Genomic DNA, 144179 nt, shown 5'->3' with positions numbered 1-144179 from the left:
TCATTAAGAGATACATTATCATTGACATACTATTCCAATAAAAATATAACCCTAATCCTAAATCTTGTATCCCTTGAAAAAGAGTGTGACATTATTAGTAACCGGTTTAATAAATCCTATCCTAATCTAATTACATTAAAAATAAGCCTAGATTACATTTTAACATTTAACAATAACTATGTACGTACAACTTTTACAAGGTCAATGAGAAATCGTGCGTTACGAATTAAATACACGAGAGCATAATTAGATTGAAAATGTGGTTAGAGAACATATAATCTAAGAATTTGGACTTCTAATTACATGTTAGATCTCGGCTTTTACCTAGCTAGATATTCACGTAAAACCAATCTTTCAAGTAAAAAATAATTTTTCATAGACCATACCTAGTTATGGCCATACTTTCACATTATGGAGCATATTTTAACATGGACATACTTTTACTTGCAATATACTTTTTGTGGAAAATACTTGGAAAATCTTTATGTTCAAATAATTATGGCTAAGCTTTAACCCACCCACATAACCTCAAGATCCTAACTTTATCGTTCCAAACGCCGTAAATTTTCATCAAACAGTATCTCATACATAACATTACATTAACATGCGTAAAAGAGCATACAGTTTTTACCAAAACTTTGAACCTCTACCCACCTTCTTGCTCAAACATTTTCTCTTTAAAATATGGAAAATAACTAAGATTGTAACATCCCAAAATTTCAATAAATAATATTTTATATATTATCTCTTATGGTGGACAAGTTTACTTAAGATGATAAATAAAATAATAATAATAATAATAATAATAATAGGTGGAAAGATAAGTAGGCTAGATTAGAGGGATTAATCATGGACTAGAAAGGAAAGATGGGCCTTAGGTCCATGGGCTTAAGGGTGTATAAATACCCCTTAAACCCTAAATCTTTCCATTTACATCCATCTTATCCACCTTATTCTCCCTACACCTCCATAACACACACTCAACCTTTCCATTTATGGCCGAAAGCTAGAACAAGAAACCGAGATCAAAAATCAAACCTTTATTGATAGATCTTTGGGATACAAGCTAAATACAAGGTTAAGGTTCATAACTAAAGCTAGCCGTAACCTAGAAACGTCAAAAGGTATGTTCTCTATGATTAAAGGTTACATTTTTATGAACGATTTGCCATGAAACTTGACCCTAGAGTAGATTGGGATCTAGATGTCTCATAAAAATGCAAACTTGGAGATTAAAATGAACCTAATGGTCTCATTATAGTATTCGGCTTATATATGAACCCTAGATCTAGCTTAGAACGTTTTAACCCTATAAAGGTTTGAGCTTTATGTCTAAAACGGGTTAGATCTTGAAGCCGTGATGGTAACGGGTGTAAAACAGTTTTGAATGATGGCAAAAGGGGTTAAAAGTTCATGAATTGAACCTTAGAACATTAACTGAGCAAGGTAGAAACATAAAAATGGAATGATGAGCTGAACTAGGTGTTCTCGGCCAGGATTGAGGGTTTTCGGTCAACAGGCAGTCAACACGAGAGTTCTCGGTCAACGAGAGTTCTCGGTATCCATGTATTCTCGGTCCGAAATATGTGTTCTCGGTAACCCTGTGTTCTCGGTCAAACACATGGGTTTTCGGTCAAAAAGGATTTCGGTCAAACATGGGTTCTCGGTCAACATTTGTTCTCTGCCAAGAGTTCTCGGCTGACCCAGTTCCTGGGTGCTCTAATGAACAGTTGGGCCTGGCCTAACTAAATCCACAAAACTTAAAGCTCATAACCCATCTAAGTAACAAGCCAAGCTTAACCCTAGCCAGGGGCTCTGCCCCTTGGACCCCGCTAGGGGCTGCCGCCCCTAGAACCCCGCTGCCAGGGGCGCTGCCCCCGGACCCCGTTCGTTGAGGGTTAAATAAAGATAGAAATACGATATTTGTAGTAATAGTTAATTGATACATGTAAATATTATACAGTTAGCCGTGCACAACTCAAGAGGGGAATAACTATTAACGTTGAATGTAACCGCGTTCAGGTGAGTTTCTAGCCCCATTTATGTGTTATGTTTTCGGGGTTGTGTGCATACTCGATGTGATTGTTAACACATTTATCCTAAGTGATAAGTGTATGCCTTATGTGATTATGTGAAAGGTAAGAATGATGGCTTGTCGGTACGTGAACGATCTTCGGATATTGCACGTGCTTTCAAGATATAATGTTATGTATAAGCTATGAATGATATGTATGTATGTTATGAATGAATGTAAGAGATAGAAAGGTAGAAAAGGGACTGGACCCTAATAATATCCAAGACAGAAAAGGGACCGACCCCTTTAATAATCTCGAGGCAGAAAAAGGGACCGGGCCCTGATAACTTCCGAGGCAGAAAAAGGGACTGGACCCTAATAATATCCAAGGCAGAAAAAGGGACCAGACCCTAATAACTAGAATAGAATAGAGTAAAGTAGAATTTGAATTATGAAAGTGTGAATGAAAGTACGTATGTATGTATGTATGTAAAGTATGTTATGTTATTAACTAGAACTCACTCAGCGTAGCTGACTTTTAGTATGCACGCAGGTGAGTAGAATGAGACAGCTCGCTTGAGGGGAACACATGGCATTGAATAAGAGGCTGGCATCGGAAGACGTTTAGGTTCGATACTATGTTATTTTGAAAGACAAGGTGTTTATTCTAAGACAAGTTATGGATTAATGTAATGTTTATGAAAGTTTTTATATTCTGCGAATGTTTTTATTAACTCTGATGACTAGAACTATGTGAATGAGTAAATCCAACGTCCAAACTTGAGGCACCGGTAACGGGGCCTTACAAAGATCGTCATGATGGTTGCCACGAATTGATCCCTTCATGTTAGGGAAAAATGCGGGAGAGGAGTGGTCGATTTGAATGTAACGAATAAAAATAGTTATGACAAACTGAAGTTAATCGATACCAAAAAATAAATGCAATGAAACACATTGTGATAGCAACTCATTTTCTAAAAGGGTTGTGATCAGTTGAACTTAACGTGTTCACACAATAAGTATATCAACATTTCCGTTGTTCTGGAACACTCATCTTATACTTCAAATTATGAGGCAACCTTCGTGGGCTAAAAGCCTAAAACCAATTAAACTTTATTAATAACCGGTAATAGTTATATTTAACAATCTTCATGGCATGACATAAACCTCGTGTTAGAAAGTATGAAAATAACTGAATAAAAAATTATATTATGCACCTAAAAATACTTTAAAAAATATAGTCTCACATATCTTATTATTTGTTAGCTTTGTTAATCAAATACAAGTGAAACATCAAAACCTATATATAATTTAAACACATACAAGTAACTAACATGAGTTAGTTGGAAACTTGAAATGAAACTACACAGACACTTTGGCAGGCGCATTTTGGAAGCAGACGACATCCTTTGGCATAACTAACATCTGTACAAGTTATAACTAACAGATCTTTTGTAAATTTTGTCAAAATGCCCATTTGCTCCTCCATAATAATTTTAATTGTAATCTTAATCCAGAATTTTATTTATTAGATAAAATCCTAAAATAAGGGATTTTACATGTAAATAAATATAATGGGGTACATATTATAAATAAAAGATATGATGTAGACTAATATATAATACATGTATATATACAAAGACATAAGATAACAAAACCTACCGGATTGCGGTGGGGCAACAACGGGAATGCAACAAGTATTAGTTAGTTTGGTTAGGATAATGATAGTAAACCCAAAATAGAAATTAGTAAACGTCCAGAGTATTATTGTTATTGGCTCATAATAACATAAAAACATATTAACAATGACAAGTAACCAGTTGGTAAAACCCGTGCAGTGTAGTTGTGAGTCTACGCGAATTCAGTTGATATCATGTTACAACACTATAACTAACAAAAAAATTAATTTGAAAATGCCAAAATACAAAAAATTAACATATTTTTGAAGAAAATAACATGTTTTTCAAGAAAATAACATACTTTAAAAAAAAGCATTCACACACAATAATTATTATTCTTTAGTTGCACACAAAAACTTCCACACACATATACTCTCATGCATTTAATATCTATCTACTCTAATAAATGATTACCCATTTTTGCCACTTGTCACTCTTATAGCTCTCTCATCTTTTTTTCAACTTTTAATGTATTGATCCTTATATTTAAAGTCATTTCAATATATGAATTGAAGTTTATTTTTCTTAAATGTAAATCCTATTCGATTCATTCATTAACATTAATGTTGAAAGATAATAAAATAAGGAAATATCTTGAAGTTGCAGACCTATTAGAATAAAATTTTAAAATCAAGGTAAAATATATAATTTTTTAAACTGAGATTTGAGCAGCAATGCATAATTTTTTATATAAGATTGATTTCAAATTTGGATTTAAAATTTTCTCATATGTATTTGAACTCCGGAAAATATGTATTTTCTTAATTTCCTCCAACCATTTTATATAAATATTGCAAACATGAAGAATACATTTTATATATATCTTGGTGTTTAACATTAAATCATTGAAGTTGAATAGTATAATTATAATCCATATGAATAAGGATTTACTATATGAACTATCTATCATTTATTTATATGACTTTTTTGTGTGGTATAAAAGGTTAGCAACAAGAAGATCAAATTTAGTTTCAACATTTTCTTTCATAACTCAAGACAAAAATGCTCTAGAAACACATATTTTATGACTTGATTTATACTTTTTTATACATTCAAATATATGTAATTTAATATGACTTATAATACATCATCATCATCATCATCGTACTCAGTATATCCCACCAATAGCAAAGCTATGGTAGAGTCTGAGGAGGGTAAGATGTAGGCAGCCTTACCTCTACCCCATAGGAATAGAGAGGCTGCTTCCGGTGAACCCCCGGCTCGATAGTAGTTTTGCATCAAGCCTTGGACATAAGGCACATAGCACTCAATCATCGGGACACCAGCTGATCGGTGCATGTACCCTTATCTTTCAGCTATCAACGCCACTACATGATGCCTGATTAACCGTCCGTCACTTTTAACGTTATTTTCACGAGATTAGTAAAATAACGTCAAAATTAGTGCAATATGACTTATAATACAAATTACTTAATTAAAAACATTCAAATTTTTAAACAAAAAAATTTGTTTCAATCCATTTCCACTATTTTCGCTTTTCAAAAATCATTTAGGATATGAAAACCTAGAATATCGTTTTCATCAGTTATTTAAATTATTTCAATATTATATTAACTTAGTAATTTTATTTTTAGACAAATACAATGATTTGAGGTTATGTTAGTGTTACCTGTTGGGTAGTACATAATTAAAGTGTCTATTATAGTTTATATTTATAATAATAAAGCTATATACAAATTATTATTTTTTTAAAAACAATTTACTGTTATTTGAACATGGCTTTAAGGTTAGTATGTTTGTGTCATTTATCATTCGTATGCAATTAAACAAATCATTTTGTTATATTTAAATTTTGGGTTTTATATGTGTTCTTGATTATACAATTGTTAATTTTAATATATAAAATTAATTAAAATTTGTCATACGCAGAATATTAATAACAACAAATAATTTATCATGATTAATCAATTTCGGATTTTTAGAATGATTATATCATCAAAGTTCAAGTAAATTTTTTTTTTGGGATAATCATTTTTTTTATAAACATGAGCAAATGATCTCAAATGACATCATATATATTAATTGATCAAAAAGTATGCTATTTTATGCGTATGAATATTTTTTTATCAGTTTAATGGATATATATTATAATTTATCTAGGGTCGCGGTATGTACTTGAATAACCTTATTTGTCACAAAGACATCTATACATGGCTAAATCAAGTTATAGGCAGACATATATAAAGATTTTGATTCTTGATAAACGATGTATATCAACCAATACAATCACAAATATAGTGTACAAGGAAAGTTTTACTCCCTCCGTCCAATTAAAAGTGTCAATGTTTCTTTTATTGTTTGTCCTATTACAAATGTCCACTTTCAAAATTTATTCGTCAATTTCCGAATTTACCCTTAAACACACACAATTAACATTAGTAACCAATATTGATGGACCGCATTATTGTCATTTGGTAAGCAAGAAAAGTAATCATTCAATCTACCTTAAACTTTGTTTTTTTCAAGCCATGACACTTCTAATGGGATGGGAGGAGTACTTATTTGTAGCATATTTGTGTAATCTTAGTTATGTAATTTCTGTAATTTTCATATAAATTGTAATTGTATTAAGAATATATGATTATTTTGTTGACTGTAATTCACTTAATGGTTAAAGTTTAAAATTTTCATTAGTTACCCGTGTAATACACGGACCTCAATCTAGTATGAAATAAATAACACAAAATATTATCAAGCATTAAATTCGGAAGATATCACTAATATATTTTACAATTAAATCTCTCTCTCTATCTCTCTCTCTCTCTCTCTATATATATATATATATATATGGAACTATCTCTATGTAAACTTATGTGCATCATTATCACTTTTCTTTGCTACTTAGAGGTTCTTCTTCTCTTCTAGTAAAATCATTCAAAATTGTTTCCATGAAGAACTTTTAGGGGTTATGTCAAGAGCTTAATTGCTACAACACGATGGTGTTCATAGAATTTCATTAAATATTCATCTAACATTGTGTGAAAGTTGATGAAATCCTATGAACATTCACCATGTTGTAGAGTATTATAACAAACCTTTTGATTTCTCTTTAAATTGTGTTGGTTTTGTGCCTTTAGATATTTAGAAAAGTTGCTATAACCTACTCTTGTTCATGGTATTTAGTCAATCTCAATATAGTTTTGAAAGATTGAATAAATACGATGAACAATGAGCATGTTGTGGATAACTTTCATCTTTGAAGACAAATTACGTCATTAATAGTATCACATCATACATTTTGTTTTCAACCCAAAAATTTGTTATAATCGTTCTAAGTTATACGATTTTGTTTCCAGGTATTTTGACTTCAGTAATATTTATACAATAGCGGAACTAAGTTTATTAACACTAATGGTTGTGTGGCTTTCATTATGGTCTAAATATATATGCATATAAATGAATTCGAAACTCAACATAAAATCACAATAGTTTGTGGTGTTCGATGATTACAATTGCATTCATTATTTAAGTATTTTTATTATTTTGACTCAAAAGTAAGTAGCCCACTTTATAAATACAAAAGTGCATAGTAAACTTTGAAGACTTGAAATGCTTGTTTAACTGTATAAAAAAGAAAAAAAAGTCCATCTTAAGTGCATTATTTATATATTATCTTTTCCATGAAAAGAAGCAAATTGATATACCTTCATGGATAAAATATACCAATTTAAAATAGAAAGATTAAATTCAATGGATATCAATAAAACATGATATGCATTCTTTAGGGATGTTACTACAACATGTTGCAAATAGAACTTCATTCAATGTTTCAAAGAGTAGATGAACATTGACTCGTAACTATGAGTTAAAGAAATACATTTGTCGCGTAATAAATGTGAGGTTATCTTTAACGACCATTTTATGATTTTAAAATTAAGCCACCTTCATATTAATATATGTTACATAGTGAAATTTAGATGGTCAACTACATTTTTATGAAATAACGTAAAATATATGTTATATTTCTTATTTAATACATATCAGAATAAACAAATTAACTTAACAAGTTCTTTGGGGAATTTTGTTGTTTTGTAAAAGCAAGTCATCTTTGAGAGAACATATAGAGGATTTTAATAAAAAATGTGTTAGAGACTTTGTAACTAGACCACTTTCGCCTTGATTACTTACCTAAAACCTATTTTGTCTTCTCGTCAAGTTTTATGGGAATAGTTGTTTTCTTTAGAAACGAAGTTATATTTGAAAGAACACGTGGAAATAAATGATTTTCTTAAGAAGAACTTATATGCTATAAAATTAAATGACCATCATTATGGCATTAAAGAGCTAACATAATTCAATACTTTCTATTTGAAATACTAACAACAAAGATACATAAAATAAATATATAACTTCAACTAAGACATAAATGCTTTCACAAATACAAAGATATTTGAAATGAATTAAAAAATATGAGAATCATAAAACAGTCAAAGATAACATAAGATATCATAGGGGATATCGTAAATGTAGAGTATCCGATATAGCTCTAGAAATTAAAATGCGGATGCACGTTTCAAGTGTTTTATGAATCTATATATAGATTTTAGATGAAATTGTTTTTGGTTGTGGCTCTCTATTTGCTATTACCCTTTTTTAAAGGCAAACTTTATTTAAAAAAAGAAACAAAGGGTAGCCTCACAAGAAGCAAGACCCCAAAACATACAAGGAAAAGAAAAATGATCTCTAATACAAACAAAACCTACAACACGAAAGAATTGTGTAGGAAAGTTGACAAAATTGAACTTACACCACTTCACCCAATCTAAACATGCTCAATTGCTCATGTGTTTAACCCATAAAAGTGAAGTGGCTTTAATGTCGTGAACCAACTAGTCTATCTCCACATGTTTTTTATTGAATATAAATCATTCCTTATACACCAAATTAACTAACAAGTCACTACCGTTATGGTTTGAGTACCAATACATTCCTCTTTATTCATCTTGTATCTTATTGGATACTCCAATACTTCTTTCACCTAAAATTAGCATGTTTGAGGTAGGTAACTTAACACAGTTGTAGACAATAGATCATACCCATTTAGTAAACCGACAATGCACCATATATGTAACGATGTTTCCTCGGCTAAGCCACACAAGAAAGATTTATCATCTCTAAATCACATACCTAAAATCAATAGCGCTTTTTGTGGCAATTTGATCCAATAGAGGTCTTGTGACACTCGTCAATTTCAGGTTAACTCCGTTAATTCGAACTCCGTCAATTCAAACTTAAGATCACTTGATCTATAACGCATATCTCATTACATTTAAACTAGGGTTTTAAATGATGCTTGATAATCACTACGCATGTAGTCTTTCGGGATTGCACCGAAACGCAAACGAGTTGACGCAAACCATTGGTGAACAAACGACAAACATCAAAACAATAACTATTTGATAATTATGTGTTATGTTTATGTATTATTTGATATTTATATGTAGAACATTAACTCAAGATGCAAAAGTCTATTTTATGCTAGAAAAGTAATAACTAAAAGTGGAGGGGCTATTGTGTAACATATTATTATTAAATAATAACAAAAACCCTAACCTCTTTCCTCCCCTCCCAAACCCGATCGGCCCCCTCCCTCACACCCTCTTGCGACGGCAGCCACCACCACCACCATATCACTTCCGTTTGACCTTGTTTTTCATAATCGGAGCACCCCGCACTTGTTTCTAGTCATCCCTCACCTTCCTCTTGATTGTTTCTGCGTTTTTAAGGTATAAACATAAACCCTAATTTTCGAATATCATGTGTTAAGTGTTCATATGCTTTGTTTTGATTAGATGATGCTTGATTATGCTTCGGTTATTGATTTAAATGATCATGTGTGATTTTGAACGGTGAAAGATTGTTAGATCATTGATTGTTCGTAAACCCTAGAGGGTTTACTACTGATTTTTATGGATAATTATGTTTATTGCATGTTTGGGGATATGTCGTATGCTTAGGATGCATGCTAGACGATTGTGTGTGCCTGCTGATTTTTGACAGCAGAGATAGTTAAACTTGAACGAGGTGTAACTTGTTAAATATGAAACCAAACTGGACTATTTATGAGTCTAAAAGGTAGTACTCTGAGTCTAGTTTTCAGAAAACCCAACCACGCCTGATTTGGAGGTGTTTTGGTTGCTCAAACGATTTAAATGTGATCAAAGGTCAAAACTGGTACTGGACAGATTGTTAAGTTATGTTTAGACGACTGTAACTAAATGTTAATATGGTAATTGGTCGAAATTATTAACACTACAGTGTACTAGGTTGAATCTAGATTCTATAAAGTCCAAGTTTGTAATTTTTGGACGTGTAAAAGTTAACTTTTATTATTTTACAAAACTGAAGTGCAAGTCTGAATTGTGAGGTCTGCTGTTAGGCTGTTTTGTAATTACCATATCTCATAAACTACAAGACCAAATAGGTTAGTTCCACTTCTGGAAGCTAAAATATTGAGTTAAGAATCTAACCCAATTGGTCTTGCATTAATTGAAATTACCATTCAAAGGGAATAACAAATATCATTCTGTTGCGCATGATTTTGACTGCTGTGAGTTACTGTAAAGTTTTGGTCTTTGTGAGAAAACTTTGTGGAATAAAAATACAATAAAAATAGTTCTGGAAACCTAACTCATGTGTGCTTTTGTGATGATTTTTGGTGAATTAATTGATAGTATGATCTGTTGAATAGTGTAATCTTTCAAGTAGAAATCTGTCTTGATAAAACTAGCTGCTTAACTATGTGAAAATACATGAAACGTGCTTGTTGCTAGATAATTGCTATGTTTTTGACTAAATTGCCCTTGTGGGTAAAGATTGCTAGTAATGTACAATGTTAGTACTTAATACTTATGTAGTTGCTTACACATGAAACGCGCCACCAATGTGTTTGTCGAGTCACACATAATTCACAAACGAAACACAAAACGTATCTCATGCATAGGTATTATGTGCCGAGTCTAGAGACTCAATAATAGTTCCAACACTTAGAACATCTCATTCTTGTTTTAGAACGCTAGTGAGGATTTTCTGTGACGCGCATCTCTCGGTTGACTTGTTTTTGAATTCTTTGCAAACAATGAGTTTCACGTTCCCCTTTTACTCTTTTAAACGCTTTTTACTTGGGGGAGATAACATACTCCAAAATGCTTTAGATGTTATTAATTATATATCACTTGTAAGGCTAAGTGGCAAGCGAACCAACTAAATTCCTTCATAACATCGAACCGTTTAATATTTGGATAATAGCGAGTCACTGTTGAGTAGTACTACTGGGTTTGACAAACCCCACCCAACTCTAAACTTGACTGGAGGTCGAGTGGGTGTAATTTTGGTTAACACATTTTCCATGGTCGTGGTAGACATGGTGGCAAGGCAATTGATAAACAGTCAGCTTCGGTGTCGAACACTTAGTAATACTTGTTTTATAGGCTAGCTACCTATCGATATATAATTGACATAACATTATCTGGTAACGCAAACGAAAAACGCAAACACTTAAACGCAAACAGTTTCTTTATTTATGTATGTGAACTCACCAACCCCATGTTGACACTTTTAGTATGTTATTCTCAGGTAGCCGAGGCGGGCGCGCGGTATAGGAATATGCATTCCATTGAACTCTAACGTTTTTGCAAACTTGTTTTTAAACTGTTATTAATTGGGTTTTAAGTCGTCCTGCGTGACGCAACACTTGGTTTATGAATTTATGCTTCCGCACTCATTTAAACTTAAATGTTTTCGTGGTTTGAAAACTTTATTTATGGTGTTTGATTATAACTAATGATTCCGATCCTGTTAGTTCACACCCTCTGACGGTAAAACTCCGTTAGTGGATTTTGAGGGTGTGACAGGTCTCCATATGAACATTTAACTTTCATGGGGGTGCTTTTAACCAGAAATTGCAATCAATAACTTGGCGGTCAATGTTATCCAACTCCCATCGAAGGTTTTTTAAAAACAATTCATCAAATGAACCATCTATTAGCTCCCATAACTGTAAGACCCCAGTACCGGTGCCCTACTTTGGACGTTGGATTTACTCATAAACACAGTTCTTACAATCAGAGTTAATTAAAACTTTCCCGGAATAAATAAAACTTCGATCATTCTTTACAAAGCATTACAACTTGTATTTAGATCATAACATACATTATGTTATAACATCATCTCTTTTATCATTAGATGCCAGCCATTCAAACCATGCCATGTGTCATCCTCGTGCTAGCTCTTTAGACCAGTTTACCTGTGTGCATACTAAAAGTCAGCTACGCTGAGTGAGTTCTATTTAATAAGGAAACTTACCATACAACCATTACATGATCACATACGTGTCCGAAGACACATAGTCCACTGTCTGGCCTGTTCACCTTACCACTTAGCCACTTAACCGTCCCCTACGTCTTAGCCACTTGTTTTACGGAAGCACATAGAGGCTTGCCCTCCCATACACTTACATTATGCCACTTAATAACGAAGGCACGTATAGACTTACCCTACCGCGCACTCACGTCTTGCCGCTTTAATAACGAAGGCACGTATAGGCTTACCCTACCACGTACTATCGTCATGCCACTAACACCCTTACAAGACCCTTGCCACTTCTATCACATTCTACCTCTGCTTGTCTACAGCACACTTTCTATCATTACATCATTTACATAATAACCAAGTTACATAATAACATTTACACACACTAATAACTACTTAGAGATCATTCCCATTGGCGGTACGTGCAATATTCGAAGATCGTTCACGCACCAACAAACATTCATTCATAACATAATACTTACTATACATCAATAATTATAGCATACACTTACCACTTAAGGTAAGTGTATTCACACTTCACATCGATTATGCACACAGCCCCGAAAACATACAAGGAAATGGGGCTAGAAACTCACCTAATTGCAGTTACGTTCACCGGTAATGATTGTCCTTCTCTTTAGCTGTGCGCAACTAACTGTATAACAATTATACGTATCAATTAACTATCACTACCCATAGCGCGTTCCTGGTCTAATTATAACCCACAACGAACGGGGTCCGGGGGCAGCGCCCCTGGCAGCGGGGTTCTAGGGGCAGAGCCCTGGCTGGGGTTGATCTGTCAGGTCAGCTTGGAAAAATTTTATTTACATTAGTTGTCTTAACACATTTTCCATTAGGATTTTAAATTATTATCTAATTCGCCATCTCATTTGCTATAACGAATTAAACCTAATTCGTTAACTGCACATGATCTGATTCGTTATCCTGCATCGTTGTCCCGATTCGTTATCTTTCACCACTTGATTCGTTATCTTATCATAACGAATTGGATGAGTTACGAATCACTTGATTCGTTATCTTAACATAACGAACTGGGTGAGCTAACTCGTTATCTTGACAGACCGAATGGGCGAGTAACGAATCACTTGATTCGTTATATGAACATAACGAATGGGTGAACGACGCATCACTTGATTCGTTATCTGAACATAACGAATTGGTACAAGCATCAGTCTTATCCAGATCTTTGACTCAAGGGGTCAAAGTCAAAATCGTCAAGAACACTATATAGTCAACATATCTCAGATCTGCAATTAAACCTTCGTTTCTTAACGAAACATCACGATTCTGGTACCGTTGGATTCGGAATCCCAGCGCCAACAAACCCTAACCCTTCATTCATCCATGTATTCGTGTTTATAGGGTGCAATTTACCCATTTGTACATACGGCTCGTTAATCAACAATTAAACCATCAAACGTTAATCAATTTCAGTAAGGTTTGATGCATCGGGTTCGTTTTTACCATTTAAACATAGATCTAAGATTTCTAGATATAAACCGGACCTAAACGAACAAGTTCTCAATATAAAAGTACCTAAGCGATTCGGTTTACGAACATGGTCTAGTCTCGATGTTGTTTTGGTTCGTCACGACGTTCTAGCAATATCAAGCTTAGGTTTTCACCTTCGGATCTTGGCTCGGGATAAAGGATGGTGTTTGTGTGTGTTTTTTCAAGGTGTAGGCTATGATGTAGAGATAAAATGGAAAGGATTAGGGTTTAAGGAGTATTTATACTCCCTTAAGCCCATAGACCTAAGGCCCATCTTTCCTTTTTGGTCCCTACTTAACTCCATCTAGCCTACTTGAACCATCTTTATTATTTTATTACTTCTCAACTAACTCAATAAACTTTTCCTTCATAAATAAATAATGTTTGTCTATTATTTTTCTAGAAATTTCGGAATGTTACAATAACCCCTTATTAAACTGATTTTCAAATCTACCAATTATAACATGTCTAGGCAATTTTGGAAATTATTTTTAACTGCATTAGAGATTAAAGGTCATTTCCATCTCCATACCCAAGTCATTTCTTCATCAATCCAAATGTAACAACATTTTAGCATTATATCCCTTTGCTTCTCCAAATCAAATTACAATTGAAACACAAATTTTAGAGTTATATCCAAGTGTCGAGCCAAAACTACGATTTATCCCCTCTCTAATTGAACCCTCAATCTATCCAACCCTAAGAAATTACCAAATACCTCATCATGTGGTAGTTTCCCAATGCACTTCCAAGTGCCTCCAAATGACTTTTTGACCAGTAAGGTGCCCTAAGTACAAGTTTTGTATGAACTGCAGCCCAAAGAGATAACTTACAATTCTTGTATCTTATCCACCGTTTAGCAAGTAGAGCCTTGTTTGTTTCATTTAAACTTCCAACCACTAATATTCCCCGATCTTTAGCATGTTGTAGAGTATTATAACAAACCTTTTGATTGCTATATATATATATATATATATATATATATATATATATGGAACTCTCTATGTAAAACTTTTGGGCATCATTATCACTTTTCTTTGCTATTTAGAGGTTCTTCTTCTTTTCTAGTAAAATCATTCAAGATTGTTTCCATGAAAAACTTTTAGGGTTATGTGAGGAGCTTAATTGCTACAACATGATGGCGTTCATAGAATTTCATTAAATATTAATCTAACATTGTGTGAAAGTTGATGAAGTCCTATGAACATTCACCATGTTGTAGAGTATTATAACAAACCTTTTGATTGCTCTTTAACTTGTGTTGGTTTTGTGCCTTTAGATATTTAGAAAAGTTACTATAACCTACTCTTGTTCATGATATTTAGTCAATCTCAACATAGTTTCGAAAGATTAAATAAATATGATGAACAATGAGCATGTTGTGGATAACTTTCATCTTTGAAGACAAATTACATCATTAATAGTATCACATCATACATTTTGTTTTTAACCCAAAAATTTGTTATAATCGTTCTAAGTTATACGATTTGGTTTCCATGTATTTTGACTTCAGTAATCTTGTATACAATAGCGGAAACTAGGTTTATTAACACTGAAGGTTACGTGGCTTTCATTATGGTCTAAATATCTATGCATATAAATGAATTTGAAACTCAACATAAAATCATAATAGTTTGTGGTGTTCGATGATGACCATTGCATTCATTATTTAACTATTTTTATCATTTGACCCAAAAGTAAGTAGCCCACTTTATAAATACAAAAGTGCATAGTAAACTTTGAAGACTGTAAATGCTTGTTTAATTGTATAAAAAAAGGAAGAAAAAAATAATAATCTCAAGTGCATTATTTATATATTATCTCTTCCATGAAAAGAAGCAAATTGATATACCTTCATGGATAAAATATACCAACTTAAAGTAGAAGGATTAACTTAAATGGATATCAATAAAACATGATATGCATTCTTTATGGTTGTTGCTACAACATATTGCAAATAGAACTTCATCAAATCTTTCAAAGAGTAGATGAGCATTGATTCGTAACTATGAGTTAAAGAAATACATTTGTCGCGTAATATATTTGAGGTTCTATTTAACATACATTTCAGGACTTTAGAATTAATTTATCTTCATATTTACATGGTGAAATTTACATATTCAACTACATTTTTTAACAATAATGTAAAATATGTTATATTTATTATTTAATGCATGATGGAATAAACAAATTAGCTTAATAGGTTTTTGGTGGAATATTGTTGCTTTTTAAAAGCAAGTCATCTTTGAGAGGACATATAGAGGATTTTAATAAGAAAAATGTTTTAGAGATTTTGTAACTAGACCACTATCGCCTTTATTACTTACCTAAAATATATTTTGTTTTCTCGTCAAGTTTTATGGGAATAGTGGTTTTCTTTAGAAACGAGATTATATTTGAGAGAGCATATAGAAATAAATGATTTTCTTAAGAAGACTTTATATGCTATATGCTATAAAATTAAATGACCATGATTATGGCATTATAAGAACTAACTTAATTCATTACTTTCTTATTGAATTACTACCAACAAAGATAAATAAAATAAAGATATAACTTAACTAAGATATAAATGCTTTCACAAATACAAAGATATTTGAAATAAATTAATAAATATGTGAATCACTAAATAGTCAAAGATTTCATATGGGATATTATAAATGCTTGAATAATGTAAATCGGTCACTAGTATAAAATGTAGAGTATCCGATAAAGCTCTAGATATAAAAATGGGGATGCATGTTTCAAGTGTTATATGGATCTATATATAAAGTTTAGAGAAAATGGTTTTTGGGTGTGGCTCTAGCCTTGCTATTACTCTTTTATTTTTTAAAGGGCAACGTTATTAAATAAAGAAATAAAGGGAAGCCTCACAAGAAGCAAGACCCCCAAACATATAAGGAAAAGAAAAACGATCACTAATACAAACAAAACCTACAGCACGAAAGAGCTATAGAGGAAAGTTGACAAAATTGAACTTACACCGCTTCTCCCAATCTAAACATGCTCGTTTTCTCATGTGTTTAATCCATAAAAAACGAAGTGGCTTTGATGTCATGAGATGTAACGACAATGCACCATAAGATGTAACGATGTTTCCTCGGCCAAGCCACACAATACACATTTAACGTCTCTAAATGACATTCCTATAGTCAATAGCCCTTCTTTTGTTGAAATTTGATCCAATAGTGGTATTCATATGAAGCATATAACCTTTATAAGGGTGCAGGGCATTTTAACTAGAAATTGCAATCAATAACTTAGCAATCGGTGTTATCTAGCTCCAATAGAAGGTTTTTTAAAAAGAAGTCATCAACTGAACCATCTAGTTGCTCCCATTACCACTTATCAGACCCAAGTGCCTGCGAATGATAACTTTCAGAAATCATTTTTAAGTGCATCAAAGATTAATGGCCTTTTCCAACTCAACACCCCAAGTCTTTTCTTAATCAACCCAAACGTAACAATATTTTAGCATTACATCCTTTTGCTTATCAAATAACAATTGAAACACAACCTTTAGAGATTTATCGTCAATCCAGTGTCGATACAAAATGACAATTTATCCCCACTCCCTAACTAAACCCTCAATCTATCCAGCACTAATCAGTTACCAAATAACTCATCATGTGCTAGTTTCCTAATGAACTTCCAAGTGCCTCCTAATAACTTTTTGACCAGTAAGGTGCCCCAAGTACGAGTATTTGTATGAAGTGCAAAAATGATTTTAACCCAAAGAGATGACTATTAGGGCATGAATTTTATGTTGAGGATCCATTATCCTTAACTATCTTATGGATAGATTATCCTTAAGATATGTATTAGGTTATGAAGAATCAACGATCCTCGGTACTATTTATTTACTAATGATTGCATTTTAAATGGTGATGTGTTAGCCAGGTATAACAACTTTATGATCCAGTCTATCGTCTATTTCGCTACAAGACAGCTGCGGCACATGGTCGAGACTAAAGACTATGCTAGTGGGAGAAGTGGCAGAATGACAGGACCAATTACTGAGTACTAAGGACATGATATGTTATTCTTGAAGACGTGCTTGAATCAATTATCCTTCTAAAGAACTCTCTAGCTAAAGTCTGGATCCAAGATCCTTAGTCAACATTGCTATTAATGGATGATTTTCGTATGAAGACTGATGTTTAAATAACAGCAACGGCTCCTAGACTTAGTATACCAATTATTTCGTAACTAAGCGTCTATTTGCACATGGTCAAAAAGCACGATGAAGAAGAGTGGAAGACTAGCGAGTTTATAGGACCTATTTGTTAGTTAGTTATTTTTTCTTTTCTTTTTATACTGAGTTGTGATCGACATTAGACACATATTCACACATACTCTAGCTGCTAAGTTATCTGTAATCACACACACATAGCATTCATTGTATCCGTTGATCAACAACTCCACCCATTGTAACCCATTTTTTTATTAATAAATTGGTGATCGACGAGTTGTCATCACCCGGGGTTTTTTTTCTTTTGATCTGAACAAGATCAAAGGGTTTTCCTCGTACCAAATCGTTGTATTAATCAATATTTCATTCATACATTCGATGTTATCGTATTAGCACTATACCTCACTTTTACTAATTTGGATACATTATCCTTAGCAGATTTTTATCCAAAACAATTTGGCGCCCACCGTGGGGCAATTGGTTCTATAATCCATACCATTCCCATCAATTTTCGAATTTTTCAAACCCTTATCACCATCAATGGCCTCTCAATCAACATCTGCTTCATCAACCATGCCGTCATCGGTTTCTCTCTCATCAAGGACTTTGCCACCGATGCCTCCACCAATCACGGGAGCACAACGGCCTGCTGCTGCTGGAAGCAAGACGCAACTACCAGTCTTCCAGAGCTCAAAAAATCCCTGCTGCTGCGCCAGTGGTTAATAGTAACAGTGATGTTTCATCTATATTTTCGCAGGTTAAAGAATACATGGAGCAGCAGAACAAGACTAACCAGAGGATCCTTCGTGAGATTGAAGATCTCAAGAAGACTAAGAGGCCAGCGGAGGATCAAACTCCCCTGATGCCCAAGATATTGGATTTCACCAGTCCAGGATCCATGGAGTCGTGCTCACAAGGATCATCCATCCTTCAACAGGGGTCCACGGGTCCACAGGATCAAGGATCCTCGCTGTTTCAACAAGGATCATCTATCCTTCAACAGGGTCCATAGGTCCACAGGCTCAAGGATCCTTGCTGTTTCAGCCAGGATCATTTATCCCTCAACAGAGGTCTACGGGTCAACAAACTCAAGGATCCTAATACTTCCAAAAAGGATCATCCATCCTTCAACCAGGGTCCTCTGGGATATATCACCCAGGATCCTATAATTCCTAACCTCAAGGATCCTGCTTTCAGAATCAAGGATCCTCATGGTTTCAACATCAACGATCCTCCGAGGTTCATGAAGGAGATTTCATCCCTATGAAAACCATTGTGTCGCGTGGCCCAAATCCTATAGCAGACACTTCCTACCTCAACCAATCTTCGGGAATGCCAACATTAGCACAACAAAGAGGTAACTTTTATGATCCCATATCCTTAGATACTAACCGTGGTTCCATGCAGGATACAGGTATCAACCAAGCTATGGCCAAGGAACTGCAAAAGCTCAAGGATATGATATCCAGTGTTCCGAGGTGATATGTCCTATCCCCGAGATACTGGAGGAAAGCCATAAATTATCCAGATTTGCTCCACCAATCTATGATGTTGAAATCCCTAAACGATTCCAGACGCCCAACATGAAGACATATGGTGGGACCACTAATCCTGAAGAGCACGTTGCACAATACGGAGAGCGGATGGAGATCAATCCTATTCCTGAAAGGCTCAAGGAGGCTTATATGTGCAAAGGTTTCGGATCCACACTGACAGGATCAGCGTTGAAATGGCTGCTAAGTCTTCCTCCCTTTTCAATTACTCCTTTTTCACATTTAGTTAACTTGTTCAACAGTCAATTTTCCTGTAGCAGGAAATTTGAAAAGTTAACTAGTGATTTATATCGAGTTATCCAACCAAGTGATGAGTACTTAGGGATTTTGTTACGAGGTTCGACAGGGAAGCTCTGGAAGTCCCTAATCTTGACATGGCTACTGCTGTTGAAGCCTTCAAGATGGGACTTCAGAGGGGCTCCCCCTTTTATGATGATCTTGTGATGACTCCTTGCAGGTCTCTGTATGAAGTAAGGAACAGAGCACTAAGATTTATATGGATGGAAGATGACAAAAGGATCCAAGAAATATTAGAGGCTCAGACAAAACAAGAATCCCCTTACAATAATAAAGGATCCTCGTATAGGAACAACAACTCAAAGCCATACAACAAGTTCAACAATAAAAACGTGCGAGCAGTCGAAGAAGGAGATGATGATGAAGACTATCCCTGCATCTCTGATTATTGTTTCTCCGTAGATACCCATGGCTTGATTTGTGCCATGAAGGATCTAGGGGAGAAAGCAAGATGGCCCCGAAAGAACGAGAATACAACCACCTTCAAAGACAAGTCTAAGTGGTGTGACTTCCATGAAGATTGTGGCCACATGACAGACGAGTGCATTGGCTTAAGGAGGGAAATTGGATACCTCCTGAGCAAGGGCCACTTTAAAGAGCTCTTGGAAAGGAAGAAGTCCAAGATCCAGGATCCTGAAGATCTTTCGCAAAAGGCAACACCACCGCCACCAGATGCTCACGTGATCAACTTTGTCTCCAGAGAATACGACATATTTCAAACTTCTTGTCCTAATGAAGAAAAACCCGCAGAAGAATTCAAGTTGGACGATGAAAGAAGACCGCTCATCCCCACTACTCGAATAACTAATAAGAGAATCTTCTTTGATTCGAGTATCCAGGATCCTCACCATGATGTACTGGATGTACAAATGGTCAATTTCATCTCTGGAGGATCAGACATATGTGGAACTTCCTTCTCCGCAGCAAAAAAAGCTCGCCAAAGAGATCATGTTCGGTAACGGAGACCGACCAATAGTATCCACCACTTTGACGACAGACAAAAGGATCTTTTTCGATGAGGAAGACAAACTAAACATCCAGGATCCTTACCATGACGGTTTGAACATTACTTTATATATCGCTAACCATTATGTACGCAGGATCCTAGTTGACGGTGGGAGCTCGGTCAACATCATCCAGCATGATGTCCTCAAGAAGATGAACATACCGGATTCGGAGATCATCCCTAGAACATCAGTGCTAGTCGGCTTCAGTGGAGAAACCAAAAATACATTGGGGGACATCAACCTACCAATTTATATTGAAGGGTTAAATTCATATCAAAAATTTTGTGTTATTGATAACCTTTCTTGTTGCAATGTTATTCTAGGTAGGCCCTGGCTGCATGGAATGAAGGCGATGGCCTCAACTTAACACCAATGCATCAAACTACCTACTCCATTGGGAGTTGTGAAGATAATTGGTGATCAGGCGGAGGCCAAGAGCTATTATTCCTCATCAATGAAGCCAACAGCCAAACAAACTATAGCATAGCAATTACAGCAACATCCTAGGGACGTACTGGAAGCTCGGGAGAAAGACGTTAAAGAAGTATCCTTGAACCCCGAGGATCCAGATGTAAAGGTGTTCCTAGGATCCAGTATCCCTAGCGAGATCGAGGAGGATTTGGTATCATTCTTAGGGCGAAGAAAGTCTACTTTTGCCTTTAAACACTCAGACATGGCAGGTATTTCAAATGAGGTAATTACTCATAAATTAGGCCTTGATTTATCTGTTAAACTCATCCATCAGAAGCGAAGAAAATTCGCTCCTGAAAGGAACAAGATCATACAAGAAGAAGTTGAAAAACTTCTTAGGGTCAGTATGATCAGAGAAGTTCAGTATCCTCGATGGCTAGCTAATGTGGTCGTTGTTTCAAAAAAGAATGAAAAGTGGAGGGTGTGTGTCGATTTTTCCGATTTAAACAAGGCATGCCCCAAGGATCCTTTCCCGTTACCACATATAGATTCCATAGTGGATGCCACGGTAGGACATGAAATGCTTACCTTTATGGATGCTTCCTCTGGATTTCAACAAATTCAGATGGAACCATCTGATCATGAGGATACAGCCTTCATGACTCCTACCGGCATATACTGTTATATTGCTATGCCGTTTGGACTAAGAAATGCATGGGCAACATACCAAAGACTAGTCAACATGATGTTCAAGGATCAGTTGGGCAAGACTATGGAAGTATACATAGATGACATGGTGGTAAAGTCAAAGAAAGCTGAGGATCACCTTAGAGACCTTGAAGAAGCATTCAATATCCTTGACCAATATAACATGAAACTAAATCTGTCAAAATGCCACTTTGGTGTTAAGGCTGGAAAGTTTATGGGATATATGGTGACTAAAAGAGGAATTGAAGCAAGCCCCGAGCAGATTGAAGCCATCGTCAACTTGAAGTCTCCTGCAAATGCTAAGGATGTCCAAAGGCTCACGGGAAGAATAGCCGCTCTCAACAGGTTCATCTTAAGATCCTCTGAGAAGTGCAAAGATTTCTATGACATTACTATAAAGAATAAGAAGTTTGAGTGGATGGAAAAACATGAGTCTGCTCTCAAAGCCTTGAAGGATTAATTATCCTCAGCTCCGGCTTTGATGAAACCTGTGGATGGAGAATCCTTATATTTGTACCTAGCTGTTTCAGGAAATGTCGTAAGTGCTGTCCTTGTAAAGGATCATGAAGGTGAACAACATCCCGTTTATTATGTAAGTAAAAGTCTTTTGGATGCAGAAGCCAGGTATTCTCATTTAGAAAAATTAATTCTTGCACTTATTATGACTTCTACTAAATTGAGACATCACTTTGAAATGCATACTATTATTTTAAGAACTAATTATCATGTTAAGAATGTCCTTAGAAAGCCAGAGTTATCAAGTAGAATGGCCAAGTGGGCTGTGAAACTGAGTGCATATGATATTCAGTACGAGCCAAGAACAGCCATCAAGTCACAAGCACTAGCAGACTTTTGTGGCTGATTTCAGTAGCGGCTTGCAGAAAGAAGCTGACTTGGGGGTCCAACAACTAGAAGAGACTAAGAATCCTTGGATACTCTTCACCGATGGCGCTTCCAATGTAAGAGGAACAGGATTAGGTATCCTACTGAAATCGCCACAGGGGGGACATATTACCCCAGTCTATAGCCTGTGAGTTTCAAGCAACGAACAATGAGGCAGAGTATGAGGCTTTAATCGTAGGTTTGAAATTAGCTAAGTGCATGAGGATCAGGTATCTTTAAGTATATATAGATTCATTATTGATTGCTAACCACTTTAATGGCTCATATGTTGTTAAAGGAGAAAAACTAATCAAATATATAGATGTTGTGAAGGAATTAGCAAAATCCTTCGAATTGTTTAGTATTGTACAGGTACCAAGGGAAGAAAATGCCGGGGCAGATGCTTTGGCAAATTTAGCCTCATCTCTGAAAATTCCAGAAGACACAAAGATTCCAATCATTCATATTCTCTCACCAGCAATAGGAGAACAAGAACTTGGGGAGATAACGAATGACAAAGAAATTGTACTTTGGATCCATTATCCTCGAATAATCAAGAATCATGGATCCTCCCAATCAAGAAGTACAATTAAACTGGAGAGATTCCAACCACTGAGAATCCCAAATCCTTCAAACTCAAGGAATCACAATACATTTTATTAGATGATATGCTATACAGGAAATCTCTTGCAGGTCTGTACTTGAGGTGCATCGAGGATCCTGAAATCCAAGAGGTGCTCAAAGATTTTCACGAAGGTGATTGTGGTAATCACACGGAGGTAGAGCCCTGTTTTCTAGGATTCTAAGAACAGGATACTTATGGCCAACAATGAAGAGAGATGCCATAGAATACTCGAAGAAATGTGATGCTTGTCAAAGACATGCAAACATCCTTCACCAGCCAGCAGAACCTATGTATCATATATCCTCTTCATGGCCTTTCATGAAATGGGGTATGGATATTGTAGGCAAACTACCTAAGGCACCAGGGGGAAAAGTATTCATGCTTGCATTGACGGATTACTTTTCGAAATGGATAGAAGCAGAAGCTTTTGTTCAAGTACGCGAAAAAGAGGTGATATATTTCATTAAAAGAAATATTATTACCAGATTTGGTATCCCCTCGGAAATTATTTGTGACAATGGTTCCCAGTTTATCGGGAAAAGAACCACTAACTTTTGTGACAGTTGGGGAATCAAGATGATTACCTCTACTCCAGTACATCCTCAAGCTAATGGTCAAGCGGAGTCTAGCAACAAAATCATCATCAACAATTTAAAGAAGAAGCTAGGATCCAAGAAGGGAAAATGGGCCGAGGAATTACCATATGTTCTTTGGGCCGATAGGACAACACCCAAAAATGCAACAGGCCAAACACCTTTTTCATTGGTGTTTGGATCAGAAGCGGTAATCCCTACAGAAATGGTGGTTACTACAGCAAGAACAAGAATCCGTGATCCTGAGGCCAATGATGAAATCCTTCTTGAAGACCTGGATACTGTTGAAGAACTTAGAGACCTAGCCAAGATCCGAATGGCAGCTTATCAACAAAGGGTAGCTGGGGCATACAACAAAAACATAAGGATCAGAAGATTTCAAGAAGGAGATTTAGTTTTGAGGAAAGCTTTCCAGAACACAACCAATCCGGCTGATGGGAAGTTAGCACCCAAATGGGAAGGTCCTTATCTGATCGAGTCAGAGGCAGGAAAAGGAGCATATCATTTGCTCACAATGGAAGGCAACATGTTACCAAGAGCATGGAATTCTATCCACCTCAAGAAGTACTTTTTCTTATCAGGATCTAGAATCCTGTGAGGATATATTATCCTTATGGGATCAAGGATCCCCAAAATCGGTAAAATCTATCCTATCCTTTATCCTTTTCAGTTTCTTAATTTTTAATTTATGGATAATGTATCTTTAACGATTTGTTTCTTCCAAGTTTTAAGTATCAATGAAGAATATTAATAAGATGTGTAATAACCAAGAGGTTGGCCACCTCTCCTTTACATTCAAGGTACTTTACTATTTCCCTTGGCCTAGCCCACGATTGGATATGATCCCTGATGGTCATATCCCCTAAGGTTTAAAGGTTTTCGCCTTTCTTATAAATTAGAGTTTCTACACTCTCGCTTGGAGCGCACGCTATCCAACGTATAGTCCAGGGCAACGGGACCAGTACATGCTTAGTGGCTGACAATTTCGTTGCCTTCGGCTATATGGAGGATCCTACGATTTATGGTCGACGTACCATACCACCGGTTTATAACGTTTTCACGTTATCTTACGTTTGGGCTAAATCCCGGTTTGGGCGAGTCCCCAACTAACATCCGTATTTGGGTTTGTCCCCAATTTGGGTTTGTCCCCAGTTTGGGCTTATCCCCAGTTCACGGGCTTGTCCCCAGTTGCACGGGCTTGTCCCCAATTTATTATTTGGGCTTGTCCCCAGTTTAACGGGTTTGATCCCAATTAACATTATAACTTGTTTACAACAGATTTCCTAAGTTCACTATGAAGATCAAAACTTTAGGATTCAAAATCCTTAAATGGCTTCTACAAGGATCACAGAAGGCTCATTAATTGTGGTAACTCAGGTCTACTTAGACCTTGTGGTATGATGTCTATTTTTAGATCTATATCAGTTTTACTGGGATCCCTATAGTTCTTTTTGCTTAGAGATTTAACGTCTTTTTGGTTATTTATATTAGGATGTTTTATACTAAATTTTTATTTTCCTAAGGATACTCCATCCAAAAAATTTTCACTCAGAATTATTTCATGAAATTCTCAATAAAACTAAGATTATATTGAATAAATTTTTGATATAACAAGCAACAAGCAGATAGTTAAAAGCTTTATATTATTAAGCATATGTCACCTTGATTTAACAAAAGTTTTAACCCGGGTTTCACCATTCGAAAAGATGGACCATCCACCGGGTTAAGTAGGTGGTACTAATTGTTCATGAGTGCAGGAAAATAAAAACAGGGGCATCAAAGGCTTCATCCCCACAAACAGAGGATCCATTCACCTTTGTCACCCCCGCAAATTGTCTTAAGGATCATGGATCATTTACCCTAGTTACTACTGTCTATTACAAACCATAGTTATTGTTCATAAAAACATCATAAAGCAAAATAAAGAAAACGGGCTCGGGCCTTATCTTCTGTATCCTTCATTGCCCGTTTATGCAGTTGCTTCAACCTCTACCGCTGCTTCATTTCCTCCTTCAGCTTCATCCACATCCTTCACTCCACTTGTACCTGCTCCACCTACATCAGCCATCTCGCCTTCTTCTTCTTCGTCCTCACCTCCACCTAAGTCAGTCAAGGCTTGATTCCACTGCTTGATGTCCCATGAGGATTTGTCAAAGGATGGGTCATTAGCCTCAGTCACCAGTTTGATTCTGGCCTGAAGAACTGACTTTGATGCCCAGATCTTTGCCTCGTCGGTAGCCCGGTTGATCTCATCCTGCATTTGGACCGCAAGTATGGATGCATGATCCTCTGCCTGCTTCTTTTCCTTGGTCAATTTGGAGAGGGCCTTGTCTTTAGCAGCAGCCATGGACCTCATCGCGGCAAGGGTCTCTTCATACTCTCCAACAATCTTGTCATGATGGCTACGAGCAGAATTGATGGCCTATACGAGAAAAAAGGATAAACTTAGAAGAGTACTTAGACTATATAAAGATTGAAAGAATAAAGGATCCTTACGGCCGAAAGCATTTCCAGAAGCTGTTTCTCGGTATCAAAGGGGTTCTCTGGATCTGAACTCTTCTTCCTCTTAGCTCCTGGCTTGGCTCGGGTTGTGATAGGACGAGGCTCGGACACTGGAGTTGGTTTCGGGGTCTCTTTCTTGGTGAACATGCAATCGATATCTTCAAGGGAGAATTTGGAAGCGGACTTTCTTGACTTTTGAGCACCTGAAAACAGTAATCCGCAGATAAGTTCTCAATTATTTCTCTTTTTGATATTAAAAATTATTATTCTTACTTGACATGTTTGACTCTGAGTTTGACTCCTGAAAAGCTTCGATAAACTTGGCTTGAAAAGTTCTGATTGTAGGATCCAGTGATAGGAATTTCTCAACTCTCTCTTCGACTCCAGGTAGATCCGACCGCAAAGCAAAGTTTTCAACTACACAAGCAATGAAAAGTATTAGCAAAAGAATAGAGTATCCTACCTTGGTTACCTAAGGATCCTAGATCCTACCCTTTGGTATCCACTTTTTAGGAAGGTCGGTTCCACCCAGAATGGAATCCCTTTTTACAAAGAAAAATTGGTACCTCCAGAGGGTACCATTCAGAGTAACTTTGGAGATAGGAATCACTTGTTGAGGTTTTGATTTGAAGACAAAGCGTTTGGAACCATGGGTAACCAGGTTGTATAGGTATGATAACTCCGCCAAGCCGAACTCGACACCCTCCTCTTCGATTATCCTCTCTATGGTATGAAGGACTCTCCACAACATCGGCATGGTTTGGTTATAACTGATTCCCATCAAGGTAAAGAATCTTTGGGTCAAATCAGGAAAGGGATACTTGTAGCCTATGAGAAACGGTTGGGCTGGAAAGCAAACCCAGTTTTTCGATATACTGTCACTACGGGCTGAAGAATCGAAGGGTCGGAAAACTGTGTTGGCCGGAAAGTGTGATCGGATTTCATCGATTTCTGGATCGTGAACTTACAGATCTCGAAAGAGGGGGATTCAAGGATGCCTTGCGAGTAAAGATCGTCGGGGTCGGTATGATTAAAAGAAGAAGAGAATGAGGATACAGAAATAGTTGACATATTGAAAGAAAATAAAGAAAGAGAAAGAAGGATACCTGAAAGACGGCTGGATCTGTGGTTATAGGAGGGTTATAATCATCTCATATGAGGCGCCGTATAATTATGGTTTATCGATAATAAGCTCCTGACACACGTCTAATCAACTTCTTTTTTGCAGGGATTTGAAATTCAAAATGACAGCTGTTTTACACAGTCACCCGCCATTTTGGGGGCAATTGTTAGGGCATGAATTTTATGCTGAGGATCCATTATCCTTAACTATCTTGTGGATAGATTATCCTTAAGATATGTATTAGGTTATGAAGAATCAACGATCCTCTATACTATTTATTTACTAATGATTGCATTTTAAATGGTGATGTGTTAGCCATGTATAACAACTTTATGATCCAGTATATCGTCTATTTCGCTACAAGACAGGTGCGGCACATGGTCGAGACTGAAGACTATGCTAGTGGGAGAAGTGGCAGAATGACAGGACCAATTACTGAGTACTAAGGACAGGATATGTTATTCTTGAAGACGTGCTTGGATCAATTATCCTTCTGAAGAATTCTCTAGCTAAAGTTTGGATCCAAGATCCTTAGTCAACATTGCTATTAATGGATGATTTTCGTATGAAGACTGATGTTTAAATAACAGCAACGGCTAATAGACTTAGTCTACCACTTATTTCATAACTAAGCGTCTATTAGCACATGGTAAAAGAGCACGATGAAGAAGAGTGGAAGACTAGCGAGTTCATAGGACCTTATTTGTGACAATGGTTCCCAGTTTATCGGGAAAAGAACCACTAACTTTTGTGACAACTGGGGCATCAAGATGATTACCTCTACTCCAGTGCATCCTCAATCTAATGGTCAAGCGGAGTCTAGCAACAAAATCATTATCAACAATCTAAAGAAGAAGCTAGGATCCAAGAAGGGAAAATGGGCCGAGTAGCTACCTTATGTTCTTTGGGCCGACAGGACGACACCCAAAAATGCAACAGGTCAAACACCCTTCTCATTTTTGTTTGGATCAGAAGTTGTAATCCCTACAGAAATCGTGGTTCCTACTGCTAGAACAAGCATCCATGATCCTGAGGCCAATAATGAAATCCTTCTCCAAGATCTAGATACTGTTGATGAGCTCAGAGACTTAGCTAAGATCAGAATGGCAGCATATCAACAAAGGGTAGCTGGGGCATACAACAAAAATATAAGGATTAGAAGATTTCAAGAAGGAGATCTGGTATTGAGAAAAGTCTTCCAAAATACAACCAACCCGGCAGATGGAAAGCTAGCACCCAAGTGAGAAGGTACTTATCTTATCGAGTCGGAGGCACGAAAGGGGGCATATCATTTGCTCACAATGGAAGGCAACAAGTTACCAAGAGCATGGAATGCTATCCATCTCAAGAAATACTTTTTCTAATCAGGATCAAGTATCCTAAGAGGATCGAGTATCCTTAAATGATCTAGGATCTTAAAATCGGTAACATCTATCTGATCACTTATCCATTTCAGATTCTAATTAATTAAGGATAATATATTTTTAACGTTTGTCTTTTCCAAGTTTTTAAGTAACAATGCAGGTTTCAATAAGAGGTTCAATGTCTAAGAGTTTGGCCACCTCTCCCTCACGCTTAAGGTACATCGATATTTTCCTTGGCCTACCCCACGATTGGGTATGACCCCCGATGGTCATACCCTCCAAGGTTTAAAGGTTTTCACATTTCTTATAAATTAGAGTTTCTACACTCTCGCCTAGAGCGCACGCTATCCAACGTATAGTCCGGGGCAGCGGGACCAATACACGCTTAGTGGCTGACAATTTCGTTGCTTTCGGCTATATGGAGGATCCTACGATTTATGGTAGACGTACCATACCACCGGTTTATAACGTTTTCACGTTATCTCAAGACAAAGGTTTCTAACATTTTCATGTTAGCTAAGGTTTTGGCGTTTTCACGTCTCACTCACGTTTGGGCTAAATCCCGGTTTGGGCGAGTCCCCAGTTGACATCCGTATCCTTGGGCCAGACCCCATTTTGGGCTTGTCCCCCAGTTTTTGGGCTTGTCCCCTGATTACACGGGCTTGTCCCCAGTTGCACGGTCTTGTCCCCAGTTTATTTATTTTATGGGCTTGTCCCCGGTTTATTGGGTTTAATCCCAGATAATATCATAAGTTATTTGCATCAGGTATCATAAATTAGATTCTGAGGATCACCGAAGGATCAATACTTATGGATTCAAAATCCTTTAATTCAGTTTTATAAGGATTGCAAAAGGATCAATACTTATGGTAACTTAGGTCTAACCAGACCTTACGGTATGATTTATGTTTATCGGTTTACACTTATTTGATTTCAGTTTATATCTTCATAGATATAAGGATTCATTATTCCCAGTCTATTTTTATAAGGATTTAAGATCCTGGTTTATTTTTTCAAGGATATTTTATCCTAAAAACTTTTTACTAAAGAATATTTCTCAAAACTTTCAACAATTCTAAAGCTATATCAGACAAACTTTCAAAATAACAGACAATCAACAGATAGTTAAAAGATACTATTTATTAAACTTACTTGCAATTACCAATAATCTTAACCCGGATTTCACCATTCAAAAAATGGACCATCCACCCAGGTTAAACAGGTGTTACTAGTTGTTCATGATTTACAGGGAGAAGGATATATAGCCGGAAGGGAAGTTCCCAAGGAAACTCCATTGAAATATGACAATTATATCCAACTTGTCAAATCTCATATGTTTTTGCAGGAGGTTTGAATTCAAAGGCAAAATGACAGCTGTGATCTTATCACAACCGCCATTTTGGGGGCAATTGTTAGTGCACAGAAATTTGACACTGTGGATACGTTATCCTGGCATATGTTCTTGGATCAGTGATCCTTAGTTAGATCCCGTCAGGATCAAGGATCCTCAGTACTTACTATTTACTAATGATTGTTTCCTGTGTATAACATTATATATAATAGATGTAACGGCTAGAAGAACTGGTCTACCACCTATTTCGCAGCCTGAGTGATGGAGCACGTGGTCAAAGTGGTTGTTACAAGTATATTCAAGATAAAGGAGGATTTTTAGGAAAAATAGTTAATTGTATTTATTATTAATAACTCCATTGAGTTATGATCAGTTAAGGCACACTACCTATATATAGTACACGCTTATAATCATCCAAGAAACAAGCTAGGCCGGCAATACACACACACTTAGAAAATATTGTATCACTGATCATAATCTCCACCATTGTAACCACCTTTTACCATTAATAAACTTGACGGTGATAGTTTTCACCGTCCAAGGGTTTTTTGTGCCGGAGATTATTATAATCACGTACCATCCGACCAAAGATTACATTGTTAATTTTTGACCGAAGCAATACGACCAAAGATTATATTGCTAGTTTTTGACCGAAGTAAGATTATCATAATCAAGGTTTTTTTCCCTCGTGATCAAATCGTTGTGTTCATCAAGATTTCGATTATACATTCGCTATTATCTTGTTAGCACTATACCTCACTTTATAGATTTGGATACATTATCCTTAGCTGATTTTATCCAAAACAATCGGTATGATTAAAAGAAGAAGAGAAAGAAAATACATAAATAGTTGACATATTGAAAGAAAATAAAGAAGGAGAAAGAAGGATACCTGAAAGACGGCTGGATCTGTGGTTATAAGAGGGTTATAATCATCTCATATATAGGCAGCGTATAATTATGGTTTATCGATAATAACCGCCTGACACACGTCTAATCATCTTCTTTTATGCTGAGGATCCATTATCCTTAACTATCTTGTGGATAGATTATCCTTAAGATATGTATTAGGTTATGAAGAATCAACGATCCTCGGTACTATTTATTTACTAATGATTGCATTTTGAATGGTGATGTGTTAGCCAGGTATAACAACTTTATGATCCAGTCTATCGTCTATTTCGCTACAAGACAGCTGCGGCACATGGTCGAGACTAAAGACTATGCTAGTGGGAGAAGTGGCAGAATGACAGGACCAATTACTGAGTACTAAGAACAGGATATGTTATTCTTGAAGACGTGCTTGGATCAATTATCCTTCTGAAGAATTCTCTAGCTAAAGTCTGGATCCAAGATCCTTAGTCAACATTGCTATTAATGGATGATTTTCGTATGAAGACTGATATTTAAATAACAGCAACGGCTCCTAGACTTAGTCTACCACTTATTTCATAACTAAGCGTCTATTAGCACGTGGTCAAAGAGCACGATGAAAAAGAGTGGAAGACTAGCGAGTTTATAGGACCTATTTGTTAGTTATTTTTTCTTTCTTTATATACTGAGTTATGATCGACATTAGACACATATTCACACATACTCTAGCTGCTAAGTTATCTGTAATCACACACACATAGCATTCATTGTATCCGTTGATCAACAAATCCACCCATTGTAACCCATTTTTTTATTAGTAAATTGGTTATCGACGAGTTGTCATCACCTGGGGTTTTTTTCTTTTTATCTGAACAAAATCAAAGGGTTTTTCCTCGTACCAAATCGCTGTGTTAATCAAGATTTCATTCATACATTCGTTGTTATCGTGTTAGCACTATATCTCACTTTTACTAATTTGGATACATTATCCTTAGCAGATTTTTATCCAAAACAATGACTTACAATTCTTGTATCATATCCACAGTTTATCAAGTAGAGCCGTGTTTGTTGTGTTTAAACTTTCAATCCCTAATCCAACATGATATTTAGAACGTATTATCCTTTGCCACGCCACCCATCGTATCTTCTCTTTGTCTTCATTCCCACCGCATAGAAACCTTCTTCAATTGGTTTCTAGTAGCTTTAATACCTTCACTAGAACCTTGAATATGGAGAAATAGTACACTCCAAAGCTGCCCAAACGACCACCAAAGGATAGTGTTTTTGCTTTCCACTTAGCTAGCTTAGCATAAAACTTTTCAATGATGGGTTTCCACCATTGTGAATGATCCATATTTTCTCCGATAGGGAGGCCTAATTGCAAGAATGGAGATTACCATGTTTACATCTCATCACTAAAGCGTTCGAAGCTACTGTACTCTTTTCCACTTTGACTCCAAAACTGTGCTTTTTTTGGTGGTTGACTTTTAGGCCCATGACCACTTATCTACGAATTCGGTTTAGATTATGGACATTTGAGTCACACCATTCACCAGCAAATACTACGTCATCCACATAAAATAAGTGTGATACAAGCGACCCATTTCTGGGTGTTTGAATACCTCTAAATATGAAACCGCCGACTTCATAGCCACGTCAATGCCTCCATTGCAATTATAAACAAAAAAAAGGAGTAAGTGAGTCTCCTTATTATAACCTAGTCTTGTTCATGGTATTTCGTCCATTTCGAAATAGTTTAGGGGATTTGAAGAAATTCTATGAACAATAAGCATGTTGTGAATAACTTTCATCATGGAAGACAATGTAGATAGTTAATTGAACATCACATCATATCTTTTGTTTTAAATTAACATATTTGTTCTAATCGCTCTAAACTGTAAGGTTTTTGTTTTCAGGTATATTTTATAGGATACAACATATGAAACTAAGTTTATTAATCATCATCTTTTATGCATATAACACCAATTAATATTTAAAGTCATCATCTACTAGACGAGGAAGTCGTGGGTATGAAAAAAACTATTGTGACTGAGATTTGATGATGGAACCTAGAATAAAAGTTAGATTAGATTGTCTCAATGGAAGTTTTGAAGCTCAAGAAAGCAAGATCTAGAGTTGTTCGACACTTACCAAGGGAGGATGATGTTGGATAACTATGGATGGTTGTTTCTTGGGATGTAAAACCTTCAAATAAATTTAAGTATTATGTCACAAGAGTTTGATTGGGTTGTATTACAAATTTTAATTGTCACAAGGTATGGTTTCTCTCTCTCTCAAATGGTTGAATGGATGGCCTCTGTGTATATTTTAAACTCCAAAAAAAACCATATGATTATTGTTATTATAAGTTGTACTAATCACATTTTCACACATCCACATCTACATTTACTAAATAATTGTCAATCATAAGTTTTGTTGAATGTTTTATCTTTCGAATTTAAGGATGCACAGATTCCCTTGTACCAATATACAAAGGAAATCGATGGAAGAAATTTTTAGATTTCGCGATTCGTACAAAGTATACTTGAAATATAAATGGAGAAGCATATGCAAATGCTTTGGACCTCACGAAGAAAAATTAATTTGCTAGGTTCATGGTTACCAATAACCTCCGGTGATTTCGAAGAAACGAACTACAAAGGGCGATGTTGAAGAAACAAAGGGAGATGAAGGTTTAATGTCAACGATGGATAGCGACGTTAATAAAGGTAGGTGTGCATGTGTAACACCCCGCAACCGCAGCGGAAACGTAAACGGGATGCAACAGACACCTCTGATATCAACCACATTGTTTATAAAGAAAACTGAATACATTAATATACTTAAAATTACATTATCTTGTATTTCATTACCGTCTAGGTGATACACACATCATACAATACGATACACAATTCTATTTGTTATAATGTATCCTAACATCCTGCACGCAAATCTTACACACATCAAGCACTTAGCACGTAAGCAATCACTTCATCTTAATTGTACCTAAAAAGCATGTGAGAAAACGGGTCAACTACGAATAGTTGGTGAGTTTCACAATTTGAGTAAACCATGATAAATCCATATCAAAATATAATATTATCTGGGGACACTGTTAACCCAGTACTGTACTCATTCCGGGGGCAATGTTAACCCAGAAACACGATGTAATTATGCTGAGCCCACAAGTGAAACCTCTGACTATCCACACACAACCCCGTGGCATACTCCGCCCACGTACCTGCCCCAAACCGCTATGTCTAACATTACATAGCAAAATATATATAACAAAATAGACATGTGCAAATGGCTGGGAAACATCAGCAAATCCATGCCGGACCAGTTGGGTTTGTCAGACCAATAGTACTATCCACACTCTACCGGCTTTCAGTTAATCACTCGTGTTCCGGGGCCTTAGAATGTTAGCAACTCAGACAATTACCATCTTAGTACATTTCCGTACGATTCCCGTACAATAAAATATATATAAATCCACGCAAGTCCATGCGTTCAGTATGTATTTAAACATTTCAGTAATAACATGCTTCCGCCCCGAGAAACTATTTAAAAACAATTCAGAAAAAGGGGCTCGTGAAACTCACCTTAGCACATGCAAGCAGGTAACAACAATCATTATCAATTAACACGTCCAATCTGTAATATGATCCCTACGATCGTTATTATACAATTATTGTTTATATAACCTTTTAACCGTATCAACCGGTACTTCTGGGGACATTGTTAACCCAGTACTGTACCCGTTCCGGGGGCAATGTTTACCCAGAAACACTTCTCCGGACTCAGATTGTGATGTCGTTTAGAGTTCAACAGTCAAATTTTCTAATAGCTTGTTTTCCCCGTTTTGCGTGCATAGCACGGTTACCCGTTTTTATGTTTCAAAAATGAGTTTGGTCACACACGACCCGAAAGTAGTGGTTGACTGATAATTTAATTAAAGTTGTGAAATTTGAGCTCGGTTTAGACGCCCCGATTGGCCGCGGGACCCGTTTCCGTCTTTAGCGTACCGGAAACTGTTAAATCGGTTAAAAAAATACCCAAATCATCCAAATTATTTTCGGATGATTCATTTTTACTTGTTTAACTCAATTATATGAAAATAGTTCATTTTTAGGGTTTTTATACACCAGTCAGTTCGTTTAGACGAACTTTACCGGTTTATGCGTTTTAGACTTTAAAAGTTTGTTTTTATCTTCTTTTTAGCACAATTAATTATCCGTTTAGTCTCGGATCTTGAAATTTTGGACAAATCACTTTTTGACAGTGGGGAATTTTATAAAAATATTTTCAGAATTAATCTTTATAATTAAAATTTATTTATCTATTTTTAAACACCATTTGAACACTAAATATGTCGTAAATAACAAACGAACTTAGAAAAATCCCAAATTTTTTCTGAATATCCCCTGACATCCACATAGTCCCCTGTAATTTTCCAGAACCAAAATCTCTTTTTACATGCCATTTTCACTAAAACCGAGCTAGAAAACCCTAGAACTCATTTAACCGAAAAGCCTACTTAGACTTCTCCAACTGACCTCAAATTTTGTGTGTGACTTATTCATGATATAAAAAGCTTATCTGTAATTTTCCAGAATTTTTCATGATATTTAACTATTTTTCACCATTTTTGGCCAAAACCGAGCATTAAATTCACCCAATATTCATCCTATATCCAAAAATTACCAAATATTCACAGAACTCATATTTTCATGTGTAGATCATCCCTGTAAAATTTCATGACCTAACTCTAAACCTACCACAATCTGTCCAAAAACTCCAAAACCGAACATAAACCGAATATACCTTTCGTTTTCCGCCACTACAAGCGACAAACTCGTCTTTCCGCCTTATCTACCACTAAATACAGAACCTAAAACCAACATACCACAATACCAAGCAAGTTACACTCACGATCAAGCCTCTTACACTATTGTTTCGGTTATTGTTTCAAAACTAAAGTTTAAACCGTAAAAGTTCGTTCTTGGTTCGTTTAACTCCTTTCTTGGACCAAGATCCCTTGTATAACCCGTATACATCACTTGATCATGCAAGAATCGGTTTTCATCTTTGAAACCTCATTTTCTTGCAAATAAACTCAAGAAACGAAGATGGAAACGTGATTAACTCGATTCTTTACCTCGGTTTTCTTGCTACGAACTCTCGGTTTTAGATCATCAAGTGGAGAGGATTCAAGATTGTTGAAGTGTTTGTGAAAAAAAAAGAAATGAATGAATGGGGGAGACCCTTTGGGTCCGGTCGCAACTAAGGAGGGGTGGGGTGGGACCCACCTCTTCATTCCTATCCACACATTTGGATTCTCGTAATCCGGATAATGTTTTGGATAATCTGGTTCGGTTCGTTTTTCGGTTAAATGTTTAATTCGGCTTAAAACGAGGCTAAAACGGTCATTTTTCGGCTTAAAAATGAAATTTATATAAAACCGATTTAAAAACTTTAAAAACTTAAACCATGGCATTTATTATCTTAGAACATCATATTATTAATAATCGCGCATCTTTTTCGGCTTGATCGATCGTCTCTTGCTCGGTTTAGTATTAAAGGTTTCGTTTAACGTACCGAAGTACCATTAAATCGAAAATTCTTTTTCTGAGCTTTAATTCACTTATCCCGAAGCTTTAATACTTCGTGAACATCACTAAATATCATATATCTCGTCTATAATGAACCCTCGATTCGTTCGGGTTTCAATAACTATCGATCGATTAATCGCATATTCAATACGATGAATTATATATTCACGTACAATCAATACAGTGAACCATGTATTCTTGTATAATTACTATGGTAATTCATGTATCCGACATTAAATATGACGTAACTATTGTCTACCGGTTAGGGTATACCGGGTTTCGTCGGAATCGTTACATTCTCCCCCCGTTAAGAAATTTCGTCCTCGAAATTTTACACTCCCATTATCCCCTTCCGGGAGAAAGGTGGGGGGTTTTTCCTTCAGAATTCACCCTCGCGTTACCAGGTGTAATCTGGTCCTCGCTGTGAATTCCACTTAATCTTAATCAATAAAGCTTGGTATGTCCAAACTGTTTAGTTTTCACGTCTACTATCTCTACGGACTTATTTATGATATCCAGCATGTTTTCTATGAGTACCTCCATTACTAGTACTCTCGTTGCCTCGTCGCTTAGGTACTTTTCAGTCCGTATACATGGCAAAACATCATGTATAGTACTTAGCCCCTGGAGTGCTTTAATCGATAGACTAAATGACCAATCATGGAGATAGTCTCATGAGGTCCAATATATTAAAAAGCTATTTTCGGTTTTGCCAAACCTCATATCACCTCTCTAAGGTGATGCCTTAAAAATGCCTTGTCACCTCTTTCCAGTGACAATGGTTTTCTATAAATGTTGGCATAAATCCTTTGCCAATCTCGCGCTGCTTTCAACTTATCTTAAATATTATAAATCCGATTGGTCGTTTCTCGAATCAATTCAAATCTTATGGCTTGATCCACGCCCATTTCCAATTTAACAATTTGGTGATAATTACTTCACCCATAGAAAGTTTCGAGCTCTCGATGCATCCTTCCCCTCCTTCCAATAATGGAAGTAGGATGACTATTTCGATCTGAGATCATTGAAAATGGTACTCCACGACGAGATACCATTTCACCATCATGAATTTGGGCGAGAATTCATTGTGGTAATCGTCATGGATTGGGATGAAATGTGAGGATTGGTTAATCGATCCGCGATTACCCAATTTACATCATGCCTTTGATATACCTTGGGAATTTGCGTCCCGAAATCCATTGTAATTTATTCCCACTATCATTGGCGAATTTTTTTTTCTTTCGTTGTGGCGTTCCCCAGGGTTTTAGGTGTGCAGCCTTATCTCTTGCATAACTTACATAATCACCAACATACGTAACCATATCTTTCTCCAAACTCGGCCATTAATAAAATCCTTTCAGATATTCGTATCATCAATAGTCTATTCCGATCCCGGATGTATGGAATATTTCGATCTATGCGCTTCGCCCATGATTAATTCACGAAGGTCATGGAGGGTCAGGATCCAAACCCGATTTTGAAGTAGAGAATTTCGTCCACGCGCTGTTCGAAATTCTTCTCATTGCCGTAAAGTCCCTCCTTTTCCAATTGTTCCTCTTTCAACGCCTCACGTTGAGCGACTCGAATCAGGTCCGAAAAGTTCGACTGGACTATCATCCCCAGCGCTCGCACTCGCAATGGCTTAACCCGATCTTTCCTACTCAAGGCATCGGCTACGACGTTAGCCTTGCCGGGGTGATAACAGATGTCAAAGTCATAATCGCTTAACAACTCAACCCATCTTCGTTGCCTCATATTCAGTTCCTTCTGATCAAATATGTGCTGCAAACTTTTATGATCGGTGAAGATGGTGCACTTCGTACCGTAGAGATAACGTCTCCAGATTTTAAGTGCGAATATAACCGCTCCCAGTTCTAAGTCGTGAGTAGTGTAATTTTTCTCGTGTACTTTTAACTGTCGGGAAGCATAGGCTATAACCTTATTATTTTGCGTCAACACGCATCCTAACCCTCTACGCGATGCGTCCCAATACGCGACAAAACCATTGTCTCCATCGGGGAGACTTAAAATCGGCGCTTGGCACAATTTTAATGGTTTCTATCTTATTTGGATCTAAGTGAAATCCTTGTTGCTTTACAACATGACGAAGGGATTATGCCTTCTTTATTCAAAATCACATTTCGAAAACTTCGCGTATAACTCCTCTTGCTTTAACACTTCCATAATTTTCCTTAAACGTCGTTCGTGCTCTTCTTTACGTTGCAAATATATCAAAATATCATCAATGAATGCTATGACAAATTTGTCAAAGTAAGGTTTACAGACCCGGTTCATGAGTTCCATGAATACTGCCTGCGCATTTGTTAACCCGAACGGCATGAATAAGAATTCATAATGGCCGTAGCGAGTCCGAAACGCTGTTGTTGCAACGTCCTCCTCTTGGATTTTTCATTTGGTGATAACTATATCTAAGATCAATTTTCTAAAAATAAATCGCCCCTTGCAGTTGGTTAAACAGATCATTTACTTCGAAGAAGTGAATACCTATTCTTGATCGTCGCTTTATTCAATTCTCCCTAATCAATACATATCCTAACACTTCCGTCATTCACTTCCCAAATAACACTGGTGCACCCCATGGTGACTAACTAGGTCGTATAAAACCTCATACAATAATTCTTGCATTTCAGTTGGTGCGAGTCGGTAAGGTGCTTTAGCAACAGGGCCAGCTTGAGGTATTAAATCGATTCTGAATTCGACCTGTCGGGTTGGCGGTAATCCAGGAAGTTCTTCTGGGAGAACTTGTGGAAATTCGCGTACCCCAGGACATCTTCTTTATGTTTTCTTTTAAATCTGTGGCAATCACGTTTGTTAAATACACCACGTCTTCTTGACGTAAATATTATACCATCTCAAGATGAGATTAGAGTGGTAACATAATACCGTACACTTTTCTCTGTATCTAATCGCTTCATCGTCCGAAAGAGAGTTTCTAATCATCTTCTTTTCATATTTGATTTCAGCTTCATGTTGAGTTAACCAATCCATGTTAACTATTACGTCAAAACTTCTTAACTTTACTGATCATAGGTCAGTAAGGAAAGGTTAATCATTCAGAATAATAGGTCAATTCCGAACAATTTAGTTAACCATCAGGGATTTACCGTTAGCGATTCTACAGTATAGGGTTCTGTAGTTTCACTAATCGGTATCTTTCCAAATGATTGGAGGTTAACAGGAACTAACTTCTATCGGCGACCGTAAAAATATCACTGAAGTCTATTGATTTAAAACTACAACATACTTAATACCACCTTTGGATCATGACGTGCTTTATTCGAATTACTCACGAAAGCACGGCTCCTTGCTTGATCAGAGGTTGATGCTTGTCATGAGGTTCGTCTTTCAACTTAACCTTGGTTCAACCTTGGGCAATTTCTCTTGAAACGTACTGTACTGCCACATTCATAGCAAGCACAACTGTTTGGCATAATTTGATTTCTTTGGATGGATTGTTATTGGAGCTGTTGGGTTCGGAGTGGTTGTACACGAATGGGTTGGGGTCGCCGGTTCACATGGCTTCAATTGGTTCTACAAATGGGGCATTACGTCCATCTTTACCACACCTGTGGCCTACTATCACTCGACATTCTTCTTCCTGCCGATAACCATATATTCCACATTTAGGGGAGGACCCTTCATGCGGTTCATGTTTTCACACCAGAACTAGTCTTAGTATAATTCTGGGTTGTAGGACATACCTACTTATTCAAAAGCCTATCTTGCACTATACCTTTATCATTTCTCTTCTTTAACACTCGACGTCTCACCTAACGTCGTTCTAGTCCGCTTCCCATAAAGTCAAATATATCAATGCTGGCTTGTGACACAACCCTTCCAAAGGTTGTATGTTTTACAGGGTTGACTATACTCCTTATCGATGGAGTTAGTCCCCAATATAGCGTTCACTTTGCTTAGTTTCAGGAGTAATTAGCCATGTTACCAGACATGACAATTCCTTCAACCGATTAGCGTGTTCTAAGTGATCAGCACACAACATTTCTATCTTTCATAGCTCAGTTTCCAATCTCTGAGTTTAATTACTTGAATAAAAGTGCTCTAGCACAAGAATTTTAAATCCTGACCATATCATCTGAGCAATAATTTTCTAACTATAATTTTGTACCATCGTGTTCCATCACGATACAACATAATCTACCAACATATCTGTAGCATATTTCACTACACAATGTTCTAGACTCTTACCAATATCCTTAACCATTTCAATCTTTTCTATCCACTCGCTAGTCTATTCCTCCCTTTACCATCAGTAAACTATTAATAATTTCCTTAACACAACCAACAAACATATCCTTCATACCGGATCTAATTCATTACGACTACTATTCATGTTTAGTTTATAACTAATACTTGTAGTCATAATAGTATTCGGTGGGACATTATCACTCTTAGTAATACCACTAAGAATTGAAATATTCATATTCATGTGATCGCTCGATCTATAATTCTGCGATCACATTTGCATCAACACTAACAGTGATCTGTGATACGACATTCGGTATCATCATCTGCTATCTTTGAGCAATCAACTGACTCATATCAATCTCCATCATTGGAGTAATTCTTTTTATGTCATTCTGCCGTACTCATCCTGTACGCAGTAATCAATACTAATCTCACCGTATAACTCGTTACCAGCTCAATCATATCAACAGGTACACATACACACCAAATATTATCATACATATTACACATACCAGTATCTAGTATATATGTCCCACAAATATAATAACATATGGACTAAACCTGACGTCGGTTAACGTTTAAATATGTTTCATAATCCTTATCACCAACTGACATATAGATCTTTCTCAACAAAGATTAATGTTTAATATACATGATTTCAATATCCTTCTGCATGTCAGCATAACCGATATATGCTCACCGTGAGCACCAAACGATTACGTACCACGGAGTTATAATATCCGTGTCCATTCGTATATTCGGCATACACGGTATACCACCTACGAACGAACAACCAACTATGCTATAATGGTTCCAACACCTCTTTGTGTATAGGTAATCATTCTATTCGAGTATACATGGGTATAGGCATCTAACGGATGTAAGGTTAACATAGGAAGTTGCAAGGTTCAAGGTAATCGCGCAACATGGGTTGCCTTCAAATATTATCAATTACTATTATGGGAAACTCTATCGCTTGTTCAGTCAATGTCCTCAGGCGTTCTAGGTTTGCTAAAATCGGTAATTCTCGATCTAGATGTGGTATGTCTCATATGTTTGAGAGTGCGAAATACACATATATATTTCTATATATTATTTTTATCTGCTAATTTATTATCAAATTTTTTTTATTTTTACCATAATAGAATAAGAATGGGTTCAGGTACAGGTCCGTCCGTACGTGAGGGTCGGCGGTTCGGGTGAACATAGGGGGTTATTAGGATATACGGTACCGGTGTTGGTAGGGTAAGGGATTCATCAATTTTGGTTGGGAGTGACGGTTACTAGATATTTCTGGTTAATGTCAAACGGAAGATCTAACTTGGTACTATCATAACTATGGCCCGATAAGTCAGACTTATCATCAACCGATGCTCTAGAAATCTCAGCATCCTCGGTACTTTTATTATTTCATCCCCCGGTCCCTTATCCGGGTTCTATTTCTCAATACATGTACCCACAAGATATGTACATATATATATACACACATTAGCACGTATAAATAATATTATATATACTTTACACATATGTTGCCATTTTTACCTATTAATGTACCCCGTGACTTCCCCTGAACTCCCTCGTGCGGACAAGTCTGTTATTATGTTCCGGACCATAATAACTCACTTGTCCATCCAAGTTCATCCAGACCTCGTCACTATAAATTATTAGTTGATATTCAGATCCTATAATACTTGAGCTACTGGTTATATTTTAGGTATCTTTTAAAGACATCCTAAATCTTTATAACCAATGGCTCTGATACCAACTTCTGTAACACCCCGCAACCGCAGCGGAAACGTAAACGGGATGCAACAGACACCTCTGATATCAACCACATTGTTTATAAAGAAAACTGAATACATTAATATACTTCAAATTACATTATCTTGTATTTCATTACCGTCTAGGTGATACACACATCATACAATACGATACACAATTCTATTTGTTATAATGTATCCTAACATCCTGCACGCAAATCTTACACACATCAAGCACTTAGCACGTAAGCAATCACTTCATCTTAATTGTACCTGAAAAGCTTGTAAGAAAACGGGTCAACTACGAATAGTTGGTGAGTTTCACAATTTGAGTAAACCATGATAAATCCATATCAAAATATAATATTATCTGGGGACACTGTTAACCCAGTACTGTACTCATTCCGGGGGCAATGTTAACCCAGAAACACGATGTAATTATGCTGAGCCCACAAGTGAAACCTCTGACTATCCACACACAACCCCGTGGCATACTCCGCCCACGTACCTGCCCCAAACCGCTATGTCTAACATTACATAGCAAAATATATATAACAACAAAATAGACATGTGCAACTGGCTGGGAAACATCAGCAAATCCATGCCGGACCAGTTGGGTTTGTCAGACCAATAGTACTATCCACACTCTACCGGCTTTCAGTTAATCACTCGTGTTCCGGGGCCTTAGAATGTTAGCAACTCAGACAATTACCATCTTAGTACATTTCCGTACGATTCCCGTACAATAAAATATATATAAATCCACGCAAGTCCATGCGTTCAGTATGTATTTAAACATTTCAGTAATAACATGCTTCCGCCCCGAGAAACTATTTAAAAACAATTCAGAAAAAGGGGCTCGTGAAACTCACCTTAGCACATGCAAGCAGGTAACAACAATCATTATCAATTAACACGTCCAATCTGTAATATGATCCCTACGATCGTTATTATACAATTATTGTTTATATAACCTTTTAACCGTATCAACCGGTACATCTGGGGACACTGTTAACCCAGTATTGTACCCGTTCCGGGGGCAATGTTTACCCAAAAACACTTCTCTGGACTCAGATTATGATGTCATTTAGAGTTCAACAGTCAAATTTTCTAATAGCTTGTTTTCCCCGTTTTGCGTGCCTAGCACGGTTACCCTTTTTTATGTTTCAAAAATGAGTTTGGTCACACACGACCCGAAAGTAGTGGTTGACTGATAATTTAATTAAAGTTGTGAAATTTGAGCTCGGTTTAGACGCCCCGATTGGCCGCGGGACCCGTTTCCGTCTTTAGCGTACCGGAAACTGTTAAATCGGTTAAAAAATACCCAAATCATCCGAATTATTTTCGGATGATTCATTTTTACTTGTTTAACTCAATTATATGAAAATAGTTCATTTTTAGGGTTTTTATACACCAGTCAGTTCGTTTAGACGAACTTTACCAGTTTATGCGTTTTAGACTTTAAAAGTTTGTTTTTATCTTCTTTTTAGTACAATTAATTATCCGTTTAGTCTCGGATCTTGAAATTTTGCACAAATCACTTTTTGACAGTGGGGAATTTTATAAAAATATTTCCAGAATTAATTTTTATATTTAAAATTTATTTATCTATTTTTAAACACCATTTGAACACTAAATATGTCGTAAATACCAAACGAACTTAGAAAAATCCCAAATTTTTCCTGGATGTCCCCTGCCATCCACATAGTCCCCTGTAATTTTCCCAGAACCAAAATCTCTTTTTACATGCCATTTTCACTAAAACCGGGCTAGAAAACCCTAGAACTCGTTTAACCGAAAAGCCTACTTAGACTTCTCCAACTGATCTCAAATTTTGTGTGTGACTTATTCATGATATAAAAAGCTTATCTGAAATTTTCCAGAATTTTTCATGATATTTAACTATTTTTCACCATTTTTGGCCAAACCGAGCATTAAATTCACCAAATATTCATCCTTTATCCAAAAATTACCAAAAATTCACAGAACTCATATTTTCATGTGTAGATCATCCCTGTAAAATTTCATGACCTAACTCTAAACCTACCACAATCTGTCCAAAAACTCCAAAACCGAACATAAACCGAATATACCTTTCGTTTTCCGCCACTACAAGCTACAAACTCGTCTTTCCGCCTTATCTACCACTAAATACAGAACCTACAACCAACATACCACAACACCAAGCAAGTTACACTCACGATCAAGCCTCTTACACTATTGTTTCGGTTATTATTTCAAAACTAAAGTTTAAACCGTAAACATTCGTTCTTGGTTCGTTTAACTCCTTTCTTGGACCAAGATCCCTTGTATAACCCGTATACATCACTTGATCATGCAAGAATTGGTTTTCATCTTTGAAACCTCATTTTCTTGCAAATAAACTCAAGAAACGAAGATGGAAACGTGATTAACTCGATTCTTTACCTCGGTTTTCTTGCTACGAACTCTCGGTTTTAGATCATCAAGTGGAGAGGATTCAAGATTGTTGAAGTGTTTGTGAAAAAAAAAAGAAATGAATGAATGGGGGAGACCCTTTGGGTCCGGTCGCAATTAAGGAGGGGTGGGGTGGGACCCACCTCTTCATTCCTATCCACACATTTGGATTCTCCTAATCCGGATAATGTTTTAGATAATCTGGTTCGGTTCGTTTTTCGGTTAAATGTTTAATTCGGCTTAAAACGAGGCTAAAACGGTCGTTTTTTCGGCTTAAAAATGAAATTTATATAAAACCGATTTAAAAACTTTAAAAACTTAAACCATGGCATTTATTATCTTAGAACATCATATTATTAATAATCGCGCATCTTTTTCGGCTTGATCGATCGTCTCTTGCTCGGTTTGGTATTAAAGGTTTCGTTTAACGTACCGAAGTACCATTAAATCGAAAATTCTTTTTCTGAGCTTTAATTCACTTATCCCGAAGCTTTAATACTTCGTGAACATCACTAAATATCATATATCTCGTCTATAATGAACCCTCGATTCGTTTGGGTTTCAATAACTATCGATCGATTAATCGCATATTCAATACGATGAATTATATATTCACGTACAATCAATACAGTGAACCATGTATTCTCGTATAATTACTATGGTAATTCATGTATCCGACATTAAATATGATGTAACTATTGTCTACCGGTTAGGGTATACCGGGTTTCGTCGGAATTGTTACAGCATGTCTTGAAACCCAAACTCAGTAACCAACTTTGTCATTTTCTTTTTCCCGGTAACATTTTCTACTACAACAATATAAGAGGATGAAGCGTCTCTATGAATCTATCGTGTTGTTTCTTTTGGTCGGAATCTTTTTCTGATGAGTTAAACTCGGTGTTGGTATAACCCGAAAACCGATTTACCCGAACCGTGACCGGCATAAACCGAATGGGGTATTGGAGGTCCGGTAGTCGGTCTCAGTTTTTCCAGATTTTCGGTTCTTGGGTCGGGTCGGGTTTATGTCGGGTCGGTCCGGTTAATACAAAATGAACAGCCCTACCCAAGAACACTCATCTACTGAATATTTATTCTCAGTATCATATATGTATAATATAAAGAAATTTGGTTATGAACCAATTTCGGATAATACTTCTCATATAATAATAGTTTTGAGCTACACCATGAAAAAGATTTTGATAAGTTTGTGGGGCTTCTCGACTTTGCCAATTGAAAAAAAAATAGCATGTTACCCATTCATTTTGAGAATGTTTTGCTTCACTTGAGTAGAATTTTGTACAACATGTTTCACATACAACATTCTGATCATTATTCAAGGAAAAGTCAATGCTAACACAAATGTTTCTAATTTGTTAAAAGTTAGAAGCATTGATAGGCCTGGAGGTCGGAAGTGTTTGTCATTTTTTTCTTAAATTTTAGTAGTCATAAAAGTACTCAATGTGTAAAATCCTGAATCTTTTGACTATTTCCAAAAATGTCCTTAAAAATAAATTCGAAACCCAATCATATTTGAAAATCTAACTTTCATTTGTTTTACATTTTCAAGTCAAAACTTTGAACCCGTAACAATTATGACGATAAATCAATTTGCATTCTCAAAAGTGAAATTGCATATAATGTATAATGTAAAATCTATTTATGTAACAAGTTTTACGCCCTGCTGTAAGGCCCCGTTACCGGTGCCCTATTTTGGACGTTGGATTAACTCATAAACACGATTCTAAATATCAGAGTTAATTAAAACTTTCGCAGAATATTAATAATAGTCAACCATTCATTACAACATTCGTATCTTGTCTTTTTAAAACATGAATAAAACATAGTATCAAAACATCATGACAAATCTTCATATGCCAGCCTCTTCAAATCCGGCCATGTGTCTCCCTCAAACCAGCTGTCTTGGTCTATTAACCTGCGTGCATACTAAAAGTCAGCTACGCTGAATGAGTTCTAGTTAATCAGACGACATACAATACATTCACATACTTAAATATGCACCTGAAGGTACATACCTTCATATTTACTTACATACTTAGGTACATACGTACTTTCATTCTTTCTTTCATACTTACATACATACTTTCATTTATACATATACTTTGTAAAGAACATTCCGCCCTATAACCTTCGCTGATATTATTAAGGTCAGTTCCCTACATTCTCCGATATTATTAGGGTCGGTTCCCTACATTCGTCGATATTATTAGGGTCGGTTCCCTACATTCGCCAATATTATTAGGGTCGGTTCCCCTTCTAACCATACCTTCTGTTTGTCATATAACCATACGTACCTTTCTTTATATAGTCGTCCTTTCGTACATACTTATCTCATTACGTACTTTCATACATGCATATTTCATACTAGGCTTACTACATATTACTTTCCCTGTCGATATGTGCAATATTCGAAGATCGTTCACGCACTGACAAGCATTCATTCATACATACAATCACATCAATCATTATAGCATACACTTACCATTTAAGGTAAGTGTATTAACGTTCACGTTGAGTATGTACACAGCCCCGAAAACATAACAAGGAAGTGGGCCTAGAAACTCACCTGAACTCGGTTACGTTCACCGTTAATGGTTATTCCTTTTTTAGTTGTGCGCGACTAACTGTATAACAAATTCACGTATCAATTAACTATCACTACCCATATCGTGTTTCAAGTCTAATTATAATCCTCAATGAACGGGGGTCCGGGGGCAGCGCCCCTGGCAGCGGGGTTCTAAGGGCAGCAGTCCTAGCAGGGTCCAAGGGGCAGAGCCCCTGGCTGTGGTCGAGCTACCAGGTCAGCTTAGAAAGATTTTATTTCCATTAACTGTCTTAACACATTCTTCATTAGAATTCTTAATTATTATTTCATTTTGCTAACTTATAAAGTTCGAGGGCTTCTTTGTAATTATCCATTTTATCTTAAGTCCAGGGACCTTTGTGTCATTCTTTCAAACCTTAGTTCGTTATCCAGTTCGTCATACATTTCTTTAACGAATTAGCTCCCTCGTTATTTCTTAACGAATGGGTCTGTATAACGAACTGGCTTTCTATAACGAACTGGCTTTCGATAACGAACTGACTTTCTATAACGAACTGGGGTTCATTCATCAATTCTTCGTTAGCGAATTACTTAACGAATTGTTTAACGAACTGCTTCTAATTCGTTATCTCTTATTAACGAATGGGCATAACGAATTGCTTCTAATTCGTTTTCTCTTTTTAACGAATGGGCATAACGAACTGCTTGCTAATTCATTATGTCTCCGCTAACGAACTAGGGTTAGGTCAGAGAATGTGTCTAATGTCAGAAACATTTGTAACATCCCAAAATTTCACATAATAATATTTTATATATTATTCCCTATAAAGGAAAGAGTTTACTTGAGTTAGTAAATAAAATGATAACAAAGAGGGAAAGATAAGGAGGCTAATTAAATGAATTAATTATGGACTAAAAAGGAAAGATGGACCTTAGGTCCATGGGCTTAAGAGAGTATAAATACCCCCATTAAACCCTAAATCTTTCCATTTCCATCCATCTTATCCTCCCTACACTTCCATAACACACACAACCTTTCCATTTTCGGCCGCAAGCAAGAACAAGGATCCCAGATAAAAATCAAGCCTTTTATTGATAGATCTTTGGTGTGCAAGCTATATACAAGCAAAATAGAAGATCAAATCTCATAACTAAGCTAGCCGTAACCTAGGACATCGAAAGGTATGTTCCCTACGATTAAAGGTTACATTTTTATGAACGAATTTCCATGAAACTTGACCCTATGGTAGATTGGGTCTTGATGTTTCATATAAATACAACTTTGTGATTAAAATGAACTTAATTGACCTGTGGCAATATACGGCTCATAGATGAACCCTAGATCTAGCCTATAACGTTTTAAAGCTATAAAGGTCTAAGCTTTATGCCTAAAATGGGATAGATCTTGAAGCCGTGATAATAATGAGTGTAAAACGCTTATGAACAATGATAATAAAGAGTTAAAAGTGCATGATTTGAACCTTTGAACAAGCTAACTGGGCAAGGTAGGAGAATAGGATAGAAAAATGAGCTGAGCTGGGGGTTTTCGGCCAAATTTGAGAATCCTTGGTCAAACCATAGGGTTCTCGGTCAAACATGCAGTCACCAAGAGTTCTCGGTCAGAGTTCTCGGTGGCCATGTGTTCTCGGTCAGGGTTCTCGGCCGAAAACACGAGTTCTCGGTCAACATGAGATCTCGGTCAAATCTGAGTTCTCGGTCAGATCAGTGTTCTCGGCCATCTCTGTTCTTTGTTTGGATTTGGGCCTGAGTCCAGTTGGGCCCAAATACCATAATGGACAGTTGGGCCTGAATCAGCTAAGCCCATATCTAATTTAGACAAACTAGTCTATTATCTTGGACATTAATTAGGCAAGCCCAACTTAGAAAATAACTTAAAATGTTAATAGAAAATAGCTTAACCCCAGCCAAGGGCTCTGCCCCTTGGACCCCGCTAGGGGCTGCCGCTCCTAGAACCCCGCTGCCAGGGGCGCTGCCCCCGGACCCTCGTTCGTTGAGGGCAATTAATTAAACTAAAAACACGATATGGTTAGTGATAGTTAAATTGATACGTGTAATTGTTATACAGTTAGTCGTGCACAGCTCAAGAAATGGATAACCATAAACGGTGAACGCAACCGCATTCAGGTGAGTTTCTAGCCCCACTTCCTTATTAAGTTTTCGGGGCGGTGTGCATACTCGATGTGTTTGTTAATACATTTATCCTAAGTGATAAGTGTATGCCTTATGTGATTATGTGAAGATTAGGAATGATTGCTTGTCAATACGTGAACGATCTTCGGATATTGCACGTGCTGACAAGTGTTAATGCTACGTATAATGAAAGTATGGTATGTATGTTAATATGAATGAATGTTATGGAATTAATAAAAGAAAGTTTATGTATGGTTGTATGGTACGAAGAGGGTATCGAGCCCTAATAATACTCAAGGAAGGAGGGAATCGAACCCTACTAATATTCGAGAACTAAGGTACCGAGCCCTACTAATACTCGAGGAAGGAGGGTACCGAACCCTAATAATACTCGAGGAAGGAGGGTACCGAGCCCTAATAATACTCGAGGAATGTAGGGCGTAATGCTCTTTATAACATAAGATATGAAGGTAAGTGAGTAAGGTTAAAGATTGAAAGAATGAATGAAGTATATAAGTATGTATGTATTGTATGTCATGTGATTAACTTGAACTCACTCAGCGTAGCTGACTTTTAGTATGCACGCAGGTGAGTAGGATGAGGCAGCTCGCTTGAGGGGAGTACTTGGCATTGAATAAGAGACTGGGATCGCAAGACTCAAGACGTTTATTAGTTTATGTTTTAAAGACAATATGTTATTTAAGAAGAATTATGGATTGATATGTAATGTTTTGAAAGTTTTAATATTCCGCGTATGTTTTTATTAACTCTGATGACTAGAACTATATGAATAAGTAAATCCAACGTCCAAATGTGAGGCACCGGTAACGGGGCCTTACAACATTCTCTGACGTTCGTTAACCCCGCACACCTTTTCCGGCGCTGTCATCGCCGGAAAGCCGGGACCTCGCCGGAAAAGCGAAATCTCAGTTATTTTCCACCGTTTTCACCGTTTTTCGTCCCGTTCGATCCAGATCTGAGCTAAGGTGACCCCTAAGCTCATCTTTTGATCGGTTTATACCCAATTCCACCCCGATCTCGTGACTTTAACGGTTTAAGGGTGTCGGCTCATTGTTTCGCGACTAAATCTAGCGGGTTTGGGTCCATACAATATCATACTATCATTACCTCGGGTCGGGATCGATTCTTCTTCTTGGTTTCGGCTTAGAGAAAGAGAGGAAGAGATAAAGAGCTTAGCTGTGTGTTTTGGGTGGTGTATGAAATGGATGAGATTTTAATTAATGGTAATTATGGTATTTATATCATGGATCATGGGCTTAAGACCATGGTCTTTTCCTCCTTTCCTTATTAACCCTAGTCCATTACCCATATTACTTAACCCAACACAAGCCCGACTCATAATAACTCATCTTTTATGTTATTAACCAAAACCAGAAAAGGGAATGTTACACCTGCTTGCGGTACGCGCATATAATGTATATATGTGTGAACCCTCGGGTGGGAAAAAGTGAAATTGCACTAATTTTGACGTTATTATACTAATCTCGTGAAAATAACGTTAAAAGTGGCGGAAGGTTAATCTCATGTGGTGGCGTTGATAGCCGAAAGACAAGGGTACATGCACCGATCAGCCAGTGTCCCGATGATTGAGTGATATGTGCCTTATGTCCAAGGCTTGATGCAAAACTACTATCGAACTGAGTGTCTCACCGGAAGCAGCCTCTTTATCCCTATGGGGTAGAGGTAAGGCTATCTACATCTTGCCCTCCTCAGACCCTACCACAGCTTTGCTATTGGTGGGATATATACTGAGTACGATGATGATGATGATGAAAATTTTAAAAATATGCAGATTACCTTATCTTTACCCGTAACAAATTTGAGCAAAATGTAGTTAATTTGTACTTGGCGATTTATTTACCGACTTTTAACCCGTAAACCCGAAGCAATCCTTGATAAAAAAACCCAAGAAACTAAATATGATAAACTTATTATATTTGAAAGTGATGGAAATAAACTATCCTTACAATTTAACACATATATGTATAGTTTACTAAATTAATCGAAAAATAAATAGATAGATTTAAATCATATATTTATAATTTATAAATATATATGACAATGTACAAAAATAGATAAATGGATTTATTTTCAAAAATGAATCAACTTTTATACATATATTTATAATTTAATTATTAAAAAATTACTTCATAAATTGAAAGCATATTAGAGTCTTTTTTTTATTTACAATGTTCAACAATTATATAGTATAATATGTTAATATAACATTTTAAATTATATTTTTTTCAATATTTAACAAACACGGTTTGTTGTTGGTTTTTGGATTTCATTGAGAGTGTTGTAAAATATATTCTAACAATGTATAGTAGTATAATATGTAAATATTTATTTTATAAAAAGTGTATAAATATAATATAAATAGAGTTTATAAAAAATAGAATAATTTAATTATGCTATAAGTATAATATAAATGAGGTATAAAAAAAAAATGAATAATTATTGATATGACATATATATTAGTTTTAAAAGGAAAACTTTATGAGAATTAACAATAAAGTGTACACTTATTTTACTTTATATAATAAAGTTAATGTTTAATTTGGAGGTGATATCTATACGTAAAATCTCTCAGTAGTCTTTTAAAACCAGCTCTAACGTTTTCTTTAAAAATCATGTGCAGAAATTGGGCACATATGACAAAAATCCGGCGGAGACGACCAGTCCGCTTATTAATATAATAATTATTAATTTATTATTTACACACTCTTCTTCTTCATCATCACCTACTTAAATTTATTTTCTTTACCTATTTGACCAATTTCATCATCCAACATAATAAAAATGAATTTTTGTAAATGGGTTTTGATAATCTTGATGGTTTCTGTTGTTAAACCTCAAATCACAGATGGGGTTTCTGAGATTTCGCAGCAGTTTCTTGAATTTGCGAAGAAAGAAGAAGTATTTAAGTGGATGGTAGGGATCAGGAGAAAGATACACGAGAATCCTGAACTGGGTTTCCAAGAATACGAAACAAGTAAGCTTATCAGAGCTCAATTGGATCATTTGGGTATTTCTTACAAACACCCGGTTGCGGTTACCGGTGTCGTTGGGTTCATAGGCTCCGGAGAGCCTCCGTTTGTTGCTTTAAGAGCAGATATGGATGCTCTACCATTGCAGGTTTTGGGTTCTTTTATAAGCTTAATTTGTTTGAATTTAAAGTTATATGTCTGTTGATTACATCTTGAACATATTTCACATCATCATCATCGTACTCAGTATATCCCACCCACCAATAGCAAAACTATGGTAGGGTCTGAGGAGGGTATGATGTAGACAGCCTTACCTCTACCCCATAGGGATAGAGAGGTTGCTTCCGGTGAGACCCCCGGCTCGATAGTAGTTTTGCATCAAGCCTTCGATATAAGGCACATTGCACTCAATCATCAGGACACCGGCTGATTGGTGCATGTACCCTTGTCTTTCGGCTATCAACGCCTCCACATGATGCCTGATTAACCTTCCGCCACTTTTAACGTTATTTTCACGAGATTAGTTAAATAACGTTAAAATTAGTGCAATTTCACTTTTGCCCACCCGAGGGTTCACACATATATGCATTATATGCGCGCACCGCAAGCACGGCGTATCTACCATATTTCACATATATGTTTTTTATAGATTATTCACGGTCTGGTTCCGTTGGTTTTAACATATATTCTAAACAGCTAAATAATGTGAAACGACAAACCAAACCAGTCGGGTTGGGTGAGTGGGCGGGTCAGGGGTTTTACAATCACTAGTTTGTATTTAAATTTTATAAAAGGGAATATCTCATAGATTGTAACAACTTTCAAAAGTGTTCCAATTAGGTCTAACATGCATATTTTTCTCAAATTGGGTCACTAAATCTTCAAATTGAGTCTCACCAATTTATTTGTGCGCCAAGAAAGAAATGGAGGATAAGATATGGGGGTCGGAATTTGCAATATACGTAGTTATATTTAAAAAAAATTAAAAAAACGTTAATTATATTAAAATTCAAAAATAAAAAATAAAATTCATGTCGTCACTCAACGTCAACATCAAAACATAGATAAAAAGATTTCCTATGTGAAACAAAAAGAAAAACGCTAAAAAAAACATGTTAAAACCTTTAATTTAATAAGATATGATAGTTGAGTGACTTAAATAGAACACTTTTTAAAGTTGAGTGACCTAATTGGAACACTTTTGAAACTTGGTTACTATTCTATGAAATTGCCCTAAATTTGAAAATAATAAAGTTGTTAAATGGGTGGTTCCAAGTTTCAAACAGACTGAACCATTTAGGCGTCTAACCATGAGCATCGATCTGTTTGGATCTCAAACGAGCCAAACCAGCTAGCTTGTTTCGGTTTGAACAGTTTGGTTGCTTTCAAACAGTTTTTGAATAACATCCGTAGTTTTTCACCTAAAAGTATGCACCAAAAGTGTTTGGAAGATGAATAAAGGTTTAACTTTTGTGATCAGGAAATGGTGGAATGGGAACATAAGAGTAAAGTTCTGGGAAAGATGCACGCATGTGGTCATGACAGCCATGTCACCATGCTTCTTGGAGCTGCCAAGATTCTCGCAAACCATACTCATCTTCTCAAGGTATGTTTATATACTTCATTTTTGGATATTTGTTTTAATAAAATAAAGTCATCTGCTTGAAGTCACAGTATTTGGCAAATACTAATCATAGTGTTGACTTATGATATTATGTGTAGGCAAACTGATTATTAAGCTAAATATGAAATTATCACACTATTCCAAACTTTAATCACTTAATTATCTCATTACAATCCTACAATCACATCTTTTGCAAGGTATATACGTGCATATCAACATCATATTTTTTCTAAATTGGAAAAATAGCAGGTCATGTGGGTCGTGTTACGGGTCAAAACAGTTGAATTGCAACTTTTTATCATCACCTTTTGTCCATTTGTTACACTTTTTATAGATTATTAATTTGTTTAATATGATTACGTGATTTATATTATTACAATAATAATGTATATTTCTTTTTAATAAAGTGATCATGTAGTTGTAAGCGTTAAAACTGCACTTTAGATGACTTTCAACTTGTTTGCAGGGGACAGTGGTGCTGGTTTTCCAACCGGCAGAGGAAGGCGGCGGCGGTGCAAAAGTAGTGGTGGATAGCGGGTCTCTTGAGAATGTGAAAGCCATATTCGGTTTACATGTTTCTCCCCAGCAACCTCTCGGTCAAGTTTTTGCGAGGTCCGGTGCTGTAATGGCAGGAGGTGGTGTTTTTGAAGCGGTTATAAGCGGAAAAGGAGGTCATGCCGCCATTCCTCAGCACTCGATCGACCCGATTTTAGCGGCCTCAAACGTTGTTGTCAGTTTGCAACATCTTGTGTCAAGAGAAGCCGATCCTCTTGATTCTCAGGTAACTTTTTGCAGTTTTGAGTTGAGTTTTGACCCGTTTACATATAAAAGGGTCGGTTTAGATCTTCTAACGTGTAACAAGTGTTAGGGATAACACACACGCTCACACGACCTGAACACAAATTCGAATACAAAAGTAAATAAAAAAGACAAGGATTAACATGGTATGGTCTGGATCTGACCTACGTCCACGGCGGCAACTAGGGTTTATATTATTGAGGTGATGGGCAAATATTACAAATACATAATGAGATATGAACAGGTAAAACTTAATTAGGGACCCTTGGTAGCTTAATCAACAAGACAAGGCCCAAATAGGTCCGCGGGGACTATGGTCGGCCACCCTATCCTGCGCCCCACCCAGACCGGGTTTAAGCCTACACAACCTAACAACTGGTCAGCTAGGAAACTTGCTACGGATGAACCTGCTCAAGTGGGTTGAACAAATTAAATCACGAAAGTGGCCCAAGCTGTCGTGTTTATTAGGGGTGTGCACAAAACCGAAATAACCGAACCCAATAAAAAATCGACTGTTTGGTCTTATGTATTTTTCTTTAAAGAACCGATTTTTTGGTACGGTTTTCTTTAAAAAAAAATTAGGCCCGTAGTTTTAAAAGTATTTTGATCCAAATGTGTAATAATCATCGGTTAATAAAATGGCATATCCCAAAGGTTTTCGGTTTGGTTTCCCAAAACCATCCCATGTACACACTATCAAATGCTTACAACCTACTAAATCACTTTATTAAGAAAGTAGATTATTACTGTAAAAAATGTACTTTTTGTAGATAAACTTGGTAATAATAGTTGTATTAATCAAGGGAAAATACAAGAGATAATATAGATATCATATTTACACATAGAACCCTCTAATAGTTAATATAGAGACTGTCTAATATCCTCTAGTAATCAATATATAATTATTAGAGAGACTGTCTAATATTTGTAGTCGTATTTTTAATAAAGTAGATTATTACTGTAATTTATTTATGAATAAATAAAAATTATATTTATTTATCTTTGCATAAAAATCAGACAGTATGTTTCATGGTGTTCTGACCCAAAAGACCATTTATTTTGGCTATTAGAGAAACTATCCATTTTGCCACCTATAGTTGTAAACCTCCTATAATAAATATACATATGACACATTATTTGTTTGTACTAAACATGTACACTTTGGCAGGTTGTTACAGTTGCCAAGTTTCAAGGGGGCGGTGCTTTTAATGTTATTCCGGATGCTGTCACCATTGGTGGAACCTTTAGAGCGTTCTCTAAGGAAACTTTCATGCAACTCAAGCAACGAATAGAAGAGGTAAAACACCATTGTCACAAAAAAAACACCATTTGGAAATGGTTAATATTTAAAAATTGTTAATGGTTAGAGCATTTACATTCCCTCCATTTTTTGTGAGTGATTTTTTATAATGTATGGAGTGGTTTAGAGTGTTATGAGTGGACGATAGAGGAGATGTTTAATTGAAAAAGGAGAGATGATTAGTGATCTTTAGTGTAATCATAGGTTTTAAGATATGGGAGGGGATGTGAATGCTCTTAAGTCTTAATGACCGAAATTAAATTTAAAGTTAGAACATTTAGTTATTTCATAAAACTAGATGTGATGGGCCAAACCATTCCTGAGGTAATCAGGATTGGCTCACTAAAAGCTCGTGTCGAGCCGAGCTTAAACAAGCTCAAGCCTAAAAATAAGCTCGTTTAATAAACGAGCTCAGGCCCAAGCCCTTTACTTATCAAGCTCGAGCTATCTCGCGAGCCTAAACGAAGCTATTATTTGTACAACATTTTCTTAAATATATAATTATAGAGTATTTATTATTATATATATACTTATGATAAAAATAACTCAATAATATATATTTTGTTATGTATAAAAACTATGATAAAAAAGATATATAAATAAATGTATATAAATAACTTAATTAATCAATAATAAACGAGCCTTGCCTAGCTCGAGCTTGAAAAACTACTCATGAACTGAGGTCGAGCTCTCGCCAGTTAAACGAGCCGAACAAATGTTACTACCGATAGAAACACCCCTTTTTGTTACACTTATAGTAAATTTGCTTCTCTTTTAAACAGGTGATTGTAAGTCAAGCAACTGTACATAGATGTAATGCAACAATAAAATTTGGTTCAAAAGATAAACCGTTCTTCCCGGCCACCAATAATATATATTTTGTTATGTATAAAAACTATGATAAAAAAGATATATAAATAACTTAATTAATCAATAATAAACGAGCCTTGCCTAGCTCGAGCTTGAAAAACTACTCATGAACTGAGGTCGAGCTCTCGCCAGTTAAACGAGCCGAACAAATGTTACTACCGATAGAAACACCCCTTTTTGTTACACTTATAGTAAATTTGCTTCTCTTTTAAACAGGTGATTGTAGGTCAAGCAACTGTACATAGATGTAATGCAACAATAAAATTTGGTTCAAAAGATAAACCGTTCTTCCCGGCCACCATAAACGATGCAGGCTTGCATAAATTTTTCCAAAAAGTCGCAGGAAATACTCTCGGTACCAATAATGTTAAAGAAATGTCACCATTAATGGCATCTGAGGATTTTTCTTTTTACCAGGAGGTTATTCCTGGTTATTTCTATTTTATTGGACTGAAAAATGATAAAAATGAAAAATCCCATTCACTGCATTCCCCATGTTTTAAACTTAATGAAGATGTTCTTCCTTATGGGGCTGCAATGCAAGCGTCTCTGGCTGTAACGTATCTTCTTGAGAGTCAAAGTCAAGATTTTGAGCGCAAGGATGAGCTGTGATGGTTTAAAGTCGTAAATGCTGATTAAAAAGACGTTTGGATTTGTGTATTTGTATTAATTAACTGTTCAAAGTTTAAATATGAAATATTTACATATTTGTGTAAAAATTTATCCATGTTCTGAGAAATCTTTACCATCCGAGATGTAGGTCGAACGTGATACAGCCAAGTGATAATTTTTCTTGTATTTTGCCAAGATCATAGGCGAACCATTTTCTGTAGGACTGCAAGAGGCCCGTTTAGTGTCACAAGATATGACTTTGATATCCCTTTGGATGAAGTTGGTACATTCCGAGCTTAGTAATCTTGATTTTGATATATATTGTGTGGTTTGTACATGTTGAAATTCTGATTCAAACGCTTTTTCTCCATAGTTTTGTAGAATTTTATGAACATATAATTTGTGAAATGTGACTAAGACATTTATAGTTTTTAGTAACATATTAAGTTTGAATAAACTAATTTTAGAGTTTTTTATCCATTAAATAGTCACATTTTGGTGTTACTTTAAGCAAAATTGGTTTTAAATAATCTCAACTATGCCATATTGGCAAATAACAGTCCCGACTTTACACTTGGCTGGTGACAGTCCCAACTAAACATGTATTTGTTTTCAACGGTTTGCGACTAACGAAATGTTAACTCCGTTAGTTTGATGCTTATGTGTCACGCTTAGTTGTCAAAAATTGCTTACGTGGGCAGCATTATGTGGCATCTGTCTCATTATGTGGCACCAATTAATTACTATATTGCCATTGTTATTAAAAAAATAAAAAATAATTAGAGTTAAAAAAATTAATATAAACGGGGCCACCATCCACACTCTTTCTCAATCTTCCTCCCACTCTATCTCTCTCTTCTATAATTCACCCACCACCACCACACATCACCCCCATTTTTTCCGGCCACCTCCTCCCAAATTATTCTTCTTTTGTTTGCATCTATGTCCACCACCACTTTATCGAAAGAGCTTCGAAATCCCAAACTGTCGGATCTCCGCCTCAGAAAATGAACCTTTTGCACAACCCTCGCTTGCCGGAAACTATAAAAGCTGATTAATAATATCATCCAGTACGGCAAGGTCCATCCCTGGGCCATTTTGCGCCATTGAACCCTAATTTCACAAAATCACCAGCAAATGCTAGTTGTTACAACAAATCAAACCCTAGCTTAACGAGCTTTTGTAATTGCATTGTTTTTCTGTTCAAAAACATTGATTAAACACATGATACATAAGAATTGACAAGTGTCGAAGCTGGAAAACATGAATGAATCATTGTATTGTTGCTGCTAATAAATGCGACGGAGATGAAGGTTGTTGCTCTGATGTTATGGTTCGATTATTTGAAGTTATGGAGCTTCAATTTTAGTTAGGCTCTAATTATTTGAAGTTATGGAGGTTGGTGGCGGTGAGTAGTGGTGGTGGTGGGTGAATTATAGAAGAGAGAGTGGGAGAGAGACATGCCATGTAAGCAGCCACATAAGCAGTTTTTTAACAACTAGGCATGCCATGTAAGCATCAAACTAACGGAGTTAACATTCCTTTAGTCGCAGACCGTTGAAAACAAATACATGTTTAGTTGGGACCGTCACAAGCCAAGTGTAAAGTTGGGACTGTTATTTGCCAATAAGGCATGGTTGGGATTATTTAAAACCAATTTTCCTAACTTTAAAAACTGTTAAATCAGTTTTCTTCCTTTTTAACTAATTACCTTGATTGTTTGACCAGTTAAATGTTAAACGTTAAAACAATATCTGCTTTGGCGTTCAAGGGTGGTTTGGTTTTTGATCTTATGGGGTGGCTTAGAGGAGATCGGGATAACAATTAAATTAATTGTTATCATTATCTTATTTATTTGTTCATGTTTAAATAATTGTTTTAGTCTATCTCTTTGTTTCGAAAATTATAACCCATTTGCTAAAATGGTTTTGCCCATAACCCATGAATAAGTAGAATGAATGAGAAAAGATATTAGACTAAGATTCCAAGAATAAATGAGGGATGGCCACATCCTCGTTATTTTCTTTTATTAGTAAAGTTGATTAAGGGGGTGTTTGGCCTAGCTTTTTTAGCTTTTTTTACAAAATAAGCTTAACTTAGTGTTTGGTTTAGCTTTTTAAGCTTATGCTTATGAACTTATATAAGCTAATTTGAAGAAGCTTACTTGAAGATGGTTTTTTAGCTTATTTGAATAAGCTTATTGTGTAAGGGTGTAAGTTACTCATTTGCCCTCAAATGAAGATGGATTAATAATGATTGAAGCAACTAATTACTCTAACAAATTAAAGAATGGTGGATTTAACAACTTATAAGACACACAATTAAATTGTAGAATATAAGCTAATTCAAACACTTAAAAATAGCTTATCAAATAATAGAAAATAAGCTATAATCTACTTTAAAATATAAGCATAAAAAGAAAAAAAAAACAGCTAGGCCAAACACCCCCTAAGATAAAAAAAAAACTACTTGGTAAACTTTGAATATTGAAAGAGTTGTCTACCTTGATAAACATTCGCGATAACTCGATTAGATTACAGTTAAAAAAAACGCACGGATTAGGGCTGGATTACATACCAAATGATTACAATTCGATGTCATCCTAGAATCTATGATTAATTGTTTGTCATAGACCCAAAGAGAGGGAGAGGGCCAGGGCCGGCCCAATAGACCAACTGGGCTAAGCAAGGGCTTGAGGCCCCCTAAATTATAAGGCCCCCATTTAAAAAAAAATTTATATATCTTATGCAGCAAGCCAGGCGGCCGATGTTAGGTCATGGAGAAACAGAAACGGCACACGCGTGATGAACTTATGGAGATTAACAAATCACAATCGTTCAATCATGAATCAACCAACTATTCAACTAATCAAGGATGGAGGGATTGGACAACAAGTCAACAACAACACTACATTAAATCATAACGGTAATTTTTTTTGTTATTATCGCCAATTAATGGATCTAAATCTCTAATCAACTAGTATAAATTAACCCTTGATGACTGATTAATCCATCAGATGCCGATTTATCCATCAGAATCTGTTACTGACTAACTCTGGTGACTTCGAAATACCCATACAAGTATACAACATCTGTCATCTGTGAGCCTTTGACGACTGACGAAACAGACAAATAGCCCATGGCGGCAATCGATTTCACGGTTTTCACCCTAACTCGCTTTCTGGCTTCTGCAATTAGTTTGCAGTCGGATCTGTTCTCTGTGCAATCACCAATCAGTTAGTTTTAAGTTTTTAATTCAGCCTGATTATTGCCCTATTGTTTGTTTGCTTGTTTAGTTTTTTAGTTGTTTTGACGGTTTACTGTTGACTGTTGAGGTTAATTTTAGATTTCAGCCTATTGCCCTATTTGCCTACTTGACATTTGTGCTTAATTGTATATTTGTATTAGAATAGAATTTGCCTTAATCAATGTCAAACTGACACCGAACATACGAATCCGGTTTTGCAAAAAAAAACAAAAAAGACTTAAAAGAGAGGCTTTAGTTCAATCACAAAAATGAGCTATTTTTAAATTTTTAACATCCCCAAACACTACAAACAATGAACATACAAATGACGATCATCCTATAGATAATGACTTTGCAAATGACGAATAACCTATAAGTAATGAACTTACAAATGACGAACAACCTACAAATAATGAACCTACAATTGATGAGTTAACAAGTGACGATGAACCTATAAATAATGATCAACTTCCAAATGAGAATCAAGCTAAAGAACCTCCAAATATTGTTGACTCAAGTCAATGGAATAATATCAATAGTAATTTAAGGGATCTAATTGTAGAAAAAGGCCCGGTAAAAATTTATGGTTACAAATTTCCAAAAGATGAATATTCAAGAAGCTTTAATACTTCTCTTTATATCCGAAAGTTACCGAATGGAGAAAAAATAGAAAGAAAATGGTTGGTTTATTCTATAGAACTAGATAGAGCATTTTGTTTTTGTTGTAAGTTATTCAATGTGAATCAATGTATAAGTAAATTAGCATATGAAGGTAGTAATGATTGGAGAAATCTTAGTGCCAAATTAAAAGAACATGAATTAAGTAATGCGCATATTGTCAATATGAGAACATGGATGGAGTTAGAGATAAGATTGGCGAAAAATAAAACAATTGATAAACAAACTCAAGATCAAATAAATAAATATAAAGAACATTGGAGAAACGTGCTAATAAGAATATTCGCCGTTGCAAAGTGTTTTGGTAAAAAGAATATAGCATTTCGTGGGAAGAATGAAAAAATTTATGAAGAAAATAATGGTAATTTTTTAGCTATTATCGAGATGATTGCGGAATTTGATCCAATAATGCAAGAACATATTCGACGCATAAAAGACATTGAAATTCATAATCATTACCATGGACACAAAATGCAAAACTAATTGATTTGTTTGTTAGCAAATGAAATAAAAACTAAAATTATTGAAAAGCTTAAGGAAGCTAAATATTTTTCAGTTATACTTGATTGCACTCCCGATGTAAGTCACAAAGAACAAATGTCCATTGTCTTACGATGTGTAGATGTTTCATCAACTCCGATTCAAGTTAATGAATATTTTATAGGATTTTTAATAGTAGATGATACAAGTGGTAAAGGCCTTTTTGATGCTATTATTAAAGAAATTAGTAATCTAGGGCTTGATGTAAATGATATTAGAGGACAAGGTTATGATAATGGATCGAATATGAAGGGAAAACATCAAGGCGTGCAAAAACGATTGTTAGACATTAACCCTAGAGCATTTTACACACCATGTGGTTGTCATAGTTTAAATTTAGTAATTTCTGGTATGGCTATCTCTTGTAACAATGCTGAGGATTTTTTTGGTGTATTACAACGTGTTTATTGTTTGTTCGCATCATCCACTAAAAGATGGAATATTTTACTAGATAATGTAAAACATTTAACTCTTAAACCATTATCACAAACACATTGGGAAAGTCGATTAGAAAGTGTTAAAGCAATTAAGTTTCAAGCTTCGCAAATAAGAGAAGCATTATTGGATTTATATGAGGATAGTACTGATCTTAAAACTAAAGATGATGCTAAAAATTTAGCTACCGTACATTTTGAAAATTTTGAATTTTTATTAGCGATGGTTATTTGGTATGATATTCTGTTTGCTATTAATATAGTTAGTAAAAACTTACAAGCAAAAGATATGTGTATTGATGATGCTATAAAATAACTAAATAAACTTATTTGTTTTTTTAAAACTTATAGAGAGGAGGGATTTGAAAAGGCTATGACTGCAACTAAACAAATATGTCTACATAGTGGTATTGAACCTGTTTTTCGTGAGAAACGCATTATTCGTAGAAATAAAAAGTTTGATCAAAATACTGATAATTAAACTTTAAAAACTCCTATAGAATGTTTTAGGACTGATTATTTCTTATACATAGTAGATCAAGCTATATCTTCACTCACAAGTAGATTTAATCAATTTAAAGAGTTTGAAACTATTTTTGGTTTTTTGTTTAGTATAGAAAAGTTAAAATCGTTCAATGAAGAAATTTTAAAAAAGAAGTGTATTAATCTTGAGAATTTTTTGAAACATGATGACAAGATAGACGTTGATGGTTTAGATTTATTTCAAGAACTAAAAATGCTAAGGGATATGATAGATATTGAATCTGACACACTTATAAACATATTAAATTATATTAAAAAGTTTGATTCTTTTTCGAATGCTTATATTGCTTATAGAATTGTGTTAACTATTCCCGTGACCGCAGCTTCTGCAGAACGTAGCTTTTCCAAATTAAAGTTGATAAAAACTTATTTAAGATCTACAATGTCACAAGAAAGGTTAAATGGTTTAGCTCTTATGTCGATTGAGAATAACTTTTTAGGAGAAATTGATTATGATTATTTTATAAAACAATTTGCATCTATTAAAGCTAGAAAAATAAATTTCATATAAATATTATTTTTTACCGACACAAATTAACTTAAAAAAATTTTTTTTTAACTCCGCCGACTATAAACGTTTGGTTTATTATTGCCGGTCCCAAACCCGGATAAAGGAGGAGGGTTTATACTTAAAAATTTGGAAAAAAAAGGCCCCAACTTGATAGTTAGCTTGAGGCCTCTAAAAACCTTGGGTTGCCACTGGAAAGGGCCAAGGGATCACAACTTCAAGCCAAGAATTCTACCTTAAATCATCTGGCAATGTGAGATCAAGAATTGGATTGAGCAGCTAATGTGTTTGAAAATCGATCAACAATTTACCTAAAATCTGAAGAATGAGTTAGAACCGTTGATGCTCTAGTTTCTTTCTTACGTTGGTCATAAAGGAAACATAAATAATCATTCTGTAAAGGCCAATGACAAGTTATAACATTGTAGATTCGGTTTATTGACACAATGGCCCCTCCATGTTCCATGAGATACAAATTAGTCAACAAACTTTGAAAAAATAAATAGGGATGTTAAAGAATAATTAATCAAAGATTCAAAAACATCATTATAATATCATATGCAAGGTTTTGAGAAGGAAAATACTTTATTGATTCATTTAGGGATACAGTGCATCATTCATTTACGGATGCGATGCAATAAATATATAACCCTAATCCTAAACGTTGTTTCCCTTAAGAAAAAGCATGCACGGTGGTTTTGCGTAATTGGTGTAATGAATCCTAACATAATCTAATTGCATCATAACAATAGTAAAGTCTAGATTACATTCTAATATTTAACATATCTCCTAAGCTAGACTTGTATGGAACAAGTTTTGGGTAGGATTTCAGTCTTTCATCGTTTTGTTCTCTTCCCGGTCTATAGGCTGGTAAAAGACTTTGATTTCTGCCAAATGATGTTGAGTTTTCAATCTTGTTTGGCTCACTAAAATGTTGTTTGTGTGCTTAATAAGTATCGTGTTAAGTTGTCCTCACGAGTGGTATAGGTTTAACCCCAACTTCAATCTGGTGTGACCGCTAAAAAGAAAGTACGATCAGGTTCAACCGGTGTGACTCGTTAAAAATAATGTTCATAAATACGACCCCAACAGTTTGGAAGATATCTTGAGAAAAGGTTTTAACACCGGTCTCTCCTATATGTACTCCAACTTATTCGAAGTCTCCCAATGGTGTAAGGTCGTCGACTTACTGGGAAAAAGGAGGAAGATCACTTTGATCTCTTGTTTTGGAAAACAAAATTGCATTGTCATAATTTTAAATGCACCATCATTATTTATTTGATAACTTGAAAGAACGATCAATCGATTTGTACTTTTTAAGTTTCACTTTATATGCGATGATATCCAGATTTGACTTTGGTCCCCGTATTTTCAAAGATCGTGCTCACCAAATTGTTGTGTTGTGTTTAATTTCGTATCTTTGGAGAGAATACTAGTGTGTAGTGAATCTAAATAGATTGACTTTTGGTTGTGTAATTGGTAAATATCTGTGGTAAATTTCTATTCCCTTTGTAAAACATTCTTGATATATTTATATATCTTTTTTCAAGAAACAATATCTTCTTTTGCAAATCGTCCCTTATAATCTATTAAGTGAATACATATGAAGTCAGAGTTAAGAAGTCATGATGATCCAGTCGAACCAAAATTAAATCCAGAATAAGTATATGAAGACAACAATTAGGATTTGAAAAAATGAATGTAGAGTGAACGAGATTGGTTGATGCTCTTGATTTGTATAGCTTTTGGATTCCATATGTTCATCGTCATGTCCAATAGTGTTGAAATTCTTTGAATTGATGTTGCGTTTCCATGTAATTTGATGAAGCCATTCTTCAAAAAGTGATTAATCATTGTTGATTCTTCATATCCAGGTAGCGGTTTTTTCAAATGGAAATCCTAGAATCATTTTCAGATGCCAATTAATCAAAGATTCAAGAACATCAATTTAAGATCATAAGCAGGGATTTAAGAAGGAAAAATATTTTATTGATTCATTTAGGGATACATCCAAGTAGACTGTAGATCATCCATCTACACATGCAATAAATATATAACCCTAATCCTAAACGTTGTATCCTTTGAGAAAGAATGTGCCGATTATAAGTAATCGATGTAATAAATATTTAACCTAATCTGATTACATAAAAAATAAGTCTAGATCAAATTCTAATATTTAACAATAATTAAGTACGTACAACTTTTACAACAAGGCTAATGAGAAATCAGGCGTTACGAATTAAATACACGAGAGCTTAATTAGATTGAAAATGTGATTGGAGAACATATAATCTAAGAATTTGGAATTCTAAATGCATGTTAGATCATGGCTTTTTCCTAACCATAAATGCACATAAAACCAATTTTTTGTGTAAATAATAATTTTACGTAGACCATACCTTGTTGTGAGTCATACTTTCAGATGCTGAAGCATACTTTAATATGGAGCATTCTTTCACATGCAATATACCTTCTTGTCAAAAATACCCGAAAAACCTTTTATGCTCAAACAATGGTGGCTAAGCTAAGCTTGTGCATATAATTTCAAGATCCTAAGTTTATCATTCGTAACACAATAAATCTTCATCAAACATCATTTAATACATAACATTAAGATAACATGTAGGGCTGTGTAACGGTTCAGAACCGCGAGAATCGAACCGGAACCGAAAATGAGGGAAAAATAGAACTGGAACCTATTATAGTAAACCGGTTCGGTTCCAAAACCGCTAAAGCCGGTTCTCGCTAACCGGTTCTGGCTAGAACCGGTTCGATCATTTATTTATCAAATGAGTTATGCAAACTTTGCAAATTGCAAAACAAGTTTATACAATTGTATGTCTTCTTTCACGGTAAAACTAATTTAGATTACGACATGAACATCCGTTATTAAAACCAAGTGTTGAGGTTAAATAAATCATTAACAACGATAGATTAATGGAAGATCATATCATTTTATATTAAATTACCTTGATAGCTTAAATCAAAATTGATCATGGTTGCTACTTCTTGAACGTAAAGAAAGAATATTTGAATTAAAAAATGATTGAATGGATGCGGTTCATAAGTTACTCTATAAAAAATGGGGATTGGTAAATTTATTTAAAACGTTTTGAATGTTCTGGTTTTTCGGTTCCAAGTCTAGAACTTCCGGTTTTACCCGGATTATCCGGAACCGAACCAGGAACCGTTCAACGCAAATTCTGAGAATCGAGAACCGAACCGGTACACACATTAGCGGTTCTAAGGCACCGATTTGGTTCTGGTTCCTCGGTTCTGACGGTTCGGAACCGTTTTTTGCTCACCCCTAATAACATGCATAGAAGAACATACAGTTCTTACCAAAACGTGATAACTTCTTGATCCAGAGCTGAAAAACAAAGGCTTCGAAACTTTACCCCACTTTTTTGCTCAAACATTTTCTATCTAGAATATGTAAACTACGAAGATTGTGATGATGGTGTCTACCAAATGATCCTTTTATATTAGGGCAAACACTTATCTCATATGGTCCCTTTTCTCCTCCATAATTATTTTATTTATTAGATAAAATCATAAAATTTAGAATGTTACATTTAAAATTTTATTTATTAAATGATCCATAATTTTTTGCTCAAACATTTTTCTATCTGGAATATGTAAACTACGAAGATTGTGATGATGGTGGCTACCAAATAATCCTTTTATATTAGGGCAAAAACTTTTCTCATATTGTCCATTTTCTCCTCCATAATTATTTTATTTATTAGATAAAATCTTAAAATTTAGAATGTTACATTTAAATAAATATAATGAGATACATTTTATATATAAAATATATAATTCAGACTAAGATATTAATTTTATGTATATATACAAAGACATAAGAAAACAAAACCTATCGTATTGCCACGACGCACTGGCAGCAATGTAGTAAGTATCCGTTATTTGTTATGGTAACGACAATATAACCAAGATAAAGGTTCAAATAAGAAGTTTGATTTTCTTAGAAGGCTTAGAAGGATGGTATTTTAGTCTTTACCTTAATATTGAAAACTCACTTAATTTAATTTCAAAAACCCACTTAATTAATCTTAAAAACCCACTTAAATTTTCACTCATCTCCTACAACCACCGCCCACCGCCACCACCTTGCCGGAAAAGTCTTTGAAAATTTCGCCCGAAAGTCACCGGTAAACAATTCCCGGAAATTTTCACAGGAAAAATCGCCAAAAAACAATTACCGGAATGATCAACCGAAAATGGCCACCAGAAAAAAATACAATGGAAAACACTATGAAAAAACACAATGAATAAAACACAATGTAAAAAATAAAATGGAAAAAACACTATGAAAATAAAAACACAATGACAAAAACACAATGAAAAACACAATTAAATAACACAACGTAAAAAATACAATGCAAAAACACTATGGAAAAATAAAACACAATTTTGGTAAAACACAATTTGTAAAAAAACTCATGAATTTTTTTTATTTTTATATAGCAATATGATACTCACATAAAAGACAAAAAAACACTCGTTGGTAAGGTGAAATTGTTTTAAAAAAATGTCGTATAAAAAGTTATGGACGTTATAAAATGATGGAGGAATTTAACATGTGCCTTGTATGTGGAGAGAGAAAGTCTACAAGTGTGTTATTCATATTATGCTCTTACCTTTGTTTTACAATTATTTTCTATCTAATCTAATCTCAATCATTCAAGTCTAAAATGAATGGACAAGATTATTTCATATTCTTTCTATAAAAAACTAATCTTCTTATTATAACTCAACCCATATAACCAAAACACCATATAGCCAAAACAGAAATTTATAAACTCTAAGAATATTATTTAATTGAAATGAAGAAGAAAATATAATAACTTATAGTATAATTTTTTATTTAGAGATAAGACCACCCGTAGTGGTGCGTTGTGGATTGCGTTTTGGAGGATAACGCGGGGGGTACACCGCCCCCATCCCTGTGTTTTGTATTTTTTATGCATTTTATCTAAAACGCTAGAAAAGGCACAAATATCAAAAAAGTGACCGTTGCATTGTTACCGTTGGAGAATAAAAAAAAATTATTTCTTTATATGTTAAACCAACTAATTCCCAATCAAAACTCATCAAATTTATAAAAATTCTCTTTCAACTCTAAAATTCCTTACACAAAATTCACTATATATGGATCCTCTATCTATATATAAACAGTTTTTCGGGCCCGGCCAACAAGCCAAGGACGTGGAGGAAGAACAGGCGGTTACGAGTGCGATTATGCTCGCGAAAAAGTATACGACTTCCGTAACGAGTGCGATTAGCTCTCCACCACCCCCCGTTTCAAAAATAGCATATATCGAACAAGATCGTACCGAAGCCAGCAACCGGTTGATGGCGGATTGTTTCCACGACTCGCCAAGATACAAGAACCCGAAGACCTTTAGGCGTCATTTTCGGATGTCTAAAAATTTATTTATGCTCATCACCAATGAATTGGAGCGTGAGTTTGATTACTTTCAGCAAAAGCCTGACGCTCGAGGGACGCTAGGATTCACGGCTAATTCAGAAGGTTACGTCAGCCGTACGCGTGCTCGCCTACGGAAACACGACCGACATCAACGACGAGTATTTAAAGATGGCCAAAAAACAACTCGGGACACCTTGGAGTATTTTTGTTACGGTACGTTTTTTTTTAAATAGTTTTATCACTTGTTTACTGTGATCATTTATTTTATAAAAGTTTTGTAAAATATAGGAATATTGAAACTATATGGACCACATTATCTGAGAGAGCCCAACTTTAATGATCTACAACGTCTTTACGAGGCACATACAAGGGTGCATGGTTTCCACAGCATGATAGGGAGTGTAGATTGCATGCATCGGGAATGGGCTAATTGTCCAACTGCATGGCGAGGTCAATTCACACGAGGTGACCAAAAGGGACCAACGGTCAGCCTTCAAGCGATCGCTTCATACGACCTTTGGATTTGGTCGGCATTCTTTGGTGTTCCCGGTTCCAACAATGACATAACCGTCTTAGAGCAGTCTCCTGTGATGGAGAGTTACATATCTGGGACCGTTCCCGTCGCTTCGTTTTGGGTTAACGATAACTTCTACCATCATGGGTACTATCTGGGTGATGGAATATATCCAGAGTTCGCGATAATCGTTAAAACATTCAGAGACCCGATAGATGAAAAAAGACAGTATTTTAAGAAAGTGCAAGAGTCTGCGAGAAAGGATATCGAGAGGTGTTTTGGTGTTCTTCAACAACGATGGCATTATGTTAAAAATCCTTGTCGTCTGTGGTCTTTAGAAAGAATGAGATGTGCTATGTATGCGTGTATCATAATGCATAACATGATCATCGAGGACGAGGGAAGAGCAATATGTCCAACTTTCATACCGGACCCGGATCCACCACGGACTCCAGCAAATATGGAGCAATGAATGGAAAACTCGGATTTCGTGCGGTCAAGAGAGATACATAACGCACTAAAGGAGAATTTGGTCCAACATCTTTGGATGTATCGGCCTCTGCCCGGTGAAAAAGATGATCAAAACGAGGGCAACAATGAAGACGATGATGAAGACAACGACGGCGATGGCGAAGACGATGAGGACGACGAAGAGGGCGACGACGACGAGGGTGAAGACGACGACGACGACAACAACGACGAATAGTTTTTATTTTTATTTTCATGTAATATTTATTTAATAAAATATTATTATTATTTGATTATTTTTATTAAAAATTAAAAAAAAAACAAAAAGTGTAAAAGTGACTAGACGCCACGTGGCGCATAATGCATGGGGGTGGAGAGTTATGACTACAGCCTGTTTTTATAAAAACAATAACTCTGACTTGACGTCACGTGGCGCATAATGCCTGAATGTGGAGAGTTATGACTACACATGGTCTAAGGGGTGAGAAGTAGAGGTGGGCAAACAAACTGGTTAGCTGAACCGGCCCGATAATTAAACCGAAACCGAACCGGTTTGAAACCGATTATGTAAAAACCGGTTTGGAACCGATTTAAACCACATGTTCGGAACCGGTTTGTAATTTTCTCCACCAAAACCGGTTTCAAACCGATTAACCGAACCGAAACTAGCCAAAATGGTCATACGAGTTGGTATGATATTGCTGAAAATGGTGATATGGGTTGTTTGAGGTGGTGACCCATCAATGTTATAAAAGTAGGTTTCCAAGGCCGAGTACTTCCCGAGTACTCGCTACAAGGTATGTTGTCGAGGCGAGTTTCTTTAATTCGGCCTAGTTACTAAGTATTGGTTAAAGGTGGTCAACATTAGTCAGAATCGCATCTAATCGGTAAACTTGGGCCGATTTTGGCTTAAAAAAATAAAACATAACTCGTATTTCTTTAATATTAAAAAATAAATATCATTTTTTTACTTAATGACTAACAATTTTTAGAATAATTTATTATTTGAAAATGTATTTCTCTTATTTATATTGATCTTTACCTACTTTGTTATAAATATTAGTAAATTTATGATATACGACATATATATATATATATATATATATATATATATATATATATATATATATATATATATATATATATATATATATAATATCCAAAAACTAATTTTCTTTATATTTACCATGTCCGAGTACTCCCCGAGTACTCCGAGTACACCCAACTCCTCAGTCGGCCGTCTAGGGTCCGCCTAGCGACTTTTGCAACCGTGCGACCCATGATTATATGTTAGATTGATACAAAAATAACTGATATGACCCTGACAAAGTTATATGACCAATGTAATTGCTAGGGAAAGAATATCGAGATTAGTCTCCTATTTCCCGTTTTTTTATATGACATGTATGATGTGACATGATGGAAAAACGCTACATGGCTTATGTATAAAATTAATTAATGGTGGTGTTTAATTAGCATGACCTTTGTTGAATCTTTTATGACGACTATCTATCCTTGATGTAAACACAAAACATTGCCCTCAAGGAGTCCAAAATCATTTTTTCTTCCAACATAAATTGTTGTTACTTTTGGGCGGAGGTAGTCCATCATGAAACCAGCCAACCAACTCAACCTTACACTTGGCACGTGCGTTTTCCTAAAAGCACGTGCTGACAATCCGCTTATTAATTTGCCATTTACACACTCTATCTTCATGCCTACCCATTTTGCGTACCAATTTTATCATCGAATTGACACCCCAACATGAAAAAAATGAATCTTTCGAAGTGGGTTTCGATGATATTGATCGTTTCTGTTGTTAAACCTCAATTCACAAACGGGGTTTCCGATATTTCGCAGCAGCTTCTTGAATTAGCGAAGAAAGAATAAGTGTTTGAGTGGATGGTGGGGATCAAGAGGAAGATACACCAGAATCAGGTTTCCAAGAATACGAGACAAGTAAGCTTATCAGAGCTCAACTGGATCATTTGGGTATTCCTTACAAACACCCGGTTGCGGTTACCAGTGTCGTTGGGTTCATAGGCTCCGGAGAGCCTCCGTTTGTTGCTTTAAGAGCATATATGGATGCTCTACCATTGCAGGTTTTGGATGGCGAAGACGATGAAGACGACGAGGACGAGGACGACGACGAAGAGGGCGAAGACGACGACGACGACAACAACGAATAATAGTTTTTTTTTATTTTCATGTAATATTTATTTAATGAAATATTATTATTATTTGATTATTTTTATTAAAAATTAAAAAAAACAAAAAGTGTAAAAGTGACTGGGCGTCACGTGGCACATAATGCATGGGGGTGGAGAGTTATGACTACAGCCTGTTTTTGTAAAAAATCATAACTCTGACCGGACGTCACGTGGCGCATAATGCCTGAATGTGGAGAGTTATGACTACACATGGTCTAAGGGGTGAGAAGTAGAGGTGGGCAAACAAACCGGTTAGCTGAACCGACCCGATAATTAAACCGAAAATGTAAAAACCGGTTTGGAACCGATTTAAACCACATGTTCGGAACCGGTTTGTAATTTTCTCCACCAAAACCGGTTTCAAACCGATTAACCGAACCGAAACTAGCCAAAACCGGGCAAAAACCGGTCAAAACCCGAACCAAACCGATCGTAACAGGGTAAGAAACCGGTTTCAACCCGAACCGAAACCGATGATAAACCGGTTTTGACTTTTGTTGACTGTTTTTAACCCAAACCGGTTTTGAGTTTTAAACCGATTTATGCATCTCTAGTGAGAAGTTTAAACTCAAGTTTAAACTCATTTTTTTGCGGAGGTTGCCTACCATAAAACCAGCTAACCTAAACACTTGGCATGTGCGTTCACCTTACAAAACACGTGCTGAAATTGTGTAACATATATGATAAAATACGGCGGAGACGACCAGGGTGCTAAAACGGCCGGTCAATCCGCATCCGCATATATATATATATATATATATATATATATATATATATTAATTAATATTATTATTATTATTTACACACACTCACACCAAAACCAAAATGAATTTTTCGAAGTGGGTTTCCATAATTTTGATTGTTTCCCTTATTATTAAACCTCAAATCACAAACGGGGTTTCTGAGATTCCGCAACAGTTTCTTGAAATAGCGAAGAAAGAAGAAGTGTTTGAGTGGATGGTGGGGATCAGGAGAAAGATACACCAGAATCCCGAACTGGGTTATGAAGAATACGAAACAAGTAAGCTTATCAGAGCTCAACCGGGTCATTTGGGGATTTCTTATAAACACCCGGTTGCGGTTACCGGTGTCGTTGGCTTCATGAATAATATACATATACATACCTACATATCCCAAAAATGAAAGAAGATATATAAATAATAAAGGTTTACCTACTGTTTTAAGTTTCAAACCAGAGCAAACCGTGAAAACGGAACCGTTTGAACTTTGGACGAAAAATTTGATGGATAAGTTTGTGATCAGGAAATGGTGGAATGGGAACACAAGAGCAAAGTACCTGGAAAGATGCATGCATGTGGTCATGACAGCCATGTCACCATGCTTCTTGGAGCTGCCAAGATTCTCAAAAACCATACTCACCTTCTCAAGGTATGTTTGTATATTTCACTTTTTCTATATTGATTTTAATAATAAAAATAAAATCATCTGCTTGGAGGAGCCTAATCAATACTTAGGGGGTGTTTGGATAATTGGATGTATGTCTAAACTGATTATTTACATTTGAAGTCACATAAGTCATTTTAGAGTGTTTGGCAACTACTAACAGTATAATCTTGATTATTGATTAGCTTTAGTTAAAATAATCAGACTTGGATAATTAACAAATTAAATATTAGATGTATGAAAAGTTATTGAAGGGGTATGCATCCGCCTTAACATCGAGCGGGGCGGGTCAACCCACAAGATATAGACAAGAGGCTTGAAATCAGGATGTCACGAAGACACAAAGCCAAAACCTATGCGCGTGGCGCATATCACATATGCTCACGCATCACATATGCTCACGCATATCACATATGCTCACGCATCACATATGCGCGTGGCGCATATCACATATGCTCACGCATATCACATGCTCACGCATATCACATCTGCGCATGAAACATCTGCGCGTGAGAATAAAGAGAAGACCTTGCGCATCCCCGGGATAGGCGCATAAAGGACAACACAACAAATGAGACAATAGTCTAATCCAAATCAGGATAAGGACAACCATGATTGTACTCATCAGACAACCTTCTAGAAGGTATCTTTTAAGAAATAAAGAACGTGCTGATGTTGACAGCTGCCAATGAAGGGTGGACAACTCAGCAAAACCCATGTGCCACCACGTGATGGCACATGGGTCAGGTAAAATACCTTGATCAGAGAATAATCAATGAAAAAGCACCAGGTGTCCTAAGTACATGTGGCGCGAAGCAATAGGAGAAGGCCAAAAAGGCCCTAATTGGGTCTGAGCCCAATCATTGGAAACCCTAATACTATAAATACCACACCACCTCCACAGTTGGGGTCAGGGGCAAGAAATATATTCTGAATCCTTTACTCATTTTCACATCCTGATTATCCTCTCCTACAATATCTGATTCTCACACCGGAGGGTTACCCCAAAGAGGACCCCTCTGTCCCTTTCTGAGGGGTAAGCTCACGGTGCTGTTCGTTTTGTAGGTGGAAGAACCCGTATCTCGGAAAACCATCGGTGATATAGCATACTCGTACCCGAGGAACGTTGATCGTATACAAGTAAGTCGATACACGTTTCTTCATTGGCGCCATCACCTGTTACAACGGCAACAAAACCACTATTTCATCAATTTTCTCTCTGAAAATCTTCACCATGGTTTCCGGTGTTCGAAACAACGATCAAGTTCTGGAGGATAATGAGCTTGAGGATGTTAATGAGGGACATCAGGTTCTGAGGGCGCCGCGTGACACCGCGCGCACCGCCAGTAACCATCCCTTCAACACAACACCTCAAAATCAAACTGAAACTCCCCCAGACAATCTCACGTTCCAAAATCTGATTGGTACAAAACAAAAAGGACCAATGGGCCCGGAAATTGAAACCAATGACCCTAAAGAATGGCTCATAAACGAACAACGGCGTTTAATGGACAAATACAATGAGTTGGTAAAACACAAAAAGTTAGCCGATTTAACACAAATGCTCGCATTTGATAAACAAACCATTCAGGGAACAACAAAAAAGACGCGCGCGCTGGAAGACGGTCATTCTGTTCACACCGAACAAGCTGATATTAGTGATGAGGAAGAGGTGCACAGCATGAAGAAGACGCGAGATACTCATGCAGGAGGATCACAGCTTCGCGCACACGTGCACACAGCACCTGGAGCCAAAGCTGATATGGATTTATACACACCATACAACCCACAAGCGAAAGGGCAAGTGGACGTAACCACACCATATAGGCCAGCCATCTTGGTAAAACATACAAAATTCGCTGAGCGCATTGCGAAGGCTCCCATACAACACAAAACCAAGATGCCAAGTGGTTTAGGCAAGTACGATGGTACAACAGATCCAGATGATTTCTTACAAGGTTTTTATAACACTGGAAACTTAGAAAGCTGGACGATGCCAACATGGTGTCACATGTTTGCTCGCAGCCTCACGGGTGCAGCGCGTGTCTGGTTCGAAAGCTTGCCGACAGGACAAATCGATGGGTTCGAAGAGCTATTGGAAAAGTTCCAGGCTCACTTTGTACAGCAGCGCAGACACATGCGCGACCCCGATGACATCATGCACTGCGTACGCAGGAATGATGAAACCATTGAAGACTACATAACTCGTTTCAATCAGGAATCTCTTGCAATTGGAGGCATCACTGAACAACTCTTGCACGTGGCCTTTATACAAGGTGCGCGCAGTGATCAACTCCGCAGAGCTCTCGTGAGCAGAGAAGGCATGCCAACCACTTGGGCTAAGCTTATGGAAGCATCGCGAGTCTTCGCGCGAAATGAAAAACAAATTGCCCAAGACAGAGCAAGAGATAAAGGGCATCGAACAGAAGCACCACGCAACAATGAAAGGAGGGGCAAACAAAACTCCGTATGGTCCAGGTTGCAACAAACCAATTATTCTCCCGCAGAAAAGCAAGCGCAACAAAGTTCACCCCCACCCCAAAAAGACATTCTTAATCGCGGAGAATGTGACAAGAAGGAAGGTGGCAGAGAGCCTAACAGACCTCTACCAAGAATATGGACTCCCCTCACCAAAACGCCTTCGCAAGTGTTAAGCACAGAGAATGTCCAGTTTAAAAGCCCCAGGCCATTACTCCATAAGGGACCACCGAACAGTGGCAAATATTGTGAATTTCACAAATCCACAGGGCACAACACCGATGCATGCCATCATTTGAAGGATGCAATCGAAAAGGATGTGAAATCAGGCAAGTTGGCTCACCTGGTAAAAAATCCAAGACCAGAGAATGAACAACCAGACGGAGCCTCAGCCAGTAAAAAATTCAAAAGAATCTGTGTAGCTGAAGGAAGAAAGCAAGGGCAAAGATCGAGGAAGAGAAGCGCGCAAATCCAAGGGGATTGGCGCGAGCAACAAGTAATCTTTCCAAGAATCAGAGGAGGCCCGTCTAACAGCAGTCCTCTAGTCGTCACTGCACACATCGCTCATTATGAGGTGTCAAGAGTCCTGGTGGACACCGGTAGTGAGTCAGACATCATGTATGAGCAATGTTTCAGGAAGTTGGATCCAGAAGACCAAGCAAGGCTCGAAGTTGTGAGTGCACCAATCTCGGGTGTCTCAAACGAAATTATTCACCCCCTAGGTCAGATACAATTCGAACTAACTATGGGGGATGAGAAGCACAAGCGAGCTGAAATTGTCAACTTCCTGGTCTTGCCCACCACTTCATGCCATAGTATGATCTTGGGTAGGGGAACGATTGCCCGATTCAACACCATACCGTCACCAGCGCATGGCGCGTTGGGGTTCCCAACACCAACAGGAGTAACATTTGTGTATCGAGATCATTTATGCGCAGTAACAAGTATACCTCGAGAAGGGAGAATGAAGCTTCCAGTGGCAAACAACGCGCCAGAGGAATGGATTCTCAACCCAAAATTCCCAGAACAGACAATCACAATCGGAGCTACGATATCAGATGACACAAGAGTGAGAATGAAAAGATTGCTCACAACGTATATGTCAGTCTTCGCGTGGCAACATTCTGATATGACTGGGGTTCCGCGAGACCTGGCGCAGCACTCTCTCAACACATTCAAGTCTGTAGAGCCAATTGCTCAAAAGAAAAGAGTCATGGGAGATGAGAAGGCAAAGGCCATGAATGAGCAAGTAGAAGATCTACTGCGCGCGAATATCATTCGCCCAATACGATACCAAACATGGGTAGCCAATCCTGTGATGGTAAGGAAGAGCAATGGGTCATGGAGAATGTGTATTGATTTCAAGGACCTCAACAAGGCGTGTCCAAAAAATTGTTACCCCCTCCCAAACATTGACATGAAAGTGGACTCTGTGGTGCCATTTAAGCTCAAATGTTTCCTGGATGCCTATAAGGGCTATCAACAAATTCAAATGGCACCACATGATGAAGACAAGACTGCTTTCAGAACTGACAAGGGTGTTTTCTGTTACACAAAAATGCCCTTTGGTTTGAAGAATGCAGGAGCCACTTACCAAAGACTCATGGACACAATTTTCAATGAGCAGATTGGAAAAAACTTAGAAGTCTACGTGGATGATTTGGTGATTAAAAGCAGGGAGGAAAAACAAATGCTCAAAGACATCGAAGAAACCCTTCGGCGTCTAAAGGAAGTAAACATGAAGCTCAACCCGAGCAAATGCACATTCGGCGTGGAAGAAGGGAAATTTCTCGGCATAATGGTCACCAAGGATGGTTTCAAGGTGAACCCAGAAAAGGTGGAGGCTATCCTCGGCATGCCCTCACCATCCACCATGAAGGAAGTTCAAAAGTTGAATGGTAGATTGGTATCAATTAACAGGTTTCTAGCAAACCATGCAAGCAAATCTACCCCATTCATTAACACATTGAGAAATTGCTTAAAGAAAAGCCAATTCAAGTGGACGCCTGAGGCCGAGCAAGCTTTCAATGAGATAAAGGAATGTCTGATAAATCTGTCTGCGCTCTCAGCTCCACTACCTGGTGAAACTTTAACGTTGTACCTGTCAGCAGGAGAGCGCGCCATTGGCGCAGTATTATTGGTGAATCGCAAGGGAATCCAAACACCAATTTATTATGTAAGTCGGGTGCTGACAGATCCTGAGACGCGCTACACCATCATAGAAAAGTTAGTTTTATCACTAACGCATGCGTCGCGCAAGCTTCACAGATATTTCAATGGTCATCCTATTGAAGTCCTGACTAATTACAACATCCAGCAAGTCTTGCGATGTCCCGCGCTCTCAGGAAGGCTGACAAAATGGGCGCTGGAATTAGGGGAGCACACGATCACCTATAAGCCTCGTCCAGCAATCAAGGGACAAGTCTTAGCTGATTTCATCGCAGAAGTTCCCGAAGGAAAAGTCGAAGAGGCTCAGCGCGAAGTAGACCCTCCGCCAGCCAATAATGAAGAAAACGTTTGGAGATTATTCACTGATGGAGCTTCAAACAACGAAGGGTCCGGCGCAGGCCTCAAACTGGTGGATCCAGAAAATCATGAGTATACTTACGCAATCAGGTTGGATTTCAAGAGCACCAACAATGAAGCTGAGTATGAAGCCCTGCTGGCTGGTTTGCGCATCGCGCGCAAGTTTGGAGTTAAAAAGCGAGAGGCTCATGTAGATTCATACCTGGTAGCAGCACAACTCAATGGCCTTTATGATGCCAAGGAGAACACCATGCCTCTGTATCTAGAGCAGGCGAAGAAACTCACCGAACAATTTGACTCTTTCAGAATCATACACATTCCGCGCAGTGAAAATAAGTCTGCCGACGCGCTAAGCAAGATGGCATCAACCAGCTTCGATCATTTTGGCAAAGATGTCAGGGTGGAAGTAATGAGCAACCCGTCAGTGGGAGCGAAGTCTGTCCTTGTAATTCATACAACACCTTCATCATGGATAACTCCAATAATGGAATTCTTGAAGAAGGGAAAGGTACCAGACGATCGCGCATAGGCGAGGAAGATAAGACACAAGTCGCAGAACTACGAACTGCTTGATGGTACGTTATATCGACGCTCTTATCTTGGACCGCTCATGAAATGCCTAGACGCTGAGAAAGCAAGCTATGTGATCAGAGAGATACACGAAGGAATATGTGGAATACATGCTGGCCCGCGCATGGTGGTTGCCAAGGCAATGAACGCAGGTTACTATTGGCCAGGCATGTACTTGGACGCGTTAAAAGAAATCCAAAAATGCAAAGCGTGTCAGAGCTATGCGCCAAACACCATGCGGCCAAAGAACAACTTGATTCCGGTGACCTTCCACAAGTGGGCAATCGATATTGTGGGTCCCTTACCACAAGCGCCAGGGCGAGTAAAGTTTTTGGTAGTGGCAGTAGACTATTTCACAAAATAGGTTGAAGCCAAGCCACTGGCAAAAATCACAGCTGAGGCAATGAAGCAATTTATTTGGAGCCACATCGTATGCCGTTTTGGCTTGCCCATGGAAATCGTGAGCGACAATGGCAAACAATTCACTGACAGGAAGATATCTAGTTGGCTCAAGGAATTGCGCATCAACCAGGTCTTCACTTCAGTATACCACCCTCAAGGGAATGGCCAAGTGGAACGCGCGAACCAAAGCTTGCTGAATGGGCTGAAGAAAAGGTTGGAGGGAGAGTCCCATGCATGGGTCGAGGAGTTACCCAATGTCCTGTGGGCGCACAGGACATTAAGCAAAACCAGCAATGGCGAGTCCCCGTTCAGCCTAACCTATGGAACGGAGGCTATGATTCCAGCAGAGATTGGATGCCCATCCTATGGAGTGCTCATGATGAGTAAGACGGATAACGAGCGCGAAAGGAGGTTGGATCTCAATTTACTTGAAGGACGCAGAGAGGCGGCTATCATCAGTGAAGCCAAATACAAGAAAAAGCTAGAAAAATACTACAATCAGCGCGTGAAAGAATGCCACTTCAAGAAGAATGATTTTGTCCTTCGGAACAATGAAGCTAGTCGCGCAATACCTCCGGGAAAGATGTCTCCCAACTGGGAGGGACCTTATCAAGTCTCGGAAGAATTGGGAAAAGACGCATACGCTTTAAAAGATTTAAATGGAAAGAAGATCCCGCGCACATGGAACGCAGCACAACTTAGAAAATGTTTCATGTAAAAGTTGTCAAGTTTGTAATCAAGGCTTTTTAATCCATTATGAATAATGATACGCGCTATTTTCTCTTAATATGCGTTCTATTACCTTTTGCATACATGTTTCACACTTCCCTTTATTAATTTTGAGCAATATGACAACATTGTATTGACATCAAACTAAAGATAAAACGAAGTAAAACATACATGCGCGAGCTTCAAGCTCAAACGCGTTAACGAGTTTTAACTCTAAAACGTCAGGGCCTTAGCCCAATAATATGAGCCTTAGCTCAGGGCCTTAGCCCAATAATATGAGCCTTAGCTCAAATTACTCATAGCATCCATCCTATGTATTGCGCAGCTGGACCATAAAAATACCTAAGCACAACTAAGGCAAAGCACATGCCAAATTATAGTTGTTAAGGTCTCAGGTCGGGGCCGCGCATGGGATTATAATGGATATAAGCAGAGTAACACATACTGACACGTAAAGGCTAAAAAACTCATTCATAATTCCCTATAATAAATGCACGATAACGTCACGCAAAAAAGGAACAATGAAATGCTAAGGCACGTGTCAGCATATTCAGAATATTGCAAAATAACTTGAAATATGACAACTGTTAAGGATTAAATAAAATAATTTCCTTACGGCCTTGTCCAAGTTTCAATGTGTAAGCATACCTTATATTCAACGAGCACAAACATGCAATATAAAGAGACGAATTGGGAATGCGCAAGATGCGAATAAGGGAAAAACGAAATTTCATTCCACAAACATAGAAGTTTACAAATTTACAAATGATGAGGTAAAAACTACAAATACAAAAAAAAAAAAAAAAAAAAAAAAAAACAAGAAGGGCTTTTCAAGTCTCTACATCAATATCAGCCTCTTCATCGTCCTCATCATTACTTCCTCCCTCAGCATCTAGCGCAGCCCGCTCCTCGTCATCTCCAAACTTGCCATAATCAAGCTGTTCGTCTTGAATATAGTCGTCTTCTATTATGATAGCGTCAGGAGTAGGTCCTTTGGCCACGCCAGAGCCGCTGGCAGAGGTAGCGTTGCCCGCGCCATCATCATGGCCACCAGTCCCTTCACATTCATCAAGTAATTTCTTTAAAGCGCCAAGATCGGGCTGGTCAGCAAGCGCGGCTATCTGCAAGTCACAAGGAACAGTATGAGTACAAAAGATTATGAAAATAGGTCAAGTAAACTCATTAAGGTTAAAATACCTGCTCAAGGATGGGAATTGGAGTATTCAGGTACTTCTCCCCCACCTCAGCCATGTCAGCGCAGACAACGTCGAGCTAATAAAGGTAGTCGGATGGATTCTTCTTTAGCATGCCATATTCATAACCATCCTTAAACCCTTCAGCTCGACCCACCAAGCGCGACGCCGCATTACAATCCATCACAAGGGTCTGAAACTCGTCTGAGTATTTCATCGCATAAGCGCAACGAGTCACACCCTGTGAAATCAGCCATTGACGGTCCTGCGCGAGGGAAGAAACAGACGTCTCAAGAGCAGGGATCTGAGAGTTTAACAACTCAACAGTTTCCTTGGCTTGTTTTAGCTCTTCTTTGTCAGACGCCGCTGCCGCCAAGGCTTCATTCTTTTCCGCGCGCGCAGCATCGAGCTCTTTCTACAGGCGCGCAACCTCATTCTCCAATAAAGATTTGTCAGTATTAACCTGCGCAATAGTTTGGTCACGCGCCTCTGCTTCCAACTCCAGGTCACGCGCTCGACCCGCGTACTTGGCCGCGTCTGCCTCTGCCGCTTGCAGCTTCTCCCGCGCAGCTTGCAGCTCAAGCCCGCGCTTCACAAAAGCAGCGTTGGCACTTGCCCGGTTCTCGCTAAGTTCTGCTTGGAGTTTCTCAGCCCTCTCTCGGACATCAGAAAGATTCCAAGCAGAAATCTTAGCCTTTTGCTTGGCCTCCGCAAGGGCATCACGTACCTTTATATAATCATTGCGAAGCTCTTGGGAGGCAGCAAAGAACGCAGACCCAGCAAAAAGGTGGTCATTAAGCAAGTCCACGCGAGCGCGGTCCTCTTGAAACCTCCTTTCAGCTGGAGGAACAGAGTGAGCCCAAAAGTCTTCACATACGCCCATGGATTGGAACGAGCTCTCTTCAGTGATATTCCAGCTCGGCGGTATATGTGATCGGCTCCCTACAAACACAAAGTAACGCAAAGAAAGGTTTTAGTTATCTAAACACTAATTTGGAAGTCTGCACAGCGGAGCAAAATAAACTTATATCTGCGGAGAAACGGCAGAAAGGTTAGCGCCAGCTGGTGAGCTCCTGCCCGCCCCATGAGAAAAAGGCTGCGCCACGAAATCTCGTGGCGCTATAGGGCTTACGCGGCCACCATCAGAATCTTCAAAATTAAACTCCTCATCATCCTCTATAACAGGTCTCTTCTCCTGCGACTTGGAAAAATCAAAAATAGTCTCACGAGGAGGGCTGCGCGCATGAGGAGGTGAGGGAGGTCTTGACACTGTTAGATCAGCGCGTAAAATAGTCTCCTGCTCCTTAGTGATCCCAATGAGAGGAGATTCAGTACTTGTTGGAGCAGGAGCAGAACTAACGGCGCCAGCGCTAGCAGTGCCACCAGCAGCTTGTGTGCCAGCTATAATTCCTATTAAAAAACCAACAAGGAGAAATGATTCATGACTTGAACTAAAAGAAAAAATCAGACAATCAAAGCGCAATAAATACCTTGGCGCACCGCAGTCCGCGAATTAAACATCGCCATGAAGTCCATTTTCCTCATTTTCGAGGGTAAAACAGGGGACTTCAAAACAACCTTCGGCGTAGCCTCGGCACCTTGCTGCGCCTGAGGTTGAGCCACCAACGTTGCCGGCTCTACAAACATTTGAGTGAACAAAGCTTCATTAATGACTATCAGAATCACGCTCATAAAACCACAAAAAATAAACAAAGTATACCTGTTGGAGAAGACGAAACAGTAGGCACAACACCGCTTCCCTTGTCCGCCGCGCGCAGAGACGAGGTGGCGGCACCATACCTCGTGTGGACGGGAGGACTGCCCACACCTTGAGGCAAAGAAGACGAGGAAAACTTGGAAGTAAAACCCTTGGTTTTCTCAAGTCCCTTCGCCTGAGTAGGAGGAAGATTCTGGGCAACAGAGGCATCATCTTTTTTCTGTTTTTTACTGGCCCCTGCGCCAGTTTTGCCTTTAGCCTTGCGCTTGAGTTTTTGCGCTTCAGCTTCTTCCTCCTCCACTTCCTCTTCCACAAGCTCCAACTCATAATTAGCGAGCGCATCTACAATACGCGCAACAGAAATGTTAAAACCAAATTTGGTACTCTAAGGGCCTAAGCACAAATACAAAGGCTTACCAGGCGCATCGCTGTAAAAACAAAATTCTAAATCGACAGGGATGAACATATCATCGAAGCGATCAGGGAAAGCAACTTCCCCAGCGCGCAGCGCGACAGAGCCACCTTCCGTATGCTCGTCATAGGCGGCGTGGATGTATTCCTTGCTTTCTGCATAAAACAAGACAAGTGATATCAGCAAAACGAATTATACTCGCGCAAAATTAATGCAATGAACAAACAACTCACCTGAGCCATCAACATGGATGACAGGCTCAGTCCCGCTGTCAATCCACCTCTTGCTCATGCCAACCCCCACCAACGCTTCATCGCAAATTTTCCTGGCTGGGGATGGTTCAGCAGATAACTTCTTAACCCACGCGCCAGATGGATTCTTAAGAGCGTCATCATCCGCGGGCGCGGAAGTAATCGCGCGCGTAGTCATGCTGATGGGAATCATACCAGCCTTGATATAAAAGAATTTTTCAGCGCAGTCATGAAGGCTTTTGAAGGAAACAGTGCAGCACTTAACCTTCTGACTGCGCGGTGTGAATGAGAACCAAGAATCTTGGATTTTCGGCTTATAAAAATATTGAAAGCGCCGAGGGGTGGGCTCCTCGCGCTGAGCTTTGCACATGAACTCAAAATGAGTCATGCGCACTAGTCCACAGGGATGAACCTGAGATATATGAATCCCATAAAACCGGAGGAGCGCACCTATAAACCCATTGGAAGACGAAGATTACAGTGGGTGAAAAAATGAGAGTATAAAGAGATATAGCCGGCGGGAGGATCCGCCGCCGTTTGCCCGGTCGCCGGGAGCAGACAGCCATACTCAAAGAGAAAACCCTGAGAGGCGACGAGATTATCAAAGTCAGATTGTTTCAACTTGTTGGGAATCTCATCCAATCTCTTCACCGCCTTGTTCTTCCCTCCCTCCTCCGACGAGGCCTCGGCAACCCGTTTACCCTTTCCGGTCTTCTTCAAAGTAGACATAACCACTGATTTTATACGGCCTTTACTAGGGGAAATTGTGGTGTCTGGGTTATCAGACATACAATTGCGAATCGAACAATATGGTTACTTTAAGCACGGAAATCTGGAAGCAAAGATAAAGGCTCTTAATCGGAATGTAAATTGAAGAAGCAAAAGCTCTGAAAATGGCAATGGAGATGAAGAAAAAACCGTTCAAAAGGTTTGGTTTTATAGGCCCAGGGGAGAGAAAGAGAAACAAGTAATAATCAGATCTACGCTCACGCGCCCCCACGCGCAGGCGTAGGCCAACATAAGCGCGACACGTGTTCCTGATACTGTATGAGGAGACGTGAAAGGCAACTGTAGCACCTCGAGCACGCGAAAGGTCTGACACATAACGTCTCTATCTCTGATGCATGTCAGCATCAACCAACCACGTGCATTGACGATTCGTTTTAACCAAAGGGATAGAATTTCGCGCAACGCACATATGAGAAATGAAAAAGAAAAGACAAACCCTGTTAAAAGAGCAAACTATTAAGTCTAATATCTATCTTACCTCGCTCGCGCGAGACAAGACACACATTAGACTGGGGGGCTTGAAGGGGTATGCATCCGCCTTAACATCGAGCGGGGCGGGTCAACCCACAAGATATAGACAAGAGGCTTGAAATCAGGATGTCACGAAGACACAAAGCCAAAACCTATGCGCGTGGCGCATATCACATATGCTCACGCATATCACATATGCTCACACATCACATATGCTCACACATATCACATATGCTCACGCATCACATATGCTCACGCATCACATATGCTCACGCATATCACATCTGCGTGTGGCGCATATCACATATGCTCACGCATATCACATCTGCGTATGAAACATCTGCGCGTGAGAATAAAGAGAAGACCTTGCGCATCCCCGGGATAGGCGCATAAAGGACAACACAACAAATGAGACAATAGTCTAATCCAAATCAGGATAAGGACAACCATGATTGTACTCATCAGACAACCTTCCAGAAGGTATCTTTTAAGGAATAAAGAATGTGCTGATGTTGACAGCTGCCAATGAAGGGTGGACAACTCAGCAAAACCCATGTGCCACCACGTGATGGCACATGGGTCAGGTAAAATACCTTGGTCAGAGAATAATCAATGAAAAAGCACCAGGTGTCCTAAGTACACGTGGCGCGAAGCAAAAGGAGGAGGCCAAAAAGGCCCTAATTGGGTCTGAGCCCAATCATTGGAAACCCTAATACTATAAATACCACACCACCTCCACAGTTGGGGTCAGGGGCAAGAAATATATTCTGAATCCTTTACTCATTTTCACATCCTGATTATCCTCTCCTACAATATCGGATTCTCACACCGGAGGGTTACCCCAAAGAGGATTCCTCTGTCCCTTTCTGAGGGGTAAGCTCACGGTGCTGTTCGTTTTGTAGGTGGAAGAACTCGTATCTCGGAAAACCATCGGTGATATAGCATACTCGTACCCGAGGAACGTTGATCGTATACAAGTAAGTCGATACACGTTTCTTCAGTTATTATTAAGCTAAATATGAAATTACCAAACTATCCCCAACTTTAATCTGCATAATTATCTCATTGCAACCCCGCAATCATTTTTTCCCCAATGTATACACGTGCATAGCAGGTCATGTAACGGGTCAAAACAGTTGAATTGCAACTTTTTATTACCATTTGTTGTCCATATATTATACTTTTTTTAATTATTAATTTGCTTAATATGACTACAGAAACTATCTCGTTACAGTTATATACACCTTTTAACAAAGTGATCATGGTTGTATGCATTTAAACTGCACTTTAGATTACCTTCAACCTGTTTGACCGTTGGCAGGGGACCGTGGTGCTGGTTTTCCAACCGGCAGAGGAAGGCGGAGGCGGTGCAAAAGTGGTGGTGGATAGTGGATATCTTGAGAACGTGAAAGCCATATTCGGTTTACATGTTTATCCCGAACAACCTCTTGGTCAAGTTTTCGCTCGGTCTGGTACTATATTGGCAGGAAGTGGAGTTTTTGAAGCGGTTATAACCGGAAAAGGAGGTCATGCTGCCATCCCTCAGCACTCAATCGACCCGATTTTAGCGGCCTCAAACGTTGTTGTCAGTTTACAACATCTTGTGTCAAGAGAAGCCGATCCTCTTGATTCTCAGGTAAACCTCTTTTGTTTTATTTTTTTTTTGCAGTTATTGGTTTTGACCCGTTTACATATAATCGGGTCAGTTCAGATCTTTTAACGTGTAACAGATCAACTAAGAAATTTGTACGGATGAACCTGGTCAAGGTTGAACAAGTCACATCACAAAAACTACCCATTTTGCCGCCTATAGTTTTAAACCTCCTATAATGAATATTTATACATATGATACATTATCTGTTTGTACTAGACATGGACACTTTGGCAGGTTGTTACAGTTGCCAAGTTTCATGGGGGCGGTGCTTTTAATGTTATTCCGGATTCTGTCACCATTGGTGGAACCCTTAGAGCCTTCTCTAAAGAAACTTTCATGCATCTCAAGCAACGAATAGAAGAGGTAAAACACCATTGTCGTTTTGTGGGTCCATGGGGCCCACAAGATGACATTGGTAAATGGTTAATGGCTGAAAATACGATGTAAAGCTAGAACCTTGAGTTATTTCATAGAACTAGATGTGACGAGCCAAACAATTCGTGAGGTAATCAAGATTGGCAGGCTAAAATCTCGCATCGAGCCGAGCTTAATTAAGCTCAAGTCTAAAATTAAGCCCGCTTAATAAACGAACCCTGACCTAAGCCCTTTAGTTATCAAGCTCAAGCTGTCTCGCGAGCCTAAACAAGCTTATTATTTTTATAATTGTTTATTTGTTATATTATAATAATTGTTATTATCTGTAAACTTTTGATAAAAATAACGAAATAATATATATTATGTTATATATAAAAGCTATGATAAAAATATATATAAAAAAAGTTAAAAATGTATATAAATAAAGGGGAAAGTTAACGTACAAATGAAATTAACGTGCTAATTGTGAAAATCAAGTAGAGTAATTATATATATAAGTTGAGTATTTATGTAATTACATCATAGAGTAATACATAATTACTCTATGATGTAATTTCATAATTACTCTACTTGTATATATAATTACTCTACTTGATTCTCACAATTAGCACGTTAATTTCATTTGTATTTGATCCAAACCCTATAAATAAATTAATCAATAATAAACGAGCCGAACCTAGCCTAACCTAGCTCGAGCTTGAAAAACTACTCATGAACTAAGGTCAAGCTCTCGCCAGTTAAACGAGCCGAACGATTGCTACTACTGATAGAAACACGCATTTTTCTCTTTACACTTAAAATGTTACACTTATAATAAATTTGTTTCTCTTAAACAGGTGATTGTAAGTCAAGCAAGTGTACATAGATGTAACGCAACAGTAAAATTTGGTTCAAAAGACAAACCGTTCTTCCCGCCCACCATAAACGATGCGGGCTTGCACAAAATTTTCCAAAAAGTTGCAGGAAGTATTCTTGGTCCCGATAATGTTAAAGAAATGCCAGCATTAATGGGATCAGAGGATTTTTCATTTTACCAGGAGGTTATTCCTGGTTATTTCTATTCTATTGGACTGAAAAATGAAAAGGTTGAAAATTCCCATTCACTGCATTCCCCATTTTTTGAACTTAATGAAGATGTTCTTCCTTATGGGGCTGCAATGCAAGCGTCGCTCGCTGTAACGTATCTGCTCGAAAGTCAAAGTCAAGGTCAAGGTCAACATCCCGAGCGCAAGGATGAACTGTGAAGTGTTTTCTTCAAGTGTTTGTGATTAGAAAATGGTGGAATGGGAACACAAGAGCAAAGTACCTGGAAAGATGCATGCATGTGGTCATGACAGCCATGTCACCATGCTTCTTGGAGCTGCCAAGATTCTCAAAAACCATACTCACCTTCTCAAGGTATTTTTATGCATTTCGTTTTTACTATGTTGATTTTAATCAGAAGTTAGGTTTTTGACTTTTTGTTTAGTAATCTTCTTGAAGGAGCATTACTTAGGAGGGTGTTTGATGTCATGGGAATCATTTTGGAGTGTTTGGAAAATATTAATCATAGTATTTTGATTAGTAATAATCAAATATGAATAATCAACCATTTAAATAGTTGGTCTCTGAACACTTATTATCAAGCTAATTATGAAATTACCAAACTATTCCAACTTTAAGTACTTTATTTATTACAAATCTACAATTCATTTTTTTCCAAGGTATGCGCGTAGTGATGAGTAATTTTGTACCAAGTAACGGCACCGTATTGAACCGGTACCGACTAAACACGGTTGGTATTGGTACTTGTACTGTTCGATTTTGGTAACTTTCGGTATTTTCTAGTACAGGTACCAAACCGATAAAATCAGTACGGTATACGTTTTATACTTTCACTCATTTTAGGTATCGGTATTTTTTTGGTACGATACGGTACTGATCTGATCCTTATTCTTATATACGCATACATACCAACGCCATATTTTCCTAAATTGGAAAAATAATGGGTCTCATGGATTGTGTAACGGATCAAAGCAGTTGAATTGCAACTTTTTATTACCACATTTTATCCATTTGTTGTACTCTATGAATTATTAATTTGTTTGATATGATTATAGCAACTATAATATAGCAATGATAACCAATATTCTTTAACAAAGTGATCAGGTAGTTGTATACACTAAAACAACATTTGAGTTGACTTTCAACCCGTTTGAGATAAAGCTTTATGTTATCATTGGCAGGGGACTGTGGTGCTGGTTTTCCAACCAGCGGAGGAAGGCAGTGGGGGTGCAAAAGTGGTGGTGGATAGTGGATATCTTGAGAATGTGAAAGCCATATTTGGTTTACATATTTTTCCTAGACGAGAGCTTTCGGTCAAGTTTTCTCTCGGTCTGGTGTTGTATTGGCGGGAAGTGGTTTTTTTGAAGCAGTCATAACCGGAAAAGGTGGTCATGCCGCCATTCCTCAGCACTCGATCGACCCAATTTCAGCAGCCTCAAATGTTGTTGTCAGTTTACAGCATCTTGTGTCTAGAGAAGTCCATCCTCTTGATTCTCAGGTAACTTTCTGTGGTTCAGGTCTTTTTATAAAGTTTCTAGAGATGAAGCGGGTCAAATGGGTTGATCTGGTTAAAGCACGAAAGTGGCCCAAATTGTTGTGCTAATTAGGGGTGTGAACGTAACTTAAATAACCGAATCGTAACTGGAGTAACTGACCCAAGTGAACAGTTTGGTTTTTTTGTTTTTCAAAAACCGAAATTTTGATTCGTTTTTTTGTTTTGCTATAAACCAAAAATCAAAACAAGTGAACAGAACTGATTAGACTGGACTGAACCAAAAAAAAAAACAAAAAATTATTTGAAATTAATAAATGAGTATAGCCCAAAAATTTTAGTTACAAATATGTAAGAAACAAAATTAGTCATTAATTAACAATAGAATTAGGCCTGAAAGGTTTTCAAAAACCTGATGATCAAATTTTTGGTTTTTGGTTCGGTTTGAGCAGGAACGGCCTGGAGGGTGTGCGAGCCGCACCTCCGGCCGGGACACGTTATTTTCGGGGGCCAAAAGTTTTATATACGTATATATCTTTTCCGGTAAAGGATCTCGAGTTAATTCGCACTGTCCATTGGTCGATTCGGTCGTTAGTTTTGTTGTTTTAAACCTGCCGGAATCACCGGAAAACTTTTGCCGGAATCAACAAAAAACATACGATTGTAATATGAAGGTGATGACAAGTTTGAAGAAATGACAGAAATGACCCTTCATCTATATTTTATAACTAAATCTACTATTTACATACTTAGTCCTTTTAATTTTGATTTAGTTATATTTCATCCTTAACTTAATAACTTTATTTTAACAACATTCCAAATTCTTTAAACAAGTTCAAAAAATTAAGTTTATATTACATCAATTATATTAATTCTCATAAATTTTGTATTAACAAATCATATAAGCATTCAATTTTAGGGTTTCGAAAATTGGGGTGTTACATTAATACTATATATTTTTTATGTTTATTGTTATAACATTAATCGTCGTTTATAAAAATTACTTTGTATATTTCGTTATTTGTTAAGACTTGTGGGCCTTTTTATTACGACTCGGCCGAGGTATTTAAAATCTCGGAGACGCCCCTGGGTTTGAGCCTAAAACTGACCTACTATATCACTTATCAAGAAGCTAGATTATTACTGTAAAAATATAGTTTCTATAATCGTACATTAAACGTTATTTGTTTTTTTATATTTATAAAAAATCAGAGCACGTTTTAGGGCATTCTGACCTGACCCGGCTATATTGACTATTACAAAAACTACCTGTTTTGTCCCCTATAGTTTTGAACCCGTATATGACAAATTGTTTGTTTGTATGACACTTTGGCAGGTTGTTACAGTTGCGAAGTTTCAAGGAGGCGGTGCTTTTAATGTTATTCCGGATGCTGTCACCATTGGTGCAACCTTTAGAGCTTTCTCTAAAGAAACTTTCATGCAACTCAAGCAACGAATAGAAGAGGTACAAATTTATTTACCGTTTGTCATTTTGTGGGTCCCATGAACCCACAAAATGAAAAACAGTGAATTGTTAATGACCGGAAATAGCATGCATAGTTAGGACCTTGAGCTAAGTCACAGAACTAGATGTGACAAGATGCGCAGGTTGCATAACGGTTAAAAAATAGGTTGAGGAAAAAACATGCAGTTTTCTAAGAGTCTCTATGTATTGGGCTGGCTGGCTTGACCCGAATATATTTTATCTTTTTATTTTATTATTTTAAGATTAATATTGCTATTACAAAACAGTATTGCTACAATAGCAATCTAAAAGTTGAATAATACAATTTAGGAGGTAAACAACTTTCAACTCATCCAACCTTTTAAGCTAATACTTTTTAATTCGCTTTGAAAAGGTTGATATAAAATATTTTAACATGCTTGAAATTTCATATTTACCCATTTCATTAATAAAATTTCTAATATGACCATTATAGCCTTTACTTTCTCCTTACAGTACAAAATATCGTATCCTAATGCAAGTTTTCAGGGAAGGGTATAAATGCCACAAATTATAAATGGATACATCTGATATTACGAATTTTTATCGGGTAAATATGATATTATATCGAGCTTTTAGGGGATACGTAGCATTATCTCTGAAAGAACACAAATCGATCAATTCATAAATAAATGACTCACAATCATAGATTTATTGTTTCTTTCGATAGAAAAGTCTTTTTTATTTTTGTTAAACTTAAAATGTCACACTTAACCAAATAATCTCTCCCAACAGGTGATTGTAGGTCAATCAAACGTACATAGATGTAATGCAACTGTAGAATTTGGTTCAAAAGATAAACCGTTCTTCCCGTCCACCATAAACGATGCGTGCTTGCATAAATTCTTCCAAAAAGTGGCCGGAAGTATTCTTGGTCCCGATAATGTTAAAGAATCGCCACCATCAATGGGAGCCGAGGATTTTTCTTTTTACCAGGAGGTTATTCCTGGTTATTTCTATTCTATTGGAATTAAAAAGAAAAAAATGAAAAACCTCATCCTGTGCATTCCCCATTTTTTCAACTAAATGAAGATGTTCTTCCATATGGAGCTGCAATGCAAGCGTCGCTCGCTGTAACGTATCTGCTTGAAAGTCAAAGTCAAGGTCAAAGTCCACATCCTGAGCGTAAGGACGAACTGTGAGGTGTTTGCTTCAAGTTTGCCATTGGTATAATGGTTCTGCTAACAAGGATACTGTTTTAAAGTTGTAAACAGATAGTCTTGTTGATTAAAAAGATGTTTGGATTTGTGTTTTTTATTTGACTATTAGAAATTGGAGAATGAGAGCCAATAACTCAAATGTTTAAAATTTGTAAATATTAATTAGGTTTATATAAATATTTATCTGAACAATACACTTTTTTTAATTCAAGCTTGACAGTTTTAATCCTAAATAACTAAAGAGAAGTTCTAATAATAAGTTTTTAGCTTCCGAAATATCACTTATGTTCAGGGACAAGACTTAAGCCATTTGTGAGTTACTAAAAACTGACTTGCTAAAAGCTAAATTTAAGACGAGCCTAAGCAAGTTTAAACCCTAAAATAGAGCTTATTTAGTATACGATCTTGAGCCAGGGGTTCATATACCGTCAAGGCTCACGAGTCTAAATAAATCTGTTACTAATAAAACACACAACAATTATTATTTCATACAATAAATATATAATTAAATAACATATATTAATTTATACATGTAATTATGACAGTTAAACTTGATAATATATTTTATTTTACATTTTTAAATATAAAATTATAAAGATTATATATAAATAAAATTATCAATTAATCAATATATTATAAATAAGTCAAGCCTAAGCTTTATACATAGAGCTCAAAATAAGTCAAGCTTGAGATTAAAGAGGGCTAACTTGAGCTTGACAATTTAAATTAAACGACCCGAGCTTAAGTAAGCTCGGGATCCTATCAACTCATGTACACCCTTGGTCAATAATAGATCCTATCAACTCATGTACACCCCTGGTTACAATAATAAAGTGAGTCATGTACAGTACATTACATTAGTTATTTATAAAACTCAAGAAACAGATAAGAAAGTGTTATGGATCTGCACAAGGGTTCTGCCATCTTTAAATTCTAAACACAAGACATCTAAGCTTCATGAACAAAAGGTATCATATAAATACAAACATTAATTTTGTATTATAGTTATACAACTGTCAAACTACATAAATAGGAACAACAAAATTATTATTCAGCCATAAGCTGTTCAATAATACCTAATAAGGTCCCATCTATTCCAAAATCATCAACTAATCTCAATTAAAAACCAAAAAAATCTAAGGAATTTTGTAATAATGGTTCTAGAGCACTAGGAGCAAACTTCCTAGCAAAAAGAAAGCAAACCGAAGTCGGCTGATTATTATAAATACACGCTTGATCTTCGCGTATTTTCTTAAAAAAATTCTTTGAAATATCATTCTTCCCAAACGTAGCAGGATGAGCACCACCCCTTGACCAGTCAACATAAGTCAAAGTCCTATTCGCCAATAAACTTGGAGATTTAATGGTAAGCATAGTAGGAAAATAGTGTTCATCAACATAACATGCGGGCCTACAAAACCGTTCAAATTTAGGGTAAAATTTGGTGTCTTTAATGATGTCGACTGCTAGATTTCTGTTGGTTTCAAACCACTGAGACCCTTTTCTCCACTGACTTATGTTGACTTCTGGTAACATGTTGATGTCATACCGACCCCTGCCATACGGGCCGAGCTCATCAACTGCACCCATGAAGGAGTACCGTGATCTTGAAATGTAACGATAAATAATGCTGAAATTATGAAGCGGTATGCATGCTTCTGATAGAAGTACAAACCACTCGTTTGAAATGTCGAGTAATGCGTTGGCTAAAAGGCGTCTTTCTGCATCACACATACTCATTCTTCCCCATTCCACCATCTAAAAAAGTTAAAATAAAGTTAGTTCAAGTTGTTTATATATAAAAATATAATAGAAATACAAAGAACACAATTGACATTTGTAATTAGGATAATTATGTAAGAAACCTATGGAGTATGGACTTTTAACTGAATTTGCACATAAGTCCTTTACTTTCGCATGACTTTATCCTTTTAACTTTTAAAACTTAATGATAAAAGTGAGTTTGAATTCATTATGTAGAAACCATTTTCAAGTTTTAAGAGAAATCAAAGGTGATTTTCACCCAAGTGAACAGAATTTGGGTTAAACAACATATTTAAACAAGGTCTAAACTCCAAGGAAGCCAAAATTTAAAATATTGCTCTAAAAGTTGTTGGTGAAAATTGTGTTAAGTCATATTGTATTGGCATGTAATACTAGTATATGATTACAAACATTATACCATTAAAGTAATAATCACATTTCATTTGAACATAACTTAGGTGAGGCTGTAAGCACTTGATACATCTAACCCATAACATCAGTCTGACTCGATCTGACCCATGCCACTTAATGCCCCATTTGACCCCAACCCAATTTGGCACGTTACACAACCCGCTAATATTTGTCCTTTATACATAAAGCTAAAGAATAAAATTATCAACTGCATAAGTAAAGCAAAAGCCCTGGTCAAATGACGTATATTGAAAAAGTCAATGAAGTCACCAAGGTTATGAAGCAACAATAAAATGTCTATTCAACAAGACAATACATTGAACTATATAGTCAATATCATGAGGGTGAAGTGTACATGCAAAATACTATCATTTTACATGTCAAGCTCAATTCAGGAAACTCTTACAATGAAAATACAAACTTCACAACATATTATAGTTAATTGTTTTTTTGGAATATGTGGCTTCTTAAAACACTTCCATATATAATGGCAGTGAAAGACAAGTTTTCAAACCAAGTGATGGTGCGAGAAAACACACATCTTAGCATAGTTTTTTCACCAAATTTGAGAAAGTAGGTATAGCTAGTAAAACAAAATGCGCATTTTTAAGCCTTGATAGGAAATGATGTATACAGGTTGCCAGGTTGGATAGTCAATATTACTTTAAGCTTAGCTCAAAGATGAAATCTAACAATCCAAGGGTCTTAAGCTCATTACTATCAAACCAATTCTATAATGGTCTCATAATACATAGATCTAATGACTTGAACTACACTCAATCTTCAAGGAAACTTAAACATTAGCATTTGATAATTACATCGGGTCACAATTTGACAAATCATAACATTAGTGACTAAATGATCAACATTAAACTAAAAGGTAACTTCCTAGGCATTCACTTGACTTTCATAGCAGAAACAAGAACTAAGGAACATAAGAATCAACGATATCCATAAAATCCTAAAGACAAACTTGAATACACTTATACAAGAATTAAAAATTTAAAACATACATATGATTCTGTACTAACTTCAGTTTAGCATACGAATATGACTCTGTGCGGTTTATTTAGTCTTTTTATCAGACAAACTATTTAATTTTAGTGTGCGCCATCTCGTGTGAAACTATACTCTAATGCTATAAATAAACAGGCTAGCTTCAATTTAGCTGATTTAGCATCCATATTTCTAATAGCACTAATTCAACCCATTCCTATTTTCAGTCTTCTTATTATATTTTCATAATAACTCAACTATATATTAAAGTCAAACCATTTTATAACAATCTCATAGTAGTAAATTAATAACCTCAAAAACAATATAAAAACATAAATCTTGCTAACCTGACCCGGAATTTGGCTCCCGTAAAACACCGAAGACGTCGAAAAGTTCGAAAGATAACCAGGTAAAGAATGAACATAAATGGAATATAACCCTTCATTCCCTGCAAAAAACTTCTCCCACAATGGCGACATCGGCAACGGCCCTCTTGTCAAGAACATAAACGCAATTTTCGGCACTCGTTTAAACGGATACTCTTTAACTTGAGGAACAAATGAAGCTCTCCACAACAACTCAGTGTCATTCATGTTATGCATATAACTTAATGGAGGCTTAATCACACTCTGTAAACTAACAGGTTCTTGAAAACAAGACTGTTGTATCCCAGATACAATATTCTTAACACCTAGGTTTCGGTTCATGCGAATAGTAATAATCGAAAGAACAATGCCTGCAACTAAAAGAACCAGCATGGATCTAAGCAATCTTGATGGCAAAACCCTAGACTGGTTTGGTCTAATTGGGTTAATAACGGGATCTTTGCCTTCTTCCATTGTTACTAACCTTGATTGCATCTTTTAGGAAAAACAAAAACCAAAGATTTGTTCTTTGAGACAATTTCACAAACACCTTGTGTGCATCCTGAAATACCCAAAACCCAGATGGGGATTTGAGGCTAATATTGCAAAGTAAGTGGCTTTATTGTGTATCTTTTATGAATACGATGTTTCTTGGTGAATTAAGAAGAAAAAGAATGTTTTGAGTGGTGAAATTTATGGTGATTTTGTTGGGAAAGAGTGAGATTTAAAGAAGAGGAGTTTGGAGTGTGTTTGTTGTGTTGTTGGGAGTGTGATTGATGCGAGTGTGTTGGTGAATGTGCACGAAGGCAGGACAGAAATCAAGAAACAACAAAAGAATGACCAATTTAATAAACATTTTAATGTTTTCTTTTGAACGACCAACTAAGTACGCCGGGTACTCTGTACGCGGCCCCCATTAGTTAAAGATAGCCCGAGCCGGCCACTAGTCCGGACGGACGAATCCCCTAGCTGTCGACTTATTGAGGGATTCACCGGATAAAACCCGACCACTACGCCCGCTAAATGGCACGACAGCGAGGAGCCGGTAAAACCGGGTGAAATCAGGACTAGAACCATGACAAACCATGGTCATCCCTCATATCTCCCATATAAATTGGTGGTAGTGAGGTTTGAACCCCCTACCTCTCACTAGTAAAGTGAGTGCTCTACCATTGAGCCACAACCAATTTATGATAAACATTTTAATGTTACTTTATATGTTTTGGACAGCTATGGTCTAAAGAATCTTTTTATATGATATTTTAGAAAAAATTTTACTTATTGTAGTGGAGGGGCTACAAACTTGGACGAATTGCGACGCATGATAGTTAGTCAGCAAAGGGTGAGTTTTTGTTTTTGAGGTGAGGTGTGGTGTGGTAGTCCAATATATATATATATATATATACATATATATATATATATATCACACATCATAATATAATAATAATATTAAAACAAGAGAACCAGACGATGAAAACCTATGCCCCCCAATCGCCCCGTTTGTCGTGGGGGGGGGGGGGCAGTGTGCCAAGCAAAAATCGTCCATATTCATCGCCCACAACACATTGCCTTATAATATATCATAAGGGTTTAAACCAAATATAAATTAAGATCATGTTGGTATTAAGTTTGAAAACAACTTATTGATTTAGAGCATTCTTAGCCGGTTTCCAATGTATATGTAGGTGAGTTTTATAAATTATATGATATGGTTATGAGTGATTGTGACTGAGTAGAGGAGAGAAATACGTTATATAGGAAAGTTAAATATAGGTTTTTATTGTTCACACCGTATAATTTTTAATATATTTTTAAAATGGTTGTGACTTGTAGTAGAGGAGAGAGAAATGATAATAATAATGAAAAATTCCCAAAATAGTCCATTTTAAGAGAGAGAATCCCTATTTAGCCCAAAAATTTTTAAAAATCCCAAAAGTCCCACTCAAAACTCACAAAGCCATGACATTTAAGTTCGTGCAGTGAGCTTTCACTATCTAATAAAATAATGCCATGTGTCTGATGTCTAACACGGGGGGTGAGACTTCAAACTAAATTTGTCGATTCCGTGCATTTTCAAACCAAAACCATCTACTTAAAAACAATATTTTTCGTAATGTTTCACCATGCCTTTGTCTCCTCAGTGAGATTTTGAAAAAGTTTGGTGGTGGTGGCGAATCAATGGTGGTGGCTGGGTTGGTTTTTTTCTTGGTTTTTCTCATCAATGATTGATCGCACCTTTGGCATCGTTGGAGATGTTAATTCCAATGAGCTAATAGCCTCATCCGACTTTTCAAAGCCAAAACCTTTTCACAGTTAACCAGAGTTTGGAGATTAACCCCATCCTCCAGTAACATTGAAGATTTTGATTGTGTTTTCGATCATGCTGGCATGAAGGTGGTGATGGTGGTGTGGTGAATTAATGGTGAGTGCATCAAATCTCACAGATGAGACAAAAGTATGGTGAAGCATCACGGAGACGGTTTTGGTTTCAAAATTCACGGATTCGACGGATTTAGTTTGAAATCTCACGACCCATGTCATACATCAGACACATGACATTATTTTATTGGATAGAGAAAACTCACGGCATGAACCTAAATGTCACGACTCCGTGAGTTTTGAGTGAGACTTGTTGGGATTTTTCTAAATTCGTGGGTCAAATATAATTTCTCTCTCTTGAAATGAACTATTTTGAGAATTTTCTCTTATAATAAAGATATAAAATTATATTATTTAATTGAAAAAAAGAGAGAACATATAATGATTTTTAGTGTAATTATATGGATATGGTACGAAATGAGTTGAGAATGCTCTTATTGCTTTTTCAAAAAGTCAATAAGTTAAAAGAGTGTTTGGCAAACACAAAAGCCCTTCTTATTTTAGATTTTTTAAATGGTTAAAAATCTATTTTCAAAAAAACCATAAATCATGGCTTTTTAAAATGACTTTTTGAAAAAGCAAGTAAGTCATTAAGCAATTTTCATAATCATTCCCAAGCATGCTCTAAATATAACGTGTTGAACATGAGAAGTGAAGGAAACGACTAAATCATGCGGACTCAATTAATTGAAGCTTTGAAATTCGTAAATACAAATACAGATCAATCATTTTGATACACGTGATTTGAGCACTCTCTTGATTTTGATTTCCATTGATTTTTAGATAAATTAGTTGAAGCTCCTTCAACATCACATTTTTGAAACCATCACATTTTTGAAACCGTCTTTTTCTTCCGCTCGCTGCAACTCATCAATCAATTGAAAAACCTAATCGATCAATACCGACCAACTGATCAACTAATCAATCGATCAATTGAAGAAATCGATTTGAAACTATAAATACCTAATCAATTAAAGTGTGAATCAAACCAATCGATTTATTAATTTGTTAATCAATCTTAAGCTTCTAGAACAAACGTCAATTTGCAAGTCACTATTTGATGAAGAAGAAGGATATAGTGTAGTGTGATTGCAACGTAACAAAAACTATAAATAACATAATTACACTACCTACATAATTACAATTCTTGTATATATAATTATACTATTTGATTCGTACGGTTAGCACATGTTAATTTGTTTGTACGTTAATTTTCCCCATATTACAAAACATTTGAAATATGCATTTTTAACAATTTTTTATAATTATTTTAAGGAATTTACAAATTTTGATGAATACAAGGGTGTTTAATATTAGCAATGAACTCGAGGAACTCAAAATTCAACTTGACTCGCATATGAATTTGAAGATTCAAAGTTGGCTTTTTAATCATTCAAATTTGATTTAGTAATCAAATTTCGAATTTATGCAATTCGTATTTTATATTTTATTTTTGTTATAGATATATATTGATAAGAAGATAAATTACAATAAAGTCTAAAAGTTAAAAGTTCATTATTTTGGTTATTAATTTTTGTAATTAACCACTAGCACTTTGAATATTTAGAATGTTAACTTTAGATGATTTATTTGTTTTAAGACACAACATTGTTAAAGAGTAGTGGTTTGAACCATATTATTTTTGCTATGCTTATATATAGTTATATTAATTGTTTTTAGTATCATTATGTATGGTTTCTATTCAATAAGTATCTTTATCACTTGTTATATCTAATAAGAAATTACCCACTTCTTAAGTTAGTGTGGACGAAGTGATCATGGGATGGCTAACGGTGCCGTCGCCCCCGGGGAACACCACCACACCCTTGTCGGCCCCGAAAAATTAACCCCGGAGAGGGGTGTAAATGCCAAAGACGTTGAGACATGCAACAGTCATATGACCCTTTCAACTTTCCAATTAAAAAAAAACCTATATATTCAATCCATCCTCAACTATTTTTAACACAAAATTTCACCCTTTCATCTAAAATTTATCTTTCAAATCCCACGTAAACTTATCAAATCAACAAATGGCACCAAGAACAAGCTCGAATTCGTGGACCAACGATGATGAGGCTGCTTTGCGCTTGGATATATTTGATGGACCACATCAAATCGCAACATCAAAACAACTTTGGGGTAGCGGTTCATGGCGTTTTTCAAAATCATTTTGGTCGGCTTGTTTGTACCAAACATCAGGTTTGGGAAAAGTTTAACGATTTGAAAGGCAAGGTTATGAGATTCCACCCAATGTACATAGGCGCACGTGTCGAGTGGCTCGATGCTTAAGCATATTTAGAGTCGCATCGTCAGTATCAAAACCAAGTGATAAATAACGGTTACGACTGTGCCTTAAGTGTCGGACTCTGACAACGAAAAATCCAACTGATCTAGATGTCGCGCTCTAATAAAAAATAAGATTAAACGGTGTTCCTAATCACCCTAAACTAGTTAGGGTAATTAGGGTGTCGAACCACGAGTAGTAAGTGGTCATTGTGTAGTATAACTGATTATTAACATTATGAAGTAGTCAATTTATGAAGTAGCAGTTAGGAGTGCTGATCACACTAGCAGTTTTATAGATATGGAATAAGAAAATACTCAACAAGTTTGTAAACAGTAATGAAAAACAAGCCACACCCAAGGTTCAAGTATGTAAACAATCAGCAATCTCATGTCATATATCAAGTTCAATCATTAATTGACAAATCTGGTTTAATCGAACAAACCCTAATCTTAGGCATCATCAATCACTAACACGCGACATTGGTAACCAAAGGTTCCTTACCAACGTGACTCAACTAAGGGCAATTGTATGCTTCATTAACTAAGATAATCAACAAACCCTATGAAATAAGTATCATGGATTGGCAAACTAATCGTTCTAATTGAAATAAACCTACACCGACTGAATGCTCAACAATACCAAACATCAAATCTTATAGATCATCAGTCAATAATTACATGTAAATTAGTTCAAAACATGAGAAAATCTGCAAAGATTATATTACTCTACACCCTGGGAATGGCTCGAAGAGATTAGCCACTCATGTTGTTAATGAAATCTTCAATCTTCATAAAATCCGGAGTTGATTTGATAGAATAATAGTGGTTTTTCTCCCCAATAATAATCTCCAGCCTCCAGAGATATGATGTTTTCTCACACCCTAAGTTTATCCTTATATAGGGTTTTTAACTTACGACTCCTGTAGTTTAATTTGGTCCAACATATGGTACTATAGTTTCAACAAAAGGTACTTTGGCTCAACATGTCACACCCTAACTTAGGGTCTAGGAGTATGACCAATAGTTAATACATGTTTTGTAAATTAATCAGAGTTTAATGTTTTAAAGCAGAAGTCTTTACTTAAAATATTATATTTTAAAAGTTGAGAATTAAATAACTGATACAGTTACTTAGGGTCTAGGAGTATGACCAATAGTTAATACATGTTTTGTAAATTAATCAGAGTTTAATGTTTTAAAGCAGAAGTCTTTATTTAAAATATTATATTTTAAAAGTTGAGAATTAAATAATTGATACAGTTACTAAGAAGTTTAAATGACAAAACCATAATTTACATCATTTTATAATATTTTAAATGACAAAACCATAATTTACATCATTTTATAATATAAAACTTTAAGTAAGCCATATGATTGTTTAATGGCTAATCAAAATCTTCCAACATTATTCTTGATTACATGTAAAACAATTTTATAAAATACGTCAGCAACACATGCTGGTGAACATGTTGACTTTATAACATTTATGAAAACCTTTAGTTCACACTCGAAACAATCAGCGGCCCTCTAAACCGGAGTACCAATCATATCAAATTAGTCCAGCCCTCACAACCCTATAGACTGGCTCAATGAGATGGGGACTTGGTACCATGTATGGCGAGGTATGCCTACCGCCTGCCCACATATGTAAGGATCCAAACACAAGTATAACTAGCTCAACTGCTAGCAGATACTTAAGTTTAGGGATACATTATCCCATGTAAACTGTGATTTCTAGGTAAATGACTCGATTAAAGAGTTTTATAGATATGATCTTATTCACCTTTGCTATGATTTACGCTTTCATTCATTAATGATATGAAGTTACCTCGGACATATAGTACGAGAATAATCTTGTATAAATATCTAGATCAAAAGATCTAGCTTCATACCTTTAGTCTGTTTTGCGTAACATGTACCTTGATAAATCATTTGTTTATATAAAACATTTGAGCCTTTAGTCCCTTTTATTTATTTATTTATTTACCATTTATGTGGTACATTTCTTCTTCATGAAGATACACATATTCTAGGTTTCCTCTTCAAGAAGAAATGTTAACTTGACTATACCTTTGGCATGTAACACTTTATGTTTCTAAAATATAAAGAAACAATATTTTAACTATACCCTCGACTTATGAGAAGCTATATTTAACTTCATGTTTGATTAAGGTGTGGGCTATAACCCTGACTAGGGTCTAAGACAATAAAATAAAATATTTGGGAAAAACCCTTACATTAAGCGGGTATTTGGATGAAATGTATAGGATTCAATCAGGCGGTAGTCCTACTAGTATGTGGATATTTGAGAGAAAACAATGCCGAAACTTAAACACATTCCGAGAAATAAACCCGTCGAAAAGTCGGAAATCGGGCACGATTCCCGAGGTGAATTGTGTGATGTGGGAATGAGATTTTGAGTTGCAAAATGCAAAGCCTGACCTTGCTATTTATAGGCAAAAATTTCAGGTTCGTCGCGTATCTCGATGGAGTGCATAACCCTCCATCGCATAGCGCGATGGATCAATAAACCGCCATTTATTATTTTAATCAGTCACGTATCGTGACGGACCAATCCTCAGATCGTCGCGTAGCGCGACGCAGACCAACTAGGGCTGCTTCCTCACCCCTAGACCTTCCACGTGGCTCCATGTGTCCTGTTAGATCGTGCCACGTGGTGCAACACGTGTCTGGTAACCATGTTGCACACGTCGCATATCGCGATGACCAAAAGCTGGTTCATCGCGTAACGCGACACCAACTTTTTCTTGGATTTTGTGAACATCCATCACGTATTGCGATGGATCTCCTTCTGATCTGCCGTCTAGCGATATGGGACTTGAATTTCAGAATTTTCATTTTTAGTCCTTTATCTTTTGCCATTTGTCAAATTTTGTGAAACCATACTTTAAAACTTCCTTGATCGGCGTTGTTTCTCTACGTAGCATAAGATACTCTGATTTCAGTAAATGGTATGATAAACCAAAGTTTACCCAGATTCGTCAGTTTTGATCATGCACTATCACATATTATCTCAAGACTTATGATTATCCAATTCCATGCTTCCAAAATGTGTCTTTAGCTCTAGAACCTAAAAATCAAAAGCATATATGAAGAATCATAATTCTAACAAAAACTTTATAAAACTAATGAAATAATGCCAACAATAACATGATTTATAATCGACCATCACCGACATGGATGGATAATTTTAAATTTTATGAATTTAGTAGTTTAATTTATGTTTTATGTTTTTTTATCAGTGTGTGTTTTATTATTATAAGGGAATTGTGGTTTTCGTCCTGGTCTTACCAAATATGTTATTTCAGACCATTAGTTGAAAATTTGCTATTTCTGTCCCTGTAACTTAATTTCACTTGTAGTCAAGCCTGATCCCGCCAACACCGTTAGAGTATTCAGTTTTATGAAAGGCATTCAGGTCTTTCCACAACTTACATATATGGGACCCCCTATTATTTGGCCATTTTAAATATAAAAATACAACATATAGAAAAGGCAAATTGGAAATACACTAACCCCATCTTGGGTATTGGGTATTGACCGATAATAAACCTACCCTTAAAAAACTCCACTTGGATGAGAGAGCTTCCTATAGGTATCTCTACCAACGGTCCAACCTTTCAATTATTTTTCTCTCAATGGATATTCATTAAAAAACACCTAACGTCGTTAGATGTTTTCCCGAATTTCAAATCGATGTTTTAGGGCCTTTGATCGGACGAAGGATACGAGTCGACTTATGTAAAACTTATCTTCAAACGGTGATCCAAACGAGGAAATAGCGTTTTAATTCGGATGTTTGAATTTTCAATTAATAAAAATCAAGCCATATGAATAACCAATAGAGATATGTATTACGTTAGTCGAAACATATCATTCTTCTAATCAAAATCCCTTAAACATTGGGTTGAAATTTGGAAAAAACACTTAACGACGTTAAGTGTTTTCTAACGGAAGTCTGTTGAGAGAAAAACAGTCAAAAGGTTGGACCGTTGGCAAGGATTTTTAAATGTGGGATTATTATCGACCAATACACAAAAGATGATATTATTTATTTCCAACTTGCCAATAGAAAATGCATATACTAAACTATTAAAAAACCCAAGCCTCAACCCTAGAAGTTCATCCGTACCCCAGTCTAATTATTGTTAGGTATTAAACAGAGTCGGTATGCAGCGGAAACACAACCACACACGCACAAACGAAAGAAATAAATAAGAGACACGAGATTTTACGTGGTTCGGTCAAGGCGACCTACATCCACGGGCTGCAACTAGGGTATTTTTATTAAGCACGGTACAAAGATTACAATACATGACCATGATATATATAGAGAACAATTAGGTTAAATGACTTAGGGACCAAGAAAACGTCAAATGGGCCATCCTCCATAATTAAACGGGCCACCCCCTTTTGCCTTCTAATTGTCAACCAACGAACCCGGCCCAAAGGCCTTCACCAATCCTAACAATCTCCAACTTGAAGGCCTTGCGATAAACTTTAGCCCGCCATTCAAGTACAAAGCAATCCAGTCATCAGTAATATCAGTAATCTTTATTAACAAGTCTTCCAAGCTTCCAGTTCCCATAAACAAGCTAAGACTTACCACCTAGTTGCAGCACCCCCTTCAACATCAAGTACCAGAAGGGCCAGTTGTAGCTCCTCCGAGCTCCAACTCGTCAGCAAAAACTGGCCCGTCCTCTATCTCAACTGATACGCACGATCCATCAGTTCCAGAGATAACCCGAGAACCACTACCGCTCTCCTCTTTTAGCAAGAGTTCCCCAGGAGAGATTTTATCAATCGGAATAACGGTCTTCAAAACCCAACGTTGTTTTGTAACTATTCCCGGAACACAACCCGCGCTGCCACTGTCACCAAACCCCTTACCTGTTTTAGACCTACGACCCCGCTCAGCTTGAATCAGCTTGGCACCAGGCTCCACTCTTGAAAATTGAACCTTATTTTGCCCCTTCGACTCAGCGAACCAGACTTTGTTTTGAGGGACAGTCATACTTCCTTCAGTAGGCACTTGTACCATGTATAATGAACCATACCTGTTTCCACGAGCAAGAAACCAGACTACCTTTAGTTACCTTCCATTTACCTCCACCAAACTTTACTTCCATGCCTAGTTCATCCAGTTGACTAACAGAGATAAGCCTTCTCTTTAACGATGGAATAACCCTAACATTATTCAAATTCCAAACGGTTCCCAATGGAGTTACCAAATTAAAATCCCGCATGCCCGTAACATTAAGAACATCACCATTAGCAATACGTACCTTCCCAAAGTTACCAACCTTTAGATTCACCATCGTCTCCCCGCTGTGTGTAGCGTGAAATGAAGAACCAGAATCCATGACCCAAGATTCCACCATGCTATCCACACTGCAAAATAATGCCTTGTCATCACGACGCCTTCATTAACCTGTTCAGCAGTGTTCACCTCAACAACCTTTCCCTGTAATTTGTTTGGACAATCACTCTTAACATGTCCAACTTCATTACACCTCCAGCACTTCACATTCTTCCGAGTTCTAGACGAACTCCTCCCCCGACTCCCACTGCTCCTGTTATTTTCTCTTCCCCTGCCAACATAAAACATACCAGAAGATGATCCGTCACTCGTGCTTTTCCGGCGAACGTCTTCACCCAAACCCCCTAAAATGTCAAACCATCGGCCCCAGCAGAACTAATAATGGCCGTTACAGTTCCAGACCAACTCTCAGGCAATGAAGATAACAATATAACATCTTGAGTCTCATTATCCAATTTCATGCCCACAGAAGCTAACCTGGACATAATTGAGATGAAATCATTAATGTGACCAGCAACTGAACTTCCCTCGTGCATCCTTGTCATAGACAATTCCCTCATCAAGAACACCTTATTGGCTGCAGACGGTTTTTCATACATATTTGACAGAGCCGTCATCATACCACGAGCCGTGGTTTCTTTCATAATATTAAATGCAACGCTCCTCGTCAAAGCCAATGTAATTTTACCTCTAGCCTTCTTGTCCTTTGAGTTCCAAAATGCTTCTTCGGCTTTATCTATTTTATCCGGCTTTTCCTCCAATACCATATCCAAATCATTTTCCCCAAGTAGCGCCTCTATTTGCATCTTCCACCATGCAAAATCAGTCCCGTCAAACTTGTCGATTCGAACCTTCCCGTCTTCAGACATTGCAAACGAGAAAACAGAGAAAAAACCAATAAACAAAACTATAACCCAAAACCCGAAACCTTTCTTGCACCCCGAAATTCCTGTCAACAAATACCTGAACCACACAATCAAAACAAACCCGCACAACAAACCGAATCTTGAACACGCAACCTTCGATTATAGTCTGGTAACAAGAAGCAGTCGACACTACTTCTTTCTTTGATTAACAGTCGCACAACAGAAGACATTTAATATGGTTGCAAGACGTTTAATAACTGGTAGCGGCAGACTTCACAACTTGTTAAAGAAAAAACCCTAAAGCACTGGACACAAAATAGACAGCTTCTGTTCTTCTTTTGATTTGTGTGACCCAAGAATAAAAAAACAAATACAATTGACTTCCCAATTTCATGGATTCTGTTTCATTATCAATATACCAAGCAATTAAATAACCAAGAATAAAGGAGTGGACTCCCCTCAAGAGTCGTGCCAACCAAACCAAATTTTTGCTAGAGTCTTACGTTCACAGTGATAAACTGAAATAATAATAATACCTCATCTCAGTGCACCCGTGTATTTGACGAACCTCCTGCTCTGATGCCACTTGTTAGGTATTAAATAGAGTCTTTACGCAGTGGAAACACAAACATACACGCACAAACGAAAGAAATAAATAAGAGACACGAGATTTTACGTGGTTCGGTCAAGGCGACCTACATCCACGGGCTGCAACTAGGGTATTTTTATTAAGCACAGTACAAAGATTACAATACATGACCATGATATATATAGAGAAAAATTAGGTTAAATGACTTAGGGACCAAGAAAACGTCAAATGGGCCATCCTCCATAATTAAATGGGCAACCCCCTTTTGTCTTCTAATTGTCAACCAACAAACCCGGCCCAAAGGCCTTCACCAATCCTAACAATTATCTTTCTCACGACCTTCATTACTCATCAACTCCAGCCACCAGTAGAGAGTGGAGCCACCCATCACCACCAATCTTGCTACTATGACGATCAGTTATGGTTCCTCTTTTACAATTAAATTACGTCAAACTACTACCATCTTGTTGTAAATTTTGGGAACTTTAACTTGGATTTTCAAATCGTCGTGTGATAACTTTCAAATTAAAAGTTATCTGGTGGTTCCTCAAAAACTCTAATCCAATAAAACTCTGAATTGAAATCAAGAACTAGTATGAATTGCGTGAGAGATGTGAACAGAAGAAAAGCGTATGACCAAAATTGAAACAAATGATTGTTTATCTCCAAAGCAGTTAGGGTTACAAGATAACTGTCTTATGAAGTTATATTTTGAATTTTGAATTTCATTAATATTACCACCCTATTAAAACTTATAATTATGTGTGATGTAATTATAAAATTCATTTTCTAATGGATAGTTTGCCCCTTGAACCCCGTTAGGGGCTACCACCCTTAGGACATGCTAACCGAAGTGCTGCCACCGACCATTTCATCATGGGCGAATCCTTAACATCATTACAAACTAAAGCAAGCATGCTTTCACTCCACACATCCCTAACTTGATTAATATTTATTATGATTTACATTGGTCTACCAGTCAACTCAATTCCACTAAAAATACTAACAACTCTCTCCTGTTACACCTCAAAATTCCACCTGTTCCGATTAACTACCCACCCCTGTGTTCAACCTAAATCCAACCACCGCCAACCCCATCTTTCTCAGCCTAACCACTGTTAGATATCATACCATTCATATTCATGGAGCAGTTTGAGGAGCAAATTCCGAGAGGATTCGGTTGGGATTTACAATACTCAATGCCAGATTGAAGTTTGCTGGTAACATCGCCGAACATGTTGCATGTTTCTCGTATCTGGGTGTGATGTGATGGTTGTGGATCTAGATTATACCCATTTGATTTTTGATCAAAAAGATGTTAACTTTACGAATTGGGTGTCCAGTTTTAACCATTTTGATGAACAATAATTTGGAGAATCATTGATCAAAGATTCAAAGCATGTGGTTGTTGGTGATCTAAGAATCCATTTTATGTTGAACACTAACCAACCCTAGACACGAAATTAAACCATAGGGACGAAACCACAGTTCATTCTATGTTATAGGTGTTGACGTGGCGATAACATGAAGGAGAGAGAGCTTTTAGGGCGAAGTGGGGTACTGGGATGACCACTCCCACCACACTTATGAAAGGTGAGAGTGACACATGGTACGTAGTACTTTGAACTTGAAAAGCAACCAACTTTTGGTCGGAGTCACTTAAAACTTTTACAAATGAGAAAATAATTATCCAGCATATCGAACCAATGATAGGAATTGATAAGTTTTGGATGCAATTAACTGAACATAGAGAATAAAATAAGAAAGAAGTAGAAAATGTACTTCTACATGCCCTCTGTCCATGCACAAATGCAAGCATTAACAAACTAACAAGCTCAATCATACCTTTACAAGCCTTATTCTTTAATACTTATACTATTTTCAAATTACAATTTAGTCCCTGTAGCCACTTTTAAAATTTTCTTCCTTTGCCCCTACTAGAATAAACTTGTAACAACTTAGGCTTAACATTTGTGGTGGGCTGATTAATAAACTCATCAACTTCATTATCAGGATCAGATTGCTCATAGTTTCAAAGTGAGGACATGGATTCACTTTGACGTGTTTTTTCTGCTTGCAAACAGTGCTTCAGATCCATCACCACATCGTTCATGGTTGGCCTTTTTTTGGATTTAGGGGAAACACAAGCAAATGCAGTTTCTACTACCTTCCCAGCAGTATTGACGTCAAAACGCCCATTTAATCTAGAATCAATTATAGTTTCAACATTTCCTACTTTAACTTGTGACTTAACCCATTGAACTATGTTAACGTCCTCTGATATTACTCTTCGGCTTGTAATCAACTCTAGGAGTAGTACCCCAAAGCTATACACATCACTTTTCTCTGTCAACCTGCCAGTTGTGTGATACCTGCATTTTATATATCAACCATAAGTTATAAGCTCCTATTACTAATTTTCTCTTTCAATTAACTGTGATTGTGAAAACAGTGACGAGAAAAACTCACTCAGGATCAAGGTACCCAAGAGTACCAGCTACTTTTAATGATGTTATATGAGTGGCATCTTCAGTAGCAAAAGCTCTAGACAGCCCAAAATCAGCCAGTTTTGCGTGGAAGCATTCATTTAACAATACGTTCGAAGGCTTCACGTCTCTATGGACTATTGGTGGTCGACAGCCATGATGTAGGTACGCTAGCCCTATAACATAGATTCACGCATGCTAAATTTGTTATAGCAATTGATGCTTCAAAACCCAATAGTACAAACTAGCCTGTATTAAGTAGCCTAATTACTAACCTTCTGCTGCATCACATCCAATTTGTAACCTTTTTTCCCAGCTCAAGACAGTTGCACTTCCATCTGATCAATCAAATGAAATGTAAAGCAATCTGCCCCATGTAATGGTTTTACACAGATAAATATGTACTTAATTATGGAAGGCACAGTAACTACATCCTATTACCAAATAGATGCTTTCCTAAGCTCCCATTAGCCATGAATTCATATATGATTCCCTTGTGGTTGTTGTCATCGCAGTACCCAACAAGTGAAGTAATGTTTGTATGATGATTTTTCATGAGAAACTTGACCTGTTGAAGGAAATTTCTTAGCCTTCCATGTTGCGAAAGAATTAGCTAACTGAAATTGCACTATCCTAAAAGATAGTTTTCTCAGTTAATTACCTCATCTTGAAATTCCTTGTAACCTTGCGTTGATGATCCGGAAAGCATCTTCACAGCAACTTGGTTCTCTCCAACATATCCATGGAACACCCTTCCAAATCCTCCTCTTCCAATTTCATTCTGGAAGTTGTTTGTAATACCAACCAACTCAGAATATGTAAACTGTTGTTTTGTGGGTGTCAAAACCTCCTCCGTTTTTATCAAAGCTGCATTCACTTATTTAAATTTAACAACTGATTCTCCGTTTACGATATGAATTGAAGACATATTAATCTATTGGATGATATGTTTACAAGTTTAAGAATACTGCAAACCTTTTCTTTCCTGTTTTTTAACTATGAATACGACGATGGACAATACCACGATGCATCCAGTAATTTGTGCTAAAGTAACAACCATTATGTGCATCCAAGAACTTTTATGGGCTTTATCTTCACAGCTGCTTTCTTCAATACTGATTATCCAAAAAAAAGAAAAAAAACTTCAGAACAAATTAGGTGAATATTGATTTGATTTGCTTTATGTTCTAAAGTAAACAAATCAAACCTCAACCATATCAACCCTTTGTTTGATTTTGCTATAACAACTGCTGGAAGTGGTCGCGTGAAGTTGTTTCCTGTTAAGTTGCTACAAGGAAGACCATATAAGATTGTTATGCATCATGTAAATAATATTTTTGATCCTACCGACAACCGGGTGGCTTACAGAATCCTCAAGTTGGCGAGTCGAGCAAGAAAGTTCGGCACATTTCCTGTCAAGTTATTGTTGGACAAGTCCCTTAAAAAGAAACAAAGAGAAATAAGCAGATTGTACAAGTGAGTTTAATACGTTAAATACTCCAAGTATATATATGAAAGAAGTTACAATGATTCTATCTGAAGAAACACGGATCCAGTCCCCAGGTATGGGTCCTGGATCCAATGAGTCCACAGGGTACAATACAATAACTACTACCACGATATGAGTGAGGCTCCCTAAAGTCCAGTGACCGGAACCTGCGAAACAAACACCGTGAGTCTCGTTATAGGAAGGGCGAGAGGGGGGGGGGGTCTTCCTGTAACCACCCTCCGGCGTGAGAATCAGTAACGTTCGTAATGAAGAAAGTGCTGAAGTACAGAGATGTGGGTGAATGAATACCTCATACCATTTGACAAGGTATTTATAGCTGAAGGATGAAGGAAAGATGATTGGGGCAGCTGTCCTCTTCTAGAAGATCTCTGATAACCGTCTGGACATGTGTCCTCTTGTGATAGGTTGAGCTATACGTCTCATGTGCATAGGTATAACAACCTGGACACGCGTCACCAAATGATAGGACGGATTGCACCCTGGCCATGTGCACAGTTATAACAACCTGGCCAGGTGTCCTTTATTCATTGGTTAATATGTTATGTGTTCCCCAAGTTAGAATCGTAAACCTTCTTCTAGAGAATACTTGAGTGATGACAGCTGTCCTACTGGCATTGCCTTTCGGTTGTTTAGGCTGACAGATGTCTTGTCCTGCGGATGAATTTTTAGGATGCCAGGATGCTTCCGCGTGTGTTATGAGGACGTTCCTCCTCATTCGTGACGTGCGGGTGACCCGAGTGTCCCGCGGGTGGTTTATAAGAGGGTTCTCTATGACCAACGGGTAGTATTTAAGGGTATTTGGGTCTTTTTGGTACCCTACCTCTACAAGTCCCCCCAGTCCAATGTTTCTTCCGCGTGAAGTCTTTGTGCGGGTGGAATTCTGGACTTAATGTATGTTGGGGATTTTTGTTGTTCGGAGGTTAGGTAAAAAATATCTTCTGTTGTATGGATAATCATGAAAAAAGGACAAGTTAATCACTCGCAGGCGCGTGAACAGATGATGGAACGTTTTTGACGGCTGTCACTGTACCCGATTGTGCAGTTTTTTCTCTTTTTCGAATTTCCCGCGTGACGTGTCAGTCACTGGTTGGGTAATGTTTTTCTCTTTCTACTGTTCATGTCTCATCGCATTAATTGCGATGAGTATAAATAGGGAGAGGCTTCTTTTTTTTGAAGTTTTATCACTCTTTTCGTCTGATTATCTTTTTAATTCTTTCTTAACTTTCCATATATCTTCCTTTCAATCCATTATAATGTCAAACGCACAGACTGAAGTTGATGAGATAGAAATTGCATGGGACTATTCAGAGTATGAAAAATTGCTGGAAGTGTATGGTATTCCACCTGAGTGGGAACCAGAGTTTCCTTCCATTGGATCTATAGCCAGTTTTCCACCGCCTGGGAAAATGGCTTTGTATGCCGATTATTTTGTTCACGGGAATTTTCGTCTTCCTATAACAAAATTTTTAGAGATAATTCTGACCGCTTATGGAATTCATTTATCTCAACTACACCCGCGTGCTATGATGCGAATTCGTCATTATGAATTTGTATGTATAGCACGTGATATGGTTCCCCACATAGATCGATTTCCAGTGTTTTACCGTCTTACTATCCGTAATGGTTGGTATACATGTCAAGGGTTTTCTGATCGAAGCCTTGGGTATGAAGTTGAAAAGTTGTCCGTCGACTGGCATAACAAGTTTTTCTGGATATCTGAGGATATGGTGCCTCTTGCCATGGTTCGCCGTCCAGTGAATGCTGCTCTTCCGGAAGTTGTCACGGCCACTCATGAGGGTCGTGAATGGTATCGTGTACTTACCATGGAGCCCTCACCTATGCGTGCTTTACCGGAAGAAGCTTTGGTGTGGGCGGGCATGAGCCGGTTGTGGCCAACGGAGTTTATGGAACCCATTTTTGCAGATCTGCATGAACGTAAGTTTCTTTGTACTGTCTCTTCTCTTTTTTGAATATTCTGATGATTAAGTTTCTATCTTTTCAGGTCGAAGCTCCATGTTCAATGTTCTTTTTGGAGACAGGGGTTGTGTCCGCAACAGTATCCGCGAGGCTGGGAACCAACCCATACTTGACAAGACTAAGTCTCAATTTTTGTTTCCTAAGAAGGTTCGTGCTGAACCTGTAATTTCCAACGCCACCTTTGAAACATGTGCGTATGTTCTAAACCCTCCTCCTCTTACTGCCGTTACTTCCGACGGAGAGGTTGCCATCTTATCATCAAGTGATGATGATGGAGATGTTTCTCAGTTTTCCGCTTCGGAAGAGGAAAAAAACTCTGATGAGGGTGCTTCTGAATTTTCCTCTGTCTCGTCTTTGTTAGCAGAATTGGAGAGAAATAGAGCTTTTGTAGCTTCTCAGACGGATCGCCCAAATGTGAAGGCTGCGGATACTGAGGCGGGGCCATCGAAGAAAAAACGGAAAATGCATTGTCCCAAGAAGCCGCAATACAGCCTTGCTGACCGCATTGACACTGTTGAAGGTACGTATAACTTTGTTGTTACACTGTAATCTTTTTTTTATGAGTGTTTTAGCTAAGTACAACTTTGTTATGTAGATCCGTTGATCTTTAGTGAGGATATTTCGGAGAGGCTATCTACACCAACTCCCCAAACTGAAAAACCACCACCCCCTTCTACCAAGGAAGATGCTGAGACTGAGTTGACTACTCCGCCGAGTGGCCCTAATGTAGAGCCTTCAACTGAAACTGTTGCGGGAGATAGGGTGCCAACTCCACCAGCTGATATTTCAATGGAGGAAGCTAATATCCAGTCTGAAACTGATACTCGCTTCGACTATCTGTTTCAGGCTGGGGGTGGTACTGGTTGTCAGCAGGACAGTCCTGCTGTTAACAAAGAAAATGTTAGAAATGTGGAGTCTCCTCCTCCACAACAACCTTTTTCAACCCCAGCTCGCCTTAAACCTTTGGGTTCCCGTTATTACGGTGATACAGGCTTGGGAGACTAACATGAGCTATTTGTTCCTCCATGGGGTATTACTAACGGTTCCCGGTTTTCCCAAGCTAGGACTTGTATGGATTTCATTGAACATTGTACACCACCCGATGAGATGGCATATCAACGTGACCTTTCCCGCCATGATCTTCACACAAATGTGGCTTATCATCTGGCTAATGCTTTGGCTGGTAGCCAGGAAGTCTTAAGTGAATGGCGTACTTTAAGTGGGAAAGTGGGGGAAGCTCTTCGGGCAACTGAGGTTGCGAAGAAGGAGGCTGAGGAGCATCGCCTTGCTGCCCAAACCGCCAAATGGAAACAATCTGATGCGGAAATCGCCCTGAAGGCCGAGCAAGATCGTAATGCTGATGCGGCGCGTCGATGGAAAGAATCTTGTGAAAAGCAAAATTCCCTTCTTGAGGCTGCTCGAGCTAAAACTCAGAGGGAAAGAGATGAATTGGCTCGTGCTCAAGAAGCTAATTCTTCATTAGAGAATCAAGTGGCCCTTTAAGGCGTACGGATTCATGACCTTGAAGCAGAGCTAAAGTTGCAGAAGGAGCGGGCCAGACTTAAGGATCAGAGTGCTGCTGAAATTCAGACTGCTTATGATTCTCTCCTTCAAGCCCATGAGGAAGCTACTGCGGAAGCTAAGGAGTTCCGAGCGCGGGTGGATCGTGCGGAACAGGACCGCCAATGGTTCCTTACTCGAGGCATTGATGCTGTAAGTTAATCTTTATTACTTGTTATTATACTTTCACTATTTGATACTGGGAACTTATGTTTTCGTCTTAATAGGTTGTCCGCCATATCAAAGGAGGTTAGGAGCTGAATGACAGCTTTGCCAATGCGATGGCTGCTTCTTCCTCACTTGGGTGTGTTGTGGGCTTTCATGAAGGGATGAAGTACGCCCAGAGTAACCGCACATTCAAAGATCATCCGCTCTATGGCGTAAACGTCAAACAAGATCGTGTCAACCGGGTTAAGGAACATGACACTTTAGTCTTTCCCTTACAAGATGTGCTTCCAGAATTTGCTTCCGCATATGATGGCGTACAACTTTTGAAGACTTATCTTGGGGAAGACTCTGAGGATGACTCTTCCGAAGACACGTCGTTGAAGGCTCCGGAAGGCCCATCGGCTTCAAATCCTTAGGATAAGCTTAGATGTTTTGTATTTTGTAAATTTTTCTTTTCCTTCTTGTAATTACTTTTTGGATAATTAATGAGGAAGGTTTCTTTTGTCTTTTGTGGATATTCAATTCTTTTGATGAAAATATCTTTAGGAAATGTTTTTGATATTTTATATCTCTTGAGAAGATATTTCTGAAATCTTCGACTTTTTGAAGTATTTGAAAGTTTGGATAACTATGATGACGTGGCAGAGAGAGAAACTTATTGAGGACAACTGATAAGACGTTCATGACGCCTTTGACAACATGTTTTCCTCATCTTGAATTTCCCGCCTGACGTGTCTGTCATCTGGCGGTCCGCGGTTTCTCTCTCTTCTGGCAATTTATGAATCGCATTAATTGCGATGGGTATAAATACAACCCTTGTGGTTTCCATTTAAACTTTATCACTTTCATATTTCTTCAAACACTTGAGGCCTTTCAACCTTCTCCAAAATTTCTTCGTCTTTCTGAGATTTCTTTTAACCTTTCTGATATAGAAATGGCTAAAGAGAAAAAGAGTACCCCTTCTATCGGTGAAGTTACCGTCTGCCTTAAGGAAGAAGATTATAATGACGTCGTCAACGTGTACAGATTGGCGACGGAGTGGGAGCCGGAATGTCCTGCTAGTGGTTCTATTGCCACAAGCCCTCCTCCGAATAAAATGGCTGTATACGTAGACCATTTCACAACAGGGAACTTCCGGATTCCAGTTACTATGTTTGTCCAATCGATCTTGACGTCTTACGGAATTCATCTTTCACAGATCCATCCCTTCGGGATGTTGAGGGTTCGACACTTCGAATTCTGTTGCCAAACTCACAACCTTGAACCCACCGTTGGCATGTTTGCCGTTTTTTTTACAAAATGACCTTTCGCGATGGGTGGTACAGTTTTGCAACCATCGAGAAGAGGATCATAGGCATGGAGTGGCTCCGTAGCCTTCATGGCTGGAAGCCAAAGTTTTTCTGGATCTGGGAGGACGTTATCCCTTTCCGGATGACTAAACGCAAGGCGGACACTCCTCCGCCTGTTGTTCCTGCGGTCGCTCATGAAGGTCTTTCATGGTTTAAGACCCTGATGTCTACTCCTTCTCCCATGCGTCCTATTCACGAGGGCGTAATGGTGAGTGAAAAGATGAGCCGATTGTGGCCATTCCCCACATTGGAGCCATATTATGAGAAAACTGATAAGAGTGAGTTTGTTTATGGCCTCCGTCTCTTTCTTAATATGAATAATTTCTGAATTTACAAATTTGTGTAGGTGAAGGTTCTGCCTTCAGTACCTTGTTGGACAAGGAAGGGGGCATGATGGTGAGACGTCCAATTGATCCAAAAGATGGTTCCTTTCTGGATCGGACGAGCGACAACTTTTTGTTCCCTACTGCTCTTCGTCCAGAGCCATTGGTCTCTGAACCAATGTATGCCCAAGGTGAGAAGTATGTTGAAGATTGCATCCAGAAAGGTGAGGGCGTTTTGAAACCCAAACCTGTGACTGCTCTTACTTCTAGCGGAATGATTGTGCTCTTCTCATCTAGCGAGGAGTCATCATTTTGCGAAGAAGTTTATTCAACTGATGCTAATAAAGCTGTGAGCTCAACTGCAGGTCTTACCCGTCAATGAGCCACAACTAATCAGGAAACAGGCCATGATAACGTTGATGTTACTGCGGAAGTTGAGGGTCCAGAACCTGATGAGCTGCTGCTGAGGGTAAACGTCCGGTTGTTGACGTGGGTGTTTCCAAGGAAGCGGGTAAGCGCAAGGTTAATCCTGTGAAGATTGCCTCAAAGAAGAACAAATCCAAGAAAACAACTTCTTCCGCCTTGGAATCCCGTTTAGAACAACTTGATGCGGAGGACCCTTCTCTAGGTATGTAAATTTTGTCTCTACTCTTTATTTATTTTGAGTTGGAGAATTTCTAACCCATTGTTAACACTTTTCAGTGAACCTGGATAACCTTTCTGAGGGTATTTCTGGTTTGAAGGATTCACCTATTCGTCCGCCACCACCGTCTCCTAACACTGTTGAAAATCCAGTAGTTGTGGCGGACGATTCCCCACTGAAGAAGAAGGGGGGGGGGTTGACACAACTAAACATACTACGGTGTCACCCTCTCATAATGTTACTGCTTCAGGGATCAAGGGGGCGTGAGCACATTTCCATATGCTTCCCCGACTTCTCCCTCTCCTGGGGAGGAAGATCCCACCCCGCACCATCCTAACTGGTCCTTGCGTCGGATTCAACATTCCGTGACGTGGACACATGTTTTGAATTTCTGGGGGAGTGTCTTCCTCATGGTGAAAAGGAGAGACGTCGCCTTAGTATTCGCCAAGAATTACTAAACTGTCATTCTTATTATTTGTTGAATACTATGTCCACTACTCATGAGATAACCAGAGATTGGTTGGCGATGAATGAACAATGGGATGAGCTGGCGGTCTCTACTTCTGATGCTAAACAAGAAGCTCTTAAAGCTATAAACGAAGCTAGGGAGGCCAGCCAGGCCCTGGAGGCGGAAAAAGCTGCTCGGTCCGCTGCTGAGGAAGCCAAGGCTGTTCTACCAAAACAGTTGGAAGAACAAGCCAGATTAATGGAGGCTCTTCAGGCTGAATCAGCAGCCAAGGACAAGCGTTTATTTGACGTTAACACCAAGAGCCGAAATCAATCGTTGGAATGTGCTCAACACAAAATGGAGCTTGTCCGGGCCAAGGCGGACCAAAAATGGCTATTGACGGAAGCTATTCCCAAGGTATGTGCCTTATTCTCGTCATAAATGTTCCATGTATTTTTAGAGTTACTTATGTGTAACTGTTCTATCAGGTCATTGCCGATGTTCGGGCTAGTGATGAACTTGGGAATTGTGTTGCTATCCTCCTTAAAGCTTCGAAGCAGGCTGGTCGCCAACTGGGTTTCCAAGAAGGCTATCAGTTTGGTTCAACCTCCAAGCTTCCTGAGGAGTATGTCCTAGCTGGCAAGGATACTGTTGCTATCCTTAAACAGAAATCGAAGGACTTTGATTCTTTGAAATTTTCTTTGACGGAACATATATCCGCGCTTGTGGACAAGGAGGATAGCATTCCGCAATTAAAGATTCTTCTTGAACTTGATGAAGAAAACAAAGAAGAAGAAGAAGAAGAAGAAGAAGGAGATAACGAATATGCGGAAGATGCGGAAGGTGAAGGTGCGGGGCACAGTGATGCTGCACCATAGTTTTTTTTTTGCTATTGTAACTTGATCCTTTTGTTGTAATCCCATTTGTATGAATAAAGAAGGCTTAATTTTGCCTCCGTTACACTTTGTTTATTTGTTATAATATAAGTGTTTTGTAGGATCTTCTTTGTACGCCAATAAAGGATTACCTAATGATACAAGTCTCAAATGACTGAAATGAAAATTTTCATAACTGAGGCATAAGCCAAAATACAAGAAATGAAATTACATATGTTGTGAACTTCTAGTTAGGCACGCAGGCCAAAAGATAAACATACTAAATGTAGCATTTCCTCAGTTGGGCCCCATTCCAAGTTCTAGGGACCTCTGTCCCATCCAACCTTTCTAGTTTATAGGCACCTTTAGACAGAACTTTCTGGATTCTATAAGGTCCTTCCCATGTAGAGGCCAACTTGCCCAGGAGGCTCTTGCCCTGAGGCTTCGTTATTGCGGAAGACATAGTCTCCCACATCGAATTCATATCTTTGAACCCGCAAGTCATAATACTTTTGCAACTGTCGTTTGTAATTATGCTCGCGGATCGATGCCATTCCCCTCCTTTCCTCGAGGAGGTTGAGGTTCATACGGAGCTCATGATCATTATCTTCAATCATAAGGACTCTGGCGGATGGGATACCAATCTCGGCGGGAATCATGGCTTCTGTGCCATATGTTAAACTGAAGGGGGTTTCGGAATTGCTGGAATTCCTCTGAGTGCGGAAGGCCCATAGTACATGGGGCAATTCGTCCACCCATCCCGTTCGTTTTTCTCCCAGCCTCATTTTGATTCCTTCTTTGATCGTCCGATTTGTTCTTTCGACTTGACCATTCGCTTGCGGGAGGGCTACAGAGGTGAAGATTTGAGAAATGTGTAACTCTTTTAACCATTCTTGCAACCCACTGTCCGTGAATTGTGTCCCGTTGTCACTAACGAGCTCTAGAGGGAGGCCGAAACGACATATGATGAATTCCCACAAGAATTTTTTAACACTCGCTGCTGTTATAGAAGCAACTGGTTTGGCCTCCACTCATTTTGTAAAGTAGTCGATGGCTACTATCAAGAACTTGATACGTCCGGGGGCTTCAGGGAAAGGTCCCTTTATGTCAACTGCCCATTTCTGGAACGATCAAGCTGAAGTGACTGGGACTAACTCGTTTTTTGGTCGAAGCGTGTTAGGAGCATGGCATTGACATGAATCACACTTTCTGATTTCATGTACAACATCCATATGCATCCCCGGCCAGTAATATCCAGCATTCATTACCTTTGCTACAACCATCCGCGGACCCGCGTGAAGACCACAAATGCCTTCATGAACCTCTCTGATTAAGTAATTCGCGTCCTCGGCATCCACACATCGAAGTAGTGGTCCGATGAAAGAACGTTGATACAAAACACCATCAAGAATCTGATAGTTCAAGGCTTTGTGCTTTATCTTCCGGGCCGCTGCTTTTCCTTCCGAAAGTGCTCCAGATGACAAGTATGCCATAATGGGTGTCATCCAGGATTCTACTCCTGTTTGGATCACTAAAACCTGATGTTGCGGAACAGACGGGCGATCTAATACTTCAATGCGGATGTCCTTGGCGAAATGTTTGAAGTTCCTTGAGGCTAATTTACTGAGAGCATCCGCTGATTTGTATTCACTTCTCTTTATATGAATGACTTTGCAAGAAGAGAACTGAAGCATCAAATCCTTTGCCTGTGACACATATGAAGCCATGATATCATTTTTTGCTTCGTATGTACCATTTATCTGTCCCGCAATCAACATGGAATCCACCCGGGCTTCTAAATGTTTAACCCCGAGCTTTTTGGCTATCCGCAAGCTTGCCAAGAAAGCTTCATATTCTGCCTCGTTGTTGGTACTTTTGAAGTCCAGCTTTATGGCATATGTAAACTCATGGCCTTCGGGATTGACCAGACTGAGGCCTGCGCCACATCCCTCATTGCTTGAAGCTCCATCCGTGAATAAGGACCAAATTTGTACCAATTCCGGAGGTGCTTGGGGTTGTTGCTCGATTAAACATTCTTTTTCTTTGTGATGCGTAACTTCTGTCACGAAGTCCGCCAACACCTGCCCTTTGATTGCTGGCCTAGGTTTGTATTCTATTGCATGTTCACCTAGTTCGATGGCCTATTTGGCCAATCAGCCAGATAATTCGGGCTTACTGAGAACATTTTTGAGCTTGTATCCGGTTAAAACATTGATGGGGTGCCCTTGAAAGTACCTGCGGAGGCGTCGGGCAGCATAGACCAGTGCCTAAACAAGTTTTTCAAGCATGGAGTATCTTGTTTCCTGGTCCGATAGTGTTCTGCTGACGTAGTAGATCGGTGTTTGAATATTCTTTCGATCTGTCAGGAGGACGGCCCCGATGGCAATGTCTGACGCTGATAGGTATATCGTTAAAGCCCCCCCCCCCCCCCCCGCACAGGGTGCTGTTAACTTGGGCAGCTCCATCAAACATTTTTTAACCTCCAAAAAAGCTTGTTCTGCTTCCGCAGTCCAATTGAAATGTGCTTTCTTAAGGCAATTTCTTAGTGTTGAGATAAATGGGTGAGATTTGGCTGCATGGTTTGCCTAGAATCGATTCAAAGCAACCAAACGCCCATTGAGTGTCTGAAACTCCTTGAGGGAGGACGGGGAAGGCATGCGGGCTATGGCTTGAACTTTATCTGGATTAGCTTTGAAGCCCTCGTCCGTGACAATCACTCCCAGAAATTTTCCTTCTTCCATTCCAAATGACACTTGGCTGGATTCAACTTCATGTTGATACTCTTCAAAGTATCGAATGTTTCTTCGATATCTCTCAACATTTGATCTTCTTCAACACTTTTGATTACGAGATCATCCATATACACCTCTAGATTTCGACCAATTTGACTCTTGAATGCTATGTCCATCAATCGTTGATAGGTGGCTCCCGCATTTTTCAGTCCGAAAGGCTTCATTTTGTAACAAAAGGTGCCTTGATCGGTGCGAAATGTTGTTTTGTCCTCATCGCTCGCTGCCATGCGGATCTGATGGTAGCCTTTGTAGGCATCCAGGAAACACTTAAATTTGAATGGTGCTACAGCATCAACCTTGAGGTCTATCTCGGGTAAAGGATAACAATCCTTGGGACATGCTTTATTTAAGTCCTTGAAATGGATACACATCCGCCATGCCCCATTGCTTTTGGGGACGATAACTGGGTTGGCGACCCAAGTTTGGTAACGGATTGGACGAATGATCCCTGCCTGCAAGAGGTCCTAGACTTGTTCATTCATTGCTTTCGTTTGTTCCAGACCCATCTTGCGTTGTTTTTGAACAATTGACGTAAAGAACGGGTTTACCCTTAGTTTGTGTTCCGCCATGTTCCGTGGGACACCTGTCATGTCCGCAGGTTGCCATGCGAAAACATCGATATTTTTTTATAATAATTGTTTCAAGAAAGTTCGTACTATCTCGGAGATAGCAGGTCCAATTGTTACAGTTTGATCGGGGAAATCTTTGTTCAAAACCCACTTTTCCGGTTCAGTTCTCAAAGTTTGTTTTGGAATCTTGCTAGGTTTTGAACTCTCGGTTGCAAAGCAGTGCCTGTTAACATGAATTATTGCGATGCCAGTACAAGTTGGGACTCCTACTGCACCATGTGCTGTGGACGGATGAGCATTGAAATCACCAATCGCTTCTCGTCCAAGGAAAATATCATGTCTTGATGTTGCTGGCAAAACCAGAAATTCGACCTCCTCGGTCCTCGAATGAATTCCATCACTCAGGGTAACTGGGAATGAGATTACACCTCGCGGAAGCATTATTTCTCCTCCAAATCCCGATACTGGAGCGTGAATGGGTTTCAATCTTTCTTTATCTTCTTCGTCAAGCTGATCAAAGCATTGTTCATACATTATATCTGATGTGCTACCCTTGTCAAAGAAGACGTAATGAGAACGATAGTGCCCGAAGAGAGCAGTGATGATCAGGGGATTCTTATTGTTCAGGCCACCTTTCATTCGAGGGAAGATCACTGGTTCATTCTTCCACTCTTCATCATCAGGTTCTTTTCTATTATTCCATGTATGGAACTCTCCTTGTATCATATGAACATTCAAATCTTTAATTTGTTTCTTACTCAGGCCTTGGATGTCCCGAACAGGTGTTTTCCATTGTCTGGTTTTCCATTTTTTACCAAGTGTTTGAGCTTTCCAGATTTCACAGCCGTCTCAATTTCATTTTTCAATGTTCTACATTCATTCGTATTATGAACAATGTCGTCATGATACGAACAGTGCTTAGTAGCATCCAAGAATGATCTTCTTGTTAATGGCTGTGCCTTTCTAAAGTTTATATTCTCTGTAGTGAGAATTTCAGCGGGAGTCTTTGAAAGAGGAGTCCAATTGTTCGGACCTCGGTTTACAGGTCCCGCTTTGTTCTTGTTGCCTATGAGGGATCTTGCATCAAACGGTTTTGACGCTTCCGCACTTGGCTGAAGCCTTGACCATATAGGGCCTTTCGCCTGTCTATTAGGTCTCGGATTCTGAAACTCAACTTTAAATTTTTGTTTCATGTTACCATTCCTCAATGTTTTCTCAGTGTTAGCATACACCTTTGCCGCAGTCATCAGGTCGTCCCACTCTTTTGGCATTCCATCTCTGCCCGTAAGCGTGCGGACTAAATCGTCACATTTGACGTTTTTGCGGAAGGCACCACGAAGCATGTCTTTACTGATTCCACCGATGTTCAAACTTTCGTCATTGAACCTGGTGATAAAATCTTCTATGTACTCGTTATCGCGGCGGACAACATCCAAAATTTCTGATTGGTCTCGCGTATGTTTTTTCTGTTGACTGAAGTGTTGGGAAAATTTTTTCACAAGATCGTCCCAACTAGAAATTTCACCGTTAGGTAACTTTTCAAACCATTCTCTTGCTGTCTCTGTTAGTGTCAATGCGAACATGTGACACCAATAAGGCAGCGTCCAACCACTAACACCACCTACCGCAATAAAGTTCTGGAGATGATCACTTGGATCAGTCATACCATTATACTTACCCACCGATGTAGGTATCTTAGCATTAACGGGAAAGGGTGCTGTGGCAATACTTGCTATGAACTTTGATTTTTCAGCGAAGGCTGCGGGGCGGTATGGTTTAGTAAAGTCTCGTTCCGCATTGCTATGGTATTCGGTATGGCGGACTATGTCATGCGGACGGCTGCTTTTTGTCTGAGAACTCATCCTACTGTCTCCGGTATACATACTGTAATCTCCCGGGTGGTAGGATGAATCGTAACCGTCAAACTCATCTAAATAAGATGGCATCCGCATATTTATGCGAGGACGAGGACGTAGCCTCGGAAGTTCGCCAAACTCTAGCTCCGTCTGTTGACTGTAACGGGTTTGACTTCCTCGCACTGTTGGTGGAGGAGAAGGAGATCCCCTAGGGGATTCCTCATAATCCAAAGTGCGGGCGTGAAGTTGCTCCTTAAGTTTTCTACGCTCGATTCAGCCACCAAACTTTTTTGTTGCACATGGAGCCACTCTTCAGGAGTCTAGGCTCCTCTGGATCTGGAATTACGTCTATGAGATCTCGCCACGTCAGAGTCACCTGAATCATTTTCTAGATCCAACACTGACCGCTTTCGGCGAGTTTCTTCCGTAATCCGTCTAATATTACCCAAATTAGAACCTTCCGGTGCCGAGGCCCGTCCCATATCTGGGGGGTGGTACCGGTTGGTGCTGTGACGTTCTCTAGGGTAAAACCCCTAGGTGTTACGCCAATGTTCCGTGACCCTGGAGCTGTGACTCGCTCAAGAGTACGACCACTTGGAGTCGTGATGCGTGCAAAAACACTAAGACCCAGAGGTGCTTCTGTGTTAGTTACACGTGACTCAGTTGCAGGGGTTCCCGTCGGCCCTTCAGGAAGTTTACTCATATCAAACGAACCAAAAAACCAACGAAAACTATTGCTGTTCTAACACAAATCACGGATGGCGCCAATGAAGAAACACGGATCCACTCCCCAGGTATGGGTCCTGGATCCAATGAGTCCACAGGGTACAATACAATAACTACTACCACGATATGAGTGAGGCTCCCTAAAGTCCAGTGACCGGAATCTGCGAAAGAAACACCGTGAGTCTCGTTACAGGAAGGACGAGAGGGGGGGGTCTTCCTGTAACCACCCTCCGGCGTGAGAATCAGTAACGTTCGTAATGAAGAAAGTACTGAAGTACAGAGACTAAGTGTAGTCAGAATATATGTGGGTGAATGAATACCTCATACCATTTGACAAGGTATTGATAGCCAAAGGATGAAGGAAGGATGATTGGGGCAACTGTCCTCTTCTAGAAGATCTCTGATAACCGTCTGGACACGTGTCCTCTTGTGATAGGTTGAGCTATACGTCTCATGTGCATGGGTATAACAACCTGGACACGCGTCACCAAATGATAGGACGGATTGCACCCTGGCCATGTGCACTGTTATAACAACCTGGCCAGGTGTCTTTTATTCATTGGTTAATATTTGATGTGTTCCCCAAGTTAGAATCATAAACCTTCTTCTAGAGAATACTTGAGTGATGAAAGCTGTCCTACTGGCATTGCCTTCCGGTTGTTTAGGCTGACAGATGTCTTGTCCTGCGGATGACTTTTGAGGATGCCAGGATGCTTCCGCGTGTGTTATGAGGACGTTCCTCCTCATTCGTGACGTGCGGGTGACCAGAGTGTCCGCGGGTGGTTTATAAGAGGGTTCTCTATGACCCGCGGGTAGTATTTAAGGGTATTTGGGTCTTTTTAGTACCCTACCTCTACACTATCATTGTGAGATTAGCCAAGGCAGTAGCTATCTCTCCACCCAGTCCCCTAGAAGAGAGGTTCCTGCATTAAACATGTTATTGTACTCAATGGTTTCAAAATGAAACAATATACTATTCAGTGGTGGTTGTGAAATGGAATACATACAGGGATATGATTCTAGCTGCCCTCGGAGAACTATAGTCACAGTTAAGATCAACCCAAACAAATTCCTTTGGAACACATGGATCTCCTTGCCAGTTTATTTTTTTTAACCCATAAGCTGACTTGGTACTCCAGATTGAGGTTGCTAATTTTAACAATAAAGGTAATAGCATCAATTCTTGTAAAATATTACAACAAAGAACATATTAGCTACTAGTAGAGAGTATATATTTACCATCTTGGTCATCTGTTTGGTATTGCTGCAGCTGCTTCAAAATATAAATCTCTAATGCATTTAAGATTGGAGGGAGGGTTGAGTTTATGGTTCTATTTTGTATAAGCCTAGTAGCAATTGGCGAATTGGAAGATACGTAAGTTTTTATGGTGGTTATGTTAGTTGAGGGAGAAACTGTTCCAATCCATCTGTCATTATTGTATATGTTGAATTCTCTCTTCTGATTGCTTTCTAGTATTTCAACTTCAGCAAGGTGTATGTAGACCATAAAATCAATGCTGGTCGTTTCAGACCATTGATAGTTATGGTGTATTTATGTAGAGTTTACTGGTGTAATGGCAGTGCTCATGACCTTTAATGGTACTTGTTCTTCACTAAAAGGTTTCAAAGAAACTGTATGAGGAGTCTGTATTGATCTATAGAGGTCCTGTTTTTCTGGTAACCATAATCTATCATACTTGTCATCTTCATACCTGTTTCAGAAAAAGAAAAAAGAATTTAAATTCTTATATGTTTATTTGTGTATTTTGTATATGGGCCTACTTGTTGGTTAATGGGAGTTTATTGGGCTCGAGTGCAAGAAGTGGGCGTGGGCTTAAGGATCGCCTACTCGAGCTTAATGGGCTAAATATGTTGCTGATTTGGATCTGACTAATAACTTAATAAGGTTTAAAGACTAACAATTGGAATGTTTAATGAGAGGGCAGCGTTTTGGTCTCGTTCATCTTTGTTTTAGAGATTTAAATCTCTTGTTCATATATTTTCTGAACAAAGTCTTATATTAGTCTGAACTGATTATGTGTTTCTAGGAGCTGTTTGTTGTGTATTTGTTGATCTTGTTTCAGTTCTTTGTTTTGGCATTCATTCTTGATTTGGGATAATAGATTTGAGATTCTCTATTTGTGACAAGTTATATACTAATAGCTAATAACTCAAGAAATTGAAATGCATACCTGACAGGTTCACTTGCACCATAATCAGTGCGTTCCCAGAGAATTAATGACGATGGCGATCCATCTTTATACATGGCAACATCCAAAAGCCTTAGCTCTAATGATGTAATGAAAGGATCTCCCTGACCTGTGTTAACGAGGCAAACATATATGTAATCTGATGAGGCGAGGTGTATCATCTCTTGGAAGAAACATGTGTCTGGGTCTGAAATATCAATCGTCGCCCAAAAATCTGTTCCAATATGAAGATCAAATTGTGGGGGTTGACCTCTAGATTCACCGTAATAGAACTGCGCCCTTATCAAATACCTATTATTCTTCCCTTTCGGGAGTTTGAGAGTGTAGCAATTACGTTTATTTTCAGGAAAGCTTCTAAGAGTGTTGAACACGCGTTCGGAATAGTTAAAAATGTCTTGTCTCACACCAACATCTATGAAGCCATCGTCTGAAACAAAATTTATGCCTGTGGCGTTTTCTGTGTAGCTTGTCCCTTGCGGACTTCCACAATCTAAGCTAATGAAGCCTGCTAAGAAAAAGGTTGAGAAATGATAAAAACATTCAATACATGATAAATAAGGGATTCTTGTAGTACGTATCTGATTGATCATCTTTAGCATAAACCATAGCGGGTACATGAAGAAGTAGAATAGATAAGAAAATTATCAACACTTTCATTTCTACTGAAAGTGCCATCTGTGAGCGTATGCTTCTCCTTCACGTTCCTTCCCTCCACTGCTAAATATATATACCAAGGATTGACCAGTTGACCCTTGACCCTGGTTGCTTGTAGTCAAATATTCACATAGTCCTAGATAAATAAAATTTCATCTTGTGAACCAAAAGGATTATATTACAATGGAAACGCCGTTATATTAAAATAATCGCTAATCATACATTATGTACGCGAATAACGTTCAAGGTATATACATATTACACTCAAGGCTAAAATATATTGACGATGTTAATCAATATTTCCCCATATACGCCATTGGCTTCTCTCTTTTGACTATCCTATCTTTTGATCGAAGACAACACTACCTGTGATATTTGTTAATTTTTAAACCTAAAACTCGACCCGTTTAAAATTTCTAGATTATCATGAAAGATCAATTTATATCATGTACGTAACTATATGGTGCTTTCAGCAATTTAACAAAGTTAATTTCTATTTATATAATTATATTATTATTTTAAAAAAGAAAAAAAAACTAACACGAGTGGCGAGCCACATTTCTTTTTATTATTATTATTATTATTATTATTATTATTATTATTATTATTATTATTTAATAAAACTTATTCTTCAAGATTTACAATAAACTATTTAAAATACCTAAAGTTTATCTTTAAGTTAGTGTTTTTAATCTAATTAACAAGTTAAAATGTTTTATATCAAATCCTATAAATACCCATGACCTTAGCCTATGTTTTTTTTTTCACAACTTAAAAACATCATCTCTTATACAAATTCATCCTCTTTTTGGTGTTCTTTAAGTGTTGACAAAAAAAGTCAAACCCAACCTTCAATCTTCATCTTCTACTTCAACTTCCGAGTAATTTGTATTTATTTTAAGTTTCTTATCATGCTTAAATTGAAACGCTCAATCAAATCCATTCATTTGAGATGTTTCAAGGTTCAATTTTACTAATTCAATATTCTAGGGTTTATGTTCAAGTTTGTAGTTTTTCGCTTATTTCTTCATTAAGTTGTTTTAAATCAGTTTCTAAATCTTATAATGCTCATTTTACATGTTGAGTTTGTTGGAAGTGAAGCCGATCTAGTTCCTGGTTCAAGTTTGATAAAACCAAACCACTTATTAATAGACTTTAATTTTGCAATTTATTTACTTTGTTTAATCTAATTAAATAATCTAAAATATAATTATGATTATTTTAACTCATTTTTGATAATAAAAATCAAAATTTAATATTTATAGTTCGTTAAACCCCTATTCAAGAACCAACTTATAGATTCATTTATTTGTTTTTCTCATTCTTTTCAGTCAAATTCTAAGATTGGATATTTTACCTAGAATTTCTCGTTAAACCAAGTAGCGTTAGTTAACTTGCTTAAAGTTTGCTTTGCTCGTTTTGTATTGCTTTTGCTTTAAGTTGAGTATATCATAATCCCTCTCTACATTTTATTTTTGGTGTGTGACATGTATCTTACAAACCTACCATATACTTATTTCACGTTTTACAATTCAATTATGATTCATGCTATTGCCAATATGTGTTGTCTTGTAATAAATTGTCATGCTTTATATGCTAAATTGCATCATGCTACTTGTTTATTATTTTTGGTTGTTGATGGTGGAAAGTCTAATGCAAACACAAACATAAGTCTTAGTATTTTGGCTTTGTGCCAATTAGAATTAGAGTAGTCTATAATCTATTTTAGTTTTTCTATGCATTTCATTTATGTTGGATTCTCACAATGACAAATAATTTGTATTTTTACAATACATATTATATAAACTCTTATTGATCACTGGCATTCATGCTGATCAAATTATATTTTACATGAAGTTATTATTGTTCAACATTGAAGAAAGCTAGACATGGATTGTTAGGTTATTTTTAGTAAAAGAAATTGCTTAGATATTTTTGTAATAAGTTTGTTGATTGTTGTAATGTGATGAATAATCGTAATAACATAAATAAATGTTATTGTCGCTTTAGTTAGGTACTGAGCTTTTAAACAATTGATGTATCGTCTCGACATATTTCGCCTTCGGTTAAGATGTTACACTTCCAACCACCTTTTTTTCCAAAACACCACCACCAACCTCTACTGTCTCAAAAGCTCCGGCTATCGCATCTCGTGTCAAGTTCTTTTGATTGCTCCGGCCACTGTCACAAACCTAAGTACTTCCACTTCGTCACTAAACTCTGAGTAAGTTCTAATTTGTTTTTCACTTCTCAATAGATCTTCGACAATATCAATTGGGTTGATTAAATTCAGCATGTGTAATGTTGAATTGTGGTTTTTGACCAAAGAATCTACATTTTTATAGTTAATTTTATGTTTCTTAATCGATTATGGTAGTTGGGACTTAGGGTTTATGTAAACTTTCTTAACCACCCCCCGGCTAAACAACACACACACAAAAATGTTAAAACAATAAGGTTCAATGATTGAAAATAAAAAAATTTGAATTTCAAGATCTTCGTGTGACGCTATGATCTCACCTCAATGATGTTAGAGCTATGCTAAGATCAACAAACAGTAGCCGACTTAAGGACTCCTTAGAGCTACGCGAAAGGACAAAAGGAGATCATAGAGCTACGTGAAACCTTGCTGAGTAATCAGAGACGCGTGTCCAACCACGTGGCACAATTGTACAAGCCACCTGTCAACACGTGGCATAATCAATCTTAGCGCGGCGCGGAGATTATAAACAAGATGTTAGCGCCGCGCGAAGGAGTCAGTTTTCTCCTATAAATAGGGGAGCTACGGGATTGAACCTCTTCATCCAAAAAACACACTCACTTTCACATAGTTAAACTAGAAATCTGTGCCCAACATTCCGTGCCAACCGACGACTTGTTTTCTCAAAGAACCCGAAAGGGACGAAGTTCCGAGGCCCTGTTAAAGTACAACTACCTTTATTATCAAAACCCTACCGACGATTTGCTGCTCTTTTTTTTAATATATAATTAGCATTCCGAGTGCTCACATTAAGGTATGGATTATGTTAAGTTATTTAAGGTATAGCTTAGACATTAAGACGAGGCTATGGCCTTTAACCTTGAAAAGATTTTATAACATTCACAAAGGGTTTTCATAAACGTTACTTCTTGACGAAGTAATGCTAACAAAGTTATATTTTGACGAGCTTGTTGTAATTGTAAAGGAGATATCATTAGTAGTGAGTTTCTTTCCAAAGGAAAGTAATTAGTATAAATCGCAATCAACCGCGGGACCCGTTTACTTACCTGGAGAATCTCACCAACGTGTTAGAATCTATTAAGCCAAAGCATGATATATCAAACGTCACATTAAAACAAATGTTTTCATTCAAAGACAAAGTTGAAAACTTTATCAAGGTTAAGCTTAAGAGTAATAGCTTAATCAATAAACATCATTCAAATATTTTTAAGAACCTATTTATGTATAGGTTAGTATCATTCTCATTCACAATCAAGAAGGTTTTCAAACGCCTACCGTCGGTACAGGTGAATTTGTTAAACCTTTACAAACAATCAAAGCATATTTATACTCTATAAGATGAACGGGTTGTTTATCTTAAAGAGAAAGTCAAACGTTTACATGAGATTACCTGATCTCTAAAACGTTATAATACAAGATAGAAAATAAAAGCAACTCAGACCGATTACACATGCGTCTGGATCCATACATAACTGTCTAGCCTAAACAGTCAAAGGCTACGTGGTCGCGGGCTAACCATCATAATTAATTCTCCATTAGCGGTGACGTGGCTCGGGGAACACTTTTGTGCGTGTAGGGTAGTGGTACAAATCCCAGGTGTGAATATATAACTTTCTGTTGGATTTGTATAGAAAACTATATTTGTATTGTAACTATACTTTAAGAATTTAGGAGTTATACATATTCACCAGCACATAGTATAACTGACGTATGTTTCCCACCCATTGCAGGTAATTAAGTATTAATAAGCAATATCAAGGATTGGAGTCGCGTTACAAGATGGCTCAACTTTTGATAATGAAATCCTTGTAATATAAACTAGTGTTTTGTAAACGAATATTTGGGTATTTAATTCCCAAGTAAATTTTCAATGTAAATATTTTAATCAACCTAAAATTTTTCCGCTAAAAATTAACCCATAAACTTTGATATATTTACAAAACATGTACCAACTCGTGGTCACACTTGTAGGCCCTAAGTTGGGGTATGACAGATTGGTATCAGAGCCACCTGTTTCAGCGAATTAGGTAATAAAATTAATACCTAAGCTTTAACCTTAAAGTTGTTAGGGATAAGAGAGGATTGATAATTTTCCTATCCATAAATCTAACTTGTGTAGATGTCGTACATAAACTATCTTGGTTATAGACGCCGAGTAGCTATTCGATCTAAGCCAACAACTATTCGTGAACCATTCAACATGGCAAGCAGCAATAGTTATTACACCAACTTCTTTGGTCAAAACCAACTGATTATTCCGACGCTACCATAGGGGAGTCAACCAGTATATCTTTCGGGAAGCCAGCAAATGCCAATCGAAATATCCGATGAAACTACTGAAAACATTCCACAATATCATCCATCATAAATCCCAGTGTACCATCCTTCCGAAGAACTAAGTTCAACGTAGGTTCAAATAGGAGACTAGTTCTGGTTCATCAAGCTGGATGGATTGTCGTTCGGATCAAAGAAAATGTCATTTCGGATCGCAACCACCAAATTATCAATATCAAACTCCACAAACTATAGCAGGAGCTAATTGAAAACCAAAAATGAGGGTTATTATGACTTATGAGATGATATCATTTCAAATACCAACAACTGATCCCTCCGAACCAGAGGTAGAACGTGAAGAAGAAAATGAAGAATATGCAAATTCTCATTTTCCACCATATATAGGAACAATATCCAGAATATCCGAACAAGCTAATGAAATTCGGGAAGAAGCTAATCTTATAGAGAAGTTCTATACCAATAATATTCTAGATGAGGAAATGCACGCCTATGTTGCTAATCCGCATCTATACCCAAGGGAGAATGCATATCTCTTCCCAGCTGCATTTGTACCTACGAGATATCCTAACCCACCAAATGCGGTGATGGATGAGCTGAGAAATGAGAAAGTTGATAAGAAGAAAGCATGGAAGAAAATTATCAAAAAGTGTGACAAAATGAAATGTCTTGTTAAGAAATGGATAAGGATTAAGGATAACTTAGTGATTAAGAATCATTCTTTGATGTTGTGTTTTCTTCTTGTATCATAAATAATGTAATATAAGACAGTGTGTTTCCCTTTAATTAAAACCTTGTCTTATGCATTCACAGCATGCCTGGAAAAAAGAGAAAGCCAACATTGATCCTGAAATCCAAGTTATCAACAAGGAAAAATCTGTTGAAGAAAACATTCAAGCGATACCAAAAGAATATGTTTTTGGTATTTGTGATTTAATGAAGGAAGCCGTAAACCCACTCACTGACCTTATGAAAAATGATCCAAGTAGGACTGCTTCCCATTCTAACAAAAGACTTAGCCGAAATAAAAGTGAAACGATAAATTCAAAAAAAGAAACCAAAAAGAATGGAAAACTTGTACAACCTAGAATGGAAAACTTTTAAAGAAATGATCTTGAAGAAGTTCTGTCTGATCCATGAAGTAAATCAAATTCAAACAAAGTTATGGAACCACAAAGTCATAGGAATAAATCTCAAGAAATACAACACCAAATTCCTTGAATACTATAGGAACGTTCCACACTTAGTTACTCCTAACAAGGTGAATCGTTACATTTATGGACTACCAATAGAAATACGTGATTTGGTCCGCTCTCATATGCCATCTACAACGGAATCCGCTGTGGAGTTAGATGGGTATTTGATGGTTGGGATGATCGGAAATAGAGATGAGAATAAGAAGGATGATGGAAGGCAGTCTGTTGGAGGAAAAACGAAGAAGGTTGAGAAGAAGAGGGACACAATATTTATGTATAACCGTCTGATTTGCAAAACTTATGGAAGGAGGCACTACGGATGGTGCCAACGACTTTTAAACACTGTTACATGCAATTTCTTCAAAAATATGGGTCACGTCAAGGATGATTGCAAAAGAAATTCAGTAGTTTGTTTTGACTGTGGATAGAAGGGGCACTTTAGTACCGAGTGTCCGAACAATAACAACATGTGCAAGTGGGAGTGGTGTCAAGGTGGATGCCCAAAGGGAAATGCTAGTGTCATCTTTCTTGATACACAAAAGGTTGCGGATATACCGGACGTGATCACCGGTACATTTCCTATTAATAATGTTTATGCTAGGGTTTTGTTTGACTCAGGTGCTAACCAGATTTTTATAGATTATAAGTTTTGTAGTATATTAAATGAACCCCTACTTAAATTAAATAATCATTACGAGGTAGAAACCGCCGATGGAAATTTGATTAGAATAACTGAGGCTTTAAGTAATGCAACAATATCATTAGCCGATCACGTCATACCTGTACGATTGTTACCGATGACATTGGCAAGTTTTGATGTAGTATTAGGTATGGATTGGTTATCAACCAACCAAGCCCGTATTCTATTTAATGATAAGGTAATTGATATCTGAACACCCAATAACAAAATTATTCGTATAACTGGAAATAAACAAGCAGGAAAAGTTGTAATAATTTCAAAAATAAAAGCAAGTCGTTGCCTAGGTAAGGGATGCCTCACACTCATGGCCTATGTAACCAAGGAACCTGAACCAAAGAAATTACAAGAAGTGCCAATCGTATCCGAATTCAAGGATTTATTTCCCGATGAGCTACCAGGAATCCCACCAGATAGGGAAGTAGAGTTTAGGATCGACCTAATACCAGTAACTGCACCAATATCCAAATCTCCTTATAAATTAGCACCATCAAAATGAACGAATTGAAGAAACAGCTGGATGAGCTGTTAGAAAAAGGGTTTATAAGATCGAGTTCGTCACCATCGGGAGCTCCGACTCTATTTGTTAAGAATACAGATGGATCGGTGAGAATGTGTATAGATTATTGTGAGCTAAACAAGGTTACAATCAAGAACAAATACCCACTACCAAGGATTGATGATCTGTTTGATCACCTTCAAGGGGAAAGTTATTTTTCCAAAATTGACCTCAGATCAGGATACCATTAGTTGAAAGTCCAAGAAGAAGATATACCAAAAACGACGTTCAGAACCAGTTACGGACATTATGAGTTCACTGTTATGCCTTTTGGACTCACTAATGCTCCCGAACTTTTCATGGACATGATGAATCGTATCTGCAAACCATACATTGATAAGTTTGTTATTGTATTCATTGATGACATTCTTATTAACTCCAAGTCAAAGGAAGATCATCATGTTCATCTCAAAATCATACTTGAAACCTTAAGAAAAGAAAAGTTGTATGCCAAATTCTCTTAATGCGAATTTTGGTTACCAGAAGTTCAATTTCTTGGTCCTATTGTAAATGATAAGAGTATTCAAGTAGATCCAGCAAAGACTGAAGCCATTACAAAATGAGAGAAACTCAAAACACCAACTCAAGTCAGAAGCTTTATAGGGTTATCCGGATACTACCAAAGATTCATTCAAGACTTCTCTAGAATAGCTATTCCATTAACCTCAATCACTAAGAAATCAGTTAAGCTTGAATGGGGACCAAAACAAGAAGAAGCATTCGAAACTCTTAAACAAAAGTTAACCAATGCACCTATCTTGGGCCTTGCTAGAAGGTCTAGATAACTTCATCATATACGGTGATGCTTCGCACACGGGTATGGGATGTGTTTTAATGCAAGGAAAGAAAGTTATTGCATATGCTTCTAGACAATTAAAGGTTCATGAAAAGAGTTACACCACACACGACCTTGAATTGGGTGCTATATTTTTTGCATTGAAACTATAGCGACATTACCTTTATGGTGTTAAATTCACAATATACACTGATCACAAAAGTCTGAGGTATATTTTTTATCAAATAGATTTGAATATGATACAAATACGTTGGATGGAAACTCTCAATGACTACGACTGTGAACTCATATATCACGAAGGAGAAACCAACGTAGTAAACGGCGCTTTAAGTATAACAGAACACGATAAGCCAAAGAGAGTCGAGCTCTCAGATTAGAGCTCAAAGTTAATTTAATCAACCACATTAAAGAACCTCTAAAGTTGGCACTGGAAGATGGAAACATTAAGCCGAAAGCAAAATGGTACCATCGATCAATTAGTAAAAGGAAGTGATGAAATATTTAGACTCGACAAGAGAATTTGGGTACGGATAATCGAAAATTTAAGAGCTAAGATTCTTGAAGAAACACATAAATCAAAATACATGATGCATCCGGGTAGTGACAAGATGTATCACAATTTAAAATGTGATTATTGATGGATTGATATGAAAAAGGATATTGCTATGTATGCTGCCAAATGCCTGATGTGTTCTAAAGTAAAAGCTGAGCATCAAAAGCCTTCATGACTATTACAACAATCGGAAATACTTGTATGGAAGTGGGATATGATAACCATGGATTTCATTATGAAGTTACCTAAAACTTCTCGTCATGCAATATGGGTTATTATAGATAGACTTATCAAGTCTAATCACTTCATTCCAATACAAGAGTCGTTCAACATGGATAAGTTAGCACAACTATACGTGGAAAACATAGCATCTTTACATGGTGTTCCACTATCCATTATCTCTGATAGAGATAGTCGTTTCACCTCAAATTTCGGGGCGAGTTTTCAAAAAGCAATGGGAACGCGATTGAATCTAAGTACCACGTATCATCCCTAAACTAATGGACAAAGTGAACGTACTATTAAAACCCGGGAGGATATGCTTCATGCTTGTGTAAATGATTTAGAAGGTAGTTGGGATACTCATTTATATCTAATGGAATTCTCGTACAATAATAGTTATCATATGAGTATCCAAATGGCACCATTTGAAGCACTATACGGACGGAAATGTAGAACACATGTATGTTGGTCTAAGATAGGCGATAATCAATTGTCAAGACCCGAAATTGTTCAAAGAACCACCAATCAAGCAACACAAATTCGGGAACGATTGAAAGCAGCAACGGATCGACAGAAAAGCTATGGGGACATTCACCGTAAGCCATTAGAATTCAAATAAGGAGATAGAGTACTACTTAAGGTATCACCCTGAAATGGTGTAGTACAATTTGGGAAGAAAGGAAAATTTTGTCCACGTTTCGTTGGACCATTCAAAATACTTGAAAGGATTGGACCAGTTGCTTATCGACTAGAGTTACCCGAAGAAATGAAAGGCATTCATGACGTGTTTCACATATCTAATTTACGCAAGTGTTTGGCTGATGAAACTCTTGAAATTCCTTTAAAAGATGTTAAAGTTAATGAGAAGCTTAAATTTGTATAACAACCGATTCAAATTGAAGATAGCATGATTAAGTTCCTCAAACACAAACGACTCAAACTAGTGAAAGTTAGATGGAATTCTAGACGAGGGCCTGACTATACGTGGGAACTCGAGTCAGAAATGAAAAAAAGTATCCACATTTATTCCAATAAATCTTGAGGACGAGATTATTCAAAAGGTGGGGAGGATGTAACACCACGTAAAAATCCATCATAGAATTAACTAAAAATGGGAAACTAATAAAGTTCGAGGACTAAAAATGAAAACTTTGAACTTCAAAATCTTCGCGTGGCGCTAAGATCTCAGCTCAATAATGTTAGAGCTACGCTAAGATCAACAAACAATAATCGACTTAAGGACTCCTTAGAGCTATGCGAACGGAAGAAAGGAGATCTTAGAGCTATGCGAAACCTTGCTAAGTAATCGGAGACATGTGTCCAACCACGTGCCAACACGTGGCACGATTGTACAAGCCACATGTCAACACGTGGCATAATCAATCTTAGCGCGGCGCGAAGATCAAAAACAAGATCTTAGCGCCACACGAAGGAGTCAGTTTTCTCCTATAAATAGGGGAGCTACGGGATTGAACCTCTTCATCCCAAAAACACACTCACTTCCACATAGTTGAACTAGAAATCCGTGCCCAACATTCCGTGCCAACCGACGATTTGTTTTTTCGAAGAACGTGCAAGGAACGAAGTTCTGAAGCCCCGTTAAGTGCAACTACCTTTATTATCAAAACCCTACCGACAATTTGCTGCTCTTTTTTATATATAATTATTATTCCGAGTGCTCACATTAAGGTAGGGATTATGTTTAAGTTATTTAAGTTATAGCTTAGACATAAAGACGAGGCTATGGCCTTTCTTGAAAAGATTTTATAACATTCACAAAGGGTTTTCATAAGCGTTACTTAAAAGACAAAGTTTTCATTAAAACAAATGTTTTCAAACGTCACATTAAAACAAACATCACATTAACATTCACAAAAGCCAAAGCATGATATATCAAACGTCACATTAAAACAAATGTTTTCATTCAAAGACAAAGTTGAAAACATTATCAAGGTTAAACTTAAGAGAAATAGCTTAATCAAGAAACACCATCCAAATATTTATAAGAACCTATTTATGTATAGGTTAATATCATTCTCATTCACAATCAAAAAGGTTTTCAAACGCATCCGTCGGTACAGGTGAATACGTTAAACCTCTACAAACAGAAAAAAAATATTTATACTCTATAAGATGAACGGGTTGTTAATCTTAAAGAGAAAGTCAAACGTTTACATGTGATTACATGATCTCTAAAACGTTATAATACAAGATAGAAAATAAAAGCAACTCAGACCGATTACACGTGCGTCTGGATCCATACATAACTGTCTAGCCTAAGCAGTCAAAGGCTACGTGGCCGCGGGCTAACAGTCATTATTTGTTCTCCATTAGGAGCTATCGGGGAACATTTTTGTGCTTATAGGGTAGTGGTACAAATCCCAGGTATGAATATATAACTTTCTGTTGGGTTTGTATAGAAAACTATATTTGTTTTGTAACTATACTTTAAGAATTTAGGAGTTATACATATTCACCAACACATAACTGACATATGTTTCCCACCCATTGCAGGTAATTAAGTATTAATAAGCAATAGCAAGGATTTAAGTCCTCATGGAGATAGAAGCTCGCGTTACAAGATGACTCAATTTTTGATAATGAAATCCTTGTAATATAAACTAGTGTTCTGTAAAAGAATATTTGGGTCTTTAATTCCCAAGTAAATTTTTAATGTAAATATTTAATCAACCTAAAAGTCTTCCGCTAAAAATTAATCCATAAACTCTGATATGTTTACAAAACATGTCCCAACTCGTGATCACAATCTAAACCTTCAGTTGGGGTGTGATAGATTCATAAGGCTTTTGACAAGTCCTTATTAATTGATTTCGTGTTTCATGGAAACAGTATGAAAATAACTGCTACTATCGAAAACAATATCTTTATTTTTTATATTATTTTTATCCTTATACTATAAATAATATAAGTTTTTAACTTATTTAATATTCGATTTGTTACTAATTATCTATAATATATATAAACTAAACCTTTAAAAGCTCTCTGGTTGCTCCCTACATTCTATCAAGCCACCAGATTGCATTATTTGTAAATGGAGGCTTCTCATGCATTTGACCCGGTCGTGGGTATGGGTCTCACCAAAGCCACATATTTCTTAAATGGGTTATAACATCCCATTAAATTAAAAATTAATCTCACAAAATATTGATATGGAAATCCTATAAAGTTGGGATATATTAAAAATTAATATATGATTTCTCTAAAAAAAGATATATATTATTTATAATTAAAAAAATAATTTTAAAGTAAAAAAAATATACGGGTCATGAGTCTCATTAAACCCAAATAATTTTTAAATCGGGTTATAACATCTCATTAATTCGTGAAACTTTTCATTATCAAATACTAAGTATATTATTAACTTCTGTACAATAAATAAAATTAAAATCCAAAAATATATAAATAATATAAACGAATAATATATTTATAACATATTATAAAAAAGCTAACATACTTTAAACAATGCTTATTCAGTCGGGAAAAGCCGGACCTTAAAACCCGAGTGTTCCATCGATGAGTCGACGCGTCCCTGGCAGATAAAACAGAGTGTTACGACGACGAGTCAACACGGATTATGTCGTATCAACTACATTCATTACAGTATAAACAACGTTAGTAAAACCCAAGAGTTGAAAATCCAAAAATAATTTCGTTAATTTAACATATAAAAAAATAAAATATTTAAAATGACGTTTATTTGGTTATTCAAACATGGGTGTTGATAAAACCCGAGCGTTACCGATCTCAGGCTTCGGGACGATGAGCCGGTAAAACGAGTGTTGGTAAAACTTGAGCGTTGCAGCAGTGATTCGACAAGAATTTGGTCGGTTTCGGTTACGTTCGTTACAATACCAGAACTAAAACAAAAAAGGTTGATAGAACTCGAGTGTCAGTGTAACCAGAGCATTGCCGGTTCCGAGCGTTGTAGTGGTGAGCGGTGAATCTAAGCGAACCTGATCGGTTTAGGTTAAGTTCATTACGATATTAAGAAAAAAAAAACAAGAAATAAAAATTAAGGTAACGTGGCACATAATTTGTCTCTCACTTGGATCAATGGTAGCAAGTTCTCGTTTATTATACCGAAATAGTAATAATTGGTATTTTAATATTTATATGCATTTTATTAATTTTGTTAGAATTTAACAAAAAAGTTAACAGAAGTTATATTAGTGTCCAAAGCCGTTACAAAATTAAAAGCTTAAAACTCAAATTGTTACTTTAAAAGCGTAATGCTCAAATGTGTTACTTTACTCAAACCTTAACCACCGTCAAAGCAATTGTGTTTGTATTTGAAATACAACATTTTTAGTGTTGTAAAATACATTATCAATGTCTTGACCTATCGAACCGATACCGACTGAATAACATAGATACCAATGTTATTATCTAGACCGGTTTCGATATTTGTTTTTATGGTTTCTATTTCATGTGAAACTAGTGTCGGTATTCTTTACAACATAGACACCGATGTCGATATCATCATAATGGATTTTGATATTCGTTTTAGATCGATACAAAACCCCGCGGGCAAGGTTCTACCACGTTTAATTACTATTTTAAATGGGAATCCCAAAATACAAGTTACACGAAATATGTAGTCAAAGAAATTTGACAAAAGTCTACGTCTTTGTCTATTTGCGACGATTGCAAGTTGGTGACATTTCTAATTTTCTCTTACGGGAGTTATTACATATTAAAAAGCAAGCCTACTTGTGTTAAATACGATGAAGAAAAATAACAATAATAAGATGATTAATTTTATGGGTCTGAATCCAAACTTTGATAATGGTGATTTTTTTTTCTTTAGGTTGTTTTACTCTCTAAATTTGGAGTGTCCCGATACCTCACTCTGGTCAGACTATATTGTTTTAACCAGACCCACACTGGTTTTAAAGTTTAGCTTTAGGCATTTCCCCAGGAAACCATATCGCCGACTGCCACTTGACAGTTATTGTGCCACCATAAGAGCATAACCCTCTGGCGTAACACACGGTGGGACGAAAACTCGGGTGGGCTCAAGGTTCGAACAAAGGTCTAACTCAAATTCTTCATTGTCAATATTCATAAAAAAGTGGCACAATGGGATTCGAACTTGAATCTCTACTGGAAAACCCAAATCTCCTATCACTAGACCACATGTAGAAGATAACTAAGTATTTTATTAAATATTATAAATTTTATGTTATTTTAGTATAGTTCTGATACTTATTATACTGATACTTATTATATCTTTCGGGGTATTTAGGCGCTTTGAACAATGAAAACAACATATTTCATATCTTAAAAAAATTCAACTTATAGAGTATGATATCAATAACACATCCATCCTTAGCTTTTAAATACTCATAGCAGTCCTTCTGAAACTACGCATTACGTATAACTATCAAAATTATAATTATGAGTAGCCATAATACATATTTATGGATTTTAAAGTAATTTTTTCACGTTCTCATGATCCATTGTAGGTCCTAAGAGCGTATCAAACAACTAAGTTCTTGAATCAATATCACTTAGTAGCTAGCGGAAATCACTAGTAAGCAATCGAGATCTCGGGATCTTGTTTGTGTTTTATAGAAATGGTAAGAAAGAGAGAGTAGGGAGAGAGTTGGTGAGATGTGGATAAGATTGTTTTTCAAAAGGTTGTGTTTAGTATGTGCATGCTTCACCTTATATAGATGAAGACATGTCATACTAGTATTTCATTATAAAGGCACAATGGGCTCTCAATACATGGCCTTGGGCCCAAACATACAATAGAGATACTGACAAGCTAACATAATACATCGTAAATAGATTAAACAAATACAAAAGATAAATATACAAAACATGGCCCTACAATCTCCCTCTAGTCTTTAGTATTTGATATGTCAGCATCTGTCTTCAGTCGGTCTCGTAGTTAAAGTCGGATTCATAGTTGAATAGTTGATTATCAACAAGATAATGCACAAACTTGTTGAACTTCTCAACTATTCCATCTGTGTTATCCTTTCGGACATCTTCTATTGTACCAAGTGGGGAGTTGTACAACTTTAACAAATCTTCTTTGCTGAGAGGGGCCAACTTGTGCTCATCAAAGAATCAGAGGTGGTGGATGTCTTTATAGTGAACCACTGCTTCCCCCGTGTTGTTTTCAAACTCCTAGCAGATGAAGTGTTAGAACAAGTTTGGCAAGAAGGGTTCACCATGATAGATAGGTCACCCTTCTTTGCGTGTCTTGTACCTCCACATCTTCTTTTTCTTCCCGGCTGTTAGGGCATGAAATTTGATACTGTGGATATATTATCATGTCATATGTTTTGGATTAGTTATCCTTATCAGGATCAAGGATCCTTAGTACTTATTATTGATTACTAATGATTGTTCTCTTTATGATAATATTAACGTAGGTGCAACGGCTAATGACCAAGTATAACCTATAATTTCACAATTAATGCTATTAAAAAACTTGGTAAATGCATGAAGCAGCTACATTGAAGGAGTGGCTTGATTAGAGGCTAATAAATAGGGATATTTGTTATTATTATTGATAATTTCTATATAAATAGGCTGTGGTAGTCACTAGAATTCACAGTTTCCTGTAGCACTTACACTTATGTATGTGAAGACATGTCAAGCTCATCGATTATGATGTTCAATATGAGCCCTGAACCGCCATCAAATCACAAGCATTTGCCGTCTTTGTGGCTGATTTCAGTAGTGACTTGCAAAAGGAAGCCGATTTAGAGGTACAACAACTTGAGAAGACCAAGGATCCTTGGATTCTTTTCACAGATAGTGCATCTAATGTAAGAGGAACAGGATTGGGCATACTACTAAAATCGCCACAGGAGGACATAATAGCCCAGTCCATAGCCTGTGAGTTCCAAGCTACCAACAACGAAGTAGAATATGAAGAACCAATGACAGGTTTATTACCAGCTAAACAAATGAGTATCCAATATCTTCAAGTTTACATAGATTCTTAACAAACCATTTTAATGGTTCATACATTGTAAAAGGTGAAAATATGATCAAATATATAGAAATCGTGAAAGAATTAGCAAAATTCTTCGAAGTGTTTAGTATAATTCAGGTACCAAGAGAAGAGAATGCTGGGGCAGATGCCTTAGCAAACCCAGTATCGTCCTTGAAGATCGCAGATAATATAAAGATACTTATCATTCACATACTTTCTCCAGCAATTAAGGAACAACAAGCAATGGAAGTAACAATGAATCGTCTTAGAGAACTTAAGGATCCTCCATCCTGTCTAGAAGTAGGATCATGGATCATTCCAATTAAGAAATTCCTCCAAGATAGAGAAATCCCTAATGGAGAGAATCCCAGAGCTTTTAGAATCAAGGTATCACAATTTATTATTTTGTAATATACTGTGTATAGAAAATCTATTGCAGGTCCCTACTTAAGGTGCATTGAAGATCCAGAAATCCAAGAAGTTCTTAAAGACTTCCATGAAGGTGACTGTGGTAACCATATAGGGGGCAGAGCATTATTCTCTAGAATACTTAGGATAGGCTACTTCTGGCCAACAATGAAGAAGGATGTTATGGAATATTCAAGGAAATCTGATGCTTGTCAAATACATGGCAACATTCTTCATCAACCAGCGGAACCTATGTATCATATCTCTTCTTCATGGCCTTTCATGAAATAGGGGATGGATATTGTAGGCAATTTACCCAAGGCACAAGGCGGAAAAGTCTTCATGCTTGCCATGACGGATTACTTCTCAAA

The 144179-nt window shown here is 37.3% G+C and overlaps 3 protein-coding genes and 4 pseudogenes across 6 annotated transcripts; 4 read left to right on the top strand and 3 right to left on the bottom strand.

Annotated features, from left to right (window-relative positions):
- Nucleotides 1-52547: 52547 nt before the first annotated feature.
- Nucleotides 52548-58277, top strand: LOC143594781 (IAA-amino acid hydrolase ILR1-like 4). Its single transcript, XM_077074011.1, has 5 exons — nt 52548-52925; nt 54258-54383; nt 54868-55182; nt 56368-56496; nt 57586-58277. The coding sequence occupies exons 1-5, from the start codon at nt 52590-52592 to the stop codon at nt 57979-57981; spliced, it is 1302 nt and encodes a 433-aa protein (XP_076930126.1). The 5' UTR covers nt 52548-52589; the 3' UTR covers nt 57982-58277.
- Nucleotides 58278-61547: 3270 nt separating this feature from the next.
- LOC143594779 (uncharacterized) lies at nt 61548-63933 on the top strand (annotated as a pseudogene).
- Nucleotides 63934-72057: 8124 nt separating this feature from the next.
- LOC143594780 (IAA-amino acid hydrolase ILR1-like 4) lies at nt 72058-88806 on the top strand (annotated as a pseudogene). Its single transcript, XR_013146400.1, has 5 exons — nt 72058-72466; nt 73838-73963; nt 86838-87152; nt 87405-87533; nt 88382-88806. The product of XR_013146400.1 is annotated as an IAA-amino acid hydrolase ILR1-like 4 (transcript).
- Nucleotides 88807-88811: 5 nt separating this feature from the next.
- Nucleotides 88812-92864, top strand: LOC143594783 (IAA-amino acid hydrolase ILR1-like 4; annotated as a pseudogene). Its single transcript, XR_013146402.1, has 4 exons — nt 88812-88943; nt 89771-90087; nt 91418-91546; nt 92321-92864. The product of XR_013146402.1 is annotated as an IAA-amino acid hydrolase ILR1-like 4 (transcript).
- Nucleotides 92865-93744: 880 nt separating this feature from the next.
- LOC143594782 (glycosyltransferase BC10-like) lies at nt 93745-97140 on the bottom strand. Its single transcript, XM_077074012.1, has 2 exons — nt 96264-97140; nt 93745-94503 (listed from the first exon to the last, which is right to left on the bottom strand). The coding sequence occupies exons 1-2, from the start codon at nt 96774-96776 to the stop codon at nt 93865-93867; spliced, it is 1152 nt and encodes a 383-aa protein (XP_076930127.1). The 5' UTR covers nt 96777-97140; the 3' UTR covers nt 93745-93864.
- Nucleotides 97141-108069: 10929 nt separating this feature from the next.
- Nucleotides 108070-126579, bottom strand: LOC143594777 (putative leucine-rich repeat receptor-like protein kinase At2g19210; annotated as a pseudogene). Its single transcript, XR_013146399.1, has 11 exons — nt 126264-126579; nt 126032-126173; nt 125876-125947; nt 111595-111666; nt 111436-111516; nt 111204-111343; nt 110890-111095; nt 110670-110796; nt 110504-110566; nt 110212-110404; nt 108070-110114 (listed from the first exon to the last, which is right to left on the bottom strand). The product of XR_013146399.1 is annotated as a putative leucine-rich repeat receptor-like protein kinase At2g19210 (transcript).
- On the bottom strand, nt 126577-127909 carry LOC143594776 (putative LRR receptor-like serine/threonine-protein kinase At1g05700). The gene is made up of 3 exons (XM_077074010.1): nt 127809-127909; nt 127217-127729; nt 126577-126736 (listed from the first exon to the last, which is right to left on the bottom strand). The coding sequence occupies exons 1-3, from the start codon at nt 127907-127909 to the stop codon at nt 126577-126579; spliced, it is 774 nt and encodes a 257-aa protein (XP_076930125.1).
- Nucleotides 127910-144179: the final 16270 nt, after the last annotated feature.

This window comes from Bidens hawaiensis, unplaced genomic scaffold (assembly GCF_021521415.1).
Source record: "Bidens hawaiensis isolate Kalapana, Puna unplaced genomic scaffold, B.hawaiensis_p1.1 tig00044205_1, whole genome shotgun sequence".
In the NCBI taxonomy this organism is placed as follows: domain Eukaryota; kingdom Viridiplantae; phylum Streptophyta; class Magnoliopsida; order Asterales; family Asteraceae; genus Bidens; species Bidens hawaiensis.
The sequence above is the reverse complement of the archived record's forward strand: the minus strand, read 5'-3'. Positions and strand labels throughout refer to the sequence as shown.

Bases quoted from the DNA above. Each gene is read 5' to 3' on its own strand.
- LOC143594781 (XM_077074011.1), top strand. From the start codon at position 52,590: ATGAATTTTTGTAAATGGGTTTTGATAATCTTGATGGTTTCTGTTGTT. The intron at 54,384-54,867 runs GTATGTTTATAT...ACTTGTTTGCAG, and splicing joins ACCATACTCATCTTCTCAAG to GGGACAGTGGTGCTGGTTTT. The intron at 56,497-57,585 runs GTAAAACACCAT...TCTTTTAAACAG, and splicing joins TCAAGCAACGAATAGAAGAG to GTGATTGTAGGTCAAGCAAC.
- LOC143594782 (XM_077074012.1), bottom strand. From the start codon at position 96,776: ATGCAATCAAGGTTAGTAACAATGGAAGAAGGCAAAGATCCCGTTATT. The intron at 94,504-96,263 runs GTTAGCAAGATT...TAACTTTTTTAG, and splicing joins GGAGCCAAATTCCGGGTCAG to ATGGTGGAATGGGGAAGAAT.
- LOC143594776 (XM_077074010.1), bottom strand. From the start codon at position 127,909: ATGGCACTTTCAGTAGAAATGAAAGTGTTGATAATTTTCTTATCTATT. The intron at 127,730-127,808 runs GTACTACAAGAA...AGGCTTCATTAG, and splicing joins AAAGATGATCAATCAGATAC to CTTAGATTGTGGAAGTCCGC. The intron at 126,737-127,216 runs GTATGCATTTCA...TTTCTGAAACAG, and splicing joins GGTGCAAGTGAACCTGTCAG to GTATGAAGATGACAAGTATG.